Here is a 121,896-nt window from a genome sequence, read left to right as displayed (position 1 = left end):
CTGAATGAGTTTCATTTTACATTGAGAAATTCCAAGCAGGGGAATAAAATAACCAGACTTGAATTTTACTAAGGCCACTTAGGCAACAGTGTGGAATAGATATTGGAGGGGGCACAGATCAACTAAGGCAAAGAAATACTAAGTCTACTACAATAATCTGGGCTTGAACTAAGACAATTACGAGGGCACGTAGTGGATATTTACAGCCTTGCTATACTCAGAAGTGGTTCTCAATCAGCAGCATGAGCACCAGTTGGGTACTCGCCAGAAATACAGAATCTTAAAGCCATGCCCCTTATCTTCAGAATCAGCATTTCAGTAAGCTCCTCAGATAATCTATATAGCTAGGAGGTACCATTCAGAAATAAGGAATATAGCAGGGGCAATTATTGGGGGAAAAAGTCATTATTTTAGGTAAGGTCAGTTTGAAGTGAGGATATTCTAAAGACTTGATCCATAGCAGTTGGGTGTCTGGGTGTGGAGGCTAGGATGAAGTCTGGTTTGGAGACAGTTTAGCATTTATCAACCTGTATTTGAAGTCACGGTCTGACGCAAGTTTCCTGGGATTTGCTCAGGAAAAGTATATCCAGTTAGTGAGGCAGAGGGCCCTGGAGGGAGCCCTAGGAAACACCATTATCTACAAGTCCCAGACAGCAAAAAGTACTCCACAAGAAACAGAAGGAACTTCCAGTGGTAGGAAAAGCAATGTGAGGAGTGGGAAGAGAGTTCCAAGTGGCAGGATGGTCAACATTCGCATTTTCCAGCAGAAGTCACGTAAGAATAGACAAGAGTCCATTGGATTTGGCAATCCTGATGTCAGGGTAAAGCTAATGGGTGGAGATTACTTCCCATTAAGTTCTTTCTTGACCTTAGTATGTGGGGATGCAATTTAAAGATTCTGCATTCAAAGTTCAGATGAGTAGAGTATGTGGAAGGAGCTTGGTATGGAGCCAACTTGCAAATGTTCTCTCTTCCATTAGATGGTAAATTCTTTGAAGCATAAGGAAGGCACATAAAGATGAGTAAGACCCAGTCCTAACCCTCAGAGTTTATAAACAATACGAATAAGACAACTGTAGTACAAGATGGGGCATTACAATTTATAAAATATTATGGGGACTCAAAAGAGGAATACACCATATGCAGTCAGAAAAGGTTGCTTACTTTCCAGCTGTTAACACAGAGAACTGTACATACTAAATACTTAAACTACATTAATTGCTTTTGCGCTCAACAAATTTGGTGAATTAGTAATAAAGACAAAGTCCCATTCATTTCAAAATCCAAGCAAACTTCAAACTCATTCATGAGATATTTATTAAAATAACACATTTAGGGAAAAAAATCAATACAATGTATACATCATTACTGAAAACTGTATACCATCATACAAAAAAGGATTTTATTTTGGGAAATTGTTTTCTAATTTATGGCAAGTTTTACTTTCAGAAATAAAACCACAACAACACAATCTAATTCAATCTTAAAGGCTGGCATGCTGAGCAAGGAATGTTCTTATTCTTTGTAGGAGCTCCTTCTTTACACTGTCAGGTACCAGGGCTGAAAAACAAAAACAAAAAAAAATAAGAGTAAGAAGGTACCAATTAATACATGACAATTTCAGATCTGACATTTTGCTCAGGGTAAACAACATAAGAATTTCATAAATTACCCTCATGTTCAATTAAAAAAATAGGTAAAAGACAAAGAAAAGTGTCTTCTTGCAATTCATCATTTTAAATGAACTATCCAATGCCTAAATGCACTGCATGTTGATAAGAAGAAAACATGAGAAAATTCTTTAGGAGTAAAGAAGACCATTTTTAAATACAGAGGCTATAACAGATGGATAAATTTGATTAAAACACAATAACAATTTATGCTGAATGAAAAATCACCATAAGCAAGGCCAAAAGATAAAAACTGAGGAAATGTTCTTACAGAAAAGGGCTGATCTTTCTACTATACAGTTGTTTCACACTGATAAGGAAAAGATCAAAAGGCTAATAGAAACATGAGCAAAAGAGATGAAGAAGAGTTCTTGAACATAAAAGGGTCTCAATCTCAGAAGAGAAATGAAATTAAAACCACATTTACATAGCATATTTTACCAATCATAGGCAAAAATACAAAGGTCAATAATATACTGTGTTGGCTGGGTACTATGGCTCATGCCTGTCATCCCAGCAGTCTGGAAGGTTGAGGCAGGAGGATTGCCTGAGTCCGGGAGTTCAAGACCAGCCTGGGCAACATGGCGAAACCTGTCTCTACAAAAAACAAAATTAGTGGAGCATGGTGGTGTGTGTCTGTGGTCTCAGCTACTCGGGAAGCTGAGGCAGAAGGATCACTTAAGCCTGGGAGATCGGGGCTAGTGGGCCATGATCATGCCACTGCACTCCATCCTGGGTGACAGAGCAAGATCCTATCTCAAAAAAAAAAAAAAAAAAGGGTATATTTATACATACACAAAAATATACATTTATATACATACATAAAATATATAAACATATATAATATATATTTTAAGTATACACCTATGTAAAAATATATATGTATACATACACACTGTTGGCAACACTGTGTTGGCAAGACTAAGGGAGCACTCTCATATTAGGTGGAGTATAAACTGGTATATGTTTTAGAAGGTAATCTGTATTTTACTGAAATAATTCACGTCTATACACTCCGAGCTAGTAAAAATCCAAAAAATTGCAACTGTTATACGTTATACCTTTGACCCATTTGACTATTAGCTATTCAGAATATTAAACCATGAATGCAAAAAAAAAAGGGGGGGTTAACTAAAACTTCTAATGTATTTACTTGTGTTCTGGGGAAATGGAAAACTTCAGATATAGTTCAATATTTCCATAAAAAAATTATACAAATCAAATAAGCCAGATATTCTTCTTTATAAACTGTTCAGTTTAAGCCAACCTACAAATCAAGACTATATAATTAATTCAAGTCCACTGGAAATGTAATCAATATGTATACTAAAAATAATTTTAATCAAAATTATGGTGATTGAGAACAGGATCAGTTAGTTGCCTTGAAATAAGATGGGACTATAAAGGAATACCATTAGGGAGGTTTTGGTGGTGAGGGAACTGTTTGTTCTGTATCCTGACAGTGGTAGCTACATGAACCTATACATATGTATAAAGTACACAGAACTGCACACTAAAAAAACGACAATTTTACTGTGTTAAAAAATATGTCTACTCTTAACAACAGTAAGAAGACTAAGAACATAAATTAAAACACCTATTTTTACTTCTCTTTTCTTTATTTGCTCATTCTCTAGCAGGGGAGCTACAAGACATTGAAATGTCCAAGGTTTAAGTATTGAAGGAGAAGCAAACGATAGTTTCTAACTTGTACAGCTGGTTCCCAAATAATGTTAACAGACTAAGTGTAAGTCACAGAAGAAAACAAAAACAAAATGAATTTAGAGAAATTTAAAAATATAAATTCATAAGGGGAATAATAATTTTTTTTCCTTTCCCCAAGACATATTTGAAGAAAAAGTCATGTTTTTCAGTTGTAAACAGGCCTAAAGAGATGGCTGACAAGGACCATGGGATTCTATAGCTTATTCCCAGCAGGGAGGAGTTCAAAAATTCATGATCTGTAGTAATAATTTTCAACCTTATTTACTTTTTACACTTAAATTCTTTTCACAATTTCTGTGTGAGAAAACAACTTGGGCCATCTAATTTACCTTCCAGTTACAACCCCAACTTTACCAAAGTAAATGAAAATAATGTAGTTATATCTAAGATAACAATGATGTAGCTCCTGACAACATTTACTACACATCATCAGTTTTAATATAATATTTCCTATCTTAACTTTGCCTTCTGTAAACAAGGCATTAAAGGTTGAAATTAAGAAGGTGGTTGCATTGTGAGTCTTAAATATAAATTACTCTGAACGTGAAGTCATGGAGCTACCAAATTCTTAAGTAGACATTTAAGAAGACAGACCTTCATTAATTTTTAATAAGGAGATAAAGGGGCAATGACTCAGGGGTTGGAATAAGACTTTGAATTATTAAATATTTAAGTGGAGTCATGCCATATCTGATAAAGTTTATAAATCCTAGCTTCATGTAGTATTTGACACTGCAGAATCCCATATTTTAAAAATTATTTGCTTGAACAACTGTATCAACTTGCATTGGTGCACTGTTCTAGAGTACAAGAACACTAAAACCTAGTATCTCATTTGTTACTCCCAGACTATGCTAGGAGGCAGGTAGGCAATTTTAACTCTTTACAAGAGGCAACACAGGTAGTGCTTTTCCTTAAAAACAGAAAGAAAATCTGAATCAGCAAGAGATTTTTAAAAAATCATGTCTGCAGCATGTTTCCTTTAACACACTCTGTATTCCTTACCTCTGCCTTTTGGAGTGATTTCAGCCACCAAGTCATCAACAGTAACGTGTTCTAGTCCTTTTTCTTTAATTACCTCTTATGCAAAAGTAAAAAACAAATCATATCATTTAAAATCATTATCTGTAAGAAAGATTTTCATAGAGGAAGGGTTAAGATCATGTTTTTAGAGTGTAGACTGGTTTTTTTAAAAAAAGGACACTGAAAATTTAGTTCAACCTTACAAACACATCAAGTATTCTTTAGATCTAAAAGATAAAAGTCTGTTCATAAGTCTCAGCTAAATAACCAGTAACTTAATAATTGTGACATAATAAATTTAGACTGTAATATTCAAATCTAACATCTGTAAAATGCCAAAAACTTATAACTAACTGTTATAACTAACATTTACTAGATCTCTATAGGTGCTTTACAACATTTAATATTCACAATGATCTAATGGGTTAGGCATTTTCCCACTTCACAGGTGAGGCAACTGAGGCTTAAAGATTAAATAAGTCATCCAGCCCTGAGTTGAAATCCAGCTCTATTCTTTCAGTGATGAAAATCTATATGACCTTAAAGTCTATGCTTTTACTAATTTGTCACATTGCCTTCTTAAAGTTAACATATAAATAGTTCATTATTTTTATTTGTAGAAACCATTACAATACAATGGGGATTCATTAAAAATATCCAGAGTTCCATTATATCAAAAGCTGAGACAGAAAGAACGCTCCCCTTAGTGACATGTATAATCCATCAAATGGTATCATCAATACCCAGCAATTTAATAAGCTTCCCTGCTACTTTTTTGTTAAGTGCATTCTAAGAGCTTTCATAGATGAATTTTTCAAATGTTCACGTTAAAGACAGGAAAGAGAAAACTTCTATAAGTCTGCCAACCCTAAAGTGTTCCATTTAAGTTAAAACATAAGAAACAATAAAGTTGCTGAAAGACATGAGATTCCATATTCTGATGCCAGAAAAAATCTTAAGTGCTCATGCTTCACTTAACAGAAACAGAGAAAATTTCTAAAAATTTGGGAATTAGGTCTACATATGCCACCAAGAAGAGGAAACCATTACAAGATTAAATTCCATATTTGTTTAAAATCATGCTTGAATACTCAATATACCTCAAAATAAGCAACCCCCCAAACCAATCCTGATCAGAAAAATGGGATTAGTTTATCTTCCAAATGAAACTGATTACCTTTACAGTGTGCCTTCAACTGATCCTTCCAGCCACATTCAATTAATTTAGCTCTCAGCAACTCTTTGAGGCTGTTGAAACAGAAGTGTTTTCAAATTGAACAATGTATAACATCTTAGACAGGAATGTATGAAGCAAAGGTTCAGTGTTCAACTAAAAATTCCCTGCCTTCCAGTTACCAAACTTTAACTGTGGCCTAATCTTGGTTCGATTGCTAAATAGTTCTTTGATCTTATGCAAGTACTTAAACTGTGGCCTTTCATTTCATCTGGGTCTCATTTAGTGAGTAAAATTAAATGAAGTGGAGGGGCTAAAATACTTTTCAAGGAGATCTATTCTTTGGCCACGTTATATACTTTTTACCGTTCTCTACCAACAGGAATATCATGGGTCTTGTACAACATCTAGAGAGTATTAACTGAACTTGGAGCAGCTGCACCTCTGAAATCTTCAAATTCCAAAATCCATTCTTTAACCTTAACTTCTTATCCTTTAGCTCTACTATTTCCCCCATTACCTCTAACCTCACAGGCTACCCACTTCTTTGATCCCAGCCTATCGGGCCCTTCTAAACTACAAAATGACAATGGTATTTCATTGACTGTAAGACTGTTGTTCTCCCCACATTTTAACGGTTCAGTAATTGGCAAGCCCCCAGTGTTTTCTTTTTCTCAATGGCAAAAAAGTGGCAGTGTATATGCAACTAATGGCATCACAGATGCAATAAAATATTTTCTTATCCTTTTGCCATATCCACTTTTACAAATCTTCAGTCCTCAACCTAAATCATTTAACTTCTCAGGTTAAAAATGTCACATCCCAAACAAATTCTCTTTCCCTGCAAACCACTTTCACTATCCCTAGACATCCACTATGTGACATTCTCATCTTAATATTTAATTAGGTCTTTCAATCTTAATAGGGCCAAAATCCAACTTTTGATTCTCTACCACTTCATCCTGTTTGTTCTTCTGAGAATGGCAATTCCATTCTTCTGGTTCCTCAAACTAGGAATCTCTGTAGTATCCTTTTGCTCAGCTGCCTTGTTAACACTACACATCCAATCTATGAGCAAATCCTATTGGGTTCAATTTAAAACATATACCTAGAATTCACCTTTCTCAGTATCTCCACCACTACTACCCTAGTTCAAGCCATCATCTCTTCTCTAGAATATTACCATAGCATTCTAGGTTGTCTCCCTGCTTCTTCCCTTGTACACTTAGTTCTTCTCCTGCTGCTCAAAAACCTCCCAGTGCCTTCCCAATTTACTCAGAATAAAACTCCAAGACTTTATTACAGCCTACTTGATCCTTCATGATCTGCCTTCTCCCCAGCTACGCCACTGACTTGATCTCCACTCTCCCTCACCCAATTTACTCAGTCTCCCTAGCATCCCTGTGCTCCTCAAAAATGAAAGGCAAGCTCCTATCTCAGGAACTTGAAGAGTCCCTGCTTGCCCTCATATCCTTCTGATTTTTTTTTTTTTTTGAGATGGAGTTTCACTCTTGTCACCCAGGCTGGAGTGAAGTGGCGCGATCTCAGGTCACCACAACCTCCGCCTCCCGAGTTCAAGCGATTCGCCTGCCTCAGCCTCCCAAGTAGCTGGGACTACAGCCCATCACCATGCATGGCTAATTTTTGTATTTTTAGTAGAGATGGGGTTTCACCATGTTAGCCAGGATAGTCTCAATCTCCTGACCTTGTGATCCGCCAGCCTCGGCCTCCCAAAGTGCTGGGATTACAGGCGTGAGCCACTGCGCACGGCCTCCTGATTTCTTGTTTTTTCTATGTAAAATATTACACCTCTTTATTTTCTGCTTTATTGTTCCTCTAGTGCTCATCACCATCTGACATTATTACACATTTTTATTTGTCTCCTCCCATTAGAATGCAAGCTCCATGAAAACACAGACTCCATTTTTGTCTACTACTGTTACCTCCAACACCTTAACAGGGCATGGCATATGATAGAAACTCAGTAACTTAAAGCTGCATGAATCAAAAACAAACAAAAAAAACAACACAGAATCCGTACTCCTTACTAGCAGTACTATCCTCTAAAGCTACCCAAGGCAGTTATAGATGCCTCCTTCCTCATTTTGAGGGTTGCTGTTTCTACATTTTATTAAAATTCTAAGATCTCCTTCCAATTTTTGGAGTTTTCCATTTTCAACCCTGTATAATCTTCTACCTCATTTTTCTATCTTGTTCCCTTCAAGTCCAAGCTCCACACCAAGAGAGTAAGATTCCTAAAGTGTAAACGTGATCTAGTCATTTCCTTTCTTAAAACTTTAAATGACTCCCATCATCCAAAAATAAAGTCAGCAACAGATGTACCTCTTTTTCTTATTGTGTGAGATCTTACATGATCACCTTAATGCCCAGGTTGAGTTGAAAGATTCCCCCTCTTCCTTATACATATTTGTCTTACTCACTTTATAACCCTGCCTCTGGGAGCCTTTCTTGATTCCTCAGCCCCTTCTTTGTACTTCTAAACCTGTTGATTCTGCAAGTATTTACTTGGCCAATTATGAACCAAACAAAGCATTAGATGCTGGGTACACAATGTTGTTTTTGGTGTTAAAGAACTTAGACTATACTGGAGGATACAAACTAGCCAAGTAGGTTGTTAGAATACAATACTGATTAAATGCTATGATGGAACAAGGTATTCGGGACTTAAAAACATTCCTTGAAGAGACAACATATAAATTAGGCCTGATAGTTGAGCTAGAATTAGCTAAAAAGGAAGAGAAGGAAGAATGTTTCAGAGAGTGGAAACAGCACTTGCTGCTCCAAGGTTGAGAGCTTGGTAAATGAAGCTGGTTCCACAACGTTGTCTCCCTGTTAAAACCCAGGTAACATTATGTCTCCGGTTGTAATTCAGGTGTGTACTTTTTCTTCTCCGTCAAATTACTCTTTAAGAGCCATATCTTGCTCATCTTTCTACATCACCACTTCCCTCCAAGTCCTGCAATACTTAACAAACCTAAATTATTTTTTCCAGATGTTCGGAATAGAAACTTTTATAATCTCAATTGTCTGTAATTCTTTCCAGTGACATGTTTCATTTCTTGTTTAGATTCTTACAAGCTAACTATTAAAGACGGTGAAATGTAATTTATTGACACAATCTATTACTTACCGTTCTCTTTCTCCAGTTTCTATCAACTTTTGGTTAATCGCTGCTCTCATCTGCGCATCTTTGTTCATCTTGCTAACCTGGACATCAACATGTATTTTCAGATGTAGAACATTTACAAAGTATTTTCTTCTAAATCCTCTAGGCAGGCATCCTAACATGTTTACCATTCTATTAACTGAAGGGGTGATACATTTCAAGTGTGTTAACAATATCATTACTCTTTATTAAACACTTATGTGCTTGGCACTGGGCTAATGCAGTGTGGGTTTGCTTTTTTTAAAACATCACATTTAATTCCCAGAACGTAGTGTTACATATTTATATTAATAAAATAATCTGTATTTTACTGATGAGGAAACTGAGGCACAGAGAAAGTGAAAAGGCAGAATTTGAACTCAAGTACTTTGACCCTAGGAGCTCCAGAACTGAACATTAACTGACGATCACTTCTGCACAGACTGCATCCAAAAATTGGGATAAGTCATATATACTAAACATCAAAAAAAGATTAAACACTACTAGCAAAAAAATAAAATTACCAGGCCGGGCGCGGTAGGTCACGCCTGTAATCCCAGCACTTTGGGAGGCCCAGGCGGGTGGATCACGAGGTCAGGAGTTCAAGACCAGCCTGACCAAGATGGTGAAACCCCGTCTCTACTAAAAATAGAAAAATAAGCCGGGCTTGGTGGCAGGTGTCTGTAATCCCAGCTACTCAGGAGGGTGAGGCAGGAGAATAGCTTGAACCCGGGAGGCACAGGTTGCAGTGAGCCGACATTGCGCCGCTGCACTCCAGCCTGGGTGACAGGGCAAGACTCCGTCTCAAAACAATAATAATAATAATAATTAATTAATCAAAAAAATAAAATTACTAGATAAGGCTCTAAGTGTTTTGCTTTACTCTTCACTAGGATGAATCCACAATTACAACTGCTAAACCTAAGTGTGTGGATGCGTGTGTTTACACATACATTGCTGATGAGATAAGGAGAAAACAAATCTCAAACTAATTCCTAACTTACAAAGTCCTCAATTTTCAGTAAAAACAGACAACCCAAACCAAAATGATGTTGAAAGGAGAGGAAAGTTAGGTTTTGAAAGCGTTCAAGCCACCTAAAAGTTTAAATTAAATAAAACTTGGCGTAAACTAACGTTTTCCCACCTCATCTGTCACTAACTTGAGATTACTTTTGTTGTCTTCCATCTGGCCTATTGAAAATTCAGACTGGCAATGAGTTTCCAGAGTTGTTTTTTTTTTTCTTTTTTGAGAGGAACAGGAAAAAGGAGAAGTTGAGTAAGAACTAGGAAATGCTTGCTTTTGTAATTGGAGGCTAACATTTTCAAAATAACTACAAGGTCTAGTCAGTACCATTCCTGGAATATTGAATTTGATCTCCTCTTGGCTCCTAAAATTCGGATAGTGACCTTGGACAAGTCACTTAATTCTTAAAGGCCTCAGTTTTCTCACTGGTAAAACAAGGGCGCTAGGGTATCCCTCCCAGTTCAGACATTCTTAGGGAAAATAGAACAGGGCGGAGACAGCGGGAGAGGCGGGAGGGGAGGAGCCAGAAAACAAAGCGAGGACTGGCTTCAGGCCAACTCCGGTAGCACGCCCTGTCGGAGAGCCCTACAGGCCCGCGAGCGCGGGTCGGGGACGCTAACGAAAGACAGTACATCGAAAGGAGCCTGGGCTGGGCCCGGGTCCCGGCCCTGAGGACCACGGGCATAGCTCACCACCATCACCGCGGGCGAGGGCCGTCCCTTCCCAGCGACGAAATGACCCTTGCGCTGACGACCGTTACCTACCACACTCTTCGGCTGCCCGGACTTAGACCCTCAGTAGCTCGGGCACCTAAGCACACAGAAAGCTAGAACACGCATTTCCGGGGCGGGGTCTCGCCACCCTGCCTATAATGTGAGAATTTAACCAGCGCGGGCCGCCTCCTGGTTGCTAGGGCCTCTGGGTAAGAGAGTTCAGACCTTGCCGTCGCGCGGGCGTTAAGTACCAGGAGAACTACATAGCCCAGCATGCAACAGTCTCAACTTTTTCACGGACACTACATTTCCCAGAAGGCAGTTCGCACCGCAGTGTCTTGTGGGATGGGAACCACGCCGCTTCCCAGTCTCTGTGCGAGGCGTGAAGCGCGGACCTTTCAACAAGGGCTTTATTAATTCTCACGCTGCGACCCCGGAAAGCGATGGAGGTGGCGGCTAATTGCTCCCTACGGGTGAAGAGACCTCTGTTGGATCCCCGCTTCGAGGGTTACAAGCTCTCTCTTGAGCCGCTGCCTTGTTACCAGCTGGAGCTTGACGCAGGTGGGAAGCGGCGGCGCCCTTCGTACTCCGTTCCTTTCCCCTTTCGGCTGCCTCTGGCCTGACCCTTCCCGCAATTTCTTTCTTTCTGACTGGCAAGCGAAGCCACCGTGGCGGCTTGGGTGGAGTCACGGAGGCCGCTGCTTCTGGGGAATGATGCCCATCCCAGAACCCAGTGGGAGCCGCTTTCGCGCGCTCTTCGGTAACGGGACCCTGAGCCCCCTCCGTCAGCAGCCCAGCCTCTGAGGTCTGAGGTCTGAGGGCTGGCGTGCGGGTGCTGCCTGGGGCCCTGGCTGCTCTGTGTCCACAGCCTGGTTCCTGTTTCGGGGGACGCTGAGAACATTCCTTCCTCCTGGAGCATCGCTTGTGAACGTGTGCGTTGAGAAACCACATCTCCTTGGAGGACCCCCAGTTCCTGTTTCCTCTGACCGAGAGCCGTTTCTTAGAAGAGAAACTACATTCCAGTCATAGCATTTTTAATTACTCAGTTCCTGGCACATTAAGAACTCTGTGGTAGAGAACATCTCTAGAAGATAGTGAGGAAAAGTGGATTTACTCCCACACTGCTACTCCTTGCTTTATCTGTAGCTGGTAGAATATCCTTATTCTTGTTTTTACAACTTAACGGCATTTTCGTTATGATAGAGTCCAGAGATCTGCGTTTTAAAATACACACCCCTGCTGATTCTGATGCATGTTTTCAGAGATCACACTTTGAGAAATAGTGGTCTAGAGTTAATTATAACAGACATTAAAGTATAAAACAAGTTTTTGCTAATTTATTAAATTCAGAAATATTTACTGAGTGCCTGTTTTGTGTTACGTCCTGATGATATCGAAATGAACAAGACACCTTCCATAACAGAAGAGGACTATTAACTAGTTAGAAAGAAAATTGTGAACAGATAATTGTAAAACAATATGGGAAGGCAGTGATAGGGATATGTACAAAATACAATGGTAGTACTTGAATATCTTTCCTAAACTAGTCTGGGGATCTGGGAAGGCTTCTTGGAGGAGTTAATATCTAAGTTGAGCTTTGAAGGGTAGGTAAGAGTTGACTAGGATGACAGAGGATAAGCTTGATTTTTCTTTTTATTTGCTTCCTTTTCCTCTTTGCCACTGTGTTTCTTCCAGTGACCCCATGTCAGTAGATGGTATCACCATGTTTAGTTAGTGCATTAGAAAGTGAAGCCAAAATTCAGTGTCTCAAAACAAGAAGCAGTTATTATTGCTCACAAGTCTACGGGTCAGCTGAGTGGTTCTTCTAGTCCTACTTGGGCTCACTGATGCATCCTTGTTCAGTAATGGATCTGCTGGGAAGCTCTGCTCATTTGGCTGGACTTCCTCATATGTTTGGAGGGTGGGGGTAGGGTCTCAGACTATAGGCTTATTTAAGATTCTTTCAAATGGTCTCCTTTTGACTTTTCTCCATGTGGTCTCTTATCCTTTAGCCGACTAGACTAGCCCAGGTTGGTTCCAAGAGACACTTGTGCTGGAGTCATTTGGGGTTTATTTCTTTTAGCCACTGTCTGCTTGGTAGCAAGTCCGGTCAGCTCCACATTTTGATATCTCTAGGCCTCCACCCTTATCCAAATCAGAGTGATCTCTTACCTGAACTCTAGTAGCCTCCTGACTAGCCTTCCTGCCTTCACTTTTGGGCTTCCTCATTGCATTCTCCATAAGAGGTACTTATCGGCTTTTTAAATTCTATCTTGATTTGTTGTCTGTTTCCTCCACTAGACTATGAGTTCCTTGAAAACAGTGATGTTTTTCTTTTGCTCACTACCCTATATCTAGTGCTTGACACATAGTATGTATTCAATAAAATTAGTATATGAAGAAGAGAAGAAATTGTTGAGGTCATTCCATTCATGGAAAAGCATGAGGAAAGGGAAATAATTAGTAGGTTGTATGCTGGACATCCTTGCACTCTTACATTGCTGGAGCAAAATGTCTGGGAAAGTGAGAGGAAATAGATCAGTGAGGGCCTTGTTTGCCTTTTGGATTTCCGGTCATTCAGTGTTTCCCTGACATTTTTGTATTGAGCCATTACAATATAAAATAAAACTCAGCTGCTGTAGTTCTGTCAACTTTTCTGTTTACTAGGTGGAGATGTTTCTTAAAAACTATCATTTACTCATCCATCTTTTCATAAACAAAAGGATATTTTAACACCAAAAAAGCAGGAAGCAAAATCTCACAATAAACAATCCATTGAATACTTTAACTTTAGAAAAAATTCACAAAGTTGTCCTTGTTCCATACTCATTTCATCAGTGTTAATCTTAGATTCTGTGTTTGGGATGTACAACTGCAGGATATCAGTTGCCATTTGAAGATTTTTTTTTTTTTTGAGGCTGAGTCTTGCTCTATTGCCCAGGCTGGACTGTAGTGGTGTGATCTCGTCTCACTGCAACCTCTGTCTTCCGGGTTCAGGCGATTCTCCTGCCTCAGCCTCCCGAGTAGTTGGGATTACAGGCGCCCGCCACCATGCCCAGCTAATTTTTGTTTGTTTCTTTTTGTTTTTGTTTTGTTTTTTGAGACAGAGTCTCTATCGTCGAGGCTGGAGTGCAGTGGCGCTATCTCAGCTCACTGCAACTTCCGCCTCCCGGGTTCAAGCAGTTCTCTGCCTCAGCCTCTGGAGTAGCTGGGATTACAAGTGCCTGCCACCAAGCCCAGCTAATTTTTGTATGTTTAGTAGAGAAGGAGTTTTACCATCTTGGCCAAGCTGGTCTTGAACTCCTGACTTCGCGATCCACCTGCCTCAGCCTCCCAAAGTGCTGGGATTACAGGCCTGAGCCACTGCTTCGACCGATTTTTTTTTTCTTTGAAGTTCAGGTACATGTGCAGGATGTGCAGGTTTGGTACATAGGTAAACGTGTGCCATGGTGGTTTGCTGCACCTATCAACGCATCACCTAGGTATTAAGCCCAGCATGCATTAGCTATTTTTCCTAATGTTCTCCTTCCCCCTACCCCATCCTCTGACAGACCACAGTGTGTGTTGTTCCCCTCCCTGTGTCCATGTGATCTCATTGTTCAGCTCCCACTTACAAGTGAGAACATGTGGTGTTTTGTGTTCTGTTACTTCATTAGTTTGTTGAGGGCAGTGGCTTCCAGCTCCTTCCATGTCCCTTTGAAAGATATGATTGTGTTCCTTTTTATGGCTGCATAGTATTACATCGTGTATGTGTACCACATTTTAAGTACAAGGGACATGAACAGATACGGGAGTTGAAAAGCTTACCTCAGGCTCTGTGGAGGTTGAGTTTGGAAGATGAGATGACTGCACACAGCAAATAGGAGGCTTTTGCAATAGTTCACATGATGAGTTTTTCATTAGGAATTACTTGAGAATGACGAAAAAGATTATTTTGTTTAAAAACTATCATTTCTAGAGATAGTGAAGCATAATTGAGGTGCTACTGGTAATTTGATTTCTTTTATTCTAACCAAAGGAGTTCACTTTAGTTCCACAAACCTTTGATGGGCACCTTGGCTACCTGAAACACTGCATTTAAGATGTAAAGATGACATGGTCTCTGGTGTCAAGAACTTGATGCAATGAGGCTTATTCTCTTGTCTTAAATAAAACCTAAAGTATAATAATAATAATAATAAAAGAAAAAAATTATAAAAAAAAAAAAGAATGTTAAACTCAAAAACTTAAATAATGTTATTAAGTTGTACCAAAATTTCCTTTGCTATATAAGCAGTAAATGTCACTTTGTCTTTTTCTATTCCAAAGAACTAAACAAAATTATTTTTAATCAAATTGCAATTGCCTTTTGATCTGGCAATTCCCTTCCTAGGCATTTATAAATATCCTTTTCCTAGAATCTTCATTTAGTACATGTCTTTTTATATGTTTTTATATGTTTCCCACCTGTATTTCACCTGGCTAATTCATACTTCGTTCTTTCATGTTGGCTTACATGTTACTTCCTCAGGGATTCCTTTCTTGACTAGTCAGAATCTACACTATAGAATCTGTATTTATACGTTGCCATAGTAACCAGTACTTCATAGACTTTATCATACTTCGTAGCATCCAGTATGTTTTCTTTGCTAAGGTTATTGATTTTGTATTGAAGGGTCCCGTGTCCATCATTTTCAATGCTTTATCTCCAGGGTTGGAGCATGCCTGGTAAGTAGGACATAAATTTGTGTCACAGATTAAACAGCTTTATGAAGACATAATTGACAATAAACTACAAATTTAAAATGTACAACTTAACAAGTTGTGATATATGTATACACCTGTGAAATCATCACCACAATCAAGATACTAAACTTAGCTATCATTCCCAAAGTTTCCTTGTACCCTTCTGTAACCATCTCTCTGCTCCTTCTGTGTAGGTTGACAGTTTTTTCTTTCAATGCTTTAAAGTTATAGCCTCAGTCTTCTTGCTTATATTGTTTCTGATGAGAAATCTCACATTATCCTATCTTTGTTGCTCTATACATAACATGCCTTTTTTCTTCTGTTTTAAGATTTTTCTCTTTTACATTGGTTTTGAGCAGTTTGATAATATTGTGCCCAGCTGTGGTTTTCTTTATGATTCTTATGTTTGGGGTTTGTTGAGCTATAAACTGTGGACATATAGTTTTTATCAAGATCAATGGCAGTATTTTGGCTATTATTTCTTCCAATTTTTCCCCCCTGTTCTCTCCTTTGAAGACTCCAGTTACACATTTTTAGATCACAGAAGTTGGCCTCAGCTCATGAATGCCCGTTTCACTTTTTCTATATACTTTTTTCTGTTTTATTGCCAACAGTTTCCATTTTCATGCCTTTAGTTTCGTTTACTTTTTTTTTTTGTAATATTAATCTCTTGTTAATCCCATCCGGTGTATTTTTCATCTTGGACATTGTAATATTCACATCTAGAAGTTTGACTTAAATAATTTGCATCTTTCTTGCTTCTACTTACTTATGTTGAACATATATGGAGTACACGTGGCAATAATTGTTTTTACATCTTGTTGTGTGAATTGTAGCTTCCATGTCAGTTTTATGTTGACTTCTGTTGATTGGTAATTCTATTCATTATGGGTTTTGTTTTCTTTCCTCTTTGCATATCTGGTAACCTTTGATTGGATGCCAGACATTGTGAATTTTACCTTGTTAGGTGCAGGTTATTTTTGTATTTTTATAATGTTCTTGAGATTTTTTTCTGGGATGTAGTTGAGTTACTTGGAAACAGATTAATTCCATTGGTTCTTGCTTTTATGATTTGTTAGTCCGATCAGGAGCGGTGCTCAGTCTAGGGTTATTTCCCACTACCGAGGCAAGACTTTCCTGTGTATACTACCCAGTATCCCACAAATTAAGGGTTTTCTCCATTCTGCTTATTGGGAGCAGTTATGGTTCCTAACCTTGTGTGAGTGCCCAGGATTTCTCTTCAACCCTTTCAGATGGTTCTTTCTGTAGCCTGGGGTAATCGCCTCAAACACATGCCATTAGTACTCTTGAGTACTTGAGGCAGACTCTTAGATCTCTGGGCTTCTCTCTGCATCTCTCTTTTCTCTGCTACTCTGTCTAATGAACTATAGCTGCCTTGATCTCCCCAGGCAGCCTAGTTCTTCAACTCAAGGAGGTTGAAGTCAACTCTACATACAAGTACTCTGGCCTTTTTCTTTCTTCAGAGAAGGGGGAAGAAAAGCTGGTGAAGATTTACACTACAGTTAAAGGGAGGGAAAAGCCATGTAACCGTTGTATTTTTATGTAGAGTTGACTATACCTCACTTTCCCTTCTTTGTGCTGTGGTCTGGAAACTCCTCAAGGCAGTAAACTAGATTGGTGGTAGGGCTAATCTCATAAGTCTCCTTTGTTGCTTTATGTCTGATGTCTTGAAAACTGTTGTTTCATTTAACTTTCTCTGGTTTATTTCATCTTATTGGATGTTTCTGGTGGAGAGATAAATCTGGTTCCTATTCTTCCATCTTTGCTGCAAGCAAAAGTTGTTCAATATATATTTTTAAGTGAAAAAATATTTTCTGTAGAATAATAGAGCTAGAAACAATTGAAAAGGCCTAATGAGGATAGTGAGAAAATGGATGTATAAACGGCTTTTTAAAGAAGTTTGAGAAGAACAAGGTAGGGGAGAGCTCTGCTTTAGCGGCCAGGCAGAGAAAAGGAAGCCTTCTTTATTTGTTTATTTTTCGAGTGGGGAAGTTTCAGCATCTATAAGTGGAGGGGAAACACCAGTGGAGAGGAGATAACTTCTGGCAGGAGAAAACTGAATCATAAACACCTGTGTGGGAATTAGCCTTAGATGGGAGAAAAGGAACAGGGAAATCAATGCTTAATCTTATGTGCCATGCATTGATAGTAAATACATTGCATATTTCGATTGAAGCTTGTAAATGCTTTTGTACAATTAGTATTACTAACCTTTATTATAGATGAGGAAATGGGCAATAAGATGAGCTAACTTAACCAAGCTATTCATCAGTGGCAAAGCTGACCCTAAAGCTTATGCTTTTTCTAATGATCTTTGTGGTCACTCTGGCCTTCTTCTTTCTTCAGAGCGGGGGGAAGAAAAGCTGGTGAAGATTTACACTACAGTTAGAGTAAAGGGAGGGAAAAGCCACGTAACCATTGTATTTATGTAGAGTTGACTATAAAACTCATCTCTACCCTTATGGAGGAAAAGATGGGGAAAATACCCACATGAATGTGTTATGGTCAGAGAAGTATTGCATAAAATAATTTTATGGGAGCAGTGCTGTTAACTCGGGTTCTCCTGTGTTCTTTAAGTCTCGCTTTAGAATTTGTGGACTTGTACTTTTACTTTTTTACACCTTTATAGATAAAAAGTAAGCTCAGTAACTAGGTGAAAAGAAGACTTTTTGGATTGATTCTAGAAGATAAGTGGTCCATGAAGTGACTTTTGTAAGTTAATGTTCTTTGCCTCTCTCTTCTCCCTTTTTAAAGATTATTATACTTTGCTTATGTAAATATTAGACTGCATCATATTTAATTGGTGTCAAAGAGTTAAATATTGGCAATATCATGTGGTTCAAGTAATAGTGTATTTTGAGAAGCCAAGAAACAGTAATGAATATCATTGTTAGCACCAGTAGTGCAGGAGACAGGTCTGTTTTATTCACTGTTTGTGCCCAATGCCAACCACAATGTCTGGTACATATAGTAGATAATAAATAATTATGAATGAAGAACTATAGGCCTTTGAGGTCCCATGAGGCTTTTGTGGTTTTCATGTGAAAAACTAGGTTTTGAGGTTTGGTAAGTATTTGAGCAAATGTTAAGGGAAACTCTTCTTGTGAGGCCCTAAGTTCTTTTTAGAAGACAAATCCTTATCAGATTTTTCAGCAAAGCTCTTTTATTTTCAATGCAAGATATCATTAAATAATAAAATATTTACTACACTGGCTTCTCTGTAAAAAGTTCCTCTTCTTCAACCCTTAACAAAGATCTATGCAGAGATTGAAGCCTCACTGCCCCCTACTTCTTTTTTTGGGAGAACTGTGCGAAAGAGCTCTGCCGGTAGCTAAGAACTGTCACATTCTGGACACTGCTTTTCTACTTTCAGTTGCTCTGCCTCCCACTTTTATAATCAAGATAATTGACATGGTCATCATCATGTGATAACTTTTCCTTTCTCATTTGGGGCCAGAGAGGTGTCCTTTTTCTATGCATTAATAGGGATTTTACAAAATAGCATGTAATGTGGCCTAGACTCACATCTGTGTCTTAATAACTTAAATAAATTATCTTGTTGGAATGAAACAATCATGAAGTGTTGTAATAAGGCAGATGTCTAAGAAGCCTCCAGTTTGTTCAGCATTGCCCAGAGGTCTTTGCACAGATATGAAGAAAATGTATTTGTTATATCGTTGTCTAATATTACTGCTTCAGGCCCTTATGTTACCATGCACTTTTCCTGCAGTATTGAGTTTCATCCACACAGTGGTGCTAGAAAACCAAGAAATGATCATTGTTTTCCTCCTAATCAGTACAATACATATTTCTAACTGTTGCTTATAAAATAAGTGGTGTTATATGTTTCCTCAACCTCTATCAAATCTATCATAATTAGGATTTTTACCTGTGAAATGTTTCCATGATTATTCAACCAGATGATTGCAATAGCTCTCTAGTGGATCTTCCTGGATTTACCCTGCTTTATTCCAATTTGTTTTCCATATTGTAGTTATAAGTACTCTTTTATAAACTCAAATCTGAACTTTACTCTCCTGCTTAAAAACTGTTAATGAATTATTTTAAGTTGAATTTGTCAACAAAAATAAATACAGTCCGTTCATAATCCAGTTCTTGCTGAGCTTTCATTTACTGCAACCTTTCCTGTACAAGTCCCCTTGTTGCTCTGCATTTTGGCCAGTGTGGCCTTCTTTGAACAATAGTGTGGCCTTATTTGTGTTCTTTGAACACAAGTTTTTCTTCCTACTTTTTACAGATTTTCTTTCTGTCTGGAAAAGTAGAGGAGTGGGTATGCATGTATATAGGTATATTTTTTATTTTAAAAATATGTTAAATTGATAAACTGGGATTTTATGTTATATTTTGATGCATGCATACAGTGTGTAATGATCAAATCAGTATTTAGGGTGTTCATCAACTTCAGTATTTACCATTTCTTTGTGTTGAGAACATTTGAAATCTTCTAGCTATTTTGGTACTCGCTGTTTTGAAATATACAATATATTGTTGTTAACTGTAGTCACCCAACTGTGCTATCAAACATGAGAACTTAATCCTTTTAATTGTGTGTTCGCACCCATTAAGCAACCTCCCTCCATCCCCCACCCCCATCTTTCCCAGCCTCTGATAACTATCTTTCTACTCTCTCCCTCCATGAAATCCACTTTTTTAGCTGTGTATATGATGTCTTTCTGTACCTGGTTTATTTTATTTATTTATTTTTGAGATGAAGTTTCACTCTGTCCTAGGCTGGAGTGCAGTGGATCGATCTCGGCTCACTGCAACCTCCGCCTCCTGGGTTCAAGCGATTCTCGTGCCTCAGCCTCCCCAGTAGTTGGAATTACAGGCACGCACTGTCACACCCAGCTAATTTGTTTTTTGTATTTTTAGTAGAGACGGAGTTTCACCATGTTGGCCAGGATGGTCTCAATCTCCTGACCTTGTGATCCGCCCGCCTTGGCCTCCCAAAGTGCTGGGATTACAGGCCTGAGCCTCGGCGCCCGGCCCTGTGCCTGGTTTATTTCACTTAACTTAATGACCTCCAGTTCCATCTATGTTGCTGCAAATGATAGAATTTCGTTCTTTTTTATGGCTGAATAGTATTTCAGTGTGTGTATATACTACATTTTCTTTATCTGTTCATTCTTTGATGGCCACTTAGGTTTCCCCCATGTCTTGGCTTTTGTAAATAGTGCTGAAATAATCATGGAAGTGATGGTATTCCTTTTGATATACTGACTTTCTTTTGTTTTGATAAATATTCATTTGTGGGAGTGCCTACTGTGGTATAGTAGTTATAGTTTTAGTTTATTGAGAAACCTCTTTACTACTATAATGGCTGTACTAATTTACATTCCCACTGACAGATTATGCGTTCCCTTTTCTCCACATCCTTGCCAGCATTTGTTAATTTTTTTTTGTATTTTTTTGAAAATAGCCATTCTAACTAGAAGAAGATGATATCTCATTGTGATTTCGATTTGCATTTCCTCAATAATTAGTGATGTTGAGCATTTTTTCATGTACCTGTTGGCTATTTATTTATAAATTCTTTTGAGAAATGTCTATTAAGATCTTTGCCCTCTTTATAATGGGACTTTTTTTTTTTTTTTGCTTCAACAGCAAAAAAAATTTTCATTCCTTACGATTGAATAGTTTGCAAATATTTTCTCCCATTCTATAGGTTTTTTTAAAAAAGAAAAACTGTGATTAATATTACAAAATATTAATATTGTTTTGCATCTTGTTCTGTGAATTGTAGCTTCCATGTCAGTTTTATATTGACTTCTATTGATTGGTAATTCTATTCATTATGGATTTTGTTTTCTTTCCTCTTTGCATATCTGGTAATCTTTGATTGGATGCCAGACACTGTGAATTTTACCTTGTTAGGTGCAGGTTATTTTTGTATTTTTATAATGTTCTTGAGATTTTTTTCTGGGATGTAGTTGAGTTACTTGGAAACAGATTAATTCCATTGGTTCTTGCTTTTATGATTTGTTAGTCCGATCAGGAGCGGTGCTCAGTCTAGGGTTATTTCCCACTACCGAGGCAAGACTTTCCTGTGTATACTACCCAGTATCCCACAAATTAAGGGTTTTCTCCATTCTGCTTATTGGGAGCAGTTATAGTTCCTAGCCTTGTGTGAGTGCCCAGGATTTCTCTTCAACCCTTTCAGATGGTTCTTTCTGTAGCCTGGAGTAATCACCTCAAACACATGCCATTAGTACTCTTGAGTACTTTGCTCTGCAAAAGGTTTTTTGTTGTTGTTGTTGTTTAGTTAAATATAAACCCATTTGTCTTTTTGTTTTTCTTGCCTATGCTTTTGAGGTCTTAACCATAAAATCTTTGCATAGACTTATATCTTGAAGCATTTCATCTCTGTTTCCTTTTTTATTTTTATAGTTTTTGAGTTGATTTTTACATATGATGAGAGATAGGAGTCTAATTTTATTTTTCTGCTATGGATATCCAATTTTCACACCATTTATTGAAGAAGGTATCCTTTTCCCAGTGTATGTTCTTTGCACCTTTGTCAAAAGTCAGTTGGCTATAAGTACATGGATTTATTTCTGAATTCTCTATTCTGTTCCAGTGGCGTATATGTTTGTTTTTATACCAGCACTAGGCTGTTTTGGTTATTATTGCTTTGTAGTATATTTTGAAGTCAGGTAGTATGATGCCTCCAGATTTGTTCTTTTTGTTCAGTATTACCTTGGCTATTCAGGGTCTTTTGTGGTTCCATACAAATTTTAGGATTGCTTTTTTCTTCCTGTGAAGAATGTTATTGGTATTTTGATAGGGATTGCATTGAATGTATAGATTGCTTCGGGTAGTATGGTCATTTTAACAATACTGATTTTTCTGATCCATGAGCATGAAATGTCTATTTGTGTTCTCTTCAATTTCTTTCATTAATATTTTGTAGTTTTCTTGTAGAAGTCTTTCACCTTCTTGTTAAAATACTTTTTCTTAAGTTAATTCTTTCTTATCCTTTATATCTTGGCTCAAACCTTGGAAAGCTTTTGTTAATGTCCCCAAGTATCTTACATTATGTGTTCTCATGGTACCCAGTGATTATTCTTTATCACAATTTAATTATATAAAATTTATTTCATAAGAATTATTTAAGATTTATATGATTATTTGACTAATGCCCATTTCCTCACTGTATCATAAGTGCTAATTGGCAAGATTCCATTCTTGGCTCATCACTGTGTCATTGATGCCTATTGAAATTTTATTTATTTATTTTTAAATTTTTAATAGTTGCTATATAAATGAATATAAGTCAGACAGGACTCAAAGCAGGTATTGGAAGTGGGAACAGGTGAGCATTTGGGGGAAGAAGAAAACAGTTGCCATCAGAATACAGTAAAGTGAGTTTTATATTAGGGTAGGATATTGACCCAGCATAATCCATATATATGTTTCCTGCTGGGGCGGAAATTAATTCCAGATCATGAGCAGTTCTGAGCCATGAAAATTTCCATCTTCATGAAAGGGCAGGAGGAGTGGGAGGAAGAGATCACATTTGCTAGATTTAAACCTAGGGAAGCATCTAATGCTTAAGTGAAGAAATCTCTGTTCTGTAAGTAGGAGATCTTGTTTCTAGTCCAGCTGTGATACTGTTTTGCTCTGTACCCTTGGAAAAGATGTAGTATAACATTGGAGAAGTCATTATTTGTGTATACATTTATTTATATAACTGTATAATGAGATTTTAAAAGTTAATTTATTAATATGTATTAAAATGAATGAGATAATAGTATATTAAAATGTTTTTAAAGTATATAAACACTTCATAAATTGGGCTTAACATTTTCCTGGAAATGGGAGATTCTTCAATTTTAGAATTTCTGTTATTTTTATTCATAATTATTAGAAGTGCCTAAAAGAGGGTCATGACATAAAAAGCCCTATCTCCTGTGGCCACTATATTCTAAGTCTTGTAAGGACGTGGGACCATATCAGTTTTACTTACTGTTTATCCTCTGTACACAGTACCCAGAAATTATCTTTGAAAGAATCATATACTGACTTGTCCTGAAGGCCTTTGTGATTGGCATCCTGTAATTTTTTTGCCTTGTAGGCATTCTACAGATAGAAACTATCTGAGGCAAAACTCTTGATGTTTATGTTTGCTTTTCTTGTATTTCAGCTGTGGCAGAGGTAAAGCTTCGAGATGATCAATATACACTGGAACACATGCATGCTTTTGGAATGTATAATTACCTGCACTGTGATTCATGGTATCAAGACAGTGTCTACTATATTGATACCCTTGGAAGAATTATGAATTTAACAGTAATGCTGGTAAGAGAAACATGTATGTAATAATAAATATATGTATGTAATGTCAAGCAAATTTGATAATTAAGTTTCCCTTTTGAATCTAATATCCAGAGAAGTGAGGTGCACATACCTGTAGTATATGGAATCCTATCTACGTAATACTCCATTTCTTATTTCAATTTTAATTTTTCTCTTTGATCCTATTATTTACACTTACCTCCACTCTCACCACTGGGCAGCGACTCTCATGGATTTTTTATATTATTAATACTGATGTAACTGTTCATGTCTGCTTTTCCTATGTGAGGTATTGTCCCCAACTATAATGGTGAATTTGCTTTTGTTTTAGTTTTTACTTTATATATCTTTAACTATGTTAATTGGTACAAACATTTAGGATTGTTTTGTTTATACTGAATTGATTCTTTTAGCATTATAAAATGTCTCTGTTTATCTCTAGGTTCTGTGAATATTTTTTGTCTTGAAATCTTCTTTGGTATTAATACAGTTATTTTTGGATTTTGTAAATTAGTATTTTTCTTCTTATATCCTTTTTCTGTTTATCAGTGTTCTTGTTTTTAAAGTATGTGTCATAAAGAGCATATAGTTGGCTCTTGTTTTTTCCATGTGACAGTGTTTCTCTTGATTGGAGGGCTTACATTTATACTTAATTTAATCTAGTTCCTGATATTCTTGGGTTAATATTACCATCTTGCTCTTCTCATTATGCCCTGTTTGTTCTTTGTTACTTGGTGTCTCTGTTCCTATTTTTTTGTGGGAGGAATTAATCACAGTTTTTCTTTTTAAAAAAAATGTCCTTAGAACTCGATTTAATTTCCTCTTTTGGCTTTTTATTTAAACCTATTTGTATTATTATTTTTTAAATGGTCAATACAGAGATTATAGTGTTTTCCTTGACTTACCACAGTCTGCCTCTAATTAATATTATTTTACTTTAAAAACAATGTGAAAACCTTAGAACAATATAATTCCTTTCACTTACCCTCTCATTGTTTGAGCTAATTTTATCATATGTTTTTCACCTTCATATGTTGGAAACTCCACAATACATTGTTAATATATTTGCTTCAAACAGCCAATAATCTGTTAATAGCTTCCTAAGTACTCTGTTCCTTCTAGCCCTCCTCCGCATTGCATCTACAGAGTAGTCTGTCTAATTTGCATGTGTAATATTATCACTTGCTGAAATTCTTTTAATATTTCCTTCATGGCAAAATCCATGTTTTTAATATGTAATTTAAAAATAGGCAATGTGTTCATGTAATTTAAAAAACAAAAAAGTTATAAAAGGTGTTTAGTGAGGCCTCCTTGATTGCATCTTTTATCTATCCTATCTCCAGTATCCATTAATTTCCCCTCCAATGTCTTTATTGGTTTTGTGTGTCTTTCCAGATGTGGTAGGTTATTTATTGTTGTTTTTTGCAAGTATAAACACAAAATGATGTTGTGGGAAGTCAGGGACCCCAAATCGAGGGACCAGCTGAAGCCATGGCAGAAGAACAACGTAGATTGTGAAGATTTCGTGGACATTTATTAGTTCCCCAAATTAATACTTTTGTAATTTCTTATGCCTGTCTTTACTGCAGTCTCTAAACATAAATTGTAAAGATTTCATGGACACTTATCACTTCCCCAGTCAATACCCTTGTGATTTCCTATACCTGTCTTTACTTTAATCTCTTAATCCTGTCAGCTGAGGAGGATGTATATCACCTCAGGACCCTGTAATAATTGCATTAACTGCACAAATTGTACAGCATGTGTGTTTGAGCAATATGAAATGGTGGGCACCTTGAAAAAAGAACAGGATAATAGCAATTGTTCAGGGAATAAGAGAGAGAACCTTAAAAACTCTGACCGCCGATGAGCCAGGCAGAACAGAGCCATATTTCTCTTCTTTCAAAAGCAAATGGGAGAAATATCGCTGAATTCTTTTTCTCAGCATGAAACATCCCTGAGAAAGAGAATGCGCACCTGGGGATGGGTCTCTGAACTGGCCCCCCTGGGCGTGGTCGTCTCTTATGGTCGAGACTGCAGAGGTGAAATAGACTCCAGTCTGCTATAGCACTCCCAGGCTTATTAGGAAGAGGAAATTCCTGCCTAATAAATTTTGGTCAGACCGATTGATCTCAAAACCTGTCCCCTGATAAGATGTTATCAATGACAAGGGTGCCCGAAACTTCATTAGCAATTTTAATTTCTCCCCGGGTCCTGTGGTCCTGTGATCTCACCCTGCCTCCACTTGCCTTGTGATATTCTCTTACCTTGTAAAGTACTTGATGTCTGTGACCCACACCTATTCGCACACTCCCTCCCCTTTTGAAACTCCCTAATAAACACTTGCTGGTTTTTGCGGCTTGTGGGGCATCACAGAAGCTACCGACATGTGATGTCTCCCCCGGACACCCAGCTTTAAAATTTCTCTGTTTTGTACTCTGTCCCTTTATTTCTCAAGCTGGCCGACGCTTAGGGAAAATAGAAAAGAACCTACATGAATATCGGGGCAGGCTCCCCGATAAAATGATATATATGCTAAAATAAACTTTTCATCTTTGCATATATGTTTATATGCCAAATTTTCTCCAACCTTGCCGTACAGCACTTTGTATACTACATTCTAGCCATACTAAACTCTTGCAGTTCCTGAGACATGCTCTGTATCCTATTTCTTCTGGTCCTTTTCTCATTGATTAACTACCTGGAGCATACTTTTAATTCAGCGTCAGTCTGCTTTGCAATCTTTACTTAAGTCCCAGGTAACCATTTTGTCATCTAGCAAGCTTGCCTTGACATCTTACCTCTGTTCCCCTAGGAATATTCACACCATTGGCTCTCAAATCTACATGTGCTATGAATTTCCTCTAGTCTAGAGGTTGATACGCTTTTCTGCACAAGGCCAGCTAATTTAGGCTTTGTGGGCCAGATAGTCTCTTGTTGCTCGCTTTTGCTGTTGTAGTGTGAAATCAGCCATAGACAGTTTGTAAGCAAATGAGTGTGGCCGTGTTCCAATTAACCTTTATTTACAAAAACATAAAATGGGCCGAGCGCGGTGGCTCACACCTGTAATCCCAGCACTTTGTGAGGCCGAGGAGGGCGGATCATGAGGTTAGGAGATCGAGACCATCCTGGCTGACACGATGAAACCCCGTCTCTACTAAAAATACAAAAAATTAGCCAGGCATGGTGGCAGGTGCCTGTAGTCCCAGCTACTTGGAAGGCTGAGGCAGGAGAATGGCGTGAACCCGGGAGGTGGAGCTTGCAGTGAGCGGAGCTTGCAGTGAGCCGAGATCGCACCACTGCACTCCAGCCTGGGCGACAGAGCAAGAGTCTGTCTCAAAACAAACAAACAAACAAACATAAAATGGGCAGGAATTGGCTTGTGAACTGTAGTTTGCCACCCCCTGGACGAGGCCATGGGTTCTTACCCAGCAGAAGGCTTGATCAGTATATTTGTTGAATGGATAATAGCTGTGTAAGGTTCATTATTACTGTTGGGAGTTGGCTTTGCATTCTGAATAGGATCTTCCTCCTGTTATTTCTAATCCGAGTATAGGTGTGAGTTCTGTATTGGCAATGCAGTGTTTATCTCAAAATGTTCGGAAAGGAGTTAGACATTTCCTGGTAATAAATATTTTCCTCCAGGTGACTCCTAAAACAGATAGTATAAAATTCTGATTCCTTCTTGTTGGATCAGAGGAGATGCAATCTGGCCTCTTACTCTCTTAGGTATTAGTTGCTTTTTCTTGCTAGCCCCATGTTCTACTAAGAATTACTATCTAGGCCCAATGTGTATAAGCCAACTAAAGTGATAGGACATGCATTTTTATGAGCGGCTATGCTCTGATTTCTCTGATCAAATAAATTTTAATGATCAAATAGATTTTGATGTAGAGTTCTGTGTGTATGTGCGTGAAAGTTTTTCCTTAATCCTTTTCGTGTTAACAAATAGGGCATTTGTTGATAGCATTTGCTGTACCATAAAGTTTGCCAATAACATTTATTCTACCAATTTTCTGACTCAAGAAGTTAGATGACATTATGGTAGATCTGAAAGTGTTAATTTTTGTAGCACCATCCATATTCATAATTTATTTTACTTTTCCATAGGTATCTTGTGGCACATGTGATGTAGCTCTAATACTTGTTGTTAGGGAGGTAGGGTAGTTAGTCGAAAGGGAACTAGATATTTAAGACAGACTTACCAAATGAGTTCATTTTAATGTGTTTATTGAAAACCTACTCCATGTAGGACACTAATGTATAGGTTGGTGCAAAAATAATAATGGCTTTACCATTACTTTTAACATGTTCAAGTACTTATATGTATACTTATACATGTATGTTCAGGTAACTTATATGTTATACTTTTTAGGTGCTAATATGAGTGTACAGGTAACTATTACATGGTAATATGTAGCTGACAGTGTACAGCAGTCTCCATATATCCTTGGCTTCAGTTTCATAGAAAATAAGAATAATGATAAGGTTTTTTAGACATTAAAGCAAGGTGTGTGAAAATGCTTTGAAAAGTGGAAGGCATTATGCAAATATAAAGAGATGTTACTGGCATATGCCTTGGGGTATCACTTTATGGGAGACAAACACTGGTTAGGTTTTTTGCACATATTCCTTCTTTGAGAGTAGTAGAACTGTATGATAAGAATAAATCATAATGTCAGGTAACTTTTATTGCATAGAGATTATTACATATCAGGAACAATCCTAAACACTTTACACGTACTAATTTTAATCCACAGAACAATGGATCCTGTGGATCCTTTCTCATAGGATAATATCCTGATATTATCCTGATATACGAGATACTGTTATTATGCACATCTTACAGTTGAGGAAACTGAGGCGTAGGGATGTTTGTAAGAGTCTGGATTTAAACTCATTTATTCCAGAATGCCGCAGTGCTCTACTAGTTCTCCTTATTTCTTGTTAATAGAGACGGATATTATGTGTTAATAGAGACAGAGTTTCACCATGTTGCCCAGGCTGGTTTTGAACCCCTAGGCTCTAGAGATCTGCCTGCCTCAGTCTCCCAAAGTGCTGGAGGATTACAGGCATGAGCAACTGCTCCTGGCCTCTATTATCATTTTCAGTGCTAATTCTCTAATCATCTGTTCAGTTTTTTGTGTAGTAATGGGTTTATTCAAAGTGTGTTTCTAGGGTAATTTTGTAATATGTATCTTTATTAGAGGAAATCATCAGTTTCCTCTTAGGTTTCCAAATATGCTGCTATAAAGTTGCATGCGTTATGCTCTTAAGATTATTGTTGTCTTTTCTCTCTTTTCTCTTTCCTTTCTATATTTTTCCTCTTTTTACCTAATCAAGCTTTAGGAAGGGTGTTAGTTTATTTTTAAAGAACCATGTTTTAGGCTCTTACAGCTTGTTTTCTGCTTAATTTTCTTTGGTTCTCAGACCATATTGTACCTCGGAATAATTGTGGAGTAATTGATCAAAACAAAAACTAATTTCAAGGTACCATTTCCCAAAATTCTGATTCATTATTGTCAGGGTTGGTCATGGACTGGGAACCTGCATTTTATCAAGCACCTCAGGTAGTTTTGCTTGTGGTCCAGGGATGACCAGGTATGAAGAAATTTTGTACCTGGGATACAGAAGAATACTACACTTATTATTTTTCTCATCAGCAACAAGTGAAATCAACCTACTCTGAGTTTCTGTCAGGTGCAGGCAGGTAGAGAATATTGACCACTAACTAGACTATTGGCTTATAGCAGAAAACAGCTCTTCCAATATCCATTTTATTGTTTAATAATTTTTTTTGTTTTCTTTTGTTTTCATCAAAGGCACACGTGCACAAATCCTAGACAGGCTCCTTTTCTGTGACTGAGGTACAAATGACCACCTTTGTTAAACCTGAACTGTTGTAGTAAAAGTGAATGCTATGGGACCCAACACTTAAAAGCCATAGGATGCTAGGTCTTCAGACTGTCTGGAGCCAGCAGGTGGCAGCAGGTCTACATACTGGTTTATAAAGACAGAATACAGTACTTACAAGAAAGTTTAACTTGTAGGTTTACAGTCCTTAATTTTAGAGAAGTGTCCCTTGGGAATAAGTGTGCTAAGGAAGTAGAAAATGCCTTGGGAAAGCAAAAAAGTGTTTAAAATTTGGTTTTTTAATATATCGTTATTTTATATGATATTATGGCTCATTTTAAAGTAATGTGTTCCATTTCTTAATATTTAGGAAATTATTTCTGTAATAATTTGTTTTGTATTTACCTGAAAAGCTAATTTGTTTCTGTTACTAAAAGAGTGTCATCTTATAATGCCTCTTTAATTTGTACTTAAAGGTCTAAGGGGCAGTTACTGGATTTCATTTGTAAGAATATATGTGTGAGGCTACAACTATTTGTTAGAGGAGCTCAGTTTTATGTCAGTATGTTCATCTCTAGGCCTGAATGTCAGCTTGTTTTCACAGTTGAGTTAATTATTAGGGGACCACTTACTTACCTGTGTAGAGACAAAGGCAAAGTGTCCCCTTTATTCTTAGAAGGTTTGCTGAAAATCTGTTGACAAACGGCAGATTAATATGAGAAAAAGGCATATAAATATATTTTAACATGTGTACATGGCAGAATCCGGGAAAATGACTACCCAGTAACCCAGTGGGGTACAGATGCTTATATACCCTTGTTCATACCCTTCTTGTGCTTGATCAGTAGGGGACATGGGGGAAATGCGGGATAGCAAATCATCTTTAGGGGGAAATGAATGAATGAGCCTAATGCTCAGGCAATGATTAGTTAATGCTTTTCTTTGGAAATTGAATGGGATGGAGAGCAGACAGTGGTTTGTGACTAAGTTCATCTGGGCTGTAGGTGGGGTGTTTAATTTTCAGCCTCTTCCTCTGTGATAGAAGTTTTAATCTTCTCTGGTTAATGAAATTTCAGGGAAAGCAGTTGTGTTTCTCTTTGGCAGGTCCAGTTTATAGGTAGATGAAGGAACTTCAGAGAATAACTTCATCCTGTACTTGGGAGAGACAGGAAGGGAGGGGAGGCCAGAAAGACCTTGAGGCTGCTTCATGTTGAAGTGCCATTATTTCGGAGTAACATTTTTTGAGCTGCAATGCCTGATGAAAGAAAAAAAAAATAAAGAGTGGGGTAAATTCTTAGAACTGTGTGTTTAATACAAAATAAAAGGGAAAAGGAAAAAGGAACTTTTTATATTCTTTCTTCCAAATAAAGTTAATGGTTATTAATGATGAAAAGACTGTCCAGAAAAAGATCACTTCCTTTTAAAAGGGCAAAGTTTTAAATATCATTGTCTCATAATACTAGTAAATAGTATCTAATAATACTAGTAAATGGTATCCCCACTTGCTTATTTTTTTAAAGTTGAGTAGCCCTTTCTATAAATCTATATTTATTAGAAAACTACTTTGTTAGTTCAAAGATTCTCTACTTATAGCTGCAACTAAGAGGGCCCCAAAATGTGTTTAAAGATGTTTTTTATAAATATATATAGTTTATGTATTACTTGTTTACTATTTATTTACAGTGTCATTTATATATAATATATGGGCATTATAATTTTTATATTACATCTATGCTGACCCAGGCATCTGCATTAAAAATACTGTGTAGAGGCCTGAAGAAAAACTGAATACAGTAGTTACATTCAAGGTTGGTTTGGGGGGTTGGGGATGGGTATACTAGAAATTGTATTGAGATCTGAACTATTAATTTATTTAGAAAATCTTGAGAAGTGGTTTCTTCTCAAGCAAATGTGGAGTAGGGGAAAGAAAACCAACTTTTGGAGTAGGGTTTATCAGGATTTGAATCTTGGCCCTGTCATTTTCTAGCAGTGGAGCTCCAGGCAAATTATTTAATCTTTTTGAACCTCTCTTCTAAGTGTGGTTAATAATTTTAACTTCATAGAGTTTGGTGATAAATACATGACATGGCAAAAAGTCAAAGCACTTATTTAATACAATTCTTATACATTATACTGATTCAGTAAGCATTCCATTCATCAATGAAATTTTAATCCTTCTGCAGTCAGCTATGAAATGTTGCCTTAGAATGATTTTCAGTGTTAGCCCTTGAATGTAGTTACATTAACTCTTTTTATGAGGAAAAAGAAAATGATTATATGAGACCTGGACATTATAGATGTCAGTTAGCATATAAAGTGTTGTTATGAGGGCATGTAGTGAAATTGTTGATAGAGGTTATTCAGATATAAGTAAATGCTATATTTTAGGATTTAGAGAAAAAGATATTTTATTGCTTATAGTCCAGTTAAAATTAAACTGTACTTTGAAAATTAGATCTAAACAATCAGAAACATTTAGTTTGCTTTCACTTGAACTGTCATTAATGCAAGTAAGAGAGCCACTATGTGTTTCCTTTTGTGTTTTAATTTAATTTTGGTTTCACATTTAGATACTCAAGTATCTTAATCATTCTATTGGATATTGTATCCATTTATCTGATTGATAATTAGACTTCTAGCAACCTCCGTCATGTATAACCAGGTATTTTAAAGAAAATGGCTTAAAATGCTCATAATTGTGTATAAAATGAAGAATAGTAATTTAACAAGTTTATCTCTAGATTCTTCCCAGTAATGGTTTATTAGATTAAATGCAGTGTGGGGCATGTAGTAGAGACAGCTAGAAACCTTTACTTTGAAATAACTGTTTTGAGGAAAGCCTCCCATTTTATCTTACTAATACCTTTAAAATTATGTATATCACACACAAGTTGCTCAGTCTTAAAAAAGTAATGTATTTGAAGCAAAAGGCGAAAATTTTCTCATACTCCTCATCTCCCCAACCACTACACTTCAGTCTTATTTTCCTAATGGTAAACATTCTTAACAGGTCAGCATGTGTCTGTCTATACTTTGTGCTGTCGTATCATGTTTGTTTTGGCATGTATGGATTCATATTGTATGTATTCTGCATCTTTTTTTAAAAAGTCAGTATCTAGGAGATCTTTTTATGTCAGTATTATTAATCCGCCTCAGTATATTGAACAGTTATTTGGTATTCTATAGGGTGGATGTTCCATAGTTAACCATTTGCCTGCCAGTGCTCTCCAGACAAAGATACCAGGCATGCATCTGTGGTTGAAAGTGTTGGATTTGTTACTTTTGCAGTAGGGGAGAACACATACCATGGGAACCACAGAGTGTTCAGTAAAAGGAACAGGATGCTGTTAGAAGGTTGGGCTTCTGTTGGGTGATTTTGGAGGAAGGGTTAAAGAAAGTGAGGCTTTATTCTAGATTGAATACTGTCAGGAAACTGGTTGTTTATGTAATGGGTATCTTAATAAGTCTTTTCTAGGAGAGAAGACTAGACTGAGGCTCACACTATAATTAGTAAGGAAGCTGCAGCTGCTTATATTGGCCTGGTCATATTTGTAGCCTTGACAGTGTTCATGTTTTTTCTGTGTTCAGATATTACTGTGAAGTGCTGCTGTTTTTGTCCTGCTCCATCACGGTCATGCAGAGGCCTTATCTGATGTTTATGTTTTGTGAAACTATTCCTGTTCAACAGAACACCTGTTAGTGCCAGGCCAGCTTGTCAAAAAACAAAGGCCTGGCTGATACTGCTAGGCCTTCTCCGTAATGTCAGCGTCTGCTTTCATCTTACCTACTTTATTGATAAACAACTAGGTGGTTTTTCCTAGTTTTTATTGGTGCAGTTTTTCCTTTTCATTATTAAAATAAACATTCTTGTTACGTGGATCTTCGTGTACATATGCATGTATTCTTATTGAATAAATTCCTGTAAGTGGAATCATGTCAAAAGGTATATAAAACATAAAACTTAATAAAACCATAGCAGTACCTCCTAGCTTTAAATTATCTCCAAAAAGCCTATAGTTATTTTTACTCCCACCAACATGGCACTTCAGCCAAGAATTGTCACTGCTAGTGTAAGATGGTTTTCTCTGGCCAATGAGGTAATCATATCTATTAATCCATTATTTTATACTCGTGATTTGGGGCTTTTTTTTTTTTTTTTTTTTTTTTTTGACAGTGTCTCGCTCTGTTACCCGGGCTGGAGTGCAGTGGTGCGATTTCAGCTCACTGCAAACTCCGCCTCCAGGTTCAAGTAATTCTCCTGCCTCAGCCTCCTGAGTAGCTGGGATTACTCAGGTGCCTGCCACCACACCTGTCTAATTTTTGTATTTTTAGTAGAGATGGGGTTTCACCACATTGGCCAGGCTGGTCTTGAACTCCTGCCTCAGGTGATTCGCCTGCCTTGGCCCCACAAAGTGCTGAGATTATAGGCATGAGCCACCACGCCCAACCGACTTTTTTTAAACTATAGTTGTCCTGTTCAAATATTTTCCCCATTTAACATTTTTTAATTTTTAATTTTTAATTTTTTTATTTCCATAGGTTATTGGGGAACAACAAATGGTGTTTGGTTACAGGAGTAAGTTCTTTAATGGTGATTTGTGAGATTGTGGTTAAGCCATCACCCGAGCAGTATACACTATACCCTATTTGTAGTCCTATTTGTAGTTGAATTTTATCCCTCACCACTTCCCACTCTTTCCCCGGAGTCCTCAAAGTCCATTGTGTCATTCTTATGCTTTTGCATCCTCATAGCTTAGCTCCCACTTACAAGTGAGAACATACAATGTTTGGTTTCCTTTCCTGAGTTACTTCACTTAGAATAATAGTCTCCAATCTCATCCAGGTCACTGTGAATGCCATTAATTCATTCCTTTTCATGGCTGAGCAGTATCCCATCATATATATACATATGTATATATATATACACACATATATATACGTATATATGTATATATGTATATATATACACGTGTATACGTATATATATGTGTATATATATACACGTATATGTGTATACACGTGTATATATACCCGTATATGTGTATACACGTGTATATATACCCGTATATGTGTATACACGTGTATATATACCCGTATATGTGTATACACGTGTATATATACCCGTATATGTGTATACACGTGTATATATACCCGTATATGTGTGTACACGTGTATATATACCCGTATATGTGTGTACACGTGTATATATACCCGTATATGTGTGTACACACGCATACATGTATATGTGTGTACACACGCATACATGTATATATGTGTGTACACACGCATACATGTATATATGTGTGTATATACACATATGTACACATATGCGTGTATATATACGTATACATATGTATATATACACATGTACACATATGTGTGTGTATATACACATGTGTGTATATGTGTGTGTGTATATACACATATGTGTATGTGTGTGTATATATATACACATATATACCCACCACAGTTTCTTTATCCACTCATTGATTGATGGGCATTTGGGTTGGTTCCACTTTTTGCAGTTGCAAATTGTGCTGCTATAAACGTGTGTGCAAGTATCTTTTTTGTATAATGACTTCTTTTCCTCTGCGTAGATACCCAGTAGTGGGATTGCTGGATCAAATGGAGGTTCTACTTTTAGTTTGTTAAGGAATCTTCATACTGTTTTCCATAGTGGTTGTACTAGTTTACGTTCCTGCTAGCAGCACAGAAGTGGTGTCTGTTCACAGCATCCACGCCAACCTCTACTATTTTTTGATATTTTGATTTTGGCCATTCTGGCAGGACTAAGGTAGTACTGCATTGTAGTTTTGATTTGCATTTCCCTGATCATTAGTGATGTTGAGTTTTTCATATGCTTTTTGGCCATTTGTATATCTTCTTTTAAGAATTGTCTATTCATGGCCAGGTGTGGTGGCTTATGCCTGTAATCCTAGCACTTTGGGAGGCTGAGGCGGGTGGATCACAAGGTCAGGAGATTGAGACCATCCTGACCAACATGGTGAAACCCCGTCTCTACTAAAATACTAAAAATTAGCCGGACGTGGTGGCGTGTGTCCCAGCTACTTGGGAGGCTGAGGCAGGGGAATCGCTTGAACCTGGGAGACGGAGGTTTCAGTGAGCCGAGATCGCACCACTGCACTCCAGCCTGGCAACGGAGCAAGACTCCGTCTCAAAAAAAAAAAAGGAATTGTCTATTCACATCCTTAGCCCGCTTTTTTGATGGGATTGTTTGTTTTTTTTCCTTGCTGATTTGTTTGAGTTCGTTGTAGATTCTGGATATTAGTCCTTTGTCAGACGTATAGATTGTGAAGATTTTCTCCCACTCTATAGGTTGTCTGTGTATTCTGCTGAATGTTCCTTTTGCTGTGCAAAAGCTCTTTAGTTTAATTAAGTCCCAGCTATTTATCTTTGTTTTTAATCTCATTTGTTTTTGGGTTCTTAGTCATGAAATCCTGGCCTTAGCCAATGTCTAGAAGGGTTTTTCCAATGTTATCTTATAACATTTTTATAGTTTCAGGTCTTAGATTTAAGTCCTTAATCCATCTTGAGTTGATTTTTGTATAAGGTGAGAAATGAAGATCCCATTTCATTCTCCTACATGTGGCTGGCCAATTTTCTCAGCACCATTTGTTGAAAAGGGTATCCTTTCCCCACTTTATGTTTTTGTTTGCTTTGTCGAAGATTAGTTGGCTGTAAGTATTTGGGTTTGTTTATGGATTCTCTTTTTTTTTCCATTGGTCTGTGTGCCTATTTTTATACCAGTACCATGCTGTTTAGGTGACTATGGTCTTATAGTATAGTTTGAAATCAGGTAATGTGATGCCTCCAGATTTGTTCTTTTAACTTAGTTTTGCTTTGGTTATGTGGGCTGTTTTTTGGTTACATGTGAATTTTTTTTCGAATTCTGTGAAGAATGATGGTGGTATTTTGATGGGGATTGCATTGAATTTGTAGATTGTTTTTGGCAGTATGGTCATTTTCACAATATTGATTCTACCCATCCGTGAGTGTGGGATGTGTTTCCATTTGTGTAATCTGTGATTTCTGTCAGCAGTGTTTTGTAGTTTTCCTTGTATAGGTCTTTCACCTCCTTGGTTTAGGTATATTCCTAAGTGTTTTTGTTTTTTTGTTTTTGGCAGCTATTGTAAAAGGGGTTGAGTTCTTGATCTGGTTCTCAGTTTGGTGGCTGTTGGTATATAAAAGAGCTACTGGTTTGTGTGTATTAAGTTTGTATTTGAAAACTTCTGCTGAATTCTTTTATCAGTTCTGGGAGCTTTCTGGAGGAGTCTTTAGGGTTTTCTAGGTAAATAGTTATATCATCAGCAAACAGCAACAGTTTGACTTTTTGCTGATTAGGATGCCCTTTATTTCTTTCTCTTTGATTGCTCTGGCCAGGACTTCCAGTACTATTTGAAGAGGAGTAGTAAGAGTGGGCATGCTTGTCTTGTTCCAGTTTTCAGAGGGAATGCTTTCAACTTTGCCCCATTCAGTATTATGTTGGCTGTGGGTTTGTCATAGATGGCTTTTATTACATTGAGGTATGTCCCTTGTATGCCAGTTTTGCTGAGAGTTTTAATCATAGAGCGATGCTGGGTTTCGTTGAATGCTTTATCTGCATCTATTGAGATGATCATGTGATTTTTGTTTTTAATTCTGTTTATGCGGTGTATCACATTTATTGACTTGTGTATATTAAACCATCCCTGCATCTGTGGTATGAAACCCACTTGATCATGGTGGATTATCTTTTTGATATGTTGTTGGATTCAGTTAGCTAGTATTTTGTTAAGGATTTTAGCATCTAGGTTCATCAAGGATATCTGTCTGTAGTTTTCTTTTTTGGTTATGTCCTTTCCTGGTTTTGGTATTAGGGTGATGCTGGCTTCATAGAATGATTTAGGGAGGCTTCCCTCTTTCTCTGTCTTGTGGAATAGTGTCAATAGGATTGGTACCAATTCTTCTTTGAACATCTGGTAGAATTCTGCTGTGAGTCTGTCTGGTCCTGGACTTTTTTTTTTTTTTGAGACGGACTCTCGCTCTGTCACCCAGGCTGGAGTGCAGTGGCGCAATCTCGGCTCACTGCAAGCTCCGCCTCCTGGGTTCACGCCATTCTCCTGCCTCAGTCTCCCGAGTAGCTAGGACTGTAGGCGCCTGCCACCACGACCAGCTAATTTTTTTGTATTTTCAGTAGAGACTGGGTTTCACTGTGTTAGCCAGGATGGTCTCGATCTCCTGACCTCGTGATCCACCTGCCTCGGCGTCCCAAAGTGCTGGGATTACAGGCGTGAGCCACCACACCCAGTCTGGTCCTGGACTTTTTTTATTGGTAATTTTTAAATTGTAATGTCTCCCATTTTGTTTCTTATTGAGCTTATTTGGATTTTCTCTCTTCATTTTTTGATTAATCTTGCTAATGGTCTGTGCATTTTATTTATCTTTTCAAAGAACCAACTTTTTGTTTCTTTTACCTTTTGCGTTTTTTTGTTTGTTTCAATTTCATTTAGTTCTGTTCTGATCTTGGTTATTTTCTTTCTTCTGCTGATTTTGGGTTTGGTTTGTTTTTGTTTTTCTACTTCTTTGAGGTGTGACCTTAGATTGTCTGTTTGTGCTCTTTCAGACTTTTCGATGTAGGTGTTTAGGGCTATGAACTTTCCACTTAGTACTGCCTTTGCTGTGTCCCAGAGGTTTTGATAGGTTGTGTCACTATTGTCTTCAGTTCGAAGAATTTTTTAATTTCCATCTTGATTTCATTTTTTGACCCAATGATCATTCAGGAGCAGTTAATTAATTTCCATGGTTTTGAATAGAATGTATATTCTGTAGTTGTTGAATTAAATGTTCTGTATATATCTGTTAAGTCCATTTGTTCCAGGGTATAGTTTAAATCCATTGTTTCGTTGTTGACCTTCTGTCTTGATGACCTGTGTAGGGCTGTTAGTGGAGCATTGAAGTCCCCCACTATTATTGTGTTGCTATCTCATTTCATAGATCTATTAGTAATTGTTTTATAAATTTTGGAGCTCCAGTGTTAGGTGCATATATGTTTAGGATTGTGATATTTTCCTATTGGACAAGGCCTTTTATCATTATATAATGTCCCTCTTTGCCTTTTTTGACTGCTGTTGCTTTAAAGTTTGTTTTGTCTGATATAAGAATAGCTACTCCTGCTCATTTTTGGTGCCATTTGCATGAAATGTCTTTTTCTACCCTTTTACCTTAAGTTTATGTGAATCTTTATGTGTTAGGTGAGTGTCTTGAAGGCAGCAAATGGTTGGTGAATTCTTATCCATTCTGCAATTCTGTATCTTTTAAGTGGAGCAGTTAGACCATTTACATTCAATGTTAGTATTGAGATGTAAGGTACCATTCTAGTCATCATGCTCTTTGTTGCCTGTATGCATTTTTTTTAATTGTATTTTTGTTTCATAGGTCCTGTGTGATTTATGCTTTAAACAGGTTCTGTTTTGATGTGTTTCTAGGATTTGTTTCAAGATGTAGAGCTCCTTTTAGCAGTTCCGTAGTGGTGGCTGTCACACACGTCCGTGTAAAGAGACCACCAAACAGGCTTTGTGTGAGCAACAAGGCTGTTTATTTCACCTGGGTGCAGGCGGACTGAGTCCAAAAAAGGAGTCAGTAAAGGGTGGTGGGATTATCATTAGTTCTTATAGGTTTGGGATAGGCGTACAAAGTACATTCTTAAGGGCGGAGAGAATATTACAAAGTACCTTCTTAAGAGCGGGGGTGGGAAGAATATTACAAAGTGCCTTCTTTAGGGCAGGGGAGAATATATCATATCAGTTAGGGTGGGCCAGGAACAAATCACAGTGGTGGAATGTCATCAGTTAAGGCTGTTTTCACTTCTTTTGTGGATCTTCAGTCGTTTCAGGCCATCTGGATGTATACATGCAGGTCACAGGGGATATGATGGCTTAGCTTGGGCTCAGAGGCCTGACATTCCTGTCTTCTTATATTAATAAGAAAAACAAAACAAAATAGTGGTGAAGTGTCGGGGTGGTGAAAATTTTTGGGGGGTGGTATGCAGAGATAATGGGCGATGTTTCTCAGGGTGGCTTTGAGAGGGATTAGGGGCTGCATGGGAACATAGAGTGGGAGAGATTAAACTGAAGAAAGATTTTGTTGGGGTAAGAGGTGATATTGTGGGGTTGTTAGAAGGAGCATTTGTCATATAGAATGATTGGTGATGGCCTGGATGTGGTTTTGTAGGAATTGAGAAACTAAATGGAAGACACAGCTCTCAATAAAAGAAAGAGGAAAACAGGTATTAAAGGACTAAGAATTGGGAGGACCCAGGACATCCAATTAGAGAGTGCCCAGTGGGGGCCGGGGGTGGGGGGGTTCAACGTAATTATTTGCTTGGTTGGTGAGTTTTTGGACTCTATCCTTGAGTTTTTTTTTTATGTTGTCATATACCAGGCCAGACTGATTTAGGTAAAAACAACACTCTTCATTTAAAAATATACAGAGTCCCTTTTGTTTTAGCAGTGAGTAAATAGAGGCCTTGGCGATTTTGGAGGAAAGAGAAATGCAAAGCGAGCAATTGTTTGTTAAAGAAGGATTAGAAATGGCTAGGAGAGAGTGAGTGAGATTGATAGTGTGGTGGAGATAGCTGGGGAGAGGTAGAGGATGGCATAAGAACGGAAACAAGAATAAGAGTGAGTATAAAAGTAAAGAATAGGACTTCATCAGGGTGAAAGTATTGGAGTGTACCCTGTCAGCAGAGATCATCTATCCACTCCAAGAGGGAGAGTCAAGAGTGGTGGATTGGGGCTAGTACCAGAAGATATCCACTACGGTAGTTTGGAAGAAAAGTGTAAACTGGCAGTGTAAACAAGGGCAGGGCATTTACAAGTAGTTGAGAATGGTGAATAGGAGTATGACTAGACAGGTGATAGTAGGGATGACAAGTTTTTGGGGTGCAGTCCAAGTAGTGAGAGTGACTGCATAAAGCCCTGTTGCAAAAAGCAGGGTAAGGACAAATAGACCTAATAGAATGAAGGGTTGTATTAGGCTTATAAGGATTATTACTGTTCTTCAGAAATGCGAGTGAGTTTAAGGGAAGTAGGGGGGAGTACTTGCGACTTCCAAGAGGAAGAGAAGAAATCAGGCTGGCTGGCTGACAGGCACAGCTTTACTCTGGATCTATGAACCTAATGCGGGGGTCCTGCAGACGAACAGCCATTGGGGTACTATAGATGACTAAGTGGGGTCCAGTCCACCAAGGTTGTAGAGTTTGAGGGGTCAGATTCTTAATAAGATTAGCAGCCTGGCGAATTTCCTGTCTATCCTGCTGGAGGACAGGAAGATAGTCGCTTAGAGGGCTAGTGTTTGGGATGAGGTTGGGGCCAAGCAAGAAAGTGCATCCATATAAAAGTTAAAGTGGATTGTACCCTGTAGCATCTCGAGGACAGGCTTTATTTTGAGAAGGGCAAGAGGTAAAAGTACTGTCTAGTCCTTTTTAAGTTGGAGGCTGAGCTTGGTGAGGTGTGTCTTTAAAAGACCATTAGTCCGTTCTACTTTTCTTGAAGATTGAGGACAGTAAGGGGTATGAAGGTTCCACTGAATACCAAGAGCCTGAGAAACTGCTTGGGTGATTTGAACAATAAAGGCCAGTATAGAGGTGGGAAGGCCAAACCGAAGAGTTATGTCTGACAGAAGGGAAGAAATGACCACAGTGGCCTTCTCAGACCCTGTGGGAAAGGCCTCTACCCATCCAGTGAAAGTGTCTACCCAAACCAAGAGGTATATTAGTTTCCTGACTTGGGGCATGTGAGTAAAGTCAATTTGCCAGTCCTGGGCAGGGACAAATCCCCAGGCTTGATGTGTAGGGAAGGGAGTGGGCCTGAACAATCCCTGAGGAGTAGTAGAATAGCAGATGGAACACTGAGAAGGGATTTCCTTGAGGATAGATTTCCACGATGGAAAGGAAATGAGAGATTCTAAGAGACGGGCTAGCGGCTTGTAACCTGCATGGAAGGGGTTATGAAATGACAACAGAATAGAATGGGCCTGTGAGGCTGGAAGGAGATATTTTCCTTGGTCCAAGAACCATTTGCCTTGTGTGGGAAGAGATTGATAGGTGGAAGTTTCAGTGGGGGAGTAGGTGGGAGTCACCGATGAGGAGAAAAACTGGCCCTGAGGGACAGAAGTTGGAAGCTGGCTGTTTCTTTAGCTACATTATCAGCATAAGCGTTGCCCTGAGCGATGGGATCTGATGCCTTTTGATGGCCCTTGCAGTGAATGACTCCAGCTTCCTTTGGAAGTAAAGCAGCCTTGAGAAGAGTTTTTATTAAAGAGGAATTAATGATGGAGGACACTTGTGTAGAGAGGAAACCTCTTTTGGCCCATATAACAGAATGGTGATGCAGGATATGGAAGGCATATTTAGAGTCAATATAAATATTGACGTGTAGTGCCTTTGCAAGAGTGAGGGCCCGAGTTAAGGCAATGAGTTCAGCTTGCTGACAGGTAGTGGAGGGGGGCAGAGCAGTAGCCTCAAGGATAGATGGGGAAGATACTATAGCATAGCCTGCCTTTGCTGGTGAGTGGCAATTAGGCCTGGTGGAACTGCCATCAATATACCAAGTATGGTCAGAGTGAGGGACAGGAAAGAAGGAAATATGGGGAAATAGACTGAATGCCCGGTGGATCAGAGAGATACAGTCGTGGAGGTCAGGTGTGATATCAGGAATAATGTGGGGGCTAGCCTAAAACAGTAAGGTCAAGTTGTTTGGACAGAAAGGCTACATGGCACGGTCCCAGCTCTTGTGTAACAATTCCAACCACAAAGCCCTGCACTTTGGCTGTGTGTAATGAAAAAAGGGATGAGTTAGGGAGAGCTAGTGTGGGAGCAGCTTTTAGGGCTGTTTTTTAAGGATTGGAAAGGGGAGTGAGGAAAGAATTTAGGATTTATGGGGTCAGCTAGGTTTATCTAGAACAGAATAATGGGTTGTGGAGGGGAGGTGTTGAGGATAGGAGAGTATATGGGTTTGGCACCATGGGGTGATTGATAAGGCGCAGTTCCTGAACTAACCTGTAAGACTTGTCCAGTTTTTGGACAGGTGAAATGAGGGAATTGTAAGGAGAGTTTATAGGCTTTAAAAGGCCATGCTATAGCAGGCAGGTGATAACAGGCTTTAATCCTTTTAAAGCGTGCTATAGGATGGGATATTGGCATTGAGCAAGGTAAGGGTGATTAGGTTTTAATGGGATGGTAAGGGGTGCATGATCCGTTGCCAGGGAGGGAGTAGAGGTGTCCTGTACTTGTGGATTAAGGTGGGGAGATACAAGGGGAGGATGTGAAGGAGGCTTTCAACGGGGGAAAAAGGCAGCAATGAAGTGTGGCTGTAGCCTAGGAATAGTCAGGGAAGCAGATAATTTAGTTAAAATGTCTCAACCTAATAAGGGAGCTGGGCAGGTGAGGATAACTAAAAAGGAGTGCATAAAATAATGTTGTCCAAGTTGGCATGAGAGTTGGGGAGTTTTAAGAGGTTTAGAAGCCTGGCCGTCAATACCCACAACAGTTATGGAGGCAAGGGAAACAGGCCCTTGAAAAGAAGGTAATGTGGAGTGGGTAGCCTCCATATTGATTAAGAAGGGGACAGACTTACTCTCCAGTGTAAGAGTTACCCAAAGCGTCTGTGATGGTCCTGTAGGCTTCCAAGGCGATCGCGCAGTGTCAGTCTTCAGCCACTAAGCTGAGAAGATCTGGGAAGGAGTCAGTCAGAGAGCCTTGGGCCAGAGTTCCAGGGGCTCTGGGAGTGGCTGCCGGGCGAGTTAGACAGTCTGATTTCCATTGGGGTCCCACACAGATGGGAGACGGCTTAGGAGGAATCCCAGGCTGCGGGCATTCCTTGGCCCAGTGGCTAGATTTCTGGCACTTGAAGCAAGATCCTTGGGGAGGCGGTCCTGGACGAACGCCTGGCCCCTGCAGTTTAGGCTTTTTGAAGTTTTTGTGTGCTGGAGATGTGGCTGGGGTTTCTCTCACAGTGGAGGCAAGTAATTGCAACTCTTCTCTATTATTGTACATCTTGAAGGCGAGGTCAGTTAAGTCCTGTTGTGGGGTTGAGGGCCAGAATCTAATTTTTGGAGCTCTTTTTAATGTAGGGAGTGGGTTGGGTAATAAAATGCATATTGAGAATAAGACAGCCTTCTGGCCCCTCTGGGTCTAGGGCGGTAAAGCGTCTAAGGGTTGTTGCCAAACGGGCCATGGACTGGGCTGGGTTTTCATATTTGATGAAAAAGAGCCGAAACGCTAACTGATTTGGGAGAGGTCTGATAAAGAAAGAGGAGCATTAACCTTGGCTATGCCTTCATCTCCAGCCACCTCTCTAAGAGGAAATTGTTGGGCAGGTGGGGGAGGGTTAGTCACAGAACGAAACTAAGCCAGACCTGGTGTGAGGAGGGGAGGTAATAGGAGGGTTATAGGGTGGGGGAGTGGAGGCTGAAGAAGAGTTGGGACCTGGCTTGGCCTGGCAAGGAGCAGCCTGGGGAGGAGGGGAGAGGTCAGATGGGTCTGTAGAAAAGGATTCACAGGACTCAGAGCTTGGGGTGCAGACTGAAGGAACAGACAGGAGAGAAAGAAGAAAGATTTGGGATGAGTCTCATTGTGAGCAGAGATTAGGAAGGGACCGATGTGTAAAAGAATGCCTGGACATCAGGCACCACACACCATTTGCCCATTTTATGAGAAGAATTATCTAGATCTTGTATGATGGAGGAATCAAAAGTGCCATTTTCTGGCTATTGAGAATCATTGTCGAGTTTGTATTGGGGCCAGGCGGTGTTGCAGAAGAAAATAAGATGCTTAGGTTTTAGGTCAGGTGTGAGTTGAAGAGGTTTTAAGTTTTTAAGAGCACAGGCTAAGGGAGAAAAAGGAGGAATGGAGGGTGGAAGGTTGCCCATATAGAAGGAGGCAAGCCCAGAGAAAAGAGAGGGTAGAGACAGGGATAAGGGAGGTAATGAGCAGCCCTGGGCTGCAATGTGGGTGAGCAACCAAAGCAGGCATCCCCGCACTTGACTTGCCACCAAGGGAATGTTGGTGAATGACCAAGGCAGGCATCCCTGCAGTGATCAGACACCAATGGAGTGTGGGTGAATAATCAGGCAGGTGTCCCTGCAGTGATTAAACACCAAGGGAAGACTTCCCGAGTCCATGACTGGTGCTGGAGTTTTGGGTCCACGGATAAAATGTGTCCCTTTTGTCTCTACTAGAGAGGAAAAAGAGCTGGAATTGGAAGAACAGGGAGATTGAAGGGTAACAAGAGAGGCTGGAGAAAAGAGTGAAAAGGCCGCTTACCCCATTTGAAATTGGTGAGATGTTCCTTGGGCTGGTTGGTCTGAGGACCCGAGGTTGTAGATGGATCTCCTCATGGAGTGAGGGAGAGGACAGGGGACTGGTCTCCCAAAGGAGTCGTCCTGTCCTGGGTCTCCGGCACCAAATGTGTGGTGCATCTGTGTAAAGAGACCACCAAACAGGCTTTATGTGAGCAACAAGGCTGTGTATTTCACCTGGGTGTGGGAGAGCTGAGTCCGAAAAAGGAGTCAGCAAAGGGTGGTGGGATTATCATTAGTTCTTATAGGTTTGGGATAGGCGTACAAAGTACATTCTTAAGGGCATACAAAGTACATTCTTAAGGGCGGAGAGAATATTACAAAGTACTTTCTTAAGGGCAGGGGAGAATATTACAAAGTACCTTCTTAAGGGTGGGGGAGAATATATCCTATCAGGGTGGGGCAGGAACAAATCACAATGGTGGAATGTCATCAGTTAAGACTATTCTCACTTCTTTTGTGGATCTTAAGTCGTTTCAGGCCATCTGAATGTATACGTGCAGGGGATATGATGGCTTAGCTTGGGCTCAGAGACCTGACAGTGGCTTGGTAGTGGTGAATTCTCTCAGCATTTGTTTGTCTGAAAAAGACTATCTTTCCTTCATATATGAAGCTTTGTTTCTCTGGATACAAAATTCTTGCTTGATAATTGTTTTGTTTGAGAAGACTGAAGATAGGGCCCCAATCCCTTCTAGCTTGTAGGGCTTCTGCTGACAAATCTGCTGTTAATCTGACAGGTTTTTCTTTATAGGTTACTTGGTTCCTTTGTCTCACAGCTCTTAAGATTCTTTCCTTCACCTTAACTTTAGATAGCTTGATGACTATGTGCCTAGGCGATGATTTTTTTGCAGTGAATTTCCCAGGTGTTCTTTGTGCTTCTTGTATTTGGATGTCTAGGTATCTAGCAAGGCCGGGGAAGTTTTCCTCGATTATTCCACCAAATATGTTTTCCAAACTTTCAGATTTCTCTTATTCCACAGGAATGCTGATTATTCTTAGGTTTGGTCATTTAACATAATCCCAGACTTCTTGGAGGCGTGTTCATATTTTCTTATTATTTTTTCTTTGTCTTTGTTCGATGGGGTTAATTCAAAGACCGTGTCTTCGAGCTCTGAATTTCTTTCTTCTACTTGTTTGATTCTATTGCTGAGACTTTCCAGAGCATTTTGGATTTCTGTAAGTGTGTCCATTGTTTCCTAAAGTTTTGATTGCTTTTTATTTATGCTGTTTCATCGAATATTTCCCCTTTCACTTCTTGTATCATTTTTTTTGTTTCCTTACGTTGGGCTTTGCCTTTCTCTGATGCCTCCCTGATTAGCTTAATAACTGACCTCCTGAATTCTTTTTCAGGTAAATCAGGAATTTCTTCTGGGTTTGGATTCATTGCTGGTGAGCTATTGTGATTTTCGGGGGGGTGTTAAAGAACCTTGTTTTGTCATATTACCAGACTTGATTTTCTGGTTCCTTCTCATTTGGGTAGGCTCTGTCAGAGGGAAAGTCTAGGGCTGAAGGCTGTTGTTCAGATTCTTTTGTCCCATGGGTGTTCCCTTGACATAGTAGTCTCCCCCTTTTCCTATGGATGTGTCCTCCTGAGAGAGCCGAGCTGAAGTGATTGTTATCTCTCTTCTGGATCTAGCTACCCAGCAAGTCTACCAGGCTCCAGGCTGGTACTGGGGTTGTCTGCACGGAGTCCTGTGTTGTGTACCATTTGTGGGTCTCTCAGCCGTGGATACCAGCACCTGTCCCTGTGGAGGTGTCAGCGGGGTGAAATGGACTCTGTGAGGGTTCTTAGCTTTGGTGATTTAATGCACTATTTTTATGCTGGTTGGCTCTCTATTAGGAGGTGGTGCTTTCTGGAGAGCATCAGCTGTGGTAGTATGGGGAGGAACAAACAGTGGATGGGGCTGTAGAACTCCCAAGAGTATATGCCTTTTGTCTAGAGTTCCCAAGGTGGGTAGGGAAGGACCATTGGGTGGGGGCAGGGCTAGGCATGTCTGAGCTCAGGCTCTCCTTGGGCATTTCTTGCCACAGCTGCTGTGGGGGATGGGGGTGAGGTTTCCAGGTCAATGGAGTTGTGTTCCTAGGAGGATTATGGCTGCCTCTGCTGAGTCATGCAGATTGGTCAGGGAAGTGGGGGAAAACCAGCAGTTACAGGCCTCACCTAACTCCCATGCAATCTGAGGGGCCTGTCTCACTCCCACCATGCCTCCACTAACAGCACCAAGTCTGTTTCCAGGGAGTGGGCAAGCAGGGCTGAGAACTTGCCCCAGGCTACCTGTTTCCCAGCTGCAAAAGCAAATATGGCTTTCCTTCTTCACCCGCCTGTGGAGTCTGCCCACCAGATTCACGCCCTTCCCTGAGTTCTGGGAAGGAGACATCTCCATCAGTTCAAAATGTTACAAAGTTCAGCTGTCAATTTCCTTTTCCCTGTGGCCTTTCCCCGGTGACTCTGGCTGCCCTCCCGAAGGACCCCTGTGAGGACAGGCAGAAATGGTTTGTTAGGGAACCCAGGGAGCTGACAAGGCTTTGCCTGCTGCTTCCTCTCTCTACCCCTGTATTTTGCTCAGCTCTCTCAATTGACTCAGTTCCAGGTAAGGTCAGAATCTTCTCCCATAACGTAGACCTTCAGGTTCCATAGTGGGGGTATGTGTTTGAGGGATCTCTCTTTCCCACTTCCACAGTTTGGGTACTCACAGTATTTGGGGTGTGTCTCCCGGGTCCTGTAGGAGCAATCCACTTCCTTCAGAGGGTCTGTGGGTTCTCTCGGCTTTCCTGATTTATTCCTGCTGTCATTCTGGAGCAAAAAATCATGATGCGAGGCACCACAGGCTGCTCTGTCCATCAGAGTTGGAGCTGCAATCTAGTCCTGCCTCCCGTCTGCCATGATCTGCCCATCCCCCTAAACATTTTAAATAATCATATGTTTCTTGTTAAGTTTTAAGGGCTCTTTTTATGTTATACATATTAGCCCTGAGTTATATTTATGACAAAAACTTATCTCCCTTTCTCTTACATGCCTTTTATTTACATGTAGAAAGACTTTTTCTATCCTGAGATTATAAGAACAGTATTATTTTCCTTTTCCTTTAACACACTTAGACACTTGATCTACTGGAATATGGAATATTTTTGTTTATGGTATGAGGGAGAGAATAAGTTTAATTTTTCCCAGAAGTTCTCTGGTGTCCCAGTAGCATTTGTGGACTAGTCTGTTTTCTTTTTATTTCACTAACTGGAAATACCACATCATGCTCTAAATGATGTGACCTACAGTAAAATTTATCTTAATTGACCTCCACTTAACAGACCAAATGGGTTAATTGATAGTCTCTGTTCTCTCTGTAAAACATACTGATGGAAGACCACGGTAAGCTTAATGTTTACTATTAATAGGCTACTTAATACTATGCTGGTATGATTCTGTTTCTTGCTTGTGGTTTTAGATCACTGATACTCAGATGACCATTCTACAAACTTAATGTGAGCTCTGCTTGCCATTGTGTATTTATTATTTAATTTAATATTATATAAAGCAGTAAAATATGAAAGGAAGGAAAGGTGCTGTTTCGGAGAAAGCTAAATTAGGTGCTTTAGAAAGGAAAAATGGGTCACCAAAAATTTTGTGGCCAGTAAGGACATTGTATACAGTTTACTTAAATGTTATAGCATATATAGATCTAAGTTCTAGGAGCAGGTAATGAAATATGGATATAAAGGATTACTTTTCTCCTATAGAAAAACTTGTAAAGTTTAGCAACAAAACCAAATGGTTAAATTTGAGTGCAGTTTGGTATATGAGAGGAAGTTTATCTTCTGAATTATAGACCTTTAAAAATATATTATCTTGTAAAACATTTTAATGATGTAACTGTTGTAGTCCATTTGTGCTGCTGTAACAAAATACCTGAGAATTGGTAATTTATAAAGAATAGAAATTTATTTCTCTGAGTTCTGGAAGCTGAGAATTCCAAGATCCAGGTACTGGCAGGTTTGGTGTCTGGTAAGGGTTCAGTCTCTGCTTCCAAGATGATGCCTTGAACATTGCATCCTCCAGAAAGGAGGCATAATATGTCCTCATATGACAGAAGGCAGAGGGGGGAAAAGAGACAAACTCCCTCTTTCAGTCCCTTCTCTAATGTTACGTAATCCCAATCACCAGTGTGGAGCCCTAATGATCAGAGGCCCTAACTTCTAGTAACATCACTTTGGTTATTAGGTTTTAACTCAGCTTTTGGGGAGGATACCACATTCAAACCCTAGCAGCAACTCATAACTTTACATTATAAGTACATAGACCAATTAAAATTTGTTAACAAAAACCTAGATTCGTAGTAGGCTAAATGTAGTGTTTTCATACCGCAGACTGGTGTCTGTAGGCATTTTGAACATGATGTGGTATTTCTAACTAGTGAGTTAAAAATACTGATCTTTAACTCTAAAATTAAGAGAATGAAAACTAGATTACTGCATTGTATTAGTTTTCTGTCATATGACAACTTCAAAACTTAGTGACTTGAAACAATAACCACTTATCATATCACACAGTTTCTATGGTCAGAAATCAGGGAGTAGTTCAGGTGGGTGGTCTGGCTCATGAGTTTATAGCCAAAACGATAGCCAGGGCTGCAGTCATCTGAAGCCTTGACTAGGGCTAAAGATTACATTTTCGAAATGATTAACTCATGGAATGCTGATTGTTGGCAAGAGCCATCATTTCTTCCCCATGTGGGTCTGTCCATGAGGCTACCTTAAGCGTATTCATAGCATGGTAGCTAGCCTCCCTCCAGAATGTGTGATCCAAGAGAGAGAGTGAGGTAAAAGATGTAAAGTCTTTTATGACCTAGTTCTAGAAGTCACATACCATCTGTCACATCTACTATATATTTTTGTTAAAACTGAATCAGTAGGACAGCTCACATCAAAGGAGGAGGAATCAGACTCCAACTCTTAAAAAGGAGAGAAACCACCACACTGCAGATATTTATTTTGTGTGTGTGGATCAATGAAGGGGAAGAGATTAATGTATAATGTTTGGTCTTCTTTTTAGGACACTGCCTTAGGAAAACCACGAGAGGTGTTTCGACTTCCTACAGATTTGACAGCATGTGACAACCGTCTTTGTGCATCTATCCATTTCTCATCTTCTACCTGGGTTACCTTGTCAGATGGAACTGGAAGATTGTATGTCATTGGAACAGGTGAACGTGGAAATAGTGCTTCTGAAAAATGGGAGGTGAGGGTTTGTTTAAGACTTATGCAAAGTCCAGAAAGTATATGTAAATTACACCCTACTTATTTTAAAATGACACTTTTCAAGGATGGTTTACATGTGATCTGTTGTTTGTTTGATATATAATGTTTTGGATCTCTTTTTAACTAAATTATAAAATGTATATTTTTCACAAACTGTTACATTAACCACTCCTGTTTTGATCTGGAGTCAGTACAGTTGTCAAGAATTGCATTCATTTTTCAGCAGACATCTTACATGCGTAGAGTACTTCATTAAGCATTGACATTGCCTCCTCATTCTTGAAGAGTTGACCAAAAGCTTATGTTAGGATGTTTTTCTCCTCTGCCGTTATGTTAGATTTGCTGGGATGTTTACATTGGTCAAATAGTGGTCAAATTACCAGAATATTCTCTACTTAGAAAAATACATGATATAAATACATAGTTATATGCCAATTTCCAAGACAACATTTTTACTTTAATTTAAAAAATTAGATATAAATCTAAATGGTAGGTTAGGATTTTAATAGTAATAAATAAGGAATTAATTTCTCTAGAACTACAGTTTTTGAAAGTAGAAGAAAATGAGGCCAAGTAGATAATCAAAAGATTTAGTTTACTGCTTCAGCTCCTTTGAGTTATGCTAATAAGTGTATTGTAATATTGCTACTGTCTGAATCTCAGCAGGTAGCCTTTAGTTCTGGGTAAATAAAGAGATGCGAGCTTAATATATTTATGTCTTATAAAATAATTTCATCTGACCAACAGATGCCTACAAAGACCAGGCTTTAATTACTTGAGAAAAACCAGTTAGGTCTTAGAACCAAATGGTTTACCTACCTTACTAAGTTATACTAAATGTTATACTACCAAATTATAGTATGTTCAGAATACACAGTAAATAACCAGAACAGCAGTAGCCTGTTTACAAGAGCCTGTTGCATTCACAGTTTCAGATGTTCATTGGATACTGTGACAATTTCTGTTTTGGCCTTTAGTAACAACTTTTATTTTTCTGAAAAACAGAAGTAATGTGGTATGTAGCACAGCTACCTGAAACAGTTGGAAGGTATTTTGAGAATAATGGGCAGGAGAGATATGAGTGGGAATTTATCTGGTATTGAGCTGTATGGATTCTGTAGATTTTGAACAGGACAAACCTACTTGGCTCACTTTCATCTTAAAAATAATACCACACATTATTTCATATGGGCTTATACTTCTTTTGGTTTTGTTTTGTGTATCCCCTTGGCATGTATTAAACCTTCAATAATATCTTTTAAATAAATTTAAAAACTTAAATCTACCTTGTGCCTTGTTTAGCGTATGCTGCCCTAATGAAATAAGCTCCCTTCAGAGATGTTTTCAGCTAATAATAGTTTTGACTAGGTACTGGTGGGAGAGGGAGGAGACTTGGGCATTAATTGAGGTGGGAGGGATACTGTGGAATATTGGTCACTTTAAGAAACAATTCAGGAGGGTTTTAGGACTTTAGGGTAATTAATATAACAGAGAAGCTAAAAGTAGAAGTGATTACGGAGCATGGTGGGGGGTAAGGGGGCCAAGGGTGGTGGTGTTGGTGATTACTGAAGTTTAAGAAGAGAAATTAAAGGAGACAGCTTGCTTTCCAAATGTGTTGCCTCTAATACCATGGAAGTGCCGTGTATCAACGGTATCACAGTTTAGATGCTGGGCTTGTTCAGAAAACTAGAAACTTCAGCCTAACAATTTTTAAAAGTACGCCATCTACTCTTTTGGTTTCATTCCAGTTCCTTTCACTCATACTAGAAAGAAAAAAAGAAACAATAAACTAGCTACTTGTTCTTGCCAAAACTTGTCATTTTCTGTTCTTCCCTTTTGTTTCCACTATTCCCCCAAACAATAGCAAAACCCAATCAACCAATACAAACCTGCCTTCATCTGTCATCTCTGTTTTGAATATTTAAGGATTTTTTTTTTTAAGCTTTTGCTTTTTCTGTTTATGGAAATCTTAAGAATGGATTCTGAAGGCCCACTACTTGAATGATTTTGGCAGATGTTCAAATACATAGGGAAGTTGATGACATTAAAGCACATTTTTCTTTGTAGATTTTCAAGTAAGAGTAGATATGTGGGGATTCCAGGTACAGGTTTTGTTTTTTGTTTTTTGTTTTTGTTTTTTAAAGCTACTTTTTTTTCAGTTAGGCTTTTTCTCGACTGTCCATATCTTATTTGGAAATCTTGTTTAGGAAGCAGCCTTAAAACCTTCTCTATTTTGTATTTACTCTTAAAAATGTAATAGTTGTTGAGATCTTGTGTTTGGGGTATAAGAAAGAATTTAATAAGATTTTGTGTGTTTCTGTATGATGCTTAGATAAGATTTTGTGCGTTTTTATATGATGCTTTTTGCTTTTCAAAAAATACTTTAGGATTATATTTTAAATAGAGTTTGTTAACTTATTCTTAAATGCTAATAGGCTCTTTTGATTTTGAGAAAAAACATGTTTTGGTGATTTATTCTTCAATGTTTTTTACTCTTGCCTTTGTAAACTTCCAGAGAATAAACAAACAAAAAACAGGAAAAAGGCATACACACATGCACACTCATATACAATAGCTAGAAACTGAGAGTAAGCAAGGTAGCCAAGACTAATGATCAGGTTTTTTTCTTATACAAATAAATATTTTCTTAAAAGTTCTATCCTCAGGGAACATTATCTAAACTTGCAGTCTTTATGTAAAGGCCTTTTTATTTTTAAATTTCTTGTAATAGTATCCAAAATAACTGTTGAATCACCAGAATCCTATGTATTCCCTCTATACTATCTGTGTTCATGTAATTATGTACACTTTTTTATGTGTGTAATTTTGTTTTGTAGATTATGTTTAATGAAGAACTTGGGGATCCTTTTATTATAATTCACAGTATCTCATTGCTAAATGCTGAAGAACATTCTATAGCTACCCTACTTCTTCGAATAGAGAAAGAGGAATTGGATATGAAAGGAAGTGGTTTCTATGTTTCTCTGGAGTGGGTCACTATCAGTAAGAAAAATAAAGGTAAAACAAAAGTCTGAATCTCTCTTTACTGGTTGGCATTATTTAGTAGATTTTGAAACGCAAAGCTGTCCCTGTAAATACTGTTTGCTGTTTCTTGGGCATTGTGTTACAATTCTGGCACCTGCCACCACTGGTGGAATGAATATGTATAGATAGTTTTTCCTCAGGTATATTTTGTAGAAAAAAAATTGCAGTGTGCATCCACAGCCAATTATGCCTTTTATATAAAAGAAGACATTGTTATATAAATTTTGAATAATTTAACAGGCATATTTTTAATATATACAAAAATATATGCATATATATGTGTGATACACAAAAATTTATACCTAAAACTAAATGTAAATTAATAAATTATAGTGTAATTTAAATGTAAATAAATATAAATACTCATTTGGAAATGAATGTCTTTATTTCATTAAATTACAGGTATTATTTCTTTTAAATCTAATTGAACTTCATTATTTGTTTCTACATTTAGGAAAACTGTTACTTTTTCTCACCTGTTGTGCTCCCCAGTTTAGAATAGTCCTGAACTTTGGTCTGTTTGAATCTGTCTGTCAAGCTTCTAACTTGACATTAAAAATTACAATCTCATGAATTAATTAGGATTTCTTTAAGGTATTAAGAAATCTCTTTGCCTTTGCTTAGTTCGTGCTGACTCATTGAGTGTTTTCTTTTTTAACTGTAGTTGAGTACTGAGAATGCTTGTTTCCGTAATGACTCTGTGCTCTTTTTCTCAGTAGTTTTTATTAGCTGACTCATTTATGAGTAAGTTAATATCATTCATCTCTGTAGAAAAATATTTCTTTACCATAGCTGCTAGTTTGCAATTCAATAAAGACTATTAGTATTTGTTTCCTAAGAGGGTTTTGCCTTTTATTCTAAAACAGCCATCTATCTTTCTATCTATCTATCTAATAGATATCTCAAAATAGTTTATAAATAAACTGAATAAGTCTCCTGGATTTGTTCTTTGAAGTATTCAATATAATTTATTAGTTCTTTGTGGTTTTTTATTAGTTCTTTGTAGTTTTATCTCTGGAGGAACACAGTAACTTTAAACTTTAAATTAGATATTAGAAAACTTTTTTGAAATCCCAGTTGGTAACCATAAGATCTATGTCACAGCTATCCAAGTATGCCCACACAGTGCAAAAGCAGCCATAGACAATATATAAATGAATGAGTATAGTTGTGTTCCAGTCATACTTTATGGACATTAAAATTTGAATTTTATGTTTTTTTGACATATATTTAAATATTATTCTTTAAATATTACTATTTTAACAATTTAAAAATATAAAATTCATGCTTAGCTCACAGGCCATACAAAAATAGGCCTAGATTCAGCTTTGGCTCAAGGGTCCTAGTTTGCAGAACCCCTGCTTTAGATAATGGAAGCCTTAATTTTTTTAAGGTACATAATTCAGAATCTTACAGGAGACATTGTCATGCATATTCCTCCTCCTTTCTCCAAGACGCTTGGTTCTGTAACATCTTTTTCTCAATCTGTGGTAACTCATCACATTGCCTCAGAACATAGCAGTACTCTGCTCCAGCTCTGTCTTCTCCATCCCCTTCGTCTTCATTTCTTTGCCTCAACTGGACAGATACATTGAGACTAACCTTTTATCTCCCAAGATTGTAGTTGTAGAATAATTAATTCTCTTTATTGTTCCCTTTATCTTTCTTTTATATCTTGTTCCTTCTCTCCCAATTACTAATATGATTGGTTTTTTTTTTCTTTTTCTTTTTAGTTAACAGAACAGTATTTTTGTAAACTATTTTTAATGAAACATATCATAAATTATATTTATGGTCAGATAAGTTTGAAAATGTGGACATAAAATAGCTCCATTACACATTAAGCATATTAAAGTTTCTAAAAATTGTGAGTAAAAAAAATTTAGGTTAGATGCAAAGGCTCATGCCTGTAATCTCAGCACTTTGGGAGGTCAAAGCAGGAGGATCACTTGAGCCCAGGAGTTTGAGACCAGTCTGGGCAACATAGTGAGCCACTGTCTTTACAAAAATTACAAAAACATTAGCTTGGCGTGGTGGTGTGCACCTATAGTTCCAGCTACTCAGGAGGATTGCTTGAGCCTGGGAGTTTGAGGCTACAGTGAGCTGTGATTGTGCCACTGCATTTTAGCCTGGGCAACAGGGCAAGACCCTGTCTCAGACAAACAAAAAACAATTTACGTTTAATTTTAACCTAGCATTTCTCCACATATTTAACCATGGAATCCAGTTTTTGAGACTTCCTATTCTTTTCTGTCCCATGCATGTTGGGAAAGGCCACCCTATAAATATGTAATGTCTGTGTTTGGATCTTTAAAGTCAAGTAGGACTTTTGGCCCTGCATGTATCTATAGGGGAAGTGTAGGAGTTTTGTTCATTCATTAAATTACAAGCCTGTTCTTAAATATGTGTGAATTGAATGTGTGAATGTAGGTGAGGATTTTGAGTAAAAACAATGAGATATTTTAGAACAGATGGTATTATTATGTAAAAACTCACAATAATATGACATTGAGTTGTGACTTCTGACTACTCAGTATGAAGCCTACAAGTATAACCCACTTTAAAGAGTAACAGTATAGGTAAAAGTATGGAGTCAGCTAAAATGTTTGAGTACTTTTTAAAGCAAAAAATTACTGTCTTTATAGGAAAATAAGTTTAATTTGTCAAACTTTTGGAATACAGTTAATTGTTTATATCTTAAAAGTAGCACTAATTTATGTTTAATTATAAGCATATAGATAAATGTCTTGAGTGTGTAAAAAAAAAATCATTTCTGCTATAAATTTATTTCATTGTTAAAATGCCCCTTATCAGGAGTTAGAGCAGGCAGAAAAATAGTCCACACTGCATGTTTCCCTTGTCCTCAGTTTGTCAATTTTCAGAAGAAACTTATCACATACCTGCTGAGAAGGCAGACAGGCTTTAGTCAAGGAGAGGTAGGTCATACAGAAGCTGTTATTCCAAGTAAGCCAGTCATGTTGGAGTTCTGGGACACTGCTGTCTAATAGATTTCTCCAAGATGAACATGTTTTATATATGTAGTATTCACTTCAATAGCTACTAGCCATGTGTGGCTATTGAGCAATTAAAATGTGGCTAGCGTGACTGAGGAATTTAAATTTTACTTAATTTTAAGTAGACACTTCTGGCCAGTGACTACCACATTAGACAGGACAATCGGGAACAAATTTCACCAGACCTGGTATTTTAAAATAGGGACTTATTTACAGAAAATTAGGTTGTAAATTGTTTATCCTTATGAAAAGACTCTTAATAGTGTACCTTTTAATAATACATTAAAATTATTTAATTATAATTAAAATCAATTTTTAAATATCAAAATATTTTGATAATAGTTTTTATTTGTAATGTTTTGTTCTAAAATACTTTTTCTTACAGATAGTAAAAAATATGAAATTATTAAGCGTGATATTCTCCGTGGAAAGTCAGTGCCACATTATGCTGCTATTGAGCCTGATGGAAATGGTCTAATGATTGTATCCTACAAGTCTTTCACATTTGTTCAAGCTGGTCAAGATCTTGAAGAAAATATGGATGAAGACATGTCAGAGAAAATCAAAGGTAATTTTTTTCTTAATAGAGCTTATTTGTATTTGCATAAACATATATTTATGTCTTTTGTTTTCCCAGTTAGGTTAATAGTTCTACAAGGGCAAGATAGATGCATAATTTTTTCTTTATTTTCTCATGTATTTTCCAGAAGTCTTTTATAAGGTATACCACCTTCATAGTGTGAATGAACTGGTTTAATTTGATCATTTTGTTATTACCAAAAATGTTTTTTAAAAAAATCGTTTATTAGCTTCCTTGATTAGGTGCTTAATAAATAGTTATCAAATAAATGTCTATTTGCTATTAGTATTGATGGTATTAATAGTGTAATATTAAAGATATTAATTTTAAAAAATAAGCTAACGTACCTGTTCTTACCTTTTATACTAAACTGAAAGTAAGTTCCTTGAGGGCAGAATCACATAATTTTATCAATGTTGAATGAATGAATGAAGGTTATGTTTTAGCATGAAAAGACTGGCCAGGCAAGGCAGCTCACGCCTGTAATCCCAGCATTTTGGGAGGCCTAGGCGGGCAGATCACAAGGTCAGGAGATCGAGACCATCCTGGCTAACACGATGAAACCCCGTCTCTAATAAAAATACAAAAAAAAATCCGAGTGTGGTGGCGGGCGCCTGTAGTGCCAGCTACTTGGGAGGCTGAGGCAGGAGAATCGCATGAACCTAGGAGGCAGAGGTTGTTGTGAGCCAAGATTGTGCCACTGCACTCCAGCTTGGGTGACAGTGAGACTGCCTCAAAAAAAAAAAAAGAAAAGACTAACGAATTTCAGAAGAAATTTATATTTGTATATAAAGAACAGACATTCTTTTAAAGCTATTCAAGAGAACATTCCTCTGTAAAAATTACTGTTCATATTGCTGATGTTCATAGCCAGAGAATAATATGTTTTACTTAACAGATATTTTTATAATATTTAACAATTCTACATATTATTCTTTGAATCTGCCTTTTTTGTTAAACAAGTTAATTATTTTAAAAAATTAGTTTTACCTTTTTATTTTTAAGTGAAAGCACGTTGATTAAGTAAAGAAATAAAAGAATGGCTACTCCATAAGCAGAGCAACCTAGGTTTACTATTTTTGGATGCTTTAAAAAATGAATATTAATGTAATATATAATTGAAAAATATTTTCCACAGGTTTATAAATATATGCACCTCTGAATACAAAAACCTGTGCTTAGTAGGCCTTTTCTTTAGACTTTTAACACCTTGGTTTCCTCATATGGGATTCGTTTTTTGTTAAATTATCCCTAAGATCCTTTCCTGAATAAATGTTACTATTCTGTCTAATTATAATGCTAACCTCATCCAAAGCTTAGCCAGAATAGCTATTTATTTCTCTGGATCATGTGTCTTTAGAATTCCTTTGGTAAGCAATTTCGAGGGAATAGAATGAATGCCTTAATCTTTGGAACCATTCTGCCCAGATAACTTGGAACCATGTAGTTCCAAGACAGATTGAAGCCTAAGTGGGACACATGTGTTTAAATCACTACCACAGATATTGTTTTTCTTGATGACATCTCATGCTATATCTCGAGTTCCCTCCAAATTCATTGTTTATTTTGTCATAGGATTTTCATAGTAATAAAGGAAAAGTGTTGTAATTTTTAAAAATTATGGGTAGTTTGGTCATTGATGGGCATGTGTAATACTTTCTGAATATTAATATATATACTGGTTTCCTCTTCTGTTAACTTCAAGAAGACTGGTATTATCTATTGGCTATTTGGCATTTTAATAACATGTTTTTAAAGACCTAAAACACAATCTCTAAAGGCATAGAAAGGTACTCAAAGCAACCAATAATTGAGAAAGTTATTTAGGTGTTTGTATACATTCAACAATGTATACAATGGGGAGGTGATTAAAAAACTGTGACTTTACCTTTAGTCTACATCCATGGCCTTTCATTAATTAATACATTTTTAAAATTTCAACTTTTATTTTAGATTGAGGGGGTACATGTCAATGTTGTTTTACCTGGGTGTATTGCGTGGTGCTTAGATTTGGGGTATGATTGATCCTGTCACCCAGGTACTGAGCATAGTACCCAACAGTTACTTTTTCCATCCTTTCTACCCCCTCTAGTAGTCCCTATTGTGTGTTGTTGCCATCTTTATGTCCATGAGTACCCAGTGTTTAGCTCACACTTATAAGTGAGATCATGTGGTATTTGGTTTTCTGTTCCTGCACTAATCTGCATAGGATAATGGCCACTTGCTACATTCATGTTGCTGCAAAGGACATGATTTTGTTCTTTTACCTGGCTGTGTAGTATTCCATGGTGTATATGTGCCACATTGTTTTTATTCAGTCCACTGTTGATGGGCACCTATGTTGATTCCATGTCTTTACTGTGGTGAATAGTGCTGTGATGAACATACTAGCGCATGTGTCTTTATGGCAAAAAAAATTATTTATTTTTTGTATATATACCCACTATTGAGATAACTGGGTTGAATTGTTGTTCTGTTTTAAGGTCTTTGAGAAATCTCCAAACTGCTTTCCACAGGGGCTGAATTAATTGACATTCCCACCAATAGTGTGTCAGCATTCCCTTTTCTCCACAGCCTTATCAGCATGTATTGTTTTTTGACTTTTTATTAATAGCCATTCTGACTGGTGTGAGATGATATTCTCCTTGTAGTTTCGATTTGCAAGTGCAAATCTCTGATAATTAGTGCTAATGATTAGTGATGTGGAGTATTTTTTCATGTTTGTTGGCCATTTGTATGTCTTGTTTTGCGAAGTGCTGTTCATGTCTTTTGCCCATTTTTTAATGGAGTTATTTGTTTTTTGCTCGTTCAGTTGTTTAAGTTCCTTATAGAGCCTTGATATTAGACTTTTTGTTGGGTGCATAGTTGCAAATATTTTCTCTGATTCTGTAGTTTGTTTACTCATAGTTTCTTTTGCTGTGGAGGAACTCTTTCATTTAATTAGGTACCATTTGTCAATTTTTTTGTTGTTGAAATTCCTTTTGAGTACTTAGTCATAATTCATTCTCAAGGCCAGTGTCCACAATGGTGTCTCCTAGGTTTTCTTCTAAGATTCTTACAGTTCGAGGTCTTAAATTTAAATCTTCAGTTCATCTTGAGTTAATTTTTGTATATGGTGAGAGGTAGGGGACCAGTTTCATTTTTCTGCATATGGCTAGCCAGCTATCCCAGCACCCTTATTGAATAGGGACTCCTTTCCCTATTGCTTGTTTTTGCCGCCTTTATCAAAGATTATCAGATGGGTATAGGTGTGTGGCTTTATTTCTTGGTCCACTGGTCTGTGTATCTGTTTTTGTACTTTTTTTGGTTACTGTAGCCCTATAGTATACTCTGAAGTCAGTCAGTGTGATGCCTCTGGCTTTGTTCTTTTTGTTTAGGATGGCTTTGGCTATTCGGGCTCTTTTTTGGATCCATATGAATTTTAGAATAGTGTTTTCTAGTTCTGTGAAAAATGACATTGGTAGTTTGATAGGAATAGCATTTAATCTGTAGTTTGTTTTGAGCAGTATGGACATTTTAACGATATTGATTCTTCCAATCCATTAGCTTGGAATGTCTTTCCAGCTGTCTGTGTCATTTGTTATTTCTTTCAGCAGTGCTTTGTAATTCTCCTTGTAGAGATGTTTCACCTCCTTTTTAGATGAATTCCTAGGTATTTTATTATTATTATTATTATTGGCAGCTACAGTAAATGGGATTGTGTTCTTGATTTGGCTCTCAGCTTGAACATTATTGGTTTGTAGAAATGCTACTGATTTTCGTACATTGATTTTGTATTCTGAAACTTTACTGAAGCCATTTGTCAGTTCTAGGAGCCTTTTGGTGGAATCTTTAGGGTTTTCTAGGTATAGAATTACATCATCTGCAAAGTTTGACTTTTCCTAATTGGATACCTTTTATTTATTTCTTTTGCCTGATTGCTCTGGTTAGTACTTCCAGGACTATGTTGAATAGGGCAGTAAGAGTAAGCATCCTTGTCTTGTTTCAGTTCTCAAGAGGAATGCTTCATTTTTGCCTGTTCAGTATGATGTTGGCTGTGAGTTTGTCATAGATGGCTCTTGTTATTTTGAAGTATGTTCCTTTGATGCCTAGTTTCTTAAGGATTTGTATAGTGAAGAGTTGTTGGATTTTACTGAACACTTATTCTTCATCTATTGAGGTGATAATATGATTTTCGTTTTTAACTCTGTTTATGTAGTGAATCACATTTATTGATTTGCATATGTTAAACTAACCTTGCATCCCCAGGAATGAAGCTTACTTGATCATAGTCAATTAACTTTTTGATGTGCTGTTGGATTCAGCTTGCCAGTATTTTGATGAAGATTTTTACATCTATGTTCATCAGGGATATTGGCCTGTAGTTTTTATTTGTGTGTGTCTTTGCCAGGTTTTGGTATCAAGTTGATGCTGCCTTCATAGAGTGAGTTAGGGAGGGAGTTCCCCCTCCTCGATTTTTTTGGAATAGTTTCAGTAGAATTGGTACCAGCTTTTCCTTGTATGTCTAGTAGAATTCGGATGTGAATCCATCTGTCCAGGGCTTTCTTTGGTTGATAGATTTTTTTATTATTGATTGAATTTTGGAAGTTGATATTGGTCTGTTTAAGGTTTCAGTTTCTTTCTGATTCAGTCTTGGGAGATTGTGTTTCTAGGAATTTATCCATTTTCTCTGGATTTTCTAGTTTGTGTGATACAGGGGTTCATAATAGTCTCTGGGGTTTTTTTTTTTGTATTTCTGTGGAATTGGTTGCAATGTTACCTTTTCATTTCTGATTGTGTTTATTTGCATCTTCTCTCTTTTTGTTAATCTAGCTAACAGCCTATTGATCTTGTTTATCCTTTCAAAAAAAAACCAACTTTTGGTTTCATGGATTCATTGTTTGCATATTTGGGTCTCAATTTCATTCAGTTCTGCTTTGAGTTTAGTTATTTCTTTTCTTTTGCTAGCTTTGGTGTTAATTTGTTTTTTTTTTTTTTCTTGTTCTGGGTGTGATATTAAATCATTAATTTGAGACTTTTCTTACTTTTTGAGATAGATACATAGCACTTTTCTCTTAACACTGCTTTTGCTGCATCCCAGATAATTTCCATGATACTGTGTGGTTTTTGAGAGATCTTCTTGGTATTGATTTCTATTTTTATTCCACTGTGATCTTAGAATATGATTGGTATGATTTCATTTTTTATAATTTATTGAGACTTCCTTTATGGCTGAGCATGTGAGTGATCTTGGAGTATGTTCTGTGTGTAGATGAGTAGGATTTATATTCTGTGGTTGATGGGTGGGGTATTCTGTAGATGTCTTGTTAGATTAAATGTCAAATTTAAGTCCATAATTTTTTTATTTAGTTTTCTACCTTGATGATCTGTGTGATGCTGTGAGTGGTATGTTGAAGTTCCCCACTACTGTCTTGTGGCTAAGTCTTTCCATAGGTCTAGAAGTACTTGTTTTTATGTATCAGGGTGCTCCAATATTGAGCACATATATATTTGGGATAGTTCAGTCTTCTCATTGAATTGAACCCTTTATTATTATGTAATGCCCTTTGTCCTTTTTTACCTTTGTTGGTTTAAAGTCTGTTTTATCTGATGTAAGAATTGTGATTCCTGCCCTTTTTGTTTTCCATTTGCATAGCAAGTTTTTTTCCAGCCCTTTACTTTGAGCCTGTGGGTGTCATTATGTGTCAGATGGGTCTCTTGTAGAATGCAGATGGGCCTTGTTTTTTTTTTGTTTTTTGTTTTTTTTTTAAATCCAGCTTTCCACTCTGTGCCTTTCAAGTGGGATGTTTTGATCATTTACATTTAAGGTTAATATTGTTATGTGAAGTTTTGATTCTATCATGAAGTTGTTACTGATTGCTTTGTAGTTTCTATTGTATAGTTGCTTTACAGGGACTGTGGCTCTGTCCTTGTGTTTTTGTGGTAGCAGATACTGTTCTTTTGTTTCCCTGTTTAGAACTTCCTTAAAGATCTCTTGTTAAGGCTGGTATAGTGGTAACTAATTCTCTTAGTGCTTGCTTGTCTGGAAAAGATTTTGTTTCTCTTTCACTTATGAAGCTTAGTTTAGTGGGATATGAAATTCTTGGGTGGAATTTCTTTAAAAATTCTGCAAATAGGCCCTCAATCTCTCCTGGCTTGTGAGGTTTCTGCTGAGAAGTCTGTTGTTAGCCTAATGGGGTTCCCCTATGTAATCTCTTTTCTCTAGGTGCCTTTAAGGTTTTTTCTTTAGTGTTGACCTTGGACAGTCTAGTGCTATATGCCTTGTTGATCTTCATTTTGTATAGTATTTCTCAGGGATTCTCTGGATTTCTTATACCTGAATGTCTGCCTCTCTAGCAGGATTAGGGAAATTTTCTGAATTATTCCCTCAAATATGTTTTTCAGTTTGTTTAGTGTTTCTTCTCAGGAATGCCAGTAGTTCATAGGGTTGGTTACTTTACATAATTTCGTATTTCTCAGAGACTTTGTTCATTTTTTAAAAATTCCTTTTTCTTTATTTTTGTCTAGCTGGACTAGTTTGAAGGACTGGCCTTCAAGTTCTGGAATTCTTTCTTCTGCTTGGTCCAGTCTGTTGATAAAGCTTTCAATTGTATTTGGAAATTCCATAAGTGAGTTTTTCAATTCCAGAAGTTTGTATTGATTTCTTTTAAAGATGTTTATCTCTTCATTTCTTGGATTGCTTTAGAAGTTTCTTTGTATTGATTTTCAACCTTGTCTTAGATCTTGTTGAGCTTCCTTGCAATACATGCTTTGAATTCTTTGTGTCTTATTTCTGAGTGTCTATTTTGGTTAAGGACCATTTCTAGAGAGCTAGTGATATTTTTTGTCATGTCACTACATTCAGATTTTTTTATGGTGCCAGAATTCTTGCACTGGTTTCTTTTTTTTTTTTTTTTTTGAATTTTTTTATTATACTTTAAGTTCTGGGATACATATGCAGAACGTGCAGGTTTGTTACATAGGTATACACGTGCCATAGTGATTTGCTGCACTCATCAACCCGTCATCTACATTAGGTATTTCTCCTAATGCTATCCCTCCCCTAGCCCCCCACCCCCTGACAACCCCGGTGTGTGATGTTCCCCTCCCTGTATCCATGTGTTCTCATTGTTCAACTCCCACTTATGAGTGAGAACACGTGGTGTTTGATTTTCTGGTTTCTTATCTAGAGATCCTGGCACTTCAAATTTTTATAATATTTTTGTGCAGGTAGGATTTTTTCTTTTTCTTTCTTATAATATTATTTTTGTTTGTTTGTTTGTTTTCTTTCTCTTTCCCTCTGTAGGGGGTGTGACTGTAGAGAATGCTGAGTAGGGTCTTTGGGCTTTGCTTCCATAGCCCTGCGCACTTCTATTGGCAGGTTGTATATTGGGCTGTGCAGTTTAACCTACAAGCCTGTAGATGGTGCTTGTTAGTAACAGCCAATTGCAGCCAGTGCAGCAGGGTATATACTTAATCCTTGTTTACTGGGAGAACTCTGTTCCCTCAGGCAATGGGCTGATTCTTGGATTGCACAGTTGTCTGAGCTCCCTGCTCGGCACTGGGGAGTGGGGGCCAAGATGGGCAGGACGAGACTGGGCAGATCTGCCTACAGATCCCCCAGTGGCAGGTGTGGGCACCAGCGCTGAGGGAGAATCTACCTGGCAGCCACTAAATGCCCCCAGGCATGCCTAAGTGTGGAGCTGAGAAACCCTCCCAGCCCCAGGTTTTCTGGACAGGGTTCGGGGGATGGCATGAACTCCTAATCTAGGAGAGCTCTAAGTGCGTGGAGCTCTGCCTAGGCATGGAGCAGAGAGGGCCCCTCTGTATGAAAATCTCTGCACAGGAGATGTAGGTTAACTCAGGCTGTTGAAACAGGCAAAGAGGTGCTTTGAATGCCTGAAAGTCTGCCTGGGTGTGAAGCAGAGAGGGCCCCACTACACCAGATCTATGCATAGGAAAGGTAGGGCAGTTCAGGCTGCCAATCTGGGCAAGGTGCTTTGAATGCCTGGAGGTCTGCTTAGAAGTGGAGTGGAGAAGGCCCGGCTGCACTGTGATGTATGCACAAGAAGGGTTGGGGTAGTATGGCCTTTAATTTATACTAAAAGTGCATGTGATTTTGCACATCCTCCTATTCCCATTATCTGGCAGAAGCTATCCATTGAGATTTTATTATGCAACTGCTTTGCTAGCTTTTCTGGGTAACATATTTTGTGTCCTTTTGAACTAGGGATTCACTGTGTGTGTGTGTGTGTGTGTGTGTGTGTGTGTGTGTTTAAAGGAAAGGAGTGAACGAGGAATGAAGGGAGGGAGAGAGGGAAGAAATGAGGATAAAGGATTGCTATCATTAGTATTTTATGAGTGCTTTATCTCCTCAAGCATTAGGTAAGTCTGGAAGGGGAAAATTTCATGTTAATTGCTGCAAATCTTTGAGTGAAAATTCCTCAAAGAGATCTGTGCATGTTTGTTTATAATTACATTTTGTGAGATGATCACTAGTAAATATACTAAAATTATTTTAGATAGGTTTTGTGTGTGTGTATGCTTTGTGTAATTTTTTATTACATGATGCATTTTTCTTTTCCCAATAGAACCTCTGTATTACTGGCAACAGACTGAAGATGATTTGACAGTAACAATACGGCTTCCACAAGACAGTACTAAGGAGGACATTCAAATACAGTTTTTGCCTGATCACATCAGCATTGTACTGAAGGATCACCAGTTTTTAGAAGGAAAACTCTATTCATCTATTGATCATGAAAGCAGTACATGGATAATTAAAGAGAGTAATAGGTATTTTTATAATTTTACTTTAATATTCCATTATCTTCTTTTCTTTTGTTTTTACTCTTTCCTCAGTGGTTACATCAGAAATTAATACAATAGTTCTGTCTGTATTGCTGGTTACTTTTCTTAAGATATATTAAAAACAGAATTACTGTGTCAAAGAGCATATTTCTAGTTGAAATTAAAGATAGTAGCATAGCTATCACTTGGAGAATATGGTAGTGCTTTGTTTTACCAGCTCTGGATACAATAATAATCATAGGTGAAAATGGCTATTTTAAATTGCACTTTTTCAAACTTTTTAATAGAAATAATTTTTTTAACTTTAGTTTGCTGGCTTGATAATATATTTCCATTCTTTAAAATTTTAAATATACAAAAGGATATAGAGTGAGAAGTCTGCCTCCAACACAAGCTTGTGGGTCACCCATCCTCCCACTCCTCACAATCAGTGTTGTTACATTTTACATACATTCAAGCGTCACACATACTTTTTCCTTTTCTTTAAGGAAAACTGCTTTTGGCGGCTAGCTGCAGTGACTCACGCCTGTAATCCCAACATTTGGGATGCTGAGGTAGGAAGATTGCTTGAGGCCAGGAGTTTGTGACCAGCCTAGGCAAAAAGAGAAAACCCTGTCTCTAACAACAACAAAAAAGTTTTTAACACATACTTCACACAATTATACATCTTGCTTTTGTTCACTTGCAATGATAAATCTTAGGGATCTTTCCATAATGAATATATAAAAATTATTAAATTCTCTTTTATGATATCACGGTATTCCATCAACTGCACCATCATTTTAGACAATCCTCTATTGTGTTAATTTGGGTTGTTTTCAATAACTTCTGTTTATATACATATTATTTCACATGTGTAGAAATATATATGAAGGATAAATTTCTAAAAGTGGAATAATTAATATTTCTTTGTAAATTGTAGTAATTTTTTCTTATGTAAATTCTCCATTTACATTTCTTTTGTGGATTGTGTGTTCAGGACACAAAGCCATAAAAGAAATACGTAAGTGGCCAGGCACAGTGGCTCATGCCTGTAATCACAGCACTTTGGGAGGCTGAGGCGGGTGGATTGCCTGAGGTCAGGAGTTAGAGACCAGCCTGACCAACATGGTGAAACCCCGTCTCAACTAAAAACACAAAAATTAGCTGGGCGTGGTGGCGGGTGCCTGTAATCCCAGCTACTTGGGAGGCTGAGACAGGAGAATTGCTTGAACCTGGGAGGCAGAGGTTGCGAGACCAGGCGATTGCTTTCCAGCCTGGGCAATAAGAGCGAAACTATGTCTCAAAAAAAAAGAAAGAAATACATAAGTTAGACTTCATCAAAACAGGCATTTTCTGCATATCAAAATTAAAAATGTTTGTTCTTCTAAAGATACCATTAAGAAAACAAAAAGGTAAGCCATGAACTGGGAAAAAATATTCACAGTACTAATCTTAAACAAAGGACTTTCATTTTTAGTGTATAAGGAAGCCTTACAAATTCATAATAAAAGTAAGCCAGTTTTTTTAAATGGTCAAATTATTTGAATAGACATGTCACAATAGAAGATATATGAACAGCTAGTAAGCACATCAAAAGGTAATTATCATTAGACATTAGGAAAATTAAAACTAGAGTGAGACACCAATACATGACTAAAACTGAAGACTGACAGTATCAGACGTTGGCAAGGATGTGGGGCACCAGCAACTCATTCATATCTGGTACGAGTGTAAAATAATAATACAATCACTTTGGCAGACTGTTTAGCAGTTTCATATCAAGTTAAACATATACCTATTTTTAATCTTAACAATTCTACTCCTTGATGTTTAACCAAAATAAATGAATGTATATAAGTTTTTGTTTTTCTGAGACACGGTCTCACTCTGTTGCCCAGGTTGGAGTGCAGTGACACAGTCACTCAGCTAATTTTTGTATTTTTTGTAGAGATGGGGTTTTGCCATGTTGCTCAGACTGGTCTCAAACTCCTGAACTCAAGCGATCTGCCTGCCTCGACCTCCCAAAGTGCTAGGATTACAGGTGTGAGCCACCGTGCCCAGCTGAAAATATATGTTAAAAAACAAAACAAAGCCAAAACAAATTTGCAAACATATGTTCATAGCAGGCATACTTATAAAAGCCAGAAATATCTCTAGTGTTAGTGAAAAGGTGAATGGATAAGTACGTGTGGTATATTCATACAATGGAATGTTACTCTGTAATAAAGTGCTAGCAATAAATAAAAAGCAATATGAGTGAATTAAAAACATGTGGGGTGAAAGAAGCCAAAGACAAAAAATCATACTGTATGATTCCACATAGGGAGTTCTAGAACTGGCAAAACTAATCTGTGGTGATACAAATCAGAACACTTGTTATTTCTAGGGTGTAGGGAGATTGACTAAAGAAAGGCCGAGGGAACTGCCTGTATGGTGGAAATAATTCAGTATCCTTATTGGGTTACAAAGGTATATGCATTTGTCAAACTCAGTAAATTCTACACTTAAAACCTGTGAATTTTATTTATAAATTATACCTCAATTAAAGGAGCAAAACTATATCTTTTAAAAAATAAAGTTAACTGTCTTATAAAATTATAATCCTTTGCCTCCCACAACTGTGCCATTTTGCAAATCTATTCCAGGCAGTTTATTCCCCAATTATTTGGATTACTAAAATTACTTTATTTTAAATCAAGTCTTAGTAATTATTAAATTCAGTGATGGATTAATGAATAGAGTTAGGCAGTTAATTTTTTAAGTGGTCAGATTTGGTCAGAAATGAGAAATGGTTGATTTAAAATACAACCTAAATCTTGTGCTTTAAGTTGATGTTACATAGAGGATAACTTAGATGTTTTTACACAAAGTATAGTTCTTAATTCGAAGTATATGATCCATGTGAGTCTGATACAAGTCTAAATCATGAGCATCTAAGAAAAATATATCTAGCTCAGAAAGTTTGAAGTTGTAAAAGCAGGTATCTTTCATTAATGAAGACATTTGGTGATTTTGTTACACTTTTTAATATATCAAAAATAATTGCTTGAAAGGTTCTTTTAAAAGTATTTTATATCTCCACATACTCTATTTAATTATGTTTATGTGTATGTGAGTCACATTTACAAATTGGCAAACCAACTAGAACATATTGTTAAATGTAAGTCATCAAGCAGTAGCCCAGCAAAGGTCTAGGGTAATAGCTTGACTTCATGTAAGTAGTTTCAGCATTCAGTGCATCAACATAGATCAGTATTATTTTTCCATTAAATTTGAGGTGTTTGATTATTATTTTGTGTTAAAAAAGATAATTACAATGTAGTGTAGGTGGTATTGTTATTTTAAAAACATGATTTTCTGTACTTCAGTAAATTAATCATACCTCTCATTTTCAAAAGTTACTGTTGTCTCACTTTGGAAAGATTTTTTTAACTAATCTGTAGTTTATTATATTTGGCATTGTGTGGGTTTTTTTTTTTTTGGCTTGGATGGTAGCATACAATACTAGTTTTAAAACGTACAAATGCAGTCTTACAAGAAGGGTGCACTGATTAGCTGTGCAAATTAATGATGGTTTGGAAATTATAACAGATTGTATCAACTCTTTCAGACCTCTTTAGGTAGCAACTAAGAACAGTTAACTGGGTAAATGTTCTTTAATAGTTATTTACATATATTTTTTTCAGAGAGGCAGAATAGTGCAGTAGTGAAGAACATGGACTTAGAGCCAGACCGTTTAAATAGCTTGTGACCGTGGCAAGTTGCTTAACCTCAGTACTTTTTTTTCTTACTTGTAAAATGGTGATGATAATAATATTTACAGTACTTTATTTGGTTGTTGTAACCAATGAGTTAAAACATGTAAAGTGCTTAAGACAGCACCTGACATATAGGTAAGTGTAAGCTATTGTCATTATTACTATTATTATCATCATCATTATTATCAAGATTACCTTTATCCTTAGAAAAGGTAACTAAATCTGGGGGCTGGGCACGGTGGCTCACACCTGTAATCCTAGCACTTTGGGAGACCAAGGCAGGCAGATCACTTGAGGCCAGGAGTTCAAGATCAGCCTGGCCAACATGACAAAACCCTGTCTCTACTAAAAATACAAATATTAGCTAGGCGGGCATGGTGGCGTGGCCTGTAATCCCAGCTACTTACTTGGGAGGCTGAGGCATGAGAGTCACTTGAACCCGGGAGTCGGAGGTTGCAGTAAGAGAGATTGTGCCATTGCACTCCAGCCTGGGCAAGAAAGTGAGACTCTGTCTCGAAAAAAGAATAAATGTAACTAAATCTGGGCTTTTATTGTGGTAGTAATTTTCAGTGCTAATGATAAGTACTCATATTATTATTTTGTATAGTCTCTTAAAATAGGTAGTTTCAGAAAAATGTTAAATGCTGTAATTCATAAGGTAGTGATTGTAACAGTCTTGAAAAAGAACAGCTGATAAGTTTGCATGTCCTGTTTGATAACTATAATAGTTATTATTGTATTCTTGCAGTTGTGTTCCAGGGCATGAGCTAATATGGTACACGTGTATGAAAGATGGCACATGGAAAAGGTTGCTTTGTTGTGCAATAGCTGTTACCACTCCCCTTTTCTGTTATAGCAGTGGGTGCTCCCAAAGCATCTTACTTGGGTTTTCCTTCCTATTCCAGAGGAACATGGGCCAAGTTACTTCTCCTATGTCCGTAGTCTGCCTTGACTCTGCTCTCTTTCCCTTTCCTGCTGCATCAGTCCTTGATCTCAGGGTTCCTGACAGGCCATTTTTAGTGCATTTGGAATTGTTTAGTTGTTTACGTGTACAGAATTAGATTTCAAATAAGTTAATAGAGAACACATTAACATCTTTTTTGCCTGTATTACCAAAGTTAATTTTTTTCCTTATTTCTACTTTTCAATTATTTAACATCTGTATTTTAAAATTAAGAATTGCGTTGATTTAACCTGCTTGATCTTGAGGTTAATAATCATATATTATGGCTCTTAGTTTGTGAAAATAAAGTTAATTGTTGGTTCCAGACACAAAGAATTATCCTTTAGTTACAGCCTTTTTCCTCTTTGCTTACATTCCCACAACCCCGACCATTCCCCAGATGTCTTATAGATCCATGCTTCTTGTATTTCTATTAAGTTCAGGAACATACTGCATACCAGTACTTTCTGGATGACCTGACTCTTTCCAGCCAATCCTGTCTTCAGGCCATTTGCTGTACCATTTCCAGTGGTACTTTCTTTATTAAATCTGGACTATTTGCCTTTAGATTATAGGTTTTCCATCACATGCAAAACTTAAATGAGCAAGATATTTGGTAAACCATCCTCTGGACACTGGAGGGTTCTTTCTGTAGAAGATAGAAACAAACAATGTTTGTTACTGATTGTATAATTTGTATAATTGCTTAATGTAACGTTACTTTTCCCATTTAAACTTCTAGCTTGGAGATTTCCTTGATTAAGAAGAATGAAGGACTGACCTGGCCAGAGCTAGTAATTGGAGATAAACAAGGGGAACTTATAAGAGATTCAGCCCAGTGTGCTGCAGTAGCTGAACGTTTAATGCATTTGACCTCTGAAGAACTGGTAAGTAGTTGGAATAGTAGTGTGACTTTCCAAGGGTCCAAAAATATGTTATGTGAAGATTATGCCGTGCTTTTCAAACAATATTTTGCTTTTCCTAATATAAAAGATACATGTCAGATACTACTGATCTGAGTGATGTTTGAATATGGCCTGAGTTCTAAGATTTATTTCTTACACTATGTAAATACATACATACATGTGTGGTCATACTGTATAGAGGGTTTGCCTGTATCTGTTTATGTGTGTGTGTGTGTGTATTGTGCACTCTCTCTCTCTCTACATGTATTCATGAGGAGAATCAACTGACCAATGCTGGTAGGACAAAAATTATGTTAGAATTTATTTGCTAAGAATCTAGTTATCACTAAAATTTTTGAGGTGAGTTTAGAATTTTGCAAGGATATGGGTATCATGTAGTAATTTTTTCTTTATAATGTAATTCATTATGATGATTACATTGACAACACAATACTTAATCATGAGGTTGAATACATTCCCACTCTGATGATGTGTAAGATCATGTTAAGAATGTGAACAAATACAGCAGTACATCAGAATTTTAAATTATATGTTCGTTTTCTAACAATGATATCAGCATATGAAAGATGTCTGGTTTATTGCCATCTTGAATTATAGAGATGAGGAATACTGTACAAAGAATTATTTATACTGTAATGTTACTTACATCCTAAGATAGAAAAGAAGGACTGAAATATTGAAAGTGAATGTCTCTATCAAAAGGAAACATGGCTAAACAGAGAAACTAAGTTTCATGTTTGCCAGTAGTAATTGAAAATTTCAGGAATCACTGGAATTCATATGTAGGACTACAAAGCTTTGATTTCATAGCCGTGTTTACAACAAGCCATGCAGGCTGCATTGCCTTATATTCATTCACTCATTCAGCAAGTATTATTGTATTAGGCTCTGGGGATATAATAGTGACAGCAGTGGAGATGTGTTTTGAGATTGTAGATAATTGCAGTTAACTACTTTTTAAACTTGATGGTTTCAATTGAATATTAGTGTTTAGAGAAAGTTATTTATGCCTGAACACCAGTGTATTTGTTAGATTTTGAGAAGACAAATATACAGTCTTATCTGCAGCTGAAGGCAGTTTTATGTTTTTCAAATATTCATACTTGCCTTACTGCAGTGGTTAGAACGTCTCACAGCTATATAGAACTCTGGAATGGTAAAAGCAGACATTCTTGCCTTATTTGTGATCTTGGGGAAAATAATCGACATCATTAAGAAGGATAGATTTTTTTATTACATTGAAGAAATTTTCTTCTATTTGTAGTGTGCTGAGATTTTTTATCATGAATGATTATAGAATTTTCTGCATTGGTGGGATAAGCCCTTCTTGGTCATGATGTATTATCCTTTTACATATTGCTGAATTTGATTTGCTCATATTTTCTTGGGGATTTTTATATCTATTTGTGAGGAATATGGGATAGGTTTTTTGTTTTGTGTTGTTTTGTTTTTTACCATCTTTTTCCAGTTTGGATATCTGGGGTAATAACTTTGTAAAATGATTAGGGAAGTGTTCTCTCTTCTATTTCTAGAAGATAATGTATAGAATTAGTGTTATGTCTTAAAATGTTTGGTAGAATTTGTCAGTAAAACAGTGTGGACCTTGAGTTTGCTTTTTTGGAAGGCACTTAACTATGGTGCCTTAGTTTTTAATGTTTTTACAGATATAGGTCTAATGTGAGCATCTGTTTCCATTGCCTTTGTTTTTCAGTTTTCCATTTCTTATTTTCTGTGTTACATTTATTATGTTCTTCCTTTTGTTTACTGGGGATTTATTTTGCTCTTTTTTTCTACTTTTGAAGGTGATACTTAGTTGATTTTTGACCCTTCTGTTCCAATGAAAGCACTTAATGTTGTACATATCCTTCTAAGCACTGCTGTAGCTACATTCTCTAAATTTTTAGCCTACCTTCTTAATTCCATAGGGATTGATTTGATTCGATGCTAGGCTTCAGTCTTTTACATGGCTGATTTATTCCATGTTTATTCTTAAGGCAAAACTTTTCATTTATCTCAACTGAAAGCCTAGAATGGTTACCAGGTCTTCTCCTACTGTGTGGACTCTGAAGTCTAATTTTTGACTCCCAAGCACTTTAATACTCCAAACTCAGCTTTTCAGCCCCTTATTTGCTGCTTTCCGCTTGTCTTTTTCAACTCAGTTTAGAAATCAGCAAATGGTCCTTGGAAAGCAATATAGCATGTTTGACCCTTTTCTCTGCAATTTCCTTGTCTCTCTAATCTTGTCCTGTGAAGCACTGGTGGCCTTGATAGTCCTGAACTTTTAATTTTTTCTGCTTCTAAAGTATGAATAATTGGAAGGGGAAGGGAAGGAGAAATCTATAGGGTACTTTCTCTATTCTGCTGGACATAGATATCTCCTTGAGTCACTGTGCACAATGGCATCAACTAACCAGGAGATTGCTGGCGGTGCCTTTACAGCCAGCCACAGCAACCGTAATTGTTCCCATTGATATTTAGAGTAGAGGCAACAGCCACAACTAGGCGGTTCCATATCCCGGCTGGGACATGGACACATGTTGAGTATGTAGATCTTCTAGAACTCCCATCCATTTAGTTTCAGATTCTCTCAGTTCATTTCATTAAGTTCTTAATAACGTGAGAATTAGCATATCTCTGTATCTTAGCAACCTAGATGTTTACACATTTGGTCAGTTGTAGAATTGTATTTCTGCTATATGCAAATATTATATAATTTATTCCTTAATTATTGTGATCCTGTTACTCTGTGAGGTATATAAGACCAGACAGTGACCCTTGCATTAAAGCAAGGGAACATTTAAAAATCGCTTTTATGAATTTATGAATTTTATGAATTTATTTATGTCTACTTTAGGCTTATTGTTAACTATATTTCAGTGTTTCTGTTTGGGTAGATATTTGCGTGTGTGTGTGTGTGTGTGTGTGTGTGTTTTAGTGGTTCTAGAGGTTATATCTTTGACTTATCACCAACTATCTTTAAAAACTGTTCATCTATAATTTAAGAAATTTATATTTTCCACTCTATTCTTTGTATTATTGTTGTCTTACATTTTATATTCTATTAAAATTAATAATACCTTGTTATTTTAGCTATAGTCAGTAATTCTCTTTTAAAAGAGATTAAAAATGTAAAAAAAAGGTCTTTCATTTACTCTTATATTTGCCTTTTCCTCTATTCTGCATTCCTTTGTGTTGATTGACATTTTCATCTGATGTTATTTTTTTCTGGCTTGAGAGCTTCTTTTAGCATTTTTTCTAGTGTAGATTTGCTGGTGATAAATTCTCCCAGCTTTTTTCTGCAAAAATATTTCTCTTTTCTTCCCTTTTCCAAAGTTATTTTTGTTATGTATATAATTCGGTGTTGACAGGTTTTTGTTTTTGTTTTTTTCTCTTACACCTTCAAATATACACCATTGTATTCCGGCCTACATAGTTTCTGATGAGAAGTCAGCTGTCTTTTACATCTTTGTTCCTCTGTAAATAATGTATCTTTTCCTCCTCTGTTTGCTTTTAGGAATTTCTTTATTACTGCTTTTCAGAAATTTAATTATAATGTGACTTACTGTGGTTTTTTATTTTTTTAAAAAAATGTTTGTTGTGCTTGGAGTTCTTTGACATTCTAAAGTGTTGGCTATTACTTATATGCAATTTTTTTTCCCCATTCTTCTTGCCCTCCTCCAATTACCCATATGCTAGACCATTTGATATTGTTCCACAGGTGACTGAGTTTCTCTGCTTTTATGTTTTGTCTTTGTGCTTCATTTTGTAGTCGCTGTTGCTATTTTTCAGGCTCGCTGGTCTTTTCTTCTGCAGTGTCTAATCAGCTGTCTGTCACATCTGTTTTGTTTTTCATTTCAGATTTGTGTTTTTATATCCAGAAGTTCAGTATGGTTCTTTCATCTCTCTCTTTCTCAACATGTTTATGTTTTCCTTTACATCTTTGAGTATATGGAACTGTTTATAATACCTTTTTTCATATCCTTTTCTGCTAACTTCGTCATTCTGTTATTTCTGTTTTTGTGATTATGATTTTATTGGTCATAGGTTTGCAATTCATTTTTAATTACTGCTGTAACCTTAACATTTTTAAAGCTGAAGAAACCCATTCCCTTGTTTATTTGTTTTACTTATTTACTTATTTTCTGGACTAAGAATCCAAATCCAGATAAAGAAAAACCACCTTGCAATGCTCAAGAGTTAGAAGAATGTGATATTTTCTTTGAAGAGAGCTCCAGTTTATGCAGATTTGATGGCAATACATTAAAAACTACTCATGTGGTAAGTTACTGATACTAATATTTCTAAAATTTTGTCAATAGTTACTCAGATAATGATTGGTCTATATATGTTTTTCAAAGATACTTGATTAGCAGTTACTGGCTTTGATAAGTCTCATCACTCCATAAAGTAGCATCTTTTCATACTACCACACTCAGCAAAACAGTGTTGTATAGTTTTGGTACAACAGTATATTGATATCTTTCAAGTGGTGCTTTTCTGGACAGCTTTTTAATATACAATTGTGACCCTGTAATGTATAATAACTTCACTTTTTTTTTTTCATTCAACATTATGGACTTAAGTGTTTCCTCATGTTATTTAAATGTCTGGTTTAATGGCTGGATTATACTATGATGTTGGTCATGTCTGTATGTAGTGGTTCTACACATTACAATAAGTAATAACTTTTTTAAAGTACATTATTTATGATGATGCTGTTTTTAAAAATCTCTGTCATATGAAGCCTTTTCTATTTCCAGAGATAGTTATCTAATAACGAGTTACAGAATTCAAATTAATGAATCATAAGCCTCTGACAAATTGATTACCACTTATATTTTTATTAGTAATGATTGCAGTTATCACCTGATTCACTGCATCTTCACCTTCAGTTTTGTTTGATCATTACTAATTGGTGTGTAGAATAAACTTGTGCCAATCTTTTTTTTTTTTTTTTTTACTGTCAACTATTTTATGTAATAACTATTTCTTTTGTGAAGAAGTTTTTATTTGTCTTAGTGTTTTTTACCAATTTGTATGACGTGTTTTCAATTTGGATAATGCTTCTATATCAAGTGAGTTAATATTTTCTTTTTATATTTTGGAATTTTTTTTATTCAACTCATTAATTCATCTGGAATTTGTTTTTCCTTTTCTCTCTGGTATGCTATATATGTATATATTTCACACACTCCCCCTGCCCCCTGCGCCGCCACCTCAAAATTACACTCTGTTTACAGGCTTTGACAGATTTGTATTAAGATACTGAAGAAGACTGCCAGGAGTGGCTTGGTGCAGTAGATGTAGTTTTTTTTTTTTTTTTTTTGATTTAGAACCTTATTAGATATTCCTTCTTAGGGGAATCCTTAACCATTAGTTAATACTACTAAATGTGTGTTTCATAGAGTTGTTTATGTGAGCAGGGTGTCTCAGCAAATCAGTGGCTAATTTAGAGCTGTGCATATAGAAATTAATCTAGTGTTATTACTGAAACCAGAAGGAAATTTAAGAGACTCATTCCAAGCAAAAGCAACAGAGGAGATTGAGAACAACTTGGTCTTTTGTTTCTGTTTTTAGACTTGTGAGTCTTTGATATAGGTTTCAAAGGTTCTGTTTTCAAGTAAAACCTGAAAAATTTCTGCCAAGTGTGCCCTGATGTTTCTTTGTCATGTAGAAATTTGGGGGAAAGTGTATTCTAGCAGAATTCATGTAACCGGAGTTAAAGGTGTCATGGGAAGCTGGCTTACCAGGTCTGAGTTCTGGCCCAACATCTTACTGACTAAAAGGAAATATAACTGTTCTTCTCACTCGCTATTCCTTCCTAGTCTTTTTGGATAATTACCAGCTTTATTTAATGGCTGAACATTAATTAGTACTCAAAAAAGTTGTAAAATGAGCATTTCTAGATTACACCTGTGTAGATAAATGAGGTGGAATGGCATAGGACCAGTGGCTAGGCAGAAGTACCATTTGAAACTGTATCAAAATTAAATATTTGCTTTTACAATTAATTTCTATCTCTTCACCGCTCTCTTCTTCACCACACTTTAACACCAGTAAGTTCTAAAAAGCACATGTATGACATTTTACCAGTGTCCTCAATACCTACCAAATGTTCTGATTCATAATAGATGCTTAATATATTTCTTTAGAATTATCTTTTAGTGACAGTCATTAAATTTAAAAAAAATGGTTTTAGGTCCATCTTGGATCTCAAGAAATGAATGTCTTTCGTTTTCCCGCTTCCTCCTCAATTGCTCTTCTAATTGAAGAGTAAGCAGTATTCTTAGTCAAATTATTATATCCAGGCTGGGTACCGGTCAAAACCCAAGATTATTGGAGCTGTTTTGGTTTTTTAGGAGTTTTACTTCCTAGATGTTGTTTAGTTTTGACATAATCCCATACATGATTCCCTGAATTGTGATAAATAAGAGCTATCACATCGCTACTCTTACTACCTTGGGTTAAATTTTAGAGAACCGGTTTCAAGCATGACTGATAGGAGGCTCTTGAATCTGACTAACTGGAGATTATTTGTTCTAATAATGAAGAATCTGGTTGTTCTTCTTAACGTTATAGTTTTAGGTGCTATAACTCTTAGATACTGTTTTCTTCCAAACTTTTATAAGGAAGGCAGCTATATCTTAAGTGTCATAAAATGTTGTGGTTTAAACGTAGCTTCCCTGAGAATTTCAGTTCATCTTAGTACTCCTGAGTAGTGTTGATCAGTAGTTTAATGTTGGTCACTGAGATACCCCCAGTTTATGATACCTTTCTTCATTTCCTATGTTTGAGCATATTAATTAAAACCAAGCAATGGCAAAATAAAACCATTATTACTGATACATTACAGTACCAAAGCTTAGTGGATCTACTTACTAAGTCCTAGAATTTAGCAGATTTAACTATAGTCACAGGCAATGTTAAATCAGCTCTGGCTGCCCCTAGAGGGGCGGTTGAAACCTCTTATTTCCTGAGGCCTCTAGCTCCTTATAGGAAAAAGTGATAGAACTGAGCAGAATACACCGATTTTTCTTACATTTACCAATCAAATGTGACTTCACTCCTCAGGAATTTATAAAAGCTAGAATGTTATAGCAGTGGATCTTCTCAGTGTCGTAGATGGAAACATCAAGAGTGGGGAAGAAGTCCAATACATAATAAAAAGGGACAATCTTTCCAACTTCAAAGAAATTCCATATTTCATCTTCTTCATTTTACAGATTTATTAAGACAAGTTGAGATAGATGGAATTTATATGGGATCAAAGTGAGAGTCGGCAGTAGAAACTAGATCTCTTGGGCTGCCAGTATGCTTTCCATAATTTTCCCTAAACAATAGGATCATAGATTTCTATTTGGAGGTCCTAAGCTACTACAGTTAGTCCTTACTACTGAATAAATACAGTTAGTCTTCTGTATTCCTAAGGAGTGTGAACAATAGATTTCTGTGGTAAGCAGGTTCTATCCTCAGTAACTTAAGAAATAAACAAATAATCCTTCATTGTACCATAGCTTTTATAGACAATTTGATGAGACATTTCCAGTATTTTGTACATACCGTTTTAACTATTTAATCACATTTCAGAGTTTAATTGCTGGTTTAACTTCAATTAGTGTATAATTAAAACTAAAGATTCTTATCTTTGTTTCAGTTGGATTTTAAACCAAACTTTCTTTTTATAATTATAAGCCCTTTGTGGTAGAACAATTTTTGTTTCTTTGGATATATATACAATCATGGGATTGCTGGGTCAAATGATAATTCTGCTTTGAGTTCTTTGAGAAATCTCCAAACTGCTTTCCACAATAGCTAACTAATTTACATTCCCATTAGCAGTGTATAAGCATTCTCTTTTCTCCCCAATGTCAGCAGCATCTGTTATTTTTTTACTTTTTAATAATGGCCATTCTGACTCGTGTGAGATCCTAAATACTGAGTACATATGGACACACAAATAAAAACAACAGACACCAGAGCCTACTTGAGGGTGGAGGGAGGGAGGAGGGTGAGGATTGAAAAACTACCTGTCGGGAACTATGCTTATTACCTGGTTGGCGAAATAATCTGTACACCAAACCCCCATGACATGCAATTTACCTATGTAGCAAACTTGCACATGTACCCCTGAATATAAAAGTTAAAAATTATAAGCATTTTGATTTTTCTATTACTAATTTTTATAAGTATAGACAAAAATGCAGTGAAGTAAAAATGCATAAACATATATGTAGAATGGATACTCATACGATGTTTGAAATTTGAAATTACCTTACATGGGAAGGTTAGTATATGTCCTTAGAGTTTTAGAAAATAATGCTGTAATAAAAAGGTCAGAACTCTGTTTTAAATGACAAATATCCCAAAATATGTTTCCTTTAAAGCCATGGACAATAGGGTTAGAATTGCCATTTTGAAATAAAATGTTAAATAAATAAATGAAGCAGCACAATAAAAGAAATATTAAATATCAGAACTGAATATTTAATATTTATCTGAAATATTAAATTGGTCACCGAAGTGTAAAGCACAAATCAGAATTCAGAATTGAAGTTGAATTCTGTCAAATGTTATGCTGTCAGAATGTTAGCCTCTGGCCATATGGTGACTATTGAGCAATTGAAATGTGGCTAGTCTGAATTGAAATGTGCTATAAATATGAAATACACAACCAGATTTTGAAAACATGAAATACATAAAACATAAAATATTACAAATAGCTGGGCGTGGTGGCTCACGCCTGTAATCCCAGCACTTTGGGAGGCCGAGGCAGGCGGATCACAAGGTCAGGAGATCGAGACCATCCTGGCTAACACAGCGAAACCCCGTCTCTACTGAAAATACAAAAAAAAAAAAAAAAAAAAAAAAATTAGCCGGGCATGGTGGCAGGCACCTATAGTCCCAGCTACTCGGGAGGCTGAGGCAGGAGAATGGTGTGAACCTGGGAGGCGGAGCTTGCAGTGAGACGAGATCACGCCACTGCGCTCTGGGCTGGGTGACAGAGCGAGACTCCATCTCAAAAAAAAAAAAAAATTTACTAATAAATGTTTATATTAATGTTTATGTTGAAATGATAATCATTTGGATATGTTTCATTAAATAAAATATATTATTAAAGTTAATTTATCCAGTTTCTTTTTGTGCTTAAATATGGCTACTAGAAAATTTAAAATTATATATGTGGCTCCCATTTTATTTCGGTTGGACAACACTGATCTGTATTAATCAAATTATATAGACTTGAATGACCAGAAGGTGAAAGGATATTTTTAAATATTAGATTATGGTGAATTTCTTAGATCAGATGCTATTCATCTGTTGCTTAAGATAGGGGTCCCAATCCCCCTGGCCACAGACCTTACAGGTCCCTGGCCTGTCAGGAACCTGGTCGCACAGCAGGAGGTGAGCAGTGGGTGAGCTCCGCATCCTGTCAGATGAGCAGCAGTCTTAGATTCTCATAGTGGCGCTATTGTAAACTGTGCCTGCAGGGGATCTAGATTATGCACTCCTTATGAGACTAAAGCCTGATGATCTGAGGTTTCATCCTGGAACCCCCACACACCCCTGCCTTTGTCCATGAAAAAATTGTCTTCCATGAAGCGTGTCCCTGGTGCCAAAAAAGTTGGGGACCACTGGCTTGAGATATAAAATTGAAACACCTGAAATAATATTTGTAACTTTTAAATAAACTCATCAAGATAGGAGGAAGAGTTACAAACAGAAAATAATTATTTTAAGTTAATGTCATTATGAAAGGAAGTAGGAAAGGCAAGTGCTGTATATTATTAATCCTTTCAAGAGGATATTAATGATAGGATCAGAAGTTATTAGAGCATTTATAATAGTGTAAATAGTTATAATAGTTTAAAAAACATTTAAAAAGTATCTAAACCAGTGGTTTTTGGTCTCAGGACCCCTTTACATTCTTTTTTTTCCCCTCCATATTTTATTAAACTATTTGGAAATGAAAAATTTAAATTATTATAAAAAACATAGAATTATCCATTACAAAAAAAGTCATTCAAAGTAATGAATAATCAAGTAACTTCATGTAAATGGCATTTTTATGAAACAAAATTGTTTAATTACTAACAATTCATTTGTAATTAAAATTAATATGTTAGAAGATTTGAGATTTATTTTTTAATTAGGTTAAACAATGTCCTTGCAATTATGTTTCACTGAATAATTAGTATTCTTAGCAAGCCTTTTAACCACTCAGTGGGTTTACTTTGCCTCCCTTTACCTCTTTAAGCTTTTTGGTGTACTTAATTTTTATATTTGGATTATATTTATCAAAATGTATCATATTAGAAATTAAGAAATTTTTAAAATATTCGTTTTAAAATAATACCTATTGTTAACATGAATAATATTTTCTAATGAAAATTAGGACATTTTCCAGAGTAAAAAAAAAAAAGTAGGAGGAATGTCATTGTTTTACATTTTACAGATCTCTCTAATGTCTGCATTAATATAGTTGAATCTTTATATCTGCTTCTGCATTCAATCTCTTGCAATATGATACTGTAGTTGAAATATATTCAGATTCCTATAGATATATAATTGGAAAGAAAGGGATACTTAATTAACATTTGCAGTTAATGGTGAGTTTTTTCCTTTGATATTACACCAAAATTTGACGTGCCCATTTCTTAAATGTTAGTTGCAGTGTAAACTTTTCATGCTGTTACTTTAAAATCAGTTGGTTTTTGAGACACTTTGAATGGATGTTTTTACCCATGACGATAACTTGGAAATATTGCTTCTCTGAGTTATGCAGACTTTCCAAATGCTAATCTATTTCATTATTCAATATAAACCAATACACACATAAGCATTTGTTAATATACCACTAATCTCACCAGAAGAGTGTTTAAGGATTGGCAGGCTGTTATCCTCATGGTGATAAATGTGAGTTCTTCAAAATTCTAAGTTTTATTCAAAAGTTGAAATTTTATCATTGGCAACAAATACTTTTGGGTGTTCTCCTTGAAGAGACAGACTTCGGTCATTTACTTTGGAAAAATGTTTGCCAAATCTCAATTCAGAGTAACCATAATTTGTCAACTGTTGTTTCAGGTAAAAATGATGTTCCATGAAAAAATGGCCATTTCAGTGTTCGCAACTCAAATGATTCCCAAGTGCTTTTCCTTGAGACAACCATCGTACTTTAGTATGCAGTAGAAGTGCTTTATGTGTACTTCCTATTTAGTCATGCAGAATACTAAAAAGACATATACTCAAGAGTCAAGATTTAATAAAATTAATCATTTTGACTTCTTTCTCAAGGACATTTTAAAGTGAAACTCACCTTTTCTTTACAGTGAGTACGTGGCAGTGAAGAATGTGGCAACTTCAAGTAATTACTAGTATTTGGTGCTATTATTTGCAGTAACGTGTGCTATCACTCCAGCAGTTTTACCTATTTTTCCTTTTGTACCGTCCATACAAATTTAAAAATAGGGAGAAAGCAATTTACATCCTAGTATTATTATGAAAATAGTTTTAAGCCTATGGACCCCCTGAAGGTGTCTCCCAGCACCACCCCCCAACCCAATAGGGTTCTGCATATCATACTTTGAGAGTGGTTAACGCAGAGATTCTGTGTATATGCCACTCACACAGTAACAGCACTAATTCTTAGAAAGTTACAGAATAGTAGATATGTCAAGAACTGTGAAGGTTCTGAGATTTTACCCCATTTGCAAGCTAACAAGTTAACCTGCCAGTTTAATGGATGCTGGTAGGAGACAGGAAATTACTGGATTGGAGACTTTATTACTTTGCACAGTAAACAGCATAAGCATTAGCATATTTATGCCAATTTCTCAAGTCTAAAATTCCCACTGGGCAAAACAGATGGGTCCAGATGGATTCCCACCTACATCAATAGGCTGTATTACAGGAGAGAAAACTTGAGCTTAGGGAACTTGAATCTGCCATAATGATCAGTTAGCATGTCTAACTGCTTATTGTCATAAACATTTTGCCCATAGTACTGGAGGGAGGCACTCTATCTTCTAAGGCTATTCATTATGCAGACATCCCTGTGTGAACAAAGTTCTTTGAAAAGGGATTTGGAGGAAAGAGACTTTATTCCAGTGAACAGTTTGCAGACTAAGGAGATGTAGCCTTAGGCAGCCTTCAGTGTAAAATGAAGGTGCGTTCTAGAGAACAAAGAGAGGGTTCACGGTTTTTTTTTGTTTGTTTGTTTGTTTTTTTTTGAGACAAGAGTCTCACTCTGTTCCCAGGGCTGGAGTGCATTGCCGCGATCTCGGCTCACTGCAACCTTTGCCTCCTGGGTTCAAGCGATTCTCCTGCCTCAGCCTCCTGAGTAGCTGGGATTACAGGCGCCCGCCATTACGCCCAGCTAATTTTTTGTATTTTTAGTAGGGACAAGGTTTCACCATGTTGGCCAGGCTGGTCCCAAACTCTTGACCTCATGATTCACCCACCTTGGCCTCCCAAAGTGCTAGGATTACTACGGGCATGAGCCACCGCACCTGGCCACGTTCAGGTTTTATAGCAACAGTTCCTGCCCAGGTTCCCAAGCAGATCCATTTATGCAAATGAATGAATGACAGCTTAGTTCTGATCGGTCAGCACAGCTGAGCCCCTTGGTCAATATAGTTGAGCCATGATTGATTGATTTACTTTGGAAGAATGTTTGCCAAATACCCAATTCTGAATAACCATAGTTTGAGCTGAATAACCACAGCTGAGCCCTGATTGACTGGGGCAGGTGAGCTCTGATTGGTTAGTTTTCAAGCATAAAACCAGAAGTTTCTGTCAAATGTTTCTTTCAAATGGTGAGTGATGGATGAGGGGATTCTGGCTGCTGTTTATTTTGGCACCAACAATAGGAGCTGGTTTGGCTTGGCTGTAGAAAAGGAGGTCGTGTCATACTTTTGCAACAGCTTTCTGAGAGCACAATAGGTGACCACTTCCTCACCCAGCCATGGCTGCCTGCTTCTGTTTTAACTTTGAGCACTTCAGCCATGGGAGTCCATTTTGTCTGTCCACTGGGGGCATTAACATTTGGAAAGGTATTAGAGAGTAAAGAGCAGTCAGTATCTCTGCTTTCAAAACATACAGAAGTTAAAGAGAAATGCAGAATTAACTTACAACAATACGAAGTAAAACCACATATAAAGGTATTAAAATTTTTTTTTTCTTGGTAGATTCCTTTAGCCCATAGAGAGTGGCTGAAGTGAGTAGTCTATTTTCTTGCCGTTGTAGTTTGATAACTAAAAGAAGTTTTTTTGTTGCAACAGTAATTGCTGTTCATAACACCATGTAATGCAGTGCTCTATACCTGTGTGTGTATGTGTACTAGTATAGATGTGTATGTATAGGTATATATTATACTTCTTTATGGTATGTACTAGCCCTTACTAGTACATAGTGAGGCCCTATGAGTCCTGAGGGCCTATGAGTCCTACTTGAAGAAAATTTACATTTAGAAAAATAATTGAACTGGGCAAATTATGTTGGTATGAAGGCATCATTTTAATAAAATTTAAGTAGAAGTCTTTTATAAAAAATATATATTGCTTAAATAGCATTAATGTAAATTAAAATAAACAATGAAGCAATGTTTTTGTGTTTTATGTTTTCTAGATCTCATCTCTTAACTATTTATATCTCCTTATGCCTTTTTCCTCCTGCCCAAGAAAGCAGTCCTAAATGTCTAATATTTCATTGTTAATATTTATTACTTATATGTTTAACAGCCCTTATCACATTTACCTCTTAATAATAGGTTAATTTCATGTTCTTGAACTCTATGAATGGAATCATACTCTTGGGTATTCTTTTGTGACTTTTTTTCTTTAAGTTTGTGAGAGTCAACCACATTGTCATGTATAGCTGAGTTTCATTCGTTTTGACTCTTACATAGTTTTCATCATGTATATATATGTAATTTATTCATTCTAATGTGGATTCTTCATTTTCTTGATCTAGCAGTGCTAATGTTAACCTTTTTGAAACTTTCACCTTGTAGTCCTTGTGTAATTTTTATGTCTATAACAATAGTGTAGGTTCAATTTGTAGCCTACAGTTTTAAAAATTAATATTGCCACAAGCATTTTATACTAATATATTGCATGCTGTCATATAGGCTTATACTACAATTTAATCAGTTATCTAATGAATTTATTTCCCCTAGATTTTTAAAAATTATAAATATAATCATTTAAAATACCCCCTTACAGGGTATTTTTTTCATTATTTTAGAGTCTTGGCCTTGGATTAAAGTGCTCTACAAATATTGCAGAAGTTACCTGTCACCACTTTTAATGTAATCATGCCAACATTGAGCAAATAAATGTATATGGTGCTTACATTCAGTTTTGGAGACCTATTGGTAATCAAGACAGTCTCTACTTTTAAAACATACAGTCATGTGGGGAACAAGCATGTAAATAAATATTTATAACAATAATTATAGTGTAGGAAAGTGAGGAAAGAGAGTTGTATCAAACAAATATTGCAATTTATGTGATATCTCAGAGATGATGGTTCTTTTGAGATTCAGAATCAGCACAAATTTGGCATTGCCAGAGTATAGAGTCTCAAAGAGACGTGTGTGTGTGTGTGTGTGTGTGTGTGTGTGTGTGTGTGTGTGTGTGTGTGTGTGTGTGTGTGTGTGTGTGTGTGTGTGTGTGTGTGTGTGTGCGCGCGCGCGCGCACCGATACTACTTACTACTGTTTCCATCTTAATGGTTATGAATTGATATCTGAGATACGTGAATTATACATTGAGTTTCTTTGGCTCATATTGCAGCTGATTTCTGTATGCTTGTTTTAAATTCTGTTTGCTTCTGTTGTACCCATTATCTATTTTTTAGCTTTTTGACTAGCATATGGGCCAGGCGCAGTGGCTCATGCCGATAATCCCAGACTTCACGGGGCCAAGGCTGGAGGATCACTTGAGGCCAGAAGGTCAGGACCAGCCAAGGCAACATAGCGAGACTCCACCCCCACCTCTTGTCTATAAAAAAAAATTTGCCAGGTATGGTGGTGCACACATCTAGTCCTAGCTACTCAGGGGCCTGAGGCCCAAAGATCTCTTGAGCCCAGGAGTTGGAAGTTCCAGTGAGCTATAATGGTGCCTGCACTCCAGCCTAGGCAACCTACAACAGTGAGACCTTCACTCTAATAAAAGAAAAAAAATAGCATATTATTTGATTTTGGGTCATAATTATTGTAGACATTTCCCTTTGGCTGTTTTTGGTTAATATTGCGTATTTTTTCTCACTTTAATGACAGCCTTAAGTGTTTATGTATTTGAGTAATGTTTATATATTTGCCTTCTTGCACTTAGAAGATTATTGCCCTCATAAAAATCTGATAAATATTCATAGTTTTTTGATATTTTTATTGTGTCCTAATCTTCTGTGTGACTCTTTGAGGTTTACTTTTAGTATATGGAAAAATCTTTTGAATACTAAGCTGTTAAAAGTATGAATTAGCAAGTACTTGATTTGCCCAGGAGAAACTTATTAAATAAGGTAAATTTGTGTTGCCCCTGTTTTTGAGAAAGTGAAACTTATCATGAAAATCTTTAAAAAACAGATGGTGATATTTAGTTTATAGCAAAACAGAAATTAAAGCACATTATGCTTTAATTAAAGTACTACCACCAAATCAGTGAGAAGATAATTTCTTCTGGAAGAGGGTTAGCAACAGCCAGGGCATTATTCAGGCAGCTGTCAACCATCTTCCCAGTACTCAACCTGCTTTTCCAGCTCCTCATTAATAGGCAGTGAAGTGGAGGACATTTATTGCCTGATTAACCAGATAATCCCATAGACACACCTCTCACCTTGTTAATCAACCTATAAGGCTCTCATTTTTCTCCTCCAGGGAGCCCTTTCTCTGTCAGCATTCCATCTTCTTCTCCAGAATGACAGTGGGTCTGAGATTTTTAGCCTACTTGCAAGCTAACAAGTTAGCCTATCACAGTTTCATAGATGCTGGTAAAAAGACATGAGACTCCTGTGTCAGACACAAAGGGCAGTTTATTACTGACAGCAATAGCATTAACCCAGAGTATCAGCATTTGGACCAGTTCCCTGATCCTCAATTTCCACGGGGAAATATGGAGATGGCCAGTAAGCCTTCCTGTACTTTGCTTAGAAGAGACATTATTCTACTGGACTTTAAACAAATCTGCCTTTTGCTTTGGAAAGAGATACTGTATCTTCCTAGGTTATTTGCATTATTTGCTTTACAAACATCCTTGAAATAGTAGTCCAGAATTAAGGAATTATATTTAGTGCCTCTGCTTCAAAGATATGCAGAAAATGTGAGTATTTAGGATAATTGTCTCCCAGCAGCTTAAAGTTCAGGTATCACAGTAATGCTGACCTCATAATATGAGTGTGGTTTTATTGGAGACATTTTAGTTTCTTTCAGGTTTCTGAGAGTATAATGAATAATGTTGTTAATTATTGGTTGCCAATTATTATTACCTATGATGGACTTGTTTGCGAAAGTCTTCAATTCCTTTTTTGCCTTTCATTCTCCTCTGAAAAGATATAATTTTAGTTGCAAATCTTATATTTTTTGATTCTTAAAATTCTGTACAGTGTCAAGCCTTCAGTGCAGTAGAATTCAATCCTTTCCTTGGGATAGTAATGAAATGCTTAACTGATACTTTTTTTTTCTTAGAATCTGTGTTCATATATACTGAGCCTTTCTCCAGGAATATACTCCTCCTAGAAGCTGTTGTTTTAGCTAGGATATTTAATTATTTTCCTTCTAGAATCTTAAAGGGCAAAGCCATTTTTAGCAGCTATCATAAATTACTATCCCAGTTGGAAGAATTTTTATCAAATATAGCTTTTCTTTCTTCACCAACCTTTTCCTAGGGAGACTGCCCCTCACACACTAGATGAGATGAAGTCTGTGTTCCTGGCTGGAGGGATTGATAGATAGTTGATAATAAATGCAGTTTGTTTATTATTATCATCATTTGCTATACATTTTGTGGGTTTGACAGTAATTTAAATAATAAACCTGACACACGAATACAATGACCTTATTTGTGACAAGGGTGACATAGCAGTGCAGTGGGAAAAGGATGGTCTTTTCAACAAATGGCACTGGGTCTGTTAGATATCTGTAAGAAAAAAAAATTATTTTGACTTTTACATCACACCATATGCAAAAATCAGTTACAGATGGGCTGCATATGAAATAATAAACTATGATGATAAACATGAAATAAACTAATAAAGCTTTTAGAGGGAAACACAAAGTCATCTTTGTGGCCTTGGATTAGGCAAAGATTACTTGACTAGGACATGCAAAAACACTCCAAAAAAAGAAAGTGATCAATTGGATCAAAATTAACATCTATTTTTCAAAAATATGTCATTATGAGAGTAAAACAAACCTACAGAGAGGGAAATGAATTTGTAAAACATGTGTTTGACAAATGATTCATTATCTGCAAGACTCAGTAGGCCAAGTACCTGTTTTTATAAATAAAGTTTTATTAGAACTCAGTCATAGACATGTATTTATATGCTATCTATGGCTGTTTACAAACTACAACAACAGAGTTTAATAATTTTAGTAAAGACTGTATGGCCTTTAGGCCTGAAATATTTACTGTCTGACCCCTTAAGTTTGCTGATTCCTTCTTTAGACAGTACTACACTGGCTTGATTACTGTCACGTTACAGGGAGTTTCCGTTCAGATGGTATTAGTCTTGAATTTTTTTTCCTAAATAGGTTTGGTTCTTGTAAAAACTTTACAATCAGCTTTTTAATTTGCACAAAAATGGCTATGGGGCTTTTAATTGGAATTGTGTTGGATCTGCAGGTCAACTTGAGGAGAATTGATACTTTAATGATATTGAATCTTCTGATCCATAAACATTGTCTCTTCATTTATTTAGGTTTTCATTAATGTGTCCTAGCAGCCTTTTGAAGTTTTCAGTGTTATATTTAATCCCAATATTTTGTATTTTGGGATTCTAATATAATTAGTATTTTTTTAATTCCCAGTTTATTTTGTGTATTATGTAGCAACAGTTACTTGACTTTATATTGTAACTTCAATAAATTATCTTTTTCCAGTTACTTTATTGTAGATACTCCAAGATTTCAATGTACAGGGTAGTATCTGTGAATAAAGGCAGTTTAACTTCTTCTTTTCCAATCTGCATACCTTTTATTTCTTTTTCTTACTTTATCGTACTAGCTAGGATATTAGATGCAATGCAGACATCAGTGATGAGAACAGGAATTCTTGTCCTGTTCCTAATCTTAGGAATAAAGATTGAGTGGTTTACCATTAAATATGACATTAGTTCTAGAGTTTTTATTTAAGTAGAAGTCATGTTTAGTCTTAGTTTTCTGAGTTTGTTTTTTTTTTTTATCATGAAGAGGTGTTGAATTTTTAAGTGCTTAGTTATGGTGTCTCTTTAATCTCCTGTAATTTGGAATAGCAAGTTAACCAACATTTTTAACTTTATTTTGTACCTTTTTTATAGATTATCTTTTAATTGGATTGTATATCCTCATCAGGTTCAGATGTTGCATTTTTTTTTTTTTGCCAGGAATACTACATAAAAGATGTTTCCCTTGCAGTGTATCACATTAAGAGGAACTTGGTGTCATTTTTTCCTATTCTGTGGTGTGATATTTCATTATGTGATGTCTACCAGGTTTCTGTAATCTAAAGTTATCTTTCATTTTGAATTAATAAGTACTTTGTATAACGGTCAAAGTAATCTTTTTAAAGGATTTAGTAGATTATGCCATTTCTCTATTCCTGTTCTCCCTATAGTAGGCTTCCTATGTGTTACATTTAGAATAATTTTCAGTGTCCTTACCATGGTCTACAAAGAACCTTCCAAGTTTCTGCAACTCATTATATGTGATACTTGTTTAATTGAGACTCAACACATGCACACTCACATCTGATGCAAAAAGTTTCACAAAACAGTACTATCCTTATTGTATGAGATGTACTCTAATATTCTTCTATGGTATTTTAATGAAATAAAACAGAAAATCCTGTTCTTGATCTTCTAACTTGATTTTGCTACCAATGTGGAGACATAGTTTAAAAGAACACTGCCATCCAGTCCTGATTATCTTATTTTTCACCATTTTTTCCTAGTTCAGTTTTCTGGGTTATGTTTTGCTTTGTGTTTTGAGACGGGTGTCGCTCTGTCACCAAGGCTGAAGTGCATGCTCACTGCAGCCTAGACCTCCCAGGCTCAAGCAGTCTTCCCTCTTCCAGCCTCCTGAGTAGCTGGGACCACAGGTGCATCCCACCACGCCTAGCTAATTTTTGGATTTTTTGTAGATGTGGGATCTCACTGTGTTGCCCAAGCAGGTATCAGACTCCTGAACTTTCAAGTGATCTTTCCACTTCAGCCTTCCAGTTGCTGGGATTACAGGTGTGAGTCACAGCACCCGGCAACTAGTTCACTTTTCTTTAGCTGCACTGGCCATTATGCTGTTCTTCAAACCTACTGAAACATGCTTTTCCCTTAGAATCTTTGCATTTGTTATTATCTCTGCCTGAACTGTTCTACCTTTTCTGTTTTCTTACTTTATTCTTCTTATTCTCTTTATTTACCTCTGCTCACGTTGTCTTCCGTCCCCTATTAAAACATAACCACATTATCCATCTTCTCATGTGCTTTTTTCTTTTTTTTTTTTTTCCCGTATGGAACTTTCTGTTTTCTGATATGTATCTGTGTATTTATCTGGTAACATTTATATGTATCTTCCACTGGAATAGTCAGTAAAATGTTATGATACATCATAGTTAAGACCTAATTTGATAATTTTCAAAAAATGAAAAAAAAGTATCAGTTTTAAAAAATATTTCTAAGTAATAGTTATTGTGGCTTTTTAAAGTAGAAATTTAAGTGCATTTCCACCAATTGTATTTTATACCACTTAGCTAAGATCTGACATCTTCCTATGCTTCAGTCTGTAGTCAAGGTAAAGAGATATTTAAGTATATAGGTGATTTAATGGGTGTTCAAACCAAAAAATGCAACCTAGGATTTACTTCTTTTCCATATTTTTTAGACATCAATTTTATACACAAAATGGATGAACAACTTATCTATACAACTTAACTGACAAAACTAGACTATAAGCATATTTATAGTATGTGAGTTACCATATCTGAACTAGCGTCTAGCCAGGGACACATTGTGGTGGTTAATAGTCGCTATAAAATGGACTTTGGGAGAACATGCAGGTGGTGGTAAAGAACATGAGTTTGGAAATATATCTGAATTTAAATTCTAGTTACCAGTTGTTAGCTTCTTGACTTAAATTTCTGAACTTACCAAGTTTGAGTTTCCTCTTTTAAATGGGATCATATTCTTAATTCTCAGTTAGTGAAGATTAAATAAGGTAGTAAATACAGATCAGCTAAATACTTGATGCATAGTAAGAACACAGTAAATAATTTTTACAATTTATTCTATGTACAGAATATGAATTTGGAATTAAAGTTTCAATCTGGTATCCCAATACATACTTTATTTCTGAGTAGATAAAACCTTTTTATTAATATTATTTTTAAATTTAAAAGTGTATTAGAAGTGATTAAAAGTTGTCTAAATGTCTTCACTTTGACATTTAATCTTCAGAAGTCTTTAATTGCTAAGTGTTCTACAAAGAGAATAATAAGACAATTAATTGACTATTTGAAATGCATGTCAAATTTTCCCTAGAGAATATTTTACTGTAATTGTAGTCTTCACTCAAAGACTACAAAGGTAATTCAAAGGTAAATATGACCTTTTCTAGAGTAAACATAAGAGAAGAAATGTGGAAGTATATTTTATTGCCCAAAGGATTTATGGAGTTTAGAGTTGTTTTTTATGCAGTAAGATATTTAGTTGGTATTAACAAGGAATGAATTTTCCAAATGAGTAAATTGCCTAAATAAGTTAATTTTTTCCATTCAAATACCAAAAATATTTAAAGCCTTCTTTTCCCCTTGGAATCTTACTAAAATGTATTATTTGCCCAACATCTTACATAAAGCATTCTGAAGAGAAAGTAACATTTTGTTGATGGTTACATATCATCAGAATGAACATTAATTACCATACTTTGTATTTCTAGGTAATTACCATTAAAGGTATTTGAATTAAATGGGAGTCTTTGCCTAGTTCATTTTAAAAAAATGTCTTTCATGTTTGTTTCCACTGCTCATAAGCTATTGGCTGCTTCATCTCACCTCTGGCAGTGCATGTACCCAAAGCAACCATCCTTTTCTTTCTTATTTGCTGTCCTGTTTTGCTCTTGGCTACCAAGTTGTAAACTCGATGGAATTTTGTTCACAGTCAGAATAAATAGTTCTCTAGTGAAAAATGGGTTTTGTGGCACCTGTTCTTGACTCAGGAACCTTCTGAACATCTTGTACTTTTTTCTTCCAGGTAATGGCCCATGCTAGATAGTGGATAATGTTTTACTTCCCCTGTTTTCCACTTCAAATTATGATGCAATATCCTTTTGTTCTTCATATATTTTTTTCTTTTTCTCATATTGGTGTTTTCTGTGTCTATAGGATTATTCAGTAAGTATACTTTAATTGTGCTTTTTATCACACTTCATTTTAATTCACTTAATTCACTTAGCAAAACTAGTTATTTTAGTCACTTTACTTTTGAATTTTAATTGTACTTTGCTTTTGGAAGAAAAAGCAAAGTACAGTTTTACTGGAAGTACAATTGTTTTGGAAGAAATCCTGTTACTTAAACTTTTAGAGGTTGCAGGCAACAGAGAAAACCTTTGGTTATCTCAGGTCATGCTGTGAGCATATATGGAGCCTATGAGGAACAGTGGAAACAATCTCTTTAGATCTCATGGATAACTAAGGTCATTTTGGAAACAAATTCACTGGCAAGTCAGGCCTAAAGGAAATGTGGAACATTGTTTAGAAAATAGCACAAGTTCTGACGACCAGGCGATCTATTTGCCTCTTGATAATCAACTTGTTCTCTTAAGTCAGTTCTGTGCTATTATGATCACATTGCCATCTTCTGTATTTGCTTCTGCTGAGCATACTTCTACTTATTGATCACTCCCTTCCTTTCTACGTCTTATCATGGTTTCTGCTTACTGTACTCTCTAGCTATGTCTTCTGCCTCTCTTCTTAGCTTGAATTGTTTATTTTTTGGTATTTAAACTTCCTGAACAAGAGGACTTTATTGTTTTGGCTAACCACCATCCAGTATGGGAAGCGTCTGTTCGAGAAAACACTTCATCATAACCATTTTATAAATCAGTAGATTAAAGATGGTTAACTTTGGATTAGATGCCAACCCTTGATTCTGTTAGCAGAAGCCAGGGAAGTGGGTTCCTATAGTACATGGGTTGGCTACTTGTATATTTGGAACCTCTTGTAGATATTGAATTGTCACTAGTCTGTTGATTATAAGTTGAAGTCCTAAGCTTTTTAGGCAAGTTAATAAATAGTGATCAAGGAAATTCCTGCTTTTGCCTAAAATGTAGAAAGTTGGAAAGATTGTCACACCCATTGTAATAAAATAATGCTGGATTATTTATGGAATCGTAACTTTTTAAAGACTCATCAGAAAGCTGAGCTTACAGGGCAGCCAACAGCTTAAAATCTAAGGAAAAGTAAGTCAAGGAGAGATGAGATAGGGACACTGGTTCACCTGAACATTGGAGGGAGACAGGAGGACTGCCATGTAAGTGGGTAAGAAGGATTCAACTAACAGATTGCTAAAGACGTGGTGTGACCCGTAACTGTCACCTAGCATTCACAGACATAAGGGAAGTTGCTCACACTTACAGGATCTTCTTTATGGACCTTGACGAGGGCAGGACATTAGAAAAAGCTATCTTGCTGGTTCAGAATTGGATTAGAGGGGAGTGTTCTCTGCTGTGGGAAAAGTATGAAGTCTTGCCTACACTATTTTTTTTTTTTTTAAAGTATCAGCAGCCTAAGCTGCTGAGGGAAGAGCATCAAATCTTAGCTTGCCAAGGGTTCAGAAGAAGACCCATTGCAGCTAGAGGAAAAGACAAAAACCTCAAAACACCATCTGTATGCCTTGAGGAGGGGCAGAAAATCATCCAGGTTATTAGAAGTCTCCTACCACTGGAGGAGGGCAGTATCTCTGAAAAAGCTCAAACCCTGAAACTGAGGTCACAGAGTACTGAGGCTGAACCAGACAGTAGAGAATGCTTTTCCTTGACTCCCCAACCCACATCCCCCTCACCATCAGGCTAGGAAGCACATCAAGCAACAAGTAACCGCAGCCTACCACTAGAGAGGAAGTAAGAGCATAGACTGTCTCTGAGATGAACATGCACAGTGAAGGCCTAAAGCTTGGGATGGAACAATACCATTGAGGAAAGTACTCGAGCAAAACTGAGTAACCTATGAATTATAGTGGAACTCAAAAGGAAAGTTAAAACATATTTTGTGTTGAATGAAGATGAAACATGGCACACGTGGAATACAGCTAAAGCTTAGGGGGATATTTACAGCATTACATGTTATACTAGAAAAGAAAAAAGTGCCCCAATTTAGTAGTTTAAGCTTTCACATTAAGAAACTAGGAAAAGAAGAGCAAACTAAATCTAAAGCAAGCAGAAGGAAGGACACTGTAAGGATAAAAGTGGGAACCAGTTAAATTGAAAGAAGGAAATAATAGAGAAAACTAATAAACTAAAAGCTAGTCCTCTGAAAAGATCAAGATTGGTAAGTCTCCAGCCAGACTGAGGAGAAAGAAAACACAAAGTATCAACATCAGGAATAGCACTTAGGATGTCAATAGAGATCCTAAAGACACTAAAGTGTAAAAAATGAAGTCTTGTGAACAACTGTATTTCCATGTATTTGACAGTTTATATGGAACAAATTTTTTAAACTGCAAAATTACTGAAGTTCACTTAAGAAATAGATGAGACCTGGCCGAATGCGGTGGCTCATGCCTGTAATCCCAGCACTTTAGGAGGCCGAGGCGGGTGGATCACGAGGTCAGGAGTTCTTCAAGACCAGCCTGGCCAAGATGGTGAAACCCTGTCTCTACTAAAAATACAAAAATTAACCAGGCGTGGTGGTGGGCACCTGTAATCCCCGCTACTCGAGAGGCTGAGGCAGAGAATTGCTTGATCCTGGGAGGTGGAGGTTGCAGTGAGCCGAGATTGTGTCACTGCACTCCAGCCTGGGCAACAGAGTGAGACTCCATCTCAAAAAAAAAAAAAAAAAAAAAAAGAAAAGAAATAGATGAGACCTTATTAGTTATATCTGTTGAAAAAGATTACATTCATTTTTAAAAACTTTCCAACAAAGAAATCTCCAGCCGCAGATGGCTTCACTGGTTTATTTTACCAAATAGAGAAACAATACCAATTCTCTACAGACTTCTAGAAAGTTAAAGAGAAAGGAACACTTTCCAACTTATTTTATGAGGCTAGCATTACCCTAATACCAAAGACATTAAAAGATGAGAAAACAGGAAGAAAAAAATGAATATCCTCCATGAATACGGACACAAAAATTCTTAACAAAATATTAGTAAATGAAATCCATCAATAAGTAAAAAGGAAAATTACATTATGACCAAGTAGGGTTTATTCTGGGAACTCAGAGCTGATTTTGTTATTCAAATATCGTCAATCAGTATAATTCACCATATCAACAGACTAAAGAAAAATATTTGATCATCCTAGTAGTTGCAGAGAAAGAATATGAAAAAAAATACCATTCGTTTATGATAAAAATGCTGAGCAAACTAGGAATTGAAAGAAACTGCGTCATCAGAAACCCTAGAGTTAACACCATACTTCATGTAAAAGACCGAAGGCTTCTGCTACAACTGGGAACAGGCCAAGATGTATGCTCGCACTACTCCTGTTAAGCATAATGCTGGGAGTCCCAGGTAGGCAGTGAGGCAGGAAATAATGGTGAAAGGCATTAACAGTTATCAAGAGATTCTAATACCACCATGAAAAAAATGAAGCCAAACACCTTTTAGGCATTATCTTAAAATAATGCTCATGTTCAGTTTCTTTATCCACTCTTAGTTTGGAATCTTTGAATGGTTTTCCTTTTGTTTTCCTTTTGTGGCATCTGGCCAACCTAAGAAGTAGCAAACATCTGGCAGTGGCATAATCTTTATTTTATTTAGCTGTATGAAATACTCAGTTTTGAAGTAAAAAATAGGGAAGCTAGAATTTATTTATTAAGTAAAATGAGTATCACATAGTCTCTTACTACATACAGGAAGAAGTAAAGAATTCAGCAATTCTTGCCAGGCACCAGTGGCTCACACCTGTAATCCTAGCACTTTGGGAGGCCGAGGCAGGAGGATTGCTTGAGTTGAGTTCAAGACCAGCCTGGGCAACATAGTGAGACCCCTCATCTCTACAAAAAATTAAAAAATTCCCCAGGCATGGCAGCGTGTGCCTGTAGTCCCAGCTACCCAGGAGGCTGGGGTTGGAGGATTGCTTGAGCCCAGGAGATCAAGGCTGCTGTGAGCCATGAATGTGCCACTGGACACCAGCCTGGGTGACAGAGTGAGACCCTATCTCAAAACAAAACAACAAAAAAAAAATTAAACAATTCTTTATATATCTCATTTTTTTAATGGGATTCTTATGTCTCTCTGTAAATTATATGTAGTTACTGCCATCAAAAAATTGACTAGTTTGTTTACTTTGGATTTTAAACTTTAAGGTACTTGGTTTTGAGTATATGTTAAAAATCCAAATCTTATTTGAAATATGACTTTGTCCCTTTTCAGGGGCAGATCCATTTACTGAGGAATATATGCATTATAGGAATATGTAAAGTTGAAAGCAATAAGCATACATTTGTAACCACTGATAAAAATAGAATTTATATGACAAAATGACAAGTAGAACAATGAATTCTGTATTTCTCATTTTTGAAATGGTACAAGAGTATAGAAATTTGTCTCAAATATGCTGGGATTAAGACAGAATAAGTGTATGTTATTTTTATAGCTATTTACACATTTCTGAGACATAAAATTGTATTAAGAGCTGTAGCTGTGAGCTACAGGAAGATTACTTGAAAGCTGCTATACTTTGTTGTCAGTGTTACTCATCTCATTCTTAAAATTTGAAATGCCATTAATATACAAAACAAAATGTTTTAAGAATGCTGGAAGGGTAATAATTAACATTAATACTTATTAAGGGCTTTCCTAGACAGGTAATAATCAATATGAACACTTACTAAGTTCTTTCTAAGCTTTGAAATATATTGTTTACTCATCATAACAATTGTGAAGTGAGTAGTAGTATTACCGTATTTATAAGGGGAATAAAATGGTTTAAATATCCTATCCAAAGTCATAGCTATCAGCCTCAAAGAGCATATAAGTGAAATGAAGAGACAGACTCTATAGGAAAGATACAAATAATTAGTTGCAATACATGATTTCTTTTTATTAGCATTAGGGAAAACTTCTTGGAGGAGAAGATGCCATTTGCATATGGCATAGAGTGTATAATGGACAGGATATGCAACGGGTTAAAAAGAAAGCATGAATAAAGGAATGGGGAAATAGGGGAGACAGTTTTGCAAATTGTGATCCAGTTTTGCTAAATGTTATATTTTAAGGAAAGTAATAGTGAATATTGAAAAGTATGCTGGGGTCAGGTTTTGAAAAGCTTTCAAAATGCCGTTTAAGGCAATTTGGACTTTTTTTTTTTTTTTCAAACAGTGGAAAGCTATAGGGGGAAATTACTGAGAAACTAAGATTTCTGGAAGTGAGAACTAAAAGGCACTGAGAACTATGTACTAAGTCTAGAAGCTCTTGACCCTAGTCACCCTCTCGTTAGGTTAAGAACCTAATTATGAGATTTTTGCCTTACAGAATCTTCAGCCAATTATTCTAACTATAAAATGGATAATTCCCAAATCTAAAGATAGTTTAGCCTTGGTGAAGATATTACAAAAATAATCACTTTTTACATAACATTCATTTAAAAAAAATTTCTTTACAATTTGGAGAAAAAAGGGCAGACTTCTAGTTCCCAAGAAGAATTAGCATTGTGAGATGGGTGGTATGTTAGGTTGCTGTTATTACTGCAACAAATTGCTGCAAATGTAGTGGTTGAAAACAACACAGACTTATTCTCTTACAATTTGGGAGGTCAGAAGTCCTAAAATGATTTGTAGTGACTACTTTCATTCTGGAGGCTCTAGGGGAGAATCCATTTCCTTGCCATTTCTAACTTCTAGAGGCTGCCTCCATTACTTGGCTTGTGGCCGGCCCCATCCTCTGTCTTCAAAGCCAGCAGTATATCATCTTCTAAACTCTGTCTATCCCCTTGATGTTGTTGTTATCTCACCTTCTGTGTTTGTGGCCCTCCTCCCTCCCTAAGAATACTTCTTAATATATTGAGTCCACCCACATATTCCAGGATAATCTCTCCATCCCAGGACCTTAAACTTAATCACATCTACAAAGTCCCTTTTGCCATATAAGGTAACTTATTCACAGGTTCCAAGGGATTTAGATGTGGACATCTTTGGGGGACATTATTCAGCCTGCCACAGGTGGTATGTAAAAATATTAATAATCTAATATGATAAGTAATTTGATAGGAATAGCATACATGATGCTGGAGTTCTCAGAATTCAAGCAGCTCGTATAACCATGAGAGTGGGGGAATTCCGGGAGCAACTGATGGTTGAATTGAGTCTTAGAGGGTAAGTGGGAATCTATCAGGTAAAAAAAATACAAGGAGTCCAAACAGAATGCCATGTCAAAGGTATGGCAAAGACAAGCTGTATGAAATTGCTAGTTTCATAATTAACAACACTTGACACAGTCGTCATAATGGAAATATGTGTAAGGTAAGTGGCTGCTGAAGTGAAGAAACATCTAAGTCAGAGTGAGGAGCTCATAATAAGGCACCTACCTTCATTCTCATCCTCTTATTTTCATGATTGATCTCCCTTGGTGGTCACCTTTCACTTGGTGGTTCAAGGTCCTCTGTTCTCACTGCTGTCTCTTCAAGTATGGATGGACCAGAGATCATTCAATTATATTAATCCTCATAATATTCAATACATTCTTTAGGCACTTGGCTCATGAAAGTAGATGTGTTTCTGTGAAAATATTATTTCAACTTGTATTTTATTTTAGCTGTTGTTTATTTTTCTTCTGTGAAAGCCCTTGGTTAAAAAAAATAGAATATCAGAGTTGGAGTACAGGGAAGAGAGCTGAAGCAGTGTTAGGTCCATCAAACCTTATAATAATAAAAGGCCAGTTAGGTAGTGGTGACTTTGAAAATAAACCTCATCTAGCCACTGATCATCGGGAGTAAGGAGAGAAAAGAAATAGTCTGTGGTCTCTGTGTGCTGGCCTTCTCCCCTTATTTTGTAGAGAGCAAGCACTGGCTCTACGAAAAAGCCCTATTTCCCTGGTGTTGCTGGGGGAGCAGAAGATGGGTTGCTCTGACACTGTATTCTCCTGTGACCAATAGCCTGTGTTGTCACAGCTTTACCAATAATAGGTCTCCTTGCTGGAGAGCCACTTCACAGCTTTCCCTATTGAATTCAGGTCAGGTCTCCACTTCTTACTTTAACCCAACCTTTTACTGTTCTCCAGTCTGCTTGCAAACTCCTAGAATCAATTACATATTTATTAAATACTGTGCTCATTTTATATTTTCTACATTTGATGTGACTTTTGTTGGTATTCTGTTTCGTATTTTCAACTCTCATAATAACATTTCTCATAAAGAAGACTATCCTTACAACATATCTTCATTTAGAAAAAGTATTTCTGTAGATGAAATTCAGTGAGTTTCAATTTGATGATTTTGTATTAAAATGAATTTCTTTAGGCATCAATATTGCAATAACAGTTACTGATGTGTTACAATAACAAATGTTGACATTATTGACATATTGACATTGATACCTTAATTAAGCAATACGTTTAAGTAAATAGTTTTAAACATCTGAGTGTGAATTCCAGCATTGTGATATTTCTCTTTAGCCTAGGACAAGTTACTCAAGCTCTCCAAGCCTGTTCTTTCATCCCTTAAATGAAGATAATAATAGCCTTGTGTGTTGTTGAGAAGATTAGTATTTATCACATGCCTGGCATGTAGAGTGTGCTCATAAATTCTGGTAGTGTCATTGTTGTTGGTAATTATTACAAGTTAGCATTAGTAAACTTCATGTGTGTATTCTATGGTTTAAAAATAGTCTGCTTATAAAATTGGTGCTTTATATCAGCAGTCCCCAACCTTTTTGGCATCAGGGACCAGTTTTGTGGAAGACAGTTTTTCCATGGGCCTGTGGGGGCTTGGTGGATGGTTTCAGGTAGAAACTTTTCCACCTCGGATCATCAGGTATTAGTTAGATTCTCATAAGGAGCAGACAGCCTAGATCCCTTGCATGTGCATTTCACAGTAGTGTTCATGCTCCTTTGAGAATCTAATTCCGCTGCTGATCTGACAGGAGGTGGGGCTCAGGCAGTAATGCTCCCTTGCCTGCTGCTCATCTCTTGCTGTGCGGCCCAGTTCCTAAAAGTCCACTGACTGGTACCAGTCTGTGGCTCAGTGACTGGGGACCCCTGCTTTATATCATGTTTTAAACTATTTATTAACAATTAAGAGGTGGTATATCACGTGGTGATTAAGAACATAGACTCTGGGTCCAAATTTCAGCTCCATGACTTATGGCCAGGCTGACCATCGACAAGTTACCTAAATGCCTTGTGCATCACTTTCCTCAGCTTTGAAATGAACATAACAGTAGCACATTTATCTCAGGGATATTATGAGGAGTCAATCAGATTAAGTATATAAAAAGTATAAAACAGTTGCTGACACTTAATGCTGGCTGTCAGCTTCTGCCATTGTTGTTGCTATTATTAATTTGTTGTTGAGTAAATTTTTTCTTAAATCGCTTTTTAGGTGAATCTTGGAAGCAACCAGTACCTTTTCTCTGTCATAGTGGATCCTAAAGAAATGCCCTGCTTCTGTTTGCGCCATGATGTTGATGCCCTACTCTGGCAACCACACTCCAGCAAACAAGATGATATGTGGGAGCACATTGCAACTTTCAATGCTTTAGGTATAAAGCAAACTGACATTTTCCATGAAATCAGAAATACAGTCATCATTCATTTAAAGTTCATTTCTTTTTTTTCTTTTTAATTTGAGCTGTCCTGATTACATTTAAATTGATTTGTGCTATGATTTGTTTGCTTGTACTAGTTGATGAGTGTTAGCACTGTTGGAACATTTAGACTAATCTGTTTTTATGCTTGTACAGAAGATCAACACAGAATAGAAATGAAAGTGGTTATCTAACCACTTGAATTATTCTAATAAGTCATTTGCTTTTTCTAATTCTGTAAGCCATATAATACTGGAATCTGAACAAGGAGCTTGATAATAACCCTACATGGAAGTTGCGTTCAAGTTTCTTCAGAGTAATCTTCAAAAACATCATAGAATTCCCCTAAGGTGTAATGCACATTAGGAGACATCTTTTTGTTAAAATTAAGTACAAAATGAAAACACTTATGGAAAGCGGTGATAAGCAGAAATTAAATTTATTTGGTAGGATAAAAGGAAAAAAATCAGTTTTAAAATTAGGGCTTGAAAATGTTTAAACTACTTAATTGTAGACATATGCAATCATTGATTTTCTGTCAAAATGCATTAGTATTGTGTGACAGAAATTTTTTATGTGAATTAGCCACAGTTGTTGCTTTATTGAAAGGTTATTTTAAACAGGCAGCAAGAAGTGAAGTTATATATTTTGATGGCTATATGTGCACAACCCTAATTGTAGAAGAAATTTATTAATTATCCCTTATAGTTAATAATGTAGGCTGCTAAACTGGTTCAGACTCCAAATGGATTTTTATGACCTGAAGTACAAAGTTTGGTTAACTAATTTAACCATATAATTTTTAGCCTCCCTACTATGATGCTATTTTTTAACTATCTATGCTTTAGTCAGAAGAAAGCTCTATCATATCATTTTTAGATGCTCAGATCTTCTATTTGTATTCGCAAATCCCCTATTATAGAGGAATTCTATGCTTAATTAAGTTAAATCAACATACATTAGATATGTACTCTTGAAATATTATATACATTATTCTGTCAAGGTTAGCCTGGATAGCTACTTTAAACTATTTAAATAGGTATCTAAATCTTCACTTTTCCTGCTTCAAACCTGCTTAATATTTTTAAAAACAGTATTGATCTGCATGTGCTCAGTAGTTCCTTTGCTTATTCATTGTTTGATGAGATCTCAATTTTAATGAATGTTATATTTTTATTTTACATGATCTTAAATACCTAACATTTGCTGACCATGTCACAATCTAAAAATCATAATTTATATTTTGGAATATAAATGTTGTTTTAATCCAAAAAGATACTTTTTAAACATGTACATGAATTAAGATAAGGATTTTTTCAGTTTAGAGACTTGAAATTATTTTTGAGGTTATAGTGATCAACATTCTACTTCTGGGGGCTGAAAGTACAAAAAAATCCGGTTACAGTGTTGGTATTGATGTATAAAAATATCACTAACATTTTAGGGATAATAAGAGAATGCATCACGAATACTAGTACATTCAGGGATACATTATGAACAGAAACCTAAAATAACTTTATGATGGTATCCTATACACATTTTCCAATTTATTTAAGAGGAAAAAAATGATTCTGTGATGCCCTATCCGTACTTCACGAAGCTAAATATTAAATTGGCACTTAAAGATATTTTGTCATGTATTGAGTGTTTTATATTTTAGAATTAAGGTGTTCAAATTATTCATGGAAATTAAATGAAACTATATTATGCTTTTTTTGAAGAGAGAAAGCCGTATCTGTTTTGTTCCTTAGGAATTAAAGTTGTATTTTTGTACCAGTTGGGAGAGACTGATTGTGGCTAATCATTAATGATTCAGAATTATATACCTTCTGGTATATATTTTACTTGGGCATTTTAATTTGTAATAAACATTGCAAAATATTAAATGTTAAATCATCATTTTTCCCTTTCTGTTTAATACAGTTTTTCTTTTGTTTGTCTCATATTCTTGGCAGGCTACGTCCAAGCATCAAAGAGAGACAAAAAATTTTTTGCCTGTGCTCCAAATTACTCCTATGCAGCCCTTTGTGAGTGCCTTCGTCGAGTATTCATCTATCGTCAGCCTGCTCCCATGTCCACTGTACTTTACAACAGAAAGGAAGGCAGGCAAGTAGGACAGGTTGCTAAGCAGCAAGTAGCAAGCCTAGAAACCAATGATCCTATTTTAGGATTTCAGGCAACAAATGAGAGATTATTTGTTCTTACTACCAAAAACCTCTTTTTAATAAAAGTAAATACAGAGAATTAATTATTCTTACATATTGGCCTCTTTGTACTGGAAAAGTATTCAGTGGTACCTGGAGGTCTGGACGGTTATACTGTAACCTCTTAAGTTTTAATGTGCTAAATATATCTTGTATGATTTTTTATTTTTTAAATAACATTGGAAATATATTCAAGAGATTATGATTCTGTAAAGCTATGGAATGAAGCTGCAGATTTAGAGAACATTGGCTTCTGTAAAAAAAAAAAAAGAGTAAAGATAATACTAGCAAGTATACTTATTTTTTAAAGCAGGCTAGAATCTCATGTTTTATATGAAAGATGTACAATTCAGTGTTTAAAAATAAAAGTATTTATTGTGTACTCTGTTCGTTGATTAGTTGCTACAGTCTGTACCTATAAAATCTACAGGATAGTAGTTAAATGTTGAGTATTGTACGTATGTATTTAAGTGGATTGAATAACTGAGTCTACATGGAGGGGGAAATGCTAGAGAATAGCAGGTCTAATATTTTTTAAATTTAGTGAGAGACCTTTATTATTATTTTCAAATTAAGTATAGCTTTATGTAACTTTTAGCCAGTTGCTCTGCCACAGACATAGACAAAGAGAGATAAGATTTCACATTATCCATCACTGCATAACAAACCACACCAAAACTCAGTGGTTTAAAACAAGGACTTTTATTATTTTTCATGATTCAGTGAGTTGGCTGTCTCTGCTCTACAGGGCCTCTCAGCCTCCAGTAGACTAGACGAGTCTTCTTTACATAGTAGAGAAAACATCTTAAGAGAGCAAGCTCCAATATGCAAGAGCTTATCAATCCTGTACATCTATCATATTTACTAATGTTCCATTGGACAAAGCAAATCACATGGCCAAGTCTAGAGTCAGTATGAGGGGACTACACAAGCTGACAGCGGATGGTATGACTCATTGGGGGCCATTGATGGAACAATCTTACCACATAAGGACAAATTATAATTTTATCCTTGTAGCTCTCTTTATTTTTCTAACAACTTAAACAAAATAATCCTGTTTATATGTTATACATTTTTGCCACAAATTTTGTTTTTTCAAACTTATCTTTCCAGGTTTGTTTTAGTATGTATGTACCTGGAAATTTTTATCACTTTTTATACCGTTTCAAGATATGTATCTTATATAAACCTCAAGTTGGATTTTATATTTTAATAAGGAAGTTAAGACCTTCATTTAAGAGGCAGAAGATTAAGATAAGAAATATAAGATAGAAAAGCTTTGTTCCTAACATATCTTTTGTCTGTCTGGGCAAGTATTTGACTCAACTAAATTTTAATGAATGAATGTTTGAGAGACAGAGAGGAGGAAAAAAGATGAGGATTACATACATGTTCTAAACTTGTCAGAATGCAGTTTCCTAGAGAGTATTGAGGTGCTAGGTAGAAAGTTAGGAAAGGTCCTGAGGACTGGTATTGATAATTGGAGTCCTAATAGTACTCTATTTGTATTAGGAAAGAGAGACTAGATACCAAACATCATGAGATCATAGAGATGGAAAACTGTATAGTAACCAAAAACCAAAACAGTGATATTTCCAGAACTTTTTAGTATTGTTGTAAAACTTCATGAAACAAAAGACCATTTAAATAGTGAATTATGAAAAATCTTTATTATGGGAAAGATCTAAATTTTCTCTAAAATTTTCCCCAAAGATAATATCCTCTTAGGGAACATAAGAAAAATGTATAATAAAAATGTGGTGCTTAATTAACCATGACTATGTATATATTGCCAATTTTAGTAATCAATATTCTTTGTGCATGTGATTTTTTTGCATGATTAATGTTGAATTGAAAGCTCTCAGGATAATTAATCCTAAATATTGTCACATGTTGACCTATGTTAAAAGATGAATAGGTCTAGAGCCGTGATTTCAAGCTATTTTCCTGAAATGCTTCAGGGATTCCATAAACATTTAACTCAGCTTAAACAATGTTCTAAGGTACATACACTTAGAACATTGAGGTATATACTACAAGTGCTAAGAATATAGTACCTTGTATTTTTGTTGATTTTTATCATGTTTTAAATAGGAATTTATAAAATATTTATGATAGTAATAAAGTAGTATTTTATGTGTTTTGCATATTAAGAGTCATTTAACAATATTCACTCTTTTAACACATTTAAACATCAGCTATGTACCTTAGCATGATTTTTTCAGTATTAAGGATAATGTATTACTAAGGATAAAGAGACAATCTACAGTCTAATGATTTTCAGGTAAAATTTCTTTTCAGGGAAAAAAAGAGGAGAGGGTGGCATAGAGTGGTTGCTTTCCTGCTAAGGAAGTCTGACCAGGGCTAGAACCTTGGAGACTACCCACAAGAGTCAGGTAGAGGAGCTGCCAATGGGAAGAGTTAAAAAAAGAATCAGAGTGTCAAGAAATTAGGAATGGTTAACAATGTTAAAAAAAAAAATACTCTTAAATAAAGTATACTCATCACATTTCTACATAAAAGGGAAATGACTGCACAGAACAAGTTAAACCATCATTACACAGGAATTTCTAATATTTTGTGTTATTAACTATAGAAAAGAACAAGTAGTAAGTTTGTGTGGCAAGTCATATAAGAAGGCAAAACTTACACTTATCACTGATTATTACTGGAAGAATATTCTAATTACTTCTTAGTAGTAAGTGTGTCTTACTGAACAAGTAATAATAGTTGAGTGATTAAAAAAAAAAGGGCTAATGATGGAAGTATAGAAGTAATAAAGCAAAGAGAAGTAAGGCCTTCTAGAATTGGTAAGAAAGAATAAATGCACAAAAAGAGCCAAGGTAAAAGGTACCCAACTAGATATCAAGATATATCATGAAGCAGTAAAAAGACGTAGCAACATTGCATTAGTAAACAAAATAGACACACATTTAATCATCCTATACTTACAAGAAGAAAATATCTATATTCTCAAGGTTGAGAAGGCTCCTTAAGACCCAGAAGACAAAAATATAAGCGAAAGGATTGATGAATTTGATCATTACAAAATGTAAAATTTTGGTATAAGATAAAGCAACAGACTGAGGAAAGATATGTGACTCATGCATAATGTATGAATGTTAAAATCTAGAATATAAGAACTATCATTTAATAAAAAAGCAAACAAGTTATACAAAAGGAAAGCAGACAAAAGATATGAACAGTTAATTCACAGAAAAGAAAATAAAGATGGTCAGTAATGCTACAGTAATCAAGACAATGTGGTATTGGCACCAATTTCGACAAATAGATCCATAGATCAGAATAAAGAGTCCAGATAGAGACTCAGACACATATGGTCAGTTGATTTTAGTCAGAGATACTTCAATGAAGAGATGATTCAAAATGCAGAGATAATTTGATGGAGAAAAGATGTATTTTTAACAAGTGGCGCAAAAACAATTGGGTATTCATTTTTGCCTTTGTAGTAGCCTAAATAGTGGCCACCCGAAGATATCAGGTTCCAATCCCTGGAACATGAAAATATAACCTTATTAAGATAAAGAGTCTTTGCAGAAGTGATTACAATGAGGATCTTTACATGGAAAAATTATCCTGGATTATCTTGGGTGGACCCTAAATCTAATTGCAGTGTCCCTTACAAGAGAGAGGCAGAGTGCAATTACAAACACAAAGAGGAGAATCTTATGTGAAGATGGAGTTTAAAAGGCCACAAGCCGAGGAATGCTAGAGCATGCTGGCAGCCACCAGAAGCTGGAAGAAGCAAGGAATAGATTCTCCCTCAGAGCCTCTGGAGGGGGAATGGCCCTGCTGACACCTTGATTTTGGTCTTCTGGCCTCAGAACTGTGACAGGAATGCATTACCACCAAATTTGTGGTAATTTCATTACAGCAGCCATAGGAAACTAACACAGCCTTTTGTCAGAATTTACTTAAAATAGATCATGGACCTAAATGTAAAACCTGAAACTGTGCAACTTCTAGCAGATAACATAAAGGAAAAATTTTGTAAGGCTGGGTTAGGCAAAGATTTCTTGCCTATGACACCAAAAGAGAAAACTGATAAATCATACTTCATCAAAATTAAGAAATTATGTTCTTAGGCAGTGTTGTGACAATGAAAAGCCACAGATTTGGAGAAAACATTTACAAATCACTATTTGATAAAGGACTAGTATCCAGAATGTATAAAGAACCCTCAGAACTCAATAATAAAATAATCAAATACATAAAATTTTTATGGGGCCAAAATATTGAACAGATACATCATACAAGATGAATGGCAAGTAAGCATGTGAAAAGGCACTCAACGTTATTAGTCACTGGGAATGAGCAGATAGAAAGCACAATGCAGTATCACTACATAGCTATTGAAATCCTTTAATTGAAGACTGACCATTCCAGATGTTGGCAAAGGTATGGAACAAATGGAGCTCTCAAACACTGCTGTTTGGAATGTAAAATGGTAGAATTGCTTTTGAAAAGAGTTTAGTGGTTTTCTAAAATGTTAAACATGCATCTTCCATGTGACCCAGCCATTCCACTTACCCATTCTTTTACCTAAGAGAAATGAAAGTATATGTCTATTCAAAGATTTGAACAGAGAAACAGCATTCATAATAGTCAAACCTCAGAACAAGTCAAATATCCATCTACAGATGAAGGGCTAAATACATTGTGCTATGTCCATGCAATGGATTATTACTCAGCAATAAAAAGTATCAATATACCCAGCATAGATGAATTGCAAAGTAATTATGCTGAGTGAAAGAAGCCAAAGTACATACTGTATGCTTCAACTCGAAATTCTAGAAAGTGCAAACACATAGAAAACAGATTAGTGATTACCTGAGTGGGAGGGATTTGAAAGATTATAAATGGACAGAGAAACATTTTAGGTAAAGAGATATCTTCATTATCTTAATTGTAGTTCATGAGTGTATACACAAGTTAAATTTTATTAAAAAGTATACTTTAAGCATTCTATTTTGCACATCAACTCCTCAATAATGCTTTTTAAATTTTTTTAAAGATAAGTATTGAATCATCAAAATTTTCTTATTGATTTAATTTCTGCTTTTTAATCTTTTTTTCTTGTATTGCAATGGCATTTTAATGCATGTTTCCTGTATTACGGGGATCAGCATCCCTTCCCTTTTATCTTGGAAGTATACCCATTCCCCTTATTTTGGAAGTATACCATAATTTCTTTCTAAGCCAATATATTTGTGTGTTACTGACTCTGTCTTTGGCACCATGTATAGAGAACATTATTAAGGCTAAACCAGTCAGTACTTTGCGAATGCAGAATCCCTGGTCACGGTGACTGGTTCATAAATGGGCACTTGACCCATTTAGAAACAGTGATTCACAGTGAGAATTTGCAGTGATTTCTGGGACAAAGGCTTGCCACTGGATGTAAGAGTAAAGGGATATAAACAAAACCACATTTGTCACTACAGTAAGGTGAGAACTTCTCAAAATAGGGAGCCAACGAAGGATGGCGCTAAGAGACTGAGAAAATGAACCTTGATAATATCATCTAGTCCTACCAAGCAATTCTTAAAACCAGCTGTTCTTAGAATTTTGGATAATGGGAGTCATTAAGTTTTCTTTTTCCCTAAGTCAGTTTAGGTCAGATTTTCTGTTACTTATACTCAGAAGAGGCCTGATTCCATGGTGGAAAATTCTTTCAATGTATGACTATTCTGTGCACATTGAGACTTTATTCTAGATTTTTATATCAGAATCTGTGGATGAGAATTACTGATATTTTAATCCACATAGGGGTTTAATAGATAAGTTACAAGTGCTTTTTAAATGGGGGAATTTTTTTTCACTTTAAAATAGTTTAGCAACTCCTCAAGAATGTATATTAATGAAAAGAAATTTGGAAGAAGTTTCTTTGGTACCAGGGAGGGAAGATAAAAGTAAATGTACTTTCAATCCTGAAGCTCTATTTTCTGACTTCAGTATTTTCCATGCACCCAGTCTACAATTTTTTTACTCCAAACAGGAAAAAAAAAAAAAATCTGTAACATATTACATTTTTAAGCCATTTAAATTTTTTCCACTTCTGCAACTGACTTTAAGTGTTTGAGATTCACTTTTAATGCTTGCCAAAATATCCAATATGAATCTATCTCATAGTGCAGGAAAAAATGATATCAGGTGAATATTGAAGAAGATTAAACATATTCTTGACATTAGAATAAATATTGTTCTCATATCTGCCATCTATGTTTTTCACAAAGAAAATGTAGTTTGGCCTACAAAATTAATAGAGTCACTGAAATTTATGAAATGAAGAACTCTCAAAAAACTATTCTTCTGAAGTCCTTTACTAAGTAGTAAATAAGCATTCAGTGTTTTTCTTTTATCTGCAAATATACACTTACTTAGAGGAAAAAGACAAGGATGAATATATCTTAGTGAAGGCACAAGGTAATATAAGCATAAAGCATACCCCTACATAGGTTGATATAATAGGAAGTTTATTAGTGGTGCCTCAGGAACCCAGCTGGAATCAGGTGTGAGGAAAAATAACTGAGATTGCGGCCAGCACGGAAAGCTGCTTTGTAAGAGTCTGGCAGTTTTTCAAAAGGTCAACAGTTACCATATAACCCAGCAATTCCTCAGCTAGGTATATACCCAAGAGTAATAAAAACTTGTACACACATGTTTATTGTAACCAAAAAGTATAAACAAACCAAACAGCCATCAACTGACCAATGAATAAATAAAATGTTGCTTATCCATACAGTGGAATATTGTATAGCAATAAATGATGCTACAACATGGATAAACCTTGAAAACATTATGCTAAGTGAAAGAAGCCAGTCATAATAGTCTACAGATGGTAGGATTCCATTTATATGAAAAAGCAGATCTCACTGGGCATGGTGGCTCACGCCTATAATCCTAGCACTTGGGGAGGCTGAGGAGGGCAGATCATTAGAGACCAGCCTGGGGCAGCATGGCAAAACCCCACTTCTACCACAAAAATAACAAATATTAGCCGGGTATGGTGGCACCTGACTGAGGTGGGAGGATCACCTGAGACCAGGAGGTCGAGGCTGAAGTGAGCCATGATTGCACCACTGCACTCCAGCCTGGGCATCAAAGTGAGACCCTGTCTTTAAGGAAAAAAAAAAAAAGCAGATCTATAGAGACAAAGTAGATTAGTGCTTGCCAAAGGCTTAGGGGCTACAGTGGGGGAGGAATGGAAAGTAACTGCTAATGGGTATAGGGCTTATTTTGGGGGTAACAAAAATTGATTGTGGTGATGGCTGCACAACTCTGATTATACTAAAAACCCTTGAATTACATACTTTAAATAGGTGAGTTGTGTAGCTTGTGGATTCTGTTTCAATGAAGCCATATGGAAACAACAACAGCATGAGAAAAGAGCTAAGAAAAAGACTCAGATCATCTTCTATGCTAAATATGAATGGATTTCTAAAAATGTATTAGTATTTTTGCCTTTAACTTTGTTGAAACATCATATTTTTAAAGAAATTTGAATTTTATGGTAGGAAAATTATTCCTACAATTTTATTAGGGAAACCAGATAAAGTGGTGATACCCTCTCTTGCCAAAAACTGTCAGAGGAAATACTTTTCCTATAATATTATGAGGAGTTATTTGGACAAAACATTTTCTTGATTTTTATTTTTGTTATTTTCTTCTGATATTTACGTTTCATCTAAGACTATGTGAGTCTATAGTAAATGATTTTAAGCTGTCAGCATTTTTGTTCTTGTTAACATGCGGTCTACGAAAACCACAGAAAACACTCTACATATCTTGTTTAGGAGTGCATTCACCAAAATTGCAGTGATCCTAGAAAAATGTATCTACTGACTTCAGGACCCCTATGAGACATGTGCCATCTAAGAGCTTTTAGCGTTGGAGTACATTTTGATATTTAAAGTTTTTCTGAACATGTTATAGTTTAAATTAGCACCTCTGAGTTTATCATTTATACATGTTCCATAATGAATAACTTAAGCCAATAATAAGAATTACGAGTGCTTAAATGTCCACAGTCTAGTTGAAAATCCTTGCAGTGGGCCCAGGAGAAATATCACAAATTTTATTTAAGGATGTGAGGCCTGTTAGGGCCTTGGAACAGGGGAAAAGCATTAGCAGGAATGTTCATGTACTCGAGTTTCTTATGATCTAGAACTTCTAATTTTCTTTGTCTGTCTCTTCTTTGCTCCCTCTCTCTTCCTCCCCTTCATCCTTTGTACTCTCATCTCTCCCCTTCCTCCTTTTCGTCTCTCCTCTCCAGTTCTCGCTGGCAGCTACTGCCTTGGCAGAGTTTTCCCCATCCGTTAACCCAGACACTCATCTGCCATACACCTACCAGGAAAGATCTAAGATATCATCACTAACAGAAAATACTGTAATGAGAATGCATTTGACTGCTGATATTTTCAGATCACCTCCTTAATACATAAAGAGCAAAATATATCTGTTTATACTTGTGTTAGCAGAGAGAATTGTTAGCAGGGATAATTCTTTGTTATCAACATCACATGGCAAAATGACTGTAAAAAACTAATACACCTGTAACTGTGGGTGAAGGTCTTAGATAATGAGAGATGCTTGACATGTGAGCAGAGAGCAGAGTATGGGGAAGCGGTTTGAAAGAGGAGATTGGGCATCAAAAGGGCCAGATGTTATAGTTACCTAGTCGGCTTTATTACCAATATTACACTATGTGTGGGAGGAAACTGTATTCAGATTATTCTTGTGCATAATTATGGATGTATATATGTCTATATACACATGCACATATATGTGTATACACATTCATAATTATGCACAACAAAAATAATCTGCAGTTCAGACCTCCTGGGCTCCTTGTGTGTGTGTGTGTTCCTTCCTTGATTACATATTTCTTTTTTTAGCTGAAGAATCGCTTTGTTAGATTTCAGTATGCACATTTTACACATCTTGAAGAGAAAAAAAGACTTCAAATTTTGTAAACAGGAAAAGCAAAATGTTACATGGTCAAAGGAGAGCTCAAAGTGTTTTAAGCTCCTTGTATAAAACACATCAGAAAGTGAAATAATAAAATACAGGCAGTTCCTCCTTGTATTGCATTTCACAGATTTTGCATTTTTTACAGATTGGAGGTTTATGGCAACCTTGCATAAAGCAAGTCCTTTGGCACCATTTTTTCAATAGCATATACTCACTTTGTGTCTCATATTTTGGTAATTCTCATGATATTTCAAACTTTATTATTATATGTTATAGTGAATAGTGATTGGTAATCTTTGATGTTTCTTTATTTTTTTTTTTTTATGAGATGGAGTTTCACTCTTGTTGCCCAGGCTGGAGTGCGATGACGCAATCTCGGCTCATCGCAACCTCTGCCTCTGGGGTTCAAGCAATTCTCCTGCCTCAGCCTCCCGAGTAGCAAGGATTACAGGCATGCGACACCACGCCTGGCTAATTTTGTATTTTTAGTACAGACAGTTTCTCCATGTTGGTCAGGCTGGTCTTGAACTCCAGACCTCAGATGATCCATCTGCCTCGGACTCCCAAAGTGCTGGGATTACAGGCATATGCCACCATGCCCAGCCCAATCTTTGATGTTTCTATTCTAATTGTTTTGGGGCACCATAAACTGCACCAATATGAGACAGTGAATTTAATCTATAAAGGCTGTGTATATGTTCCAACTGCTCCACCAAGTGGCCCTTCTCCATGATCACTTTCTTTCTTTTTCTCTCTTTTCTTTCATTATTTTTTGGGGGGGTGGGGGTGGGGGGTGGCATGGAGCGGGAAACAGGATCTTGCTGTCACCCAGGCTGGAGTGCAGTGGTGTAGTGGTGCAATCACAGCTTCATGGCTCACTGTAGTCTCAACCTCCAGGGCTCAATCTATCCTCCCACCTCAGCCTCCTGAGTAGCTAGGACTACAGGCACATGCCACCACTCCTGGCTAATTTTTTTTATTTTTTGTAGAGACAGATTTCATGATGTTGCCCAGGCTTGTCTCCTGGGCTCAAGCGATCTGCCTGCCTCGGCCTCCCAAAGTGCTGAGATTACAGGCATGAGCCACCATGCCCAGCTCATGATCACTACTTCTTAACAGCTGTATGCTCCTGTGTCCCTTTGCTAGTGCAAAGGAGGATCAAAATGTAAACACAAATCTTCAAGGAATTTTGTTTTCTAAAATGAACATGATTTAGGGAGTCAGACTTCCCCCAATACCGACTCTGTAAAATGGGGACAATGCTACATTCCTCATAGTTATTATGAATGAGGGTTATATGTTACATAGCGTGCCCAATTTTTAGTACATGGTGGTTTCCGCAGAAGAGTTTATAATGTCTTAAAAGAATATACAAGTGTTAGATAAGGAATAAATTGTAACAGCATGATACTGGGTGTTAAATGAGTTTTTCCCCCTGTAATTGACCATTAAAGCTCACAGAAAGAAGTTTGCTAAGCACCCTACCCTGTAGGCTTGGGTAACCACCCGATATTGAAGGCACCAGGGCTTGCTGAGGCCATTGTTTAGTGGAACCTACAGTGATGGTAACATCACTCATACCCCTATTCCCTCCAGATGATTTTAGAGGACTGAGATGAATTTGCCATTTGGTGAGGGTGAGAGTAAGTGCCTGAATATTTTTCTTCTGCAAAGAGATGCTGAGAGATTCTTATAAAGTTTGGGGATGTTAAGAAGGGTTGACTGTATTTATTTCCTAGTTGGATGTCTGCTTAGCCGTCAGGCTTTCCCGCCTACCCAGTGGAGCAGGGTAAAAGGCAGTGTGGACAGATGGTTTGGTAGTGGGGCAACAATGAGAAAGTGGGGTAAGGAGCCTGGAATGAGTTCCTGTTGCCTGAGAGGTATGGGGATGGTTCTCTTCATGCCTGCAGGTACCAGTGTTGGGGATAAAGAGAGATGATGATATTGGAGCCAGAGGCTCTCCAAGGGCCACCACAGTGTGTAACAATAAAGCACTACATCTGAGGGGAGCTGCAGGTTGCTGCCCTATTGGAGTAAGCTGCTCTTTGTGGCTGAGTCTCCCAAAGGCAACTGTCAAAGTCAGAAAGCACAATTCTGAAAGTTTCAGGGATGAGGCGGGGCAGGATGAAGCACCTAGGTAATCGAGGGTTAGTGATGACAGCAGTAAACTGTGACAATGGTTGAGCCCCTAGCTACTGCATATGCTACTGCAGCTTTGCCATTTACTAACCATAAGATTGGGTGACTTTGTAGTTTCTCTTTGTTTCCTCATCTGTAAAAGGGAGATAATAATTGTACCTGCTCTATAGAATTATTGTAAGAATTAAATGAGTTCATACATGGAACAATGTTTAGCACATAGCACTCAAATGATAACTTATTATTCAAATTGTAATTATAAATCTTGAAAAAATGGTACTACTTGGACATGCATGTACAAGAAGAGTCATTTAGGCTCTATGAGAGTCTGAGCTTCTTTAGGATAGGGAATGGCTTGTTCACCTTTATAAGGACTGTCATATGATAGATGCTCAATAAATGAACAGATGATAAAGTAATGTTGAAGAATATATCAATTCCAGGCAGAAAGAGTATCATTGGAAAAATAAAGCACAGAAGCAGGAAATTTAAGCAGATATGTGAAATAGCTATTACATTTGGCTCGAGCAGGGTTTCTCACAGTCAACACTATTGACATTTTTGGCTGGATAATTCTTGGTTGTCAGAGGTTGTCCTAGGCATTGTATGACCTTTAGCAGCATCCCGGCCTCTGCCTACAAGATACCAACCAGTAGCATGCTTCCTCAGTTGTAACAAGGAAATGTCTTCAGACATTGCCAAATGTTCCCTGGGAGGCAAAATCATCCACAGTTGAGAACCCATTGTGATAGAGTATTGGCTTTATGAGAAAGGAGTAGGAAGAAATAAGGTTGGAACATTAGATTGAGGCTGTATTGAGTACAGTCTTAAACAAACTAAAGATCTCAGAGTTTATCTTGAAGACAGTAGGGAACTGTGGAAAGTTTTGGGCTAGAGAGTAGTGAAATTAAAGTGGTGCTTAAAAGGGTTCATCTGTAAAAGTATGCATACAAGAGAAACATGGTAATAGTCTTTACTGTCAACAAGAGGACAAATAGACAATAGTAGCAAATAAGCAAAAAGAAGGAAGAAAATATAGTACAGATTTATCTTTTATCATACATTCAGGATTAGGAACAAGTTATAGAAGGGGTACATTGTCGTTAACTTGGGACATTTTGTGTTGAAAGTTCCAGCCTTTTAAATTTCTTTGAAAATTTTCTGCAAGGTAAGGACAGAGAATTCTCCTTTCAGAAACAGAAAACTCTTGAGATCTTGAAACATAAAATAGACAATACCATCTTAAATTTACATATTTATCTAAATGACAGGTTGAAATCTTTGCCTTAATATGCAAAGAGCTACAGACATTTCAAAATTCTATTTCTTAGTTACAATTACAGCTAATACATAGTAGCTACTATATACCAGCCACTGTTCTAGCACTTATTAGCTATTTTTTCATACCAACGCTATTTTACAGAAGAGGAAACTGGGACACGGAGAAGCTAAGTGATCTGTCTGAATTACATAGTAAATGGCAGAACCTGGATTTGAACCAAGGCAGTCTAGACTTTGCTGAACTCTCAGCCACTTTTAAAACCTGCTTTGTTGGGAGGCCGAGGCGGGTGGATTACAAGGTCAGGAGATCAAGACCATCCTGGCTAACACGGTGAAACCCCGTCTCTACTAAAAATACAAAAATTATGCGGGATGGTGGCGGGCGCCTGTAGTCCCAGCTACTCGGGAGGCTAAGGCAGGAGAATGGCATGAACCTGGGAGGCGGAGCTTACAGTGAGCCGAGAAGATCGCACTGCTGCACTCCAGCCTGGGCGATGGAGCGAGATTCCTGTCTCAAAAAACAAAACAAAACAAAACAAAACAAAAAAACTGCTTTGCACACACAGCTAGTAAATTGTTTATGTACTTTTTGGTAATTGTGGTGATGACTTAAATCATATGTGTCCCAAGTCTCTAGAATTTTAGGCAAATGGAGTTCAAGGCACAAATGTACTTCTCAATCATTGCTTTTCTTTTGCTGCTTGGTTACCTTTTTCTGCAATTGTCAGTATTCAGTATCTTCAGAGACAGAGGTTTTAGGAAAATAAGTAAAAATATTCAAATCAATGGGAAAACTTTTATATGATTTTAGAAGCTGGCGATTTTTGCCTGTGCTTTGTGGGGTGGGTCAGGATAATCTGTACTGTGATTTTCATAGCACTGTTTTTGAATTCCTTCCAAATGAATGCTTTTGAATGGTTTCCCCTGACCGACAGAGTGACTCACCCCAGCTGTGTGATAATTCCTAATTAGGCCTAAAAGGGTTATTATAACTTGGTACAATGAGAAGAAAAACTGCCATTCAGCTGTTCATGAGCAATCTTCCTTTAGGCTATGCTTCTTTCATTTTTTTTACTCTCTTTTCTCCAAATCTTGTTTTGTTTTGTTTTGTTTTGTTTTAACCTCCCTTGATGTGTTTTTCTTAGGGTATCATTCTGACTTTTGTTGAATCCCGGGCTAAAAGTACTTGTTTACTTACCCAAAGATCTTGTTTTATAAATATAGCAGTGGGCTAAGCTCTCTGATCTACCTGGTGTCCATGATGAGTCATTAACAAAGCAGGAAAGTTTGTTGACCTATTTGCTGAGTCTGCCTACTGTGGAGACAGTTGTGAAGACATTTTTTTTTCACATGAGTGAACTTCTCCAGTAGGGGTTTAACCAGTGTTTTCCATTGCATTTCTGGTAGGACTTTGGAATCATGATTCATAAGAATTGACTCAGTGTAGAGTTAGAGAAAGGAGTAGTGCAAGCCATCTGTCCCCTACCAAATGTGGTTAACAATTATTGATACTAGGTCTGACAGCAGTCTAAAGGCAAGTGATGCAAGCTTTTCAAACTTATGTGGAATTAGAAACTCCAGTAGTCCATGACAAACACCAAATATCATGGATTGGGTTAGAAATGTTACTTTTAACAAATGAGATAATTCAACACTGCCATACACACTTAAGGTTGCTTAAAGAGAAGCTTCTGGCAATTGTCTTCTCAATTTTCTCCAAGAATAGTGTTTGAAAAACTACATTAAAAAATAAAAACTATTATATGTTGATGCCATTATTCTGTTTTCACCCAGATGAAGTAATGGGCCAAAAGATAGCATTGTCTAAATTGTACTCCCTATCTGGGTTTGTACATTCTAGACTCTAGAATGTTAATCTCAGTAGTAATCCTAGAGAGATTCTTTAACTTGGTATATTTATTGATATCTTAGTTTCTGAATGTAACAAATTACTAAAATAACAATATACCACAAACTTGATGACTTTAAACAACACAAATTTAATATCTTAGATTCTGGAGATCAGAAGTCCAAAATCGGCCTCATTGGGCTTAAATCAAGGTGTTGGCATGATAGTATTCCTTTGGGAGGATCTAGAAGAGGATCTGTTTACTTGCCTTTTGCAGCTTCTAGAAGTTGCTTATATGGGTCATGGCACTCTTCCATCTTCAAAGTTAGCAGTTGCTGGTCAGATTTTTCTCATCTGCATCATTGTTCTGACACTGATTCTTCTGCCTCCCTCATCTACTTTTCAGGGCCATTTTGATTACACTGGCATTGGGCCCACACAGGTAATCCAGGGTAATCTCTCCATCTTAAAGTTATCAGATTAGTAACCTTAATTCCATCTCCGATCTTAATGTTTCTTTGTCATTTAATATAATATATTCACAGGTTCTGGAGTTAAGGATGTGAACGTCTTTGTTGGAGGCATTATTCTGTCTATTACTGCTGTCTGATTGCCTGCTATCTAGAATATATGGCTTCCTAAATTAGTGTTATAGATTGAAGCTTTTAAATACATCTTAATTTCATTGTTTATTTTTGTTATCTAAGTATATGTATCTTAAAAGCAATCTCTACCTTAAATTCTGTTTCAAATAAGACAATGTATAAAAAAGGTATATTTGCTACAATTATGACAAAAAGTCAAATATGAAATTATCATACAAATGGATAGTAAAAACCTAAAGATCACCCTCAAAATAAATAAAGAAAGATAGCAAATTAAGAATCTTTCAAAATAATTTCTGGAAGACAGAAGTTGGAAGTTGGTTGATGATGAAACAAGTAAAGAAAAAAATAGCTGTATTACACTAGGAGAGGACCACTGAAGAGATAGAAGCCAATTTACCAAAATGGAACCCCAGGGAAACTCTGGGCTCAGATTCAGTTAGGTGAGAAAGCTAATGAGGCTGAAATCAGAGGGATTAATTAAATAACTTGATATGGGCCAACTCTACCTGTATATGGGCGCCCATTTTTTCCTCTACCCTATTCATGGATCACAAGAAGATGGCATTTCTCCAAGGCATGACTTGTGTTGCCTTTATGATTATTATTAAAAAGAAAAAAAAGATTATCTGGAGACAACTAAGGCTTCCAAAGATTGTGATGCTTCCAAGAAAAATATTTCTCATTCTGGATTTTGGGCAGATGTGTAGCTTCACAATAGGTTCTCTATCGGCTTACAATGAAGGAGATTATACCAATGGCTATACCCTGAATTTCCTCACTGGAGTTCCTGGTCAAATTTTTTATGCTGGAGAGAGACCTGGTCAGAATAAAGACCAAGATACCCTATACAACACAAAATTAACAGTGGCAGCTTGCCCATTTATTTTAAACAAAAATGAATAACTTGTGGTAGTGAAGGTAGTAGTGGTGAGGATTAGCCAACCAATTATAGAAAAGAATTTCCCAGAATTGAAGGGCCTTCAGGCTAAAAAGACCCACCTATAGTCCAGCATAAATAAGTGCCGAAAGATTGTATTAGTCCATTTTGCATTACTGTAAAGGAATACTGGAAACTGGGTAATGTATAAAGAAAAGAGGTTTATTTGTCTCACAGTCCTGCAGGGTGTACAAGCATGGCATCAGCATCTGCTCTTCTGATGAAGAAGCTTTTACTCATGGCAGAAGATGAAGGGGGAGCAGGCTTGTCACATGGCAAGAGAGGGAGCAAGAGAAAGGAGGAGGTGCTGGCCTCCTTTAAACAAACAGCTTTGGTGTGAATTACCAGAGTAAGGACTCACTCATTATCATGGGGACGGCACGAAACCATTCATAAGAGATCCACCCCCATGGCCCAAACACCTTCCACTAGGCCAACCCCCTACACTGGAGGTCACCTTTGAAGGGGACACACATCTAAACTATGTCAAAGACCACACCTAGATAGTGTCATAAACTTTCACAATATCAAGATTAAATACTGATTCTAAAAAGTTCAGAGACAAAAAGTCATTTACAAGGAATTAAGGGTCATATTGACAACAAATTTTTTCACATGTATTGGAGAGTGGAAAATAATGGCATAGTAAATTCAAAATTCTGTCTTGAAGTTATCTCCAGTCTAGAAATTTCTGTCCAACAAATTATTAATTTAATGTAAGGGCAGAATAAATATATTTTCCTACGTGTAAATTTTCAGAAAGTTGAATATCTTCATTATAAGCATATAGTCCAACAAAATGAGAAAATGAACCAAGAGGAGACACACATGAAATACTGAAAAACAGTAAGCCCAAACAAAAAGTAAAAAGGGTCTCATGCGGATTGTGGTGTAGTGGATTAAAGAGCAACCAGTCCAATTAGGAACGGAAGTACAGAGGGCTCTAAGAGGGAGAGCTTTAGGATAGAGGAAGACTTTATAGAATAAAATAAATGAGCTTAGAAAAAACTCAGAGTATACTAAATAAAATTAATGCAAAAGAACAAATTTCAGAATCCCTGAGAAAAATAAATTTTTGGAGAAGAGAGGCATGGTTCAATACTATGCTAGGTGGCACCTAGCATGAAGTTAAGCATGTTAACCTTAGTTTTCCCTTTGAGTGGCATTAGGGCAAGCTATTGTACTCACAGAGGAAGAAATGCAATCCCAACAAACTACTTGGGTTTTTAATGAAAAAAATACTGATATAAATATGAGAGAGAAAAAGTTATGGGGGAATGGGAGAAAATGAAAAGGCTATGTGGTATGTGGCATGGCTGTATTGTAGGACTCCATCAAATCTTCAGTGTGGGGCCTGCTAAACCCTGTGTGCTTGGATGAGTGAATTTTATGGAGGCTATCCACAGACAAGGTCGTCCACTTGTGTGGTCTGTTCATCGTGTAATACAGGTAATACGTAAAGAGGCTGGGTCCCAGTCACTAGAGTGGCACAGATAACACAAACTTCCCAAGAGTTAGCTAATGTCTTCGGTGGAAGAGGTGGAAAGTGAGGAGAAGGAGTGCAGCTTTGATTTCTACAGGCAATGGATTTGGAAAAGGAGAATTTAAAGACGTTTCCCCTATATTTGAATCACCAGCATTACACCTGCATGACAAACTAAGGACTTGGGTTATAAGTGACAGAAGCACTTGTTAAAAGGACCAGAGCTGCATGAATTGTGGACCATCTGGGACCTCGACGTTTCAACCACAACTTAAACACCATTGTCATTCAGTCCTGTCTCCTTTATATCACCTTTATTCTCTCCTGCTGCTCACTGGATGTCTCCATCTGCTGGTAATGTGACTAGCAACAGTTTACAGTGCTACATTGTAACAGTTTCATAATCTGCTTAAATCTGAAAAATCCCAGTGACAGCCCTCAGATGGATTTGCTTTGTTTTGTGTGCCCATCTCTGCAGTCATTGTGCCTAAGGAGCAAGGCTCTCCAATGGCTCAGCTGTGGAGTGGGGGTTAGGCCTGTTACCAGATTACAGAAGACCAAACAAAGCCCATCGGAGAATTCCGAGCCTAGCTTGTCTCCACAACACAAACGAGCAAGCAGTACAAACTCCAAAGCTAACACAAATACAAAAAGTACCAAAAAAATCATAAATCAGAAATTTAAAAAACTCTCACTTGGCTCCAGGGACAATAACCAAAACCATGGACTGAGGTTTTATTAACCTATCAGGCTGTGGAGATTAGAATATGTGGATACCTATTCTGCAAGCACCAAAGAATAAGAATTTTGTTACTTAACCTTTTAAACCCACACATGTTAGTCATAGATTAACAGCTTTCTAACTGCAAATCCAATACACTTCCTTAGTCAATCCAGCATTCTCGGGGCAGCCTTTATCTCTTTGCAAGGCAACTCACCTTCCTTCCTTTCCCCTTACCGACCACCTCTTATTATCCTTCATAAAAATCATTTCTCCTGTGCCCTTCTACTTGTCTTCAGGCGCTGCTTTTCATTGGCAGTAGCTTATCACATAGACTCATCTCTGCTAATGTGTTACATCTCCCAGGTAACAGAGCTCATTGTTGACTACCAAGGATAAATCTCCTTTATATCCAAACTCTGTCCCCCTGAGCCCAATTACTTTCCTCTGAAATACCAGTGTATTTTTCATTAAAAT

General features: G+C 36.7%; 2 protein-coding genes and 1 long non-coding RNA gene across 4 annotated transcripts; 1 reads left to right on the top strand and 2 right to left on the bottom strand.

Moving 5' to 3' along the window:
- Positions 1 to 1,293: 1,293 nt before the first annotated feature.
- ENY2 (ENY2 transcription and export complex 2 subunit) lies at positions 1,294 to 10,667 on the bottom strand. 2 transcript variants are annotated; one of them, XM_054499881.2, is made up of 5 exons: positions 10,547 to 10,667; positions 8,744 to 8,820; positions 5,596 to 5,666; positions 4,401 to 4,475; positions 1,294 to 1,560 (listed from the first exon to the last, which is right to left on the bottom strand). In XM_054499881.2, exons 2-5 carry the CDS (start codon positions 8,809 to 8,811, stop codon positions 1,484 to 1,486), a joined length of 291 nt encoding a protein of 96 aa, XP_054355856.1. In that variant the 5' UTR covers positions 8,812 to 8,820; positions 10,547 to 10,667; the 3' UTR covers positions 1,294 to 1,483. The 2 variants fall into 2 exon arrangements, with proteins under 2 accessions (XP_054355856.1, XP_054355855.1); XM_054499880.1 differs by having other exon boundaries at positions 10,475 to 10,612.
- Positions 10,668 to 10,825: 158 nt separating this feature from the next.
- Positions 10,826 to 103,789, top strand: NUDCD1 (NudC domain containing 1). The gene is made up of 10 exons (XM_054499878.2): positions 10,826 to 11,056; positions 23,406 to 23,560; positions 49,815 to 50,000; positions 52,858 to 53,038; positions 56,465 to 56,647; positions 65,230 to 65,434; positions 70,875 to 71,019; positions 75,211 to 75,336; positions 100,999 to 101,158; positions 103,159 to 103,789. The coding sequence occupies exons 1-10, from the start codon at positions 10,939 to 10,941 to the stop codon at positions 103,449 to 103,451; spliced, it is 1,752 nt and encodes a 583-aa protein (XP_054355853.1). The 5' UTR covers positions 10,826 to 10,938; the 3' UTR covers positions 103,452 to 103,789.
- On the bottom strand, positions 14,303 to 15,047 carry LOC134740035 (uncharacterized). Its single transcript, XR_010127274.1, has 3 exons — positions 14,942 to 15,047; positions 14,537 to 14,650; positions 14,303 to 14,404 (listed from the first exon to the last, which is right to left on the bottom strand). It is a non-coding gene; the product is annotated as an uncharacterized LOC134740035 (long non-coding RNA).
- Positions 103,790 to 121,896: the final 18,107 nt, after the last annotated feature.

The sequence above is a fragment of the Pongo pygmaeus genome, chromosome 7 (genome assembly GCF_028885625.2).
Source record: "Pongo pygmaeus isolate AG05252 chromosome 7, NHGRI_mPonPyg2-v2.0_pri, whole genome shotgun sequence".
Classification (NCBI taxonomy): domain Eukaryota; kingdom Metazoa; phylum Chordata; class Mammalia; order Primates; family Hominidae; genus Pongo; species Pongo pygmaeus.
The sequence above is the reverse complement of the archived record's forward strand: the minus strand, read 5'-3'. Positions and strand labels throughout refer to the sequence as shown.

What these genes read in the sequence shown, in the direction of transcription:
- ENY2 (XM_054499880.1), bottom strand. An exon ending in GAAACTGGAGAAAGAGAACG is followed by an intron (nt 5,667 to 8,743) that starts GTAAGTAATAGA and finishes CTGTTTCAACAG; the next exon opens with CCTCAAAGAGTTGCTGAGAG. An exon ending in AATCACTCCAAAAGGCAGAG is followed by an intron (nt 1,561 to 4,400) that starts GTAAGGAATACA and finishes TTTGTTTTTCAG; the next exon opens with CCCTGGTACCTGACAGTGTA.
- NUDCD1 (XM_054499878.2), top strand. Translation starts at nt 10,939, where the DNA reads ATGGAGGTGGCGGCTAATTGCTCCCTACGGGTGAAGAGACCTCTGTTG. An exon ending in TGAATTTAACAGTAATGCTG is followed by an intron (nt 23,561 to 49,814) that starts GTAAGAGAAACA and finishes TCTTCTTTTTAG; the next exon opens with GACACTGCCTTAGGAAAACC. An exon ending in ATTTGACCTCTGAAGAACTG is followed by an intron (nt 71,020 to 75,210) that starts GTAAGTAGTTGG and finishes TTCTGGACTAAG; the next exon opens with AATCCAAATCCAGATAAAGA.